The sequence below is a fragment of the Chenopodium quinoa genome, unplaced genomic scaffold, assembly GCF_001683475.1.
Source record: "Chenopodium quinoa cultivar QQ74 unplaced genomic scaffold, ASM168347v1, whole genome shotgun sequence".
Lineage (NCBI taxonomy): Eukaryota > Viridiplantae > Streptophyta > Magnoliopsida > Caryophyllales > Amaranthaceae > Chenopodium > Chenopodium quinoa.
Genome location: NW_018742966.1, coordinates 642,106 through 782,656, shown reverse-complemented (window position 1 = coordinate 782,656; position 140,551 = coordinate 642,106). Strand labels below are relative to the sequence as shown.

The following is a 140,551-nucleotide window of genomic DNA, read 5'->3' as shown; positions in this document are numbered from 1 at the left end:
ACGAAAAAAAGTCAAAAAATTCCAAAACTAAAGACTAATATCCACGTTTTTTGAGAAATTTTGGAGGTTTCGGGGTCGGGTGGCGAAAAGTCTTGAAATTTGAAATTATAAGGGATATTTCGGGGTCATAAAATGCCTTTTGGAACCATATGTGATTATTTTTTGTTGTCATAACTGTTCGTGGTAGCCTTGAGTTAATTAAATCGGTGCAAGTTATAAACCGGTAATTATGCCGCATAAAGGTAAATTGGATAATTACACCCACCTAATTATTGGACTCTCGAAGGATATTAGGGACCATGGTAAACATTTTGGTAATTTTTATTTCCGGGAGAAAAAATGTCAAAAAATTCAAAAATTGAAGGCTAATATCCACGCTTATTGAGAAAATTTTGATTCTTTAGGGCCTGGTGTCTTAAAGTCTTGAAATTCTAGGGGATAAATCTCGGGGTCATATAATACTGTTTGTAACCATATATGATCATTATTTGTTGTCATAAATGTTTGTGGTAGGCTTGAGTTAATGAAATCGATGCAAGTTATAAATCGGTAAATATGTCGTATAAAGGTAAATTGGATGGTTCCACCCACCCAATTGGACTCCCGAAGAATATTAGGAACCATGGTAAAAATTTCGGCAATTTTTATATCCGGGCGAGAAAAATTCAAAAAATTCCAAAATTGAAGGCTAATATATCCACGATTTTTGAGAAATTTCGAATGTTTCGAGGCCCGGTGTCGAAAAGAATTAAGATTTTAGGGGATACATATCAGGTTCATATAATATCGTTTGGAACCATATATGATCATTATATGTTTCATAAATGTTCGTAGTAGGCTTGAGTTAATTAAATCGGTGCAAGTTGTAAACCGGTTAATTGGTCGTTTAAAGGCAAGTAGAATGGTTCCACCCACCCAATTGGACTCTTGGAGGGTATTAGGCACCATGGTAAATATTTCGGTAATTTTTATTTTCGGATGAAGAAAAGTAAAAAAAATTCCAATATTGAAGGCTAATATCCTTGTTTTTTGAGAAATTTTAGAGGTTTCGGGGCCCAGTGTCGAAAAGTTTTGAAATTCTAGGGAATATATCTCGGGGTCATATAATGTCGTTTGGATCCATATATGATCATTATTTGTTGTCATAAATGTTCGAGGTAGGCTTGAATTAATGAAATCGGTGCAAGTTGTATACCGATAAATTGGTCGTTTAAAGGCAGATTGGATGGTTCCGTCTACCCAATTGGACTCCTAGAGGGTATTAGGGACCATGGTAAACATTGCGGCTAATTTATATCCGGGCGAAAAAAAGTAAAAAAAAAAAATTCAAAATTGAAGGCTAATATCCATGATTTTTGAGAAATTTTGAATGTTTCGAGACCCGGTGTCGAAAAACATTGAAATTTTAGGGGATACGTCTCGGGGTCAAATAATGTCGTTTGGAACCATATATGACCATTATATGTTGTCATAAATGTTCGTGATAGACTTGAGTTAATGAAATTGGTGCAAGTTGTAAACATGTAAATTGGTCGTTTAAAGGCAAATTGGATGGTTCCACCAAGCCAATTGGACTCCCGGAAGGTATTAGGGGCCCTGGGAAACATTTCGGAAATTTTTATTTCCGTGTGAAAAAAAGTAAAAAAATTCCAAAATTGAAGGCTAATATCCACGCTCTTTGAGAAATTCTTTGAGGTTTTAGCCGTGTGACTACTTGAATAAATCATATTGAGTCATTGACACACTATAAAGTCTAATAGGAGGACCATTGAGAGTGAGAATTAACTCAAGTAGTTAGAGCTACCTTTCCAATTTCAAGAGATCTTGATATCGATTAAAAAAAAAAGACTTTGAAATATATTCAATATGGTAGAGGTGATCAACATCAGCCCGACCCGAAAATATGACATGTTTGGACAAGCCTAAAATGCATTTTTAGTTAAAAGCCTGAACCTTATCCAAACCTGAAAAGCCCAACAAGCTCGTCATTTTTTTCAGAGTTTGAGCACCGGCTACCAATTAGTATTATGTGCACCATGGTGCACCTAGAAATAGGTGCACCACGACTATACTTTTGAACATTTTGTTAAAAAAATTTGAACATTTTACAAAAAATAAACATTTAATAAAAAAAATATGAGCATGTCACAAAAATTGAGCATAAACATGCAATTTTTATGTTCATATTTTATCAAGAAATGTTCATTTTGTATACATTAAATGTTCAGTTTATATTACAAAACTATTGAATTAATTATTACTAGTCAGTTCAAAGTTTGTCTGACTCATAATAATTCAAAATTTGCGGTTGTTCAGATTTTTTTTACTAAATGTTCAAAATTTAATATTGTTCATATTTTTTTTACTAAAAGTTCAAAATTATAAACGTGGTGCATTGCGATTGTTCAGATTTTTATACTAAATGTTCAAAATTTGCGATGTTCAGATTTTTTAACTAAATGTTCAAAATTCCCGATTGTTCAGATTTTTTTACTAAATTAAATGTTCAAAAGTATAGGCATGATGCATTGTAATTGTTCAGATTTTTTAACTTAATGTTCAAAATTTGCGATGTTCTGTTTTTACTACATGTTCAAAATTTGCAATTGTTCAGATTTTTTTACTAATTGTACAAAACTATAGGCGTGGTGCATCTTAAAATTTGCCCACCGGCTACACCGTTACTTTTTTTTTTTTTTTAGATTTAGACACGATGTATTATGTTAAGACTCGGACCCACCCGATTTTTTATCACCACTACAATACGGGTTATTCATGCTAATCATGCGTTCTAATTTCACTTTTTCTATTCCGTATTAGTTTTATTTTTCGGAATTTCGTTTGGTATGTCATACCAAAACCCTTGCTAACCCTTCAATGGACAGCAAAATAGGATTTATTATTATTATTTTTTTTTTCTTCCCTTTTTTCAGTTACTGTATTTGCTTCCAAAAATCTCCAAAACAAACCCTCAAAACTCTATTTGCTCTTCTCAACACAGAAATTCGATTTTCTTCTTCAAACGCTGAAATTCAACAAAATGGTTCATCAATTTCCAATACATTTCCCTCAAATTCTTCGTCTTCTCCCTGAATTTGGACTCGTGATTCAATAATTAACGACGGTGGATTTCGACGGCGAAAGGGCGGAGTATGAGAAGCAAAATGGAGCGTAGGATGCAGTGAGAAGCTGATAAAACTCAATGGCCTCATTTACAATCTTCAAGGGTAGTTTTCTTTTGCTCAATTTTTGGCTTTATGTGGAATTATTATTATTTTTACGGAAAATAAGTAAAAATAAGGCGAACTAAACCTTATTTTAGTCCGATGCTTAAGGTTAACCCCACAATTAATGATATGACATGATTTGGGTAGATGGCTCGACTAGTTATGATTTTATAGAAATGTGACGTTGTATTATACGTGAGTATGTGACTATTGTTTTCGAGAGTTGCGTACGGAATACTTGCGTTTGTGTGCCATTAGTAGTAGCTATCGTCTTATAGAAATGTGACGTCCTATTATACGTGAGTATGTGACTATTGCTTTCGGGAGTTGCCTACGGAGTACTTGCATTTGTGTGCCATAAGTAGTAGCGATTGTCCTTGCTTATTTACAATGGTTGGTAGCTTGGTGCTAGTAATTAAAATTAAGGTGGAGAAACAATCAATAAAATCTTGAAATTGCTCATAATTTGACAATTTTGCAATAGCTTTTGTAGTCATCACAATGTTTACATTACAATCTTACATTTTTTTTTTTTTTACAAAAGTGGTCAAAGTAGAAAGATCAATCTTAAACGGATGAGATCATCTTTGTAAAATTGGTTTTATTTTCTTGACCAGCTTTTGTAATAGATTTTTTTGGATGAAATGGGTAAAGTAAAATGAGATAGTGTATACATTATTTATTATTGTGGTCCATTTCTAAATAATTGCATCATTTTTTTTTTCATTAACTTACACGCTTAGTTGTTTACTATTAATTGAAAACAAATTTTATACTATTAGTATTAATTATTGTTGTATTAAACCTCAAAGCATATATTGTTAAACACATATTCTTAAACTTCGTATGTGGCTGACCATAAAAATGCATTTTTTTTTATTTGTTTATAAAACAGTAATTAAAAAATAATAGTCTAATTGACAATTGTGTCTAATCAAAATGATGAAACATTTTAGAAATGAATTTTTGTTTTTGGCACAGCAGAAAAATATTTTGTTTTTCATTTTGTTTTTCTTTTTTTGCTTTTTTTTCTCTAAAAAGTAAATCATGGACTAGAAACAATCAATTCTATCCTGAAATTGCCCATAACTTCCCATTCTTCAACAATGTCAATTCTGCAAATCAGCTTTCATTAATATCTGTCTCTCTAATATGGAGTACTGCATCCTTTATTTTTCTTGCTTCCCACCCTTTTCTTAATTAATTTTTTCCTTTTCAAAGTTCCCTTTTTAGGGGGTAACCCAAAACAAAACTCAAAAAATAAATAAAAAATAATCACTCTAAAAAAACCTAGAACCTTGTGATCAGTAGTGAGTACCTTATTTTATATGACCCCCAATAACAGGTGGGGCATTTTCTCCTATCTACACCAATCAAAGTGCTCAAAATAACATTTCTTTATTCCTCATATTTTTATTTTTATTTTATTTTTTTCTGTTGGATAATCAAACCCACTCCACATTAGCATGGTCAGCATGACTCAGCAAAACAAGTTTTTTTTAAAAAAATTTTATTTTTATTTTTGCTCCCCTTCCTGAATAAATTCCAGAACTTTCCAAGGCTCCTCATCCCAATATATCAACCAAAATATAAAAAATTTAACAAATTAAAAGAGGACACCTACCCAAATCCACAAATAAAATATTAAGCCTTTGCCATTTTAGATGGTTCCTTTCTCCATCCCTTCTAAACTCTAGAACTTTCTACTCAAAATTATATTTTAATTATTATCATAGGTTATATAAGTTTCTATTTAAGGGTCCAAATGTCACACTTTTTATATCCCCTCAACCTTATTAATCACATTATCTCCCCCAACAAATCAACAATAACTGCCAAAACCTACCTTCTTCTTTCCAAGCAGAGCTAAAACAGAGCATGTCTTACTGTCTTCCAAAAATCATACAACTTTTTTCTTCAAATTTCCTCAATTTTCTCTCAATTTCTCCTCTTTTATATACCAATCAAAGCTTCCTTCTGTTTTTGTATAATTTGTAACCTTTCTCTCTCTTCTTTCCCTGCCTTTTAAGTTATTGATTTTGATATTTTCTGTACAAAGTTGATCAAATTTCATCTTGGTTTTTTGCTTAATTCCCTTTCAATTTGAAGAATTGGAAATTTGAATTTCATCTGATTTGCTTCAATTTCAATAATTTCACTTCAATTTGAGTCACATTGTGACTCAATCTTTGAAAAAAAATTGCTTTTTATCTTTGACTAATCACCAAAAGTAAAGCATACCCAGAAAAATTCAACCTTTGTTATAACATTTCAACTATGAATCTTTTATATCCAGTTAAAAAAGAGTTCCCAGAATCCAGCTCGACGACGTTGACCTTTTCCGGTGAGATTTCAAGAAATTTTCCGGCACCTCAGCCTAGAGAAGGATTACATGAAGTGGGTCCACCTCCATTTTTAACGAAAACATATGAAATAGTTGATGATCCAAGTACTGATAGTATAGTGTCTTGGAACAGAGGAGGTCAAAGCTTTGTGGTTTGGGATCCTCATGCTTTTGCTTCTGGTTTACTTCCTAGAAATTTCAAGCATAATAATTTCTCTAGCTTTGTCAGGCAGCTTAATACTTATGTAAGTACTCTTATCTCATTCCTTTTTACTTGTACCATTTAAGTTGCCACTTACGTGTTAAGGATTGCATATATCATAACCGTTCTTTTCCGAATAAGACATTATAATCTAATTAAATATCTAGTTTTATGGAGTCAATGACACAATTAGCAAGGAGCAGAAGTTGATTAATATTATACTTAGTAAAGACAAGTTGATTAAAATTCACCTCTTGACAGAAGCCACCTGTCTCATTGTCTTTCTCTTTCTTGATTTGTTGTGATATCCATGTGTTATATTTTGATGTGCTAGAATTAGAATTGGATTTGTTAGCAATTAAAAATAAAATAATGAAAATGTTAATGGGATTTTAGTGAAATGAGTTGGCAACTTGTCAATTAACTTTAGTAATGTGGTTGAATATATTTTAATACAACTTTCCTTTCTTGATCATGTGAAATCTACCCAATGATTCTTTTTGAGTTTGTCCTATTATCTTATTTAATCTCATGACTAAATTTGAAATTGCAAAAATTCTAGATGTGGGTCCTTAGATTTTAATAAAATATTTTGCAACTTTGCTTGATGTAATTTAATAATTTTGATTTTTTATACTGCTGCCGACTTCTCTTGATGGAAATGGTGTTTAATATGGACATTTTGGTTAATACTCCATACGTCTCAGATTACTTTAAACGGTTATTTATTTCTAGTGATTTGATTAACTTGGTACTCACAAAATTGTTTGAAAAATTTGCAGGGTTTTAGGAAGATTGATCCTGATAGATGGGAATTTGCAAATGAAGGGTTTTTAAAGGGGCAAAAGCATCAACTGAAGAACATAAGGAGAAGGAAACACTCATCTAATCCCATGTTTTCTCAACAGGGAGTGATAGACCCTTGTGTAGAGCTAGGTAGATTTGGGGTTGATGGTGAAGTGGATCGATTGCGACGCGATAAACAAGTGTTAATGATGGAATTAGTGAAGCTTAGACAACAACAACAGAACACAAGATCATTCTTGCAAGCAATGGAACAAAGATTACAAGCTACTGAGATGAAGCAACAACAAATGATGAACTTTTTAGCTAGGGCAATGCAAAACCCTGCATTTCTCCAACAGTTAGTCCAACAAAAGGAGAAAAGGAAAGAACTTGAGGAAGCATTAAGCAAGAAAAGGAGGCGGCCTATTGATCAAGGGCAAAAGGGTCATTTACACTGTGGGGAGTCAAGTGGGTATGCAAGTGTAACAAGTGGTAGTAGTGTACCTTTAGGAATGGGACATGTTAAGGCTGAGCCATTAGACTTTGGTTCTTATGGGTATGATCAATATGATCCTCTTGGTCCAGTTTCTGAGCTTGAGGCATTAGCCCTTGAGATGCAAGGTTATAATAGGGGAGGGACCGAGCTGGGGGAGGGACAGCGTGGTGGTTTGGACCAATTTGAAGGCGATGATAAAGAACTCGATGAGGAATTTTGGGAGGAGTTACTAAATGAAAGGTTTAAGGCTGCTGCCTCTAGTGATCAAGGGGGCGAAGAGCAGGAGGATGTGAATGTGCTAGCTGATAGATTGGGGTACTTAGGTTCAAGCCCCAAGTAGATGGTTCATTTCTATGGTAGGATTTTAATCAGTTGATGCTCGCTTAAATATTTGCCATGTTTTTGTGTAGCTTAATGTGTTTGTTTCATTTACAGGAGAGGGGGAAGAACCTATCTGCAGCCAACAATAACTATTTAGAGGAAGATTTAAAATGCTTAAATTTCAAGTCTTTTTCTAATGATTCCTCTCTTTGTTTTCGGTTCAAGTCTTTGGACTTTTCGAATTTTCCTTCTCATTTGTGTTTACATATTGTAGGAATGCAGGAATATTTCAGAATGTAGAAGCTAAGTTGAAGTTATTTGCACCAAAATTGTGCAAAGGTTGCTACTTTTAAATTAATTTCTTTCAGTAATATTTTACTGTCTCAACAGTTGGTTACATAAGATTTTCCAATAATATGGTTTTGCTTTATTAACATGTAGATTGATTGGATGAAGTTCAAATCGAAAAGAGCTTGCTGTGCCAACAAATCAACAAGATTGAGAACATGGTAGTTTAATTTCTGGTTGAAAATTTTTTAAGTTTTGTGGCTTTTGGTCAGGATTCAGCTGGGGAATCCTGGTTTATTCACTGCCTTGTAAATTGCAAGTATCACACACCAGTCATTTCTTTTTCCACAATGTCCCTATCACCCCCATTAGTGATTAGACCCCCTAACACTTTCTCTCTTTCCACCCCTTCCCCCTACACCACATCCCCACTGTTCCTGCTGTTTTCGACGTGTTTTTTTTTAAAAGAAAATATTCGGAAAGAGTTTGATGGATGTTTTTTCATTAGCCCATGAGGGGACGAACAAATTCCACGTGTTTCACTTTGGTCATGGACTTGTTCGTCTAGCACCCTAGCTTATGGGGCATATGGTTATATGAATAAGACCTATGTAGTGGCCATGTAGGTCTTATTTGTTTCCCCATGGGTTTGTTGGAGAAAAAACTTTTGTCCATCCCCTTGTATTTACTTTTAAAAAAAAAATTGTCGAGTGATGGTTGCAGCAGTGAGGATGCCAAGTGCTCACAACGTGAAGAACTTGGCTAAAATTGTGGAGGGGGTGTGACCTTTGTGAGGTTACTTTTTTTTTTTTTTTTTTTTTTTTTGGGGGGGGGTTGCTTGAAGGGGGTGTGGATGTGAGTCTGCGAGATGGTGGTTCACAAGGCAGGGTTGTGGTGGTGACGAGGGATTGGGAGGGAGGGATATGTGGCGGGGAGAATTTTGGAGTGGGGAAGGGGGGATATAAGATGATAATTAACTGTTGAGTTTTACTTGGTGCACAAAACTCTACATTACCATATTGAGAGAAAAGCATACCTCTAGTAGCCAAGATTAGAAGATGTATAAATCCAGTGGTGAAACTAGAGATTTAACCCTTGTATTAAATGAGCGTATTGTCGTATTGTATATAACTTGTTCAGTATTTTCAAATTACATTAAAGTCAATTATTTGTGGAGTTGACTTTTATATAATTTGGGGTGACTAAACATGTTGTATACAATATATTTTGCGTACAAATGCACCAAAAGAGAATTAGAGATAACAAAGCAAGCAAATTAACCCCAACTTTTTATAGAATTTGTGGGGATTGGAGGGGACAGGATTCCTTGTTGGTCTCCTGAGTAGAGACTTTTTCTTAAAAATCCGATCATCAACATAGTGTATTACATTACCTGCTAACACTGCAAGTACTACATAGTAACAGGTGTGTTATTATCAAGGAAGACCAAATGTTCCTAAATTTTAGAACTCGATTTAGTCAATGGTAACTAGTATTGACTATATCTTACTGTTCAATGGATTTAAAATTTCTGAACTTATGGTTGTATTAAGTACACTGCTACACACTGTATAATGTGCACGTACCAAACATAAGAATTCGTTTGACTTTGACTTAGACTTACCAGAGAAGGAAAGGTTACTAGCTACAGTATTTGTAAATTGTAATCATAAACCAATTCAATTCAACTCCTTTCAAGGCCTTTGTCAAATTCTTTGCAAGATGGCTGGTTACTGATTTGGTTGTAAACATTAGTCTCCCGCGTTTTTATATGTATATTACACTGTTATTACAAAATAAATCGAGCTGTCAACTAGATGTTTAACGCGGGTTAATTATATAGTCTCTTTTTATACACTTGTCATTGTCAGAGTGAGTAATTCACTATAATATTGATATAAATTCATTAGAAATTATCATCTAGCATTCTAGCAAATTCATATTGTTATGTCACATCTAGTTGAAGAACAAATATTAGAGGTTTGACGAATGCATTCAATCTTCATTCATCAACTATGGAGAATCAAACCATTCAAATGTCGTAATTGATATTATCATATAACGATGATAAGACGTAAAGACCTATATGAGTAATATTTAGATGTTGGCGATATGAATCAACTTTAGAAAGTTGCACGGGATCAATATATATCAGTCTTAAATGATTTATAGAACGATGTCCGTATGTAGCCTATTAGGCTTAGGCAGTGAGCCAGTGAGGTACGGACTGTATTCTAAAATCATATCTAGCCAAATCAAGGAAGAATACCTAAAACTTTTGTGGAATTTGCTGATATTTATAGCCAAACTCCAACTTCGCAGAAGTACGGAGTATATCACAAATTCACAACCATTTGGAAAAAGGATAAAAATGAAATTTTAGCAGGTGAAAAAAACTGGTCTAAACAGGCTAGTAAAACCAACAAAAATGGATTGGGCCTTGTAATTGACTAAATCCTCAAAAGACAATCTTATGGGCCTATTAAGCTCGTGATCTGTAGCTTATATTGGGTCTGGCCTTGCAACTTAGAAAACGCTGGACATGTTCACATTTTTAAATTTATTACTACTTGGCCTTTATTGATTTCGGATTCAGATATGATTATTTTGGTTTTTAGATTCGGACTAAATTGTCATCTCGTTATTAACTCTTTCAAATTATTAAAGCAGACATTGTGGCCTATGTTTTTGACTCCCTTTTGGTTGTATAACGACCATATGTCAAGGTATTCCATAATTTTGATTGATGCCTTTGTCTAATGCATGTGCTTGGCTTCCTCATTCTTTTCTAGTATAGTTTGATTTAAGAATTACGTAGTATAATTCATGAACATGTTACATATTTCGTATTTGTTTCTTTAAAGGGGAAAAAGTACGCAAAAAGTAAGGACAATATTATTTTAAGACTAACTCTGTTATAGTGTAACGTGTTATATGTTATGAGCAATTGTTTACATTCATATAACGAAGTTCTCATTCCAATGATTTCTTGCATTGGAATGTTGGTAACAATTGCTGAATATTTTTCATAATGTAGATTTCAGTTTAGGATGAATAGCCTTGAAGACGTAAACTAGCTAGAGCTAGCTATTTTGTAGCGGTCTCATCAGACTTTTAAATTGACGTCGAGTTTGCTACTTATCAAACATTATACGTACATCTTATCATTTTACTATCTATAGTGTGTTCTTTTCTTTTTGATAGTGTAAAAAGGACTTGTTTTGAGGCTTATTAATTAATATAAGGTCATTAATTTGTTAGGTTATCAATTACTCTCGTTCTTGTAAAGCCTTGATAGGTATGTAGTAAACTGTAACATTGAAGAAGCATATTATTCACTACGTAGTTATATGTTGTACTCGCACTGTGTTTAACCATTTACTTGCTTAGTTTCTTATTTGGGCGCCAACAATATACCACACTACTTTTCTATTATTAATCAACTTATGTTTAGCTAATGATATGATGAAAACCTATTTGATTAGAGGTACGTGTATTATTACTATTGTTAATCTTTGGATACATCAAGTAATTAGCTACAACTCTTACAAGAGCCAACATGTAGACTCGTAAATATACAATTAACAACTAAAGAAATTTCTTTCTAAATTGTATTAAGGACTATTAACATTAGTTTGCAACCTCATGGTTCACAAATGTTATCAATGTCACTAATTTTTTCATATATATTTTTTGGCACTAAGAATCTGTTCTCTTCAACTTATTTTCAGTTCAGTTCAGCTCCAATCAATTCATTTTTGTTCAATTAAATTCAGTTATGTTCTTAATTTCCTTCTCTTATAAAATATACAGTTCAGCTCAACTCAATTCAGTAAATCAAAACATGTCCTAATAATTGAATGTTACGCACAATATACTTCGTATAGTTACCATTTACTAGAAACACTTACTAAGATGATTACACTCAACAATAGGACTCATGGGAGTACATACACAAGTAACACAACTACACAATATCTTTTTTTGTTTTTTTTTATTGCACATGTGAAAGACAAAAAAATTAAAAGGGTGAAAATAAAAGTAACCAATAAAAAAATTGTGGGCTTTTTGTTCAATTTTAGAGAGAGAAAGAAAGAGAGGGACAGAAGATGAGTGCATGAGAGAATCTATAAATAGAGAAACCCGTGAACCTCAACAAGCTAAGTTGTGGTGGCCCCATCAATGTGTGTGAAAGTTGCTGGCGATGTAATCCTTCCTTTGCTTGCTGTTGGTTGTTGCTTCCTATAGTTTCCACTGCATTTTTCACAATTACATTATATTGATGCATCTAACATCTAAGGTATGCTAAGGAATATTAATGATGCAACCCCAAGAATTTTTTATACAGGAGCCATCATCATATCATCTCCCCTCACTTTGTCATATTCAACAACATCGATCAAGTTAGCTCACCACCTCATGTACGTGTCATAAATCAGTCGGAATATGGATTTTTTTTATAGGGTATATATAAAAATCAATCATGCATGCAAGGACGGAACTTAGCTTCATCCATGAGCTTAAACTTGTTAAGTTGATTATCTTACATGCATTGTATCAACTATTATGACATGAGCTTAAACTTGTTAAGTTGATTATCTTACCTGCATTGTTAAGCTAACTCGATACAAATATTGTTTTAAGTAGTGTTGATCAAACGACCTAAATATATCAGACATTATTCACATTAAATTGGTAATTGTGTTTTGTATTTCGAGAAGAGGAAATATCAAGAAATTAAAATACCTTAAATGTGTGTGTTAGTTATTCAAAGTCTATTTTGCCTCCAATCAATCACCATCATCGTCATTTACAAGATATTGTCTTGCTACTATTTCTCTATCATTTTCGTCCTCATTTATTATTCTGTATTATCTACGTAGCGTGTTAATAAATGGGTGATCGATATAAATGTGGCATCAATTCTTTTTATGGGAAAAAATTATTTATTTGATTTATTTCAAATTGTGAAGGGTGCAGTGATAGGTAGGATAGTGATCCAGGAAGGTGGGTGATGAAAAAGAGAGGAGTGGTGTTAGAGACTTGGAGCATTAGGCAATCCAAAAAAGTTCAACAATTGCAACAAGTCATATGTCAAAATATATATTAATACTTCACCTTTGACCTCAACTCAACAAAAATAAAAGAAGCATTGTTTTGCCGGAAATGTTTAAATCTAACACAACATTTCACCTTTCATCTTTTTTCATAGCTTGGCTAAATTGTAGTAAAGAATACAACCTTAATTAATTATGCATTTCATATAATAGTGCCTAGTAACACAAAATTTATCATAGGTCGTTGGATTTTTTCAATATAAGTCGTTGCTGATCAACATGATTAGAATTAATTTCAAGTCTATTAGTTCAGGACAGCACGTCGTGCCTAGCTAAACTAGTCGACATAAACAATTTTTTTTTTCTGTTTTCTTTTAAGAAACATATTCTCATCCACGTCATCACTCGGCCAATTGATTATTTATTGTCTACATATATTGCCTCAAAACCCTCAACAATATCGAAATAAATCATGATAATTTGTACATATTCAAATATTTCCCTTAAATTGAAGGCTACACTCTCTCTAACCCCACAATAACATGTTCTCCCAACAATTATTTGCAAGTCATGTCGATAAGAAGGAAACTTCAAAAGGAAATGATAAAGCTAAAATTACTACTTTTCAAAATTTCCTAGAAGTTTCACACTTCTCACTGTTGGAATTTTGGTAGGCAATATTGTTAGTTAGTTCACAATAGAAAAATAAGGCAAATGTTATGTTATTTCCTATTTTCCTTAGTTATAGTCTTCAAATTTGTAATATTTCATGTCCTACTACTTGTCAACAAATCCACAATAAGACAATTTAGGAAAGATAGTAAAAATTGTAAAAATAATTATGTATACTGTTATTTTAGACAAGAAACATCCTCCTGAAAGATTCAGTTCTTATCTTTTGGCTCTATTGTTCTATGACATGTTTCTAAGAGATCAATTAATTAACTAGTTACACATTCTCTAAAATCAATGTGTTTTACTTGTAGTTAGTAAACAAAATTTAGGATACACCCTACCATGCATGCCATATGTTATTGATAATGTTCGTTCTTGTAAGTTAATGGTACGGTACATATACTATTAAGGGACGTTATATGAAATTTATAATGATTTTGAAAGTGACTTATTATGTTAAGAAAACTCAAACAATTCAAAAAAGTGATCGTTTGTATAACGATGCAAGAGTATTCTATTTTAAAAGCGTAAAAATATGGATTGTAGCTTAATAATTTGTCTCTCTTAATTAAAAAAATACTCCAAATACATATCAATCATGTTCATTTGAGCTATTGTACCAAGTAAGTACTAAGTCGGCATGCAATTATTAATTTTTAACATTCTTATTAAATTAGAATATAAGATAGGTACTTTTTTCTTTTCTATGATTAATATATATATATTTATAGAAGTTTATCTTAGGTTATTTTGGGTGTGAAGTGACAAAGTTGAAGTGTTCTTCTATATTCATATGTAACTTCGTAGATTGAATAATAGATAGCTTTTGCCCTATTATCCTATTATTAGTTTTATTCTTGTTTATGTCAGATTAATTGCACATATATAACAAGCTTTATACTTGATATGTGCTAAGTGTTCGAAGTAATGTGAGATGAAAGGAGTAATGAAAAGAGCAAATTTTGTTTCACTAAAAGTAATAATTCAAATCATATACCACCTATTATTTTTAGTTGTGACATATACCCTTTTTTGTAATGCGTTTAAATTCAATATAGATCAGATTATTTACCCTTTACCAATTATCAATAATCAATGAACCAAGTTAGATGAAATTCCATTAATTTGTTCTCATGCATGAATAGAGATATAGATGTTGAAATATTGTAACATTGATCAAATAAGCAATAAAACAGGTTTGAGTAGAGAATAAATTTGAATGAAATTAAATTTGTAAATAGTAGTATACATCTATTCATGCATGATTTTTGCTGCCAAAAATAATATTGTAGGGCCGAATAATGTTGTCAATATATTGTTACCCTTTAGCATATAAATTATTAAGTTTAATTTTGTTTGAACGTGTGTTCATTTGTACATTGTAACCCAGTTATGATAGCTTGATACGCGTATACATAATTCCGGAAATTTCATCTTTCAAAATTCAATATTATTATCTGTCAACTTTTATAATATCTTAAAGAAAAAGGAATGTGTGTTTATACTATATCCAGCAACAACTAATGTAAAGAAATACTATAATACTTCTTCGGTTCACTATTAGTTGCACCGTTTCTCTTTTAAAATTCAAATTAATAGTGTAAAATCTCAAGTGTAGTATTTATAAAAAAAAATAAAAAAATAAAAATGAAAGGAGTATAAAAGGCTTGTTAGCTTCATCTTAATTAGTGTATGCTAATGTACAATTGTATATTATTGATGACAATTATGAAATAAAAAATGGCGCAACTATTAGTGAACAGGGGAAGTATATTCCATTCAATTAAAGGCCCTTTTGAGCCAGCTAGCTCGTAGATCGTTGTTCAAAGTTCTCCACACTACTTTTTTGCATTTGAAAACTATATATGATGCATGTTTAGAGAAAATCTACAACTAGCTGGCTTGGCGCTGGCTACCTTGCAGGGCAACGGAAGTCTTCCCAAATCACTCTTATATGTATGAATAAACAAACTTTGTACAATCAGATTATGTACGTACTATCACGAACTCAGAACTTTCTTTATATAAGGACTTATTAGCCCTTATCAAAACGTGTCTAAACTAAATTTTGCTGAATGTTAAAGTATATATGCAAGGTAAAAAGCCTAGATCGATTTTTAATTATTTAAGATCATATTTTATATTGATTTCTTAAAAAGGTTAGTGACGTTTTTAGGCTCCATATAATGTGGGGAAATATAAGAAGTAAAGAAGAAGATCAAAGCTTTTCAATTTCCCACCATGGATCTTGGTGGGGGTTTTAATCAACTTTAGGCACTTTCCTTCTACGCTAGTGGGGAAAGATAGAATATGGTTGACTAGCTAGGTTCTGGGATTTTCTTTCAGTATAAAGAAAGTAATAAAGGACAAATGATATAGACATATATAAACGAGATTTAATAAATAAATTACTCGCTCTATAAGCTAGTCAGATAGTTTCAAAAAATTACTTCATATAAGATATAACTAGTTACTAACATAATTTCGATATTTCAAATTTTTTCTTAAAATAAATGAAAATTGTTTAAATTCAAATTGAAATGAGAATCTTGTAGGGGTGAAACATATACATATGCAACACAATGATGATGAGACACTCTATGTACGAAAATGAAAAGGCAACAATATTCTCAATAGTGAATCTGAATAGACTAAAAAGCTCATATAATGAAGCCTAAGATATTAGTGGATTCGCAAAGTTGGACTTTGGTGCGTAGTATGCATCAGATTTCATACTATAACAAACACTGTCATAATCAAACCACGCAATGAAAGTAAATAAATGAAAAAACTATATATATATTTGATGAAATACTTATAAAGTTGTAACTTATAAGTGATCAATAATGAATCATGTAATCTTTTGTATTATAAGATGACAAATGTGTCGTACAACTAATTATAAAATTAATATTTTGCTCATTTCGAACACATTATTAGCTCAAAGAGATGGGGAAATTAACATAAGTAAATGATTTATCATGTAGTAAAACAAATTTTAACATGGTGAATCAAAAGTTGGTTTTACAATAAGTTAATAAGGTCATGTTCTTTTGAGCTTCTTAGCCGAGTCGAGCTGAGCAGTTTTAACAAAGTAGATCAGGCGTCAACAGAACAGATTATTAATACTTAGCAAAACAGAACAAATTTCAACAAAACAGAGCATACTACAGTAGCTTAAAAGAACAGAGCCCTTTATTAAATTACTCCATACATCCAGCATGTTTTTACACAAAAAGATTTATTAGGAGTGTGATTGAAGTTTTCAGCCCCATCCGTGCAGTATCTTAAATGAATCATTCTTGCATTAAAATGCAAAAATCATTACCATAGATTAAAAAAATCAAGATGTAATTAATTGACTTTTGACTGTTATAAAGGAGAAGGCAATAAGACTTTGAACTAAAAAGAGTCAATAATTGAGTATTATTTTTTCTCATGATAGTGACTAAAAAAGTTACTCTTTGGTCTCACAAAGTTCTTTTTATGTTCTCCAATTTTCAATTTTACTATAAGGGTCTCATTTTCCTAAGCTAAAAGCAAAGCCTTTTTAAAATTAGAATCACTGTTGTAAAATTGAATTTCTTTATTTAATAAATTTTATCTTAATAGACGGTGATTGTGTCACAAAAAAAGTCAAAAATGAAAAAATTATATAAAGATGAAATAAGTTTCAAAAAATATATACTCCGTACTAAGTATATAAATATAGAGATGAAATAAGTAAGTAAATACGAGTAATTACATAAAATTATAAAACAAAATGCATAACATAACATTCCATTCATATCAAAGGTCATCTCTAGGGTTTGGGTAGTATTATGTAACAGGATTTGGAAAAGACAGGAAAATGCCAACATCAAACTCAGAAAACACAAAATTACAAGAAAATATTGTTAAATAATTAATATTGCCACTATTTTTAATTATTGCCGTTTAACATTTTATTTTTGAGAATAGAGGGTAGGGATAGGATTTTTCCTGGTCTTTTCCTGCTTTGGCCTCATCCACACATCTCTTTCAGAGTTTTTAACTTATTCTAATAGAAATTTCTTAAAATTAATTGAATCTTTTTCTACAATTTTCTGCCCATTTTTATTTTTATTTTTTTTCCAAATTTTACTTATTATGTATTTTAAAATATTAAAAACCCATAAAAAGAAAATAAAATTAAAATAAAAAAAGAGAAAATATTCTGAATTCTGCAAATTTTGCAGCAGAGTAAGCTCAGACAAGTAATCCATGGGGGTTAAACTGTTAAAGATTGTAACTTTCATCATTATCATCATCACCTCTTCACGGGAAATTCTTAGTTTTAGTTCTTCTTTATTTATTTATTTTGAAAATTAAAATTATTTATTTATTGTTTTAAAAAAGTTAATGAATTTTGTCTGATTCTCTTTGAATTTTCCTCTAATTTTATTTTTTCGCTTTCTATATATATGTCACTGCCACCTGTGGCCCTGTTTTTATTGAAAAAAAAATCCCTCCTTTGCTTTGCTACTATCTTTCTCTCTCTACAATTGGGGTTGTTCTTTCTACTTCTCTTTCTAAAACCATCCCTTCTTCCAAAGGGTACATACCCAAAAAAGATGGGATTTTTACAATTTTTTTTTTAGTATAGTGGGTGGTGTTTAACTTATTTAAGATTTGATAATCAAACAAACAAAACTTTGTAAAATTAAAAAAATTTCATATTTTGTTTTGTTTTATTTTGCTTGGAGGTTTGTAGAAGCAAGACAATGTTCCAAGGAGCTATGTCCAATTCCACTTTGTCTGAAGAAGCTAATAGTCTTTCTAGCTTTAACCCTTTGTTACTACAAAACACTACTAATATCATCACTTCCCACCAACAACAACAACAACCTCCTCCTCCTAAAAAGGTCAAGAAAAAGAGAAGTCTTCCCGGAAATCCAGGTAAATTTTCAAAAAGTTTCAATCTTTATTATTTTCATCGATTAATTGTATCTCGATACTGTCAAAATAAAGAGTTCGAGTAACATATATAGCTCGATATCTATATATGAAGTCAAAACAACCTTTTATTATATTGATCCATAGCTAAATCACTTTGATATTGTTGATATGAAGAGTCTAAGTAACATATGTGGTTATAGATCATTTGGGTGTTGTTGAAATTAAATAAAGAGTCCGAGTAACATATATAGGTCGGGTATGTATGTAGTTGCAAACCCGACCGAATTTGTAAAAAGTATGCCCTAATGGTTTTGATTTGATTTAAGCAGACCCAGATGCTGAGGTGATTGCACTGTCACCAAAAACACTACTAGCAACAAATAGGTTTATTTGTGAGATCTGTAACAAAGGGTTTCAAAGAGATCAGAATCTTCAGCTTCATAGAAGAGGGCATAATTTACCATGGAAGCTTAAACAAAGGAGTAAAACAGAAGTTATAAGAAAGAAAGCTTATGTTTGTCCAGAACCAAGTTGTGTTCATCATCACCCTTCAAGGGCACTTGGAGATCTTACTGGAATTAAGAAACATTTTTGCAGAAAACATGGTGAAAAGAAATATAAGTGTGAAAAATGCTCCAAAATTTATGCTGTTCAATCTGATTGGAAAGCTCACTCTAAAACTTGTGGCACTAGAGAGTATAGATGTGATTGTGGCACCCTTTTCTCCAGGTAAAATTATTATAATTATTTACGGAATATAATGAAACTTGTTAGATCGTTTTTTACAAGACTTTATTATATTTTCCGATATAATTTGCATTTTTTTGATTGATTTTGTGTGGGATTGATTTTGTTTGATTATGTTTTTTGAATTAAATGAGCATAATATTGATTAGCAAGGGTGTGTAATATATATATATATAGTACTGGTATTTTTTCTTGGATTCTGATATATGCCTTTTGTTTTCTGGTGAAAATATTGTTACATAAGAATGGTAAGTTTTGCATGAAATAATATATGATGAGAATAACAATAAATAAAATGCAATTGGTAAGAGAATTTTATCTGTTGAAATCTGTACCTTTTTTCCAAGTTTTATGTAGCACACACACAAACACTGTATATTATACAAACAAAGAACAATCAAAAACAGGCTGTCTTTTGTTTTTATTTAATGTTCTGTCCAGTGATTCAATTTCTGTCTATTTTTGTCCTCAATTTCTCACTACTGATTAATGTATCAGCATTATATAACATCCCTTTAATTTTCCAAAATATGCAAATTATTTTTCACAGTTTACAATCTTTACAGTCTATCAAATTTAGATAAAACATATTTAATGAGCAAATAAAGTAATGCAAGTTATCTAGAGCGAGTCAGATAAGTATCAAACATATTATCCGTGTCTAATTAGTCAATACTCGTCTTAAATCATGTTTAGACACGGTTTTAAAATGTATATATATTGTCCACCCTAAGATTTTATCTACTATAAGACCTTAGGAGTTGTAATTGATTACTTATCTTTCTAAAGAAGATCTTTGAATAGGAAAAAAGGCAGGCTTTTGGTTTTTCTTTTTGTAATGCTAGATGTTAGTCCCAAAAATAACAATGATAGGTCACTGCTATGCTCGTGTATATGAGGAAAAAGTAATGCTAAACAAGTGATGATAAATTACAATATATTTTTAATTACAAAGTAATAATATTTTTCAAGATTTTCTCTTTTTTGTAGTAGTAGCAGAACACTTCTGTCTTCTGAGTAGCTCAGAATTTCTTCATAATAGAGGAAAAACTGATGTAACCTGCAAAAATATCTGATTTGGTCTGCCTTTTTTCTTTATTTTTTTTGGACCCCCTATATGCTGAATTTTGCATGCTAGGTTGCTCTATGTTTGGATTAAAAGAGTACACTTTGTTTAAGCTCTAATTTCAATGTGATAACTTTTTTGTGACTATTATTTGGTACAAGAATCACATGTTTAGTCAAACACTAATAGAAATATAAGCACATGTTCTTGGTACAAATCATACACTTTGTAGTCAAAATATGTTCAAAAATAGGTCAATGGGAATATAGGATCCTAGAAGATTAAAAATGTTTGAGATTCCTAATTCCTTTTTGTTTTAGTAGTGTCTACAATGTTCTTGTGTAAGGAAGAGAAACCACATTTTCCCCTTGAACTATCCCTTACCTTCTTCTTCTCCTCTCCCTTTCATTTCCATTTTCTTTTCATTCTAACTTCTTGCAAAGACAAGGAATATGAATTGGTTTCACCAATATAAATTGTTTTTAAAGAAATATGATTTTCTAATGAATTGATTTCCGTCAAAACTAATAGAGCCTAAGTTGAAAGGATGAATTCAAATATTACTATATTTAGTATTTCATGTAAGGTAGATTGTAGTCAAGATGGAAGAATTTATTGTATGATTCGGTACCAATAAGGCGGGAGCATTGAATATATCAAGACTTTACATACAATAACCTTCACTAAAATTGAGGCCGGGATAGGATTATAGGAAGAGATGCCTGTAAAACTATGAGAGTATTAAATCTGCTTTTATTTCCTTTTTTTTTTTTTTTTTTTTTTTTTTTTTTGCTAAATGTATTTATTTTAGGACTTCTAATTATTCTTTCATCTTCTTCAATTGTTTATTATCCTTTGTTGAACATACACCAAGCTGCTAATCTGATCTCTACAGTCAAACTCCACTGGCATAAAAATCACCTATATATTGTGTGCACAAACAACCTTCATAATTATAAGAATAGTGAGATTTTTCAAGAAATGAAATGAGTTCTAATATCACCTTTTAATGATAAGTTTCAAATATTTGCATAATAATTGCACTCACGTTATTTTTAGATTATCACACTATTAGTTCAAATTGCGCTATCATTAAGCTAATAATTTCAAACAAGCTAAGTAGATTACATGCATGTTGTTACAATAAAGCTTTCATTCCTTACACGTTTTATTCTCATATAGTGTTTTCTATAAAGTTGATCACATTTTAGGTGTCTTGTTTTTCTATTTGATAAAGTTGTTATATTGTGTCTTTATCTAAATTCTAACCATTAGGCATTTGTATGCAACACTATTGTAATGCAGGAAAGATAGCTTCATCACACATAGAGCATTTTGTGATGCATTAGCTGAAGAAAGTGCAAGACTCTCAACAAACCCTTTTGCAAACCCCATCCTCCCACCACCACAACCACCGCCTTTCTCCACCCAAAACCCTAATTCGTCTCTGTTCCCTTTCACCACCTCGTCGTCTATGTCCCTCTCCTCCTCCCCGTGGGACCCGTCCCCTCAAAGCCCTAACCCTAACCCTCTCATCCACATCAAAACTGAAAACCCCCACTTCTCCACACCACCACCTTTCTTCCAACCACCCTCAATCTTCACCAACCAATCCAAGACTCTACTAACCTCCCTCCCCTTCACATCCTCCGATACATCCGCCATGTCATCGGCTCACTTCCTCTCCGCCACGGCCCTCCTCCAGAAGGCCACCACGGTAGGGGCAGTCGGAAACAACACCATGTCAGCAATGATGAACGGTTTTGATGAGCTAGGAGCAATGTCCCGCCACATGGGACCCCCTACCACCGATGACATGTCATCCGTTTTGCCACCACATTCATCCTCATCGACAAACACGAATTCGACTAATGCAACAACCACAACGACCCCTTCTGATCACCCTAATGCTGATCACTTCACCGCCATGCTCAACACGTGGCGAAAGAACAATGATGGTATGACTAGGGACTTCCTAGGACTAACCGCAGGCGATTACAACACCAATGCCGGTGGAGGAGGAGGAGGAGGATTCGATAGCGACGAGGTGGTGGGGAATATGCTAAAGTTCACGGGTGGGTTACAGTACGGGATGACAGCCCCTTATGACCGTGACAATTCATCATCATCTGTATTGTTAAAGCATCATCAGCAGCCTATTGACATTCATCAACAACACCATCATCAGCAGCAGCAAGTAGACGGCTTCGGTTTCGTTACGACGGCTGAGCCTCCTACAACCGCAGCTGCGCCGGGGTCAAGGTGGGGGTGAATTTAGCTAGCTAGGCAATGGCATCATCATGAATTATTTTTTTGTCACTCGTTATGAAATTACGTATTTACCCCTCACAACAAGCAAAGTTAGTACGAGTAAGAGTTTAATTAAATTAGTTGTATTTTATTTTAATTTTTTGAATTTAAGTTACTTTTAGAGGTTCCATTTCAAGGAGTAATTAGAGATGAGGAGCTAAGGATCATACAATTGTACGTTGTAGTAATTTTATTTAAGTTCAATTAAATAGTATGCTATATCATCAAAATGTTGTAATATTTTTGAGCAAGTGTTGTTATATATAGCTAGTTTCATAAGAACAATTGTCCAAATGTAGTGTATTTTGTAATTAAACATCTCCAATCACTTGGGACCAATATAATTAATTATGTCGATAAAGCCTAAAAATAATATATAAGTTTAAAAAGTTATACAGACACGTGATATTATAGCATGTGCAAGGTGCCCTTAGATAGGTCCTTCACGTGTCGTGTTAGGACATATGCTACGACTAGTAAGTACGGGGTAGTAACAACTAACAAGAGTATATGTGATGCCAATGCCATTTTTTTCCGGTTTATATTTATTCATTTTTCCAATATATAAAATACGGAGTAACAAACTAAAACATGTATAAGTATTCTCACCCTATTTTAGATACAATAATTAACAGCATTCCATCCATATGCTTTCCTGCAAATATTGATGAAGAAAGACATGGGTCAATGTAAAGGGAATATTCCTAACCTCGAATTCCCTTTCCCTTCATAAATAATTGAAGAACATGATAATGTGTTAAGGATTATTGTGGTTGATTATTTAAGATTGTTTTAAAAATTGATGCAATTGATTGGCTTATATAAAAGACCAGATTCACTACAACATTCATATACTGATATACATCTAAGAATCATCTAATTTTGATTTATAAGGAAAAAATTTCGAATACATACATTATTTGTTAATTTTTAACGTCATCCTGTATACATTAAGACTAACCCAGCAACACAGTACATGACAACATTTGATTGTCATATATATATATATATATATATATATATATATATATATATAGTGCAAAAAATCAAACTATTTCGAGTTTTTAGAAACAGAAGGAGTATAACGAGAAAGATCAGCAAATACAAACTGCTGCATGCATGTACTGTAATACTCTCATATCAAATCTTAGGTAAAGTAGCATTATACATGCATGGTAAAGCTAGCTAGTGGCAGGTCATAATCTAAGCTAAAATATGGTGATGATGCATGAGTGCATAAATATAATTAATAATCATACCTTATAATATGATAATGATATGGCAGGGCACAAGTAACACAGCTCATGGTCCATAATTATATAGTATATGTAAAAATGTAACGTAAAGTTTAGTAGATCTAGAAAAAAAAACTAAGGCATGACGAAACTAGTGATTCCTCTTTCAGTTAGGAAGATGTGGATAAAAGACACTTAATAAGACAATAATTATTGGTTTGATAATGTATGTGATAGGTATTAGGACCACTGGACCAATAAACTAGGAGTAATCCATAATAATGCCAAAAGGTTCACATGTTTTATTTAGATTACTTACTACAAGTACTACCACAAGCACATAATAATTAAAGGTCATGATTTTTAAATTTATTGAATATTATTACTATTTATTATAATTAACTAAAATTCCAATGCTACTTAGTAAAATAGACTTTTATTTGTTAAAGTAAACACCAACCTTATGTTTAGTAAACACTGAATAGCCGCCTTTGTCGTTTTTATATAATAATCTATCTTCGTTTATGAATTTAATAATATATGATACAAATAAATTGGTCACTTTCTCAATTTAGTAAAACTTCAAATCTTTTCTGTATCACCTTTAATGTTGCATCTAGCTAATAAGAATGTATGTTACTTCTTATATAGAATAGAGAAAAACTTAAAAAGCTAAATAGTGAAGAATAGTTCGTGAGACCTATAACTAAATACAGTTTATTATTCAGAGACTAGAGATCACAAAACAAAAATGTTTAACTCATTTCATTTGCAATTTTGTATAGTGTGCATAATAAGAGATAATTCTCCTCCTCATGATTAAAAAGTCGAAAATTCAACATTAAAACTCTTTCTATGATAAATACATCTAGGGTTTTCTTTGACTAACTAGTAGAATTTGCTACATGCAAACATCAGCATTCAAATAAAGATAATGGTCAATAAATAATATAGAAGTCAAGGAGGAAATCAAATTGGTGGCTTTCTAGTCTAGGTTTTCTACCCAAAAATCAGGAAGATCAGAGAATTTTCTAATAGAAAGAAGAAAAAAGGTGACAAGGAAAATTTTGCTGCTTTCAAGCAGTAAAGGAAGGATACATTTCATTGTCTTGGGAAATAACTACTATGAAAATAAATTGTTCTTTTTTTGAATTTTGACCTCTTTAATTCATAATTAAACAAATTAATACCCAACCCCTCAAAAAATAAAAATAAAATCTAATTAAGCAGAAAATTTTCCAGAAAAACTGGGTTGAGTTATTAGTTGTTTACTACTGCCTTCCACACCACAAACGCGGGTTCGAACCTCTTCCTCCACCATATATACGTACACTTGAATTAACCAAAACTTGGAACACTAGTTGCTTTCACTTTTTTTTTTTTTTTTTTTTTTTTGGGTGAAAGTTAATGTTCAATATAAAAAGAGTAATAGTAATTTATTCATAATTAAGATTCCTCCTATGAATGGATTTAATTACTACATACCTCTACTTTTATCCTTAATTATGTAATCTAAACTAATAATGTAAAATTGGAAATCAATAGAACTGTATCCTATAAATATTCATACTTAAATTCCTTAAAGATATAAACAAAACTCCTCCAATGTCCAAAAGAACCAAAATGAAACTTTCCTATGGCATCCAAATCATAAAAATCTAAGAATACAAAAGAGTGATCAACTTAGTGCGTGTAGAATGTTGAAAAGCGTGAAAAAAGACATTTCAACCAAGCGTGTGTCATACCAAGTGGTCCGGAATATGGTGGGTAGTGAATAGCTAATAAGTTGACCGGGAGATGAAGTAAGATCTACTACTCCTTACAAAAATATATAAACCCTAAAAAAAAACGTCAATGATTGTTGAAAAGATGCTAAAGGAACCTTAGCTTTGGGAGTCTTGAATGATCCTTAAAAATGTAGTTACCCTTAAACATTAATGTGACTCTATTTTCTCAAATTCTGTGTAAAAATCCAACAACAAACAACAAAGAACAAAGGCTTTGCAATTAGATGACCCCCTTGACCCCTTCCATGATTACTGGTAAAAAATTCAGGTGACATGGTCCATCAATCTTCATTATAAGTTCATATCAATCGAATCATAGCCATTCATTCAATAATATCACGGGTCTTTTCGATTTTTGCGAACAGAAAAGCTGAATAAACTATTCACAATCATAAGCTAAATAGAACATTATAAACTCTATAAATAATTGGTTTGATTTACACTACTGTAGTACTAATACTAGCTACTAAAGGTTGGGGGTACTAATACTAGTTAAATCCAGTCAAAACTTGACTCAATTTGAGGTTTTAACTAGACTAGTTGAGCTTATCAATTAAAGTGGCCCAAAGATGTATTACTAATACTACTCCTTGTGTCTTCGGATAGTAATTATATTTCATTTATCCCTCATAATTAAAGATATAGACTAACTTTATTAATACTTTCTCTGATTTTCTATAATGTAACTCAATAATTTAACTTTTAACTTAACCAATATTTCAATCATTCTCAAAATCATGCTATCGAAGTAGTAGTAGCTCGAGTGGAATTTGTTCATGACTTGAGTCGAAGTAGGCCTAAATTAAACTCAAGATCAACTCGATTCATTATATCTAAGCCACCTCCATTCAACCCAAAGATTGTACAATTCGCTAATTTGTACCCGTGATTCAAATACGGCTAATACACATATCTTTGATAATAAATTTGAAGGGTAAAACGAGGCATTCTTAACACCCTATATAAATAAACATAAGAAAGTATTTGAAGAAAATAAAAAAGGGTAAGCCACTGTATGATATAGACGTATGGACTGATAGTGGACCTAGTGACATACGTACGGACTTGAGAGAGCTTGTCCAAACTCCAAACGGCTTAACAAACTAAGTCCACTACTATCTGGAAGTGTGTACATCAATTCAAAGAGTACTAATTTTAAGTCACCCCCACATTAAGTCCCAGACTTCTAGTACCATTTTCATGTGATCTGGTGTTGCCCCTCATCTTTCCCTCACTCAGATAAGTTATCTTCAACACTGTAAGCACACCGGTGACGCCAGCAACCGACATCGAATTCAAAGCTAACCCATTCACACGGGTACTTCAGACTTCAGAGACCACGTATACTGTTCTACCGTGTCGGAAACACGGCACAACACAGTTATTGTAGGACACATTTACAGGCTCAAAGAGTACCAGGAATAAGAAAATGCATACATGTGACAACAAAGAAGCCAGTAACAAAACTGTGGGAAAAGCCTTAGACTCTGCTGTTTGTAAAGGTTATAACTTAAAAGCATACAGTACCAAAGTGTTATGTAGTGTGATCTTTTAGAAATGTATTTAGGTCACTTGCAGTCTTGCTGTGTTAAGGATCTGACACTACGAGTACTTAAAATGAGATATTTAAACCCCATTTCCATCTCCATGTGTGCGTTTTCCTAAATTATGCACACTTAAAGAGCCGTTGGTGATAATAATGCATTTGATATAAAATCAATTAGTAAAATGCATTCATTCATATTCTAATCCACCGATGATTAGAATATAAAAAGAATTAGTTAAATGGTCGGATAATATCGAAAAGAGGGAAAATTCCTTTTTTTCTCTCTCTCTCTTACTTCTTACTTCACGGGCGGATAATACTCAAGAAAGTGGGTTGTATTCCATCTCAATTCCCCTTTAACTCCGTACAACTTTCTACTTCCACAATATGTCATCTTCATCAGGGAATCTTATCTCTTAAGAAACATGTCCTTTTTTCTTCCTTTTCTATAGTTTCAGTCCTTTTGCTTTCATCTATCTATCCGACTATCCCTATACTACAATCATCTTTTTAAAGTCATTGACAATCAAAGCTTTCGCTTACTTCAGCAACAATATGATGTCAATACTTGACCTCATCTTCTGAACAACTATGCTTCACTTGACCATTTCAAACTACTGTATTTTCTTAGTCAGCATACCACAAACTTTCGATAGTCTTTTGGTGATCAATACTTTGTTTCAAAAGAAAAGGAGATGGTCATGTCACAATATCAACTTATCTAATCTTATTCAAACTTATTATTTACTTCAGTTGTGAATTGAACTCGGATAGACCTTACATAAACTTATTATTGGCACCCGTTTATCAAACTAGACAATGTTTCTGAACAAACCAAACAATCAACCCAATTTGTAAGTCTACTACCATTACCCTTACCAAGCAATTCGGCATTACCCTTGCCTACTCGAATTGAAAGGAGGTTATATAGATGTTAATCATTTTATCATATCCCTTGGCAATTCTATTCTACCTCCCACAATAATTATTTCCTTGTTCCTCCATGCAATCTGAACTTGTAACTTCTAAACCATGTTACTCAAAACCTTCCCTAATTTTCTGTAAGCCTGTACCCATGTCAACATAGGTGTAATCCTTCATATAAATAAGAAAACTTAGATGCAGCCATGGCGGACACCATATCTAAGGCCGACATATTCAGCGAGTTTAAGCAATAACAACTCATCAACTTAACAGTTAAAATGAAACTAAAGATAACAAGCCGACGTAGTACTTGAGATTAAGTAAAAACATCAACAGAAATCCCAAGGACAACATTTTACTGTACTCAATGTCATAACATGATTTGAATTATACAGAAAAATCCACAAAGCATCCAACATCTACAAATATGGAGTACACTAGTATTCAAATTAGAACCATAAATATTCTACAATGCAATGAGTGACTCACATGAGAAATATGCCGCAGAAGACAAAGAAATTCACTGTTTAAGCACTCGAACTTTCTATTTATAACAGGCAAGACCAAGCTGTCCCAAAAAAGAATCAGTATCCCGTCAACTGGACCCGCTGAGTGTCACTCCCATGTATAGCTGCAAAACATTCTTGAATGCCTACAAAAGAGTAACAAAATCACAAAATGTAACTTACATCTTAAAATGGTACTCGTATATAATATGGAAAAAGATATCTCGCATTATTGATTGATCTGATAAATATATGATTCTGATTGTGAAAAAAAAGCATGTCCAAGAATTTCATAATTATAAGCAAAATCCAGCTTCCCTCTTGGAGTCCTAGACATAGAGATGTTAGCCATAGTTGCAACAGAAAATGATAAAAAGGATGAAAAATGGATCGTGATTCAAAAGGCTTGTAAAGTAATTTTTCCAGGATAAGAAGTTACATTTGAATGATTTGATTATGTATTGATGTACAAAACTGTATGGTAACAGGGATGTAACAGAAACAGTAGTGGGGATTATATTCCCATTTCATCGGTTAATATAAAAGTTCCATTTTAAGGGTTTTCCTATCCCACAAATTAAAAATGTTACAGAGAAAATTTTTTAGTCCCAATAGCTTAACAGTACAGTAACTTCATTAAACAGAGGTACAACGAGAAGCATGTATAGCAAGAGCATGAAGGCTTCTACCTTGCACCAATTTTGACTAATCAACTAAGCAAGCTTATGCTAAGATTAGTAACATTAAAGTCACTTCAATTAAAATAGATTCTTTTTGCTAAGTAATACTATATTTATGAACCTCTTCCCTCAACAGATATCGACACAAAATTCCAATTAAAAAAATACAAAGGTAAAATCAGCTCTAACCTGGTGTGCAAATGACTCTTTTCTTTTCAAGATCACATCCATTACAGCAAATTGATCATCAAACACACTATAAAACCTCTGGTAGAATGAGCCCCTGTAATAAACAAGACAAATATTAAATTAGAGAAGATGTCAAACCTGCCATATTTGAAAAAACTGAATCAGAGTCATTTCACAATTGATCACTTACCGGTCTTCTTCAGTCAGTTGCTGATCTAATTCATCAAATTTTCGCGTAAGAACTTCAGCCCCCACTGGCGAAAGCATGTGAAGTATCAATGCCTCTAAGGTTCTGGGAAAGCTGTTCTGAAAAAAAAAAAAAACAAACATAATAAGATGCAACTTGGATAGCACAATTAACACCAATTAATAATACTACCTCCGTTTCATATTATTTGCAACGATTAGACATTTTCCCTCTCTACTTTATGTCAAATCGTTGCAAATAATATGAAACGGAGGTAGTAATTTGCATTGATGAAACGTCAGATAATAAGTAACTAGATGCACACAAACTTTAAATAAATAAACAGAGACAAGAAGCGTCATTATATTAGTTCGAGCATTTAGTTAGAAAAAATAATCAAAGTCCTTTTTAAGAATGTCAGAACATATCAATCAATCAATCTTCCAAAAAGTGTTGTGAATTCCAGTGAAAAACTTACTACAAGGTAGAAGAAAAATGGCTTAAAATCTCAATAATCTAGAAAACGACAAAAACAACAAAACAAACCATATTTCACATAAGAGCACATAAGCAAAGGGACTGCAGATTAGAGCAGAAAATCTTTCAATTGGTTTCCCTGATTCAAGACATTAAAAGCAAAAACTCACCACCATTGCCATAAAAACTGTCAGAAGATCAAGTGGATTAAGATTCCAGAGAATACTGGCAATTGAATCATCTTTCAGGCGACATAAGTTAGATATTGGCACGTTCTTTGAGTCCTTGTCTGGAATAACTCCTGAATCACTTCTTGAAGTGCATTGATCTTGAGTGGCAGCACTGGGGCAATAGGACTTGGTAACCATTGTGTTCTTGCCATTCCTATCAGGAATCACCCTAGAATCACTTGTAGAAGTGCATGGTTGATGACTGACAGCACTAACCCCATCATGGACGAGAGAAAGAAGTTCATGAAGTGCTTCAAGTGCTAGGGGGGCAAGATCATGAGGTTTGACGTTCAGATTAATCTTATTTTCATGCTTCTGGTGTGCGAGAATTCCTTGACTATCTGATTAAAGGACACAAGAATACAATTAGTTAATCTAGACCAGATGCTCAAAATAAATCCACCAACGTGCAGCGAATATAAGACCTGTTTTTCCATTATCAGGTGCTTCACTTCCGCAATCTCTCAGTTTGCCAGAACCTGCATCATAAGTTTTCTGCAACATCTGATTCTGCCCTATTGAAAAGGAAAGAAGAAGTATCATGAAATAAATCCATGATCACACACACTGGGACATGTGCCAACAAAAAAAAAATACTAGCACTTTTACGGTCGCCATTTTTCCTGAAACATGCCTAAAAAAATGATAATGCAGACAAGCTGAAGAATATATGATATACAAGATACACAATTTTAATAATAAATGAACAAAAGAAAATTATGCAAATGCCTATACATAAAGGCACGAGACTACAAGGTAACAGGGATTAATTAAATATACAGAAAAGAACTATCACAGTTGAGTTGATGAAAAGGAAAGGTAAGCTGAGTAAAGAAGCAAACATCAACAGCCCACAAGCATACTGATAGTGACATATATAGACAAACCATTCTAAACATCAAGACATGTACTATCACTTCCATTAAGCAACAAGCCTATGCACAACAATGATAGGACCACAGAAAAAATTCTCAGGCAATCAAGACACAATCACTTCAAATAAACAGAAAACATGTACAATTCTGCGAGAAAATGAAATGACAAGCTACATACCATCTCTTTGTCAATCAATCTTCATTTGAGAACACCCGTACCACCAACAAATACAACACGGAAAAAACATAGCATAAGTCATAGTTTATATAATTTATCAAATAACATAATTGAGGTAAATAAAAAGGCACACCTTCTCAATATGCTACGCAAGTAATATACATCCATGTGTTCCAACATGTTCGACATCATATTCGATCTCCACCAAAAGTTAACAGCTATGGTCAATTGATCACTATCAACTTGATGGAACCTGTCAAACAAGTGATTATAAAGTAAGGGAATGAAATCTTGCAGTTCTAGAGATTATGAAAACAAAAACTCCTCTATAGAATGTTTTGAAAAGCGTAAAGGACACAACCATATATATGGCTCTACAAAACAAAAACTCCTCTATATAACTAAATAATGAGCTAGCCTAAAGGGAGGGGTAGTCTAGGCAATGCGCCAATACAGAATTAGTTATTAAAATAGAGTTTGAGCTAGCTAGAGTAACAAGAAGAGGGGAGTAAGCCTATTTCTGATTTACATTCTATACAAACTTTTGCATTACCCTCGTCCTAATAATATTTCTGATTTTCATTCTACAAAACTTTTGCATTTCTTTAGACCTAGAAGACCAGAACGCGTATGGTTGTCAGAGCACCTGTATTTCAGAATTGATGCTTAATGTAGAAATTGTAAACCATATTGCAGTTGTAAAACAAATTGCCAAGATACTCACCAATTAAAAATCAAAAACCTCATTTGAGTCATAAGAATGTCACGCTTACACAAAAACGCAGAATTGAATCACAAAAATTATTCAATAGATTCAAAAATTGTATGCCCTGGTTCATAACAAATTAACAGCCCAGGTGCAATGGGCAGTCAAAAGGACAATCATTGCTGACATGTGTCAAGCTGACAGTTCATTAAATGCTTACCAGCCTTCAGGAATAAAAAGGTCATCTCCTGCTTGAAGAGTGAGTTTCTGGGAGTACTCATGAGCGCGTTCAAATCTTGGATAATGCGAAAAATCAGGAGAATCAAGAGTAACAGAGCTGTTGGGAAAAAAAGTTGCAGATGAAAAAGACTATTATAATAATACAGTAAATATATAAAAATAAAGCAAGAGATCAATGTCTAGCACGGGGTTCTAAACTTTTGATAAATGCATCTTGTCCTTCAGAATTTGACAAAAAGCGCTAAATCCTTAACCAACTAATATAAATTTTAAAATCCCAACCAAAACCCAACCCCACTCGCAAAATTTTGATCCCAAAACTCCCATTAGAATTATACTTACATTCCTTTAGTGATTGTATTTTCAGCATACCTATGATTAGAGGACTCTCCGTAAATTGGCATAGGATACAACAGCGGGCCAGCAGATGGTGGCCATAAAACAACTGCCAAAAGTAGAATTATCAGAGGTGAACCAATACAAATAAGCAAAAATACATATGTTATTTGCTTTAAAATTGGATGCTGCATGACAGAAATAGAAAAGCAGCAACATTCAACGTCAGAGTTTAAAAAAAATATTCCTCCTTTCCGCCTTACCTAAATATAAGTTTAAAAATATATAAAACCTCACCCTCAACTCCTCGAGGATTGCCAAATGTGTTCAAATGAAGTGTTTATCCTTATTCCTCAAAGGCTTTGATAAACACACAAAGAAGCACAACTAATATGAGAGTCTAAGGATGATCATTCCAAACAAAGAAACCAATACACAAACAAAAAGCTCAAAAATCAGAATAAATGTCCATGTGAAGAAAAAATTTCTACCAGATATTAGACTTACAAAATTTATAAAAGAAAAGTTAATTGCCATTTATATGCACCACAATAATGCAGCATATTATTACAAAGCCATTCATTTAATCTATTATTACAAAGCCATTCACATAATCTCACTCCACTATCCACAACTCTGAGTCAGTGATTAGATCTTCCTGAAATCCGAACACAAACATGGTCCTAATTCAAACTTCCTTTTCACAAAATTACCAATCAGAAGGACGAGAGAACTAGAGGCACACAGCACAAGATTTTTCCAAACCAGAATGTATTATATTGGAGTTCTATAAATATGATAATAATTATTAATTTAATGCACTAGGGAAGATCTGTCACGTCAGATTTCATACACTGCATACGACAAAGATCTACCAGTCAACAAAAAAAAAAAAGGGCCTATCATCACACTCTCACTAGCAATGCAAGATATCATCATTTTTTTATTTTTTTTTTCTTTTTTTGTTAACAGGACAGCATAGATTTATCAAACACCATAATGCAGATATAAAAAGTGTTTGCAGATTTGCACAAACATAGCACACTTCTGCACTAAGCAACAATAATGCAAGAAATTTGAAGGAAAAAAAAAATAATAGGTACCTTGCTTGCACCCAGAAATTACACATAAAAGATTATGGTGTGGATCATAGTGTGTGCTTGATCTAGCCTCTGCATTATTCATCCACAAATTGATAGAAGAAATTTTACTTGGTCCCAAGAAAGAAGGCTGAAAATAAGAAGCAAGAAGTAAGGCAGGGGCTGCATTCAGAATCAGAACAGATGATAATATAATAAAGCTGCAGATCAAAACACATAAGCAAATGGTTTGTAGACATACTATTTTAATGTCTTCTTGTAAACTTTCTAATTGTACCCTTTCTTCATTCTCTCTGTTCAGGATTGGAACCTACAGCCACATTGTATATTCAGGAATTATAAACAAGTAGATGCCAATACTTCAGTGCTTAGAATATAAAAGAGGGGTAATAAAAATCCAGCTGCAAACACAATTCAAGAGACAGTGTAGCGCAGTAGTAGCAACATAATGCCACCCTTCATTTCTAAACAATTGTTATGACTCTATGCCCGACCAGACTTCTAGCATTATCTGATAAGGCATTAAGTTTCAGCCGCCACAGATAGTTGTATATTATGAACATGAATAATTATTTTATTAAGAGAAAAAAGAAAAAAAAAAAAAAAAAAAAAAAAGAAAAGAAAAGAACATAAATCACAAAAAGGATATTCCTCATATTCCTTTAACTCAAATAAGGTGATCTGGCCCAAATTTTTTTAAAGATTTTGTTTTATCTCATCTGAGTTTTTCACTTTTTTGTATCCGTTCTATCTGAACACTTAAAGAATCATTATCGTTGTAATAGTTATCACTGTCATCATTATATTATTAACTATGCTGCACATCACATTCTACAACTAATACACAGTCCACTAGGAGTCACTAACTATAAGCTTCAACCTGAGCTAAATAAATCTGATCACGAGCATTTGTTAAAGAATTGCACAACTCGGCATCCAATCCCACACTCTGAAGTATCTCAGACTCATTGCAGGCATCAAGACTATCATCTTTGCTCTGACCCCTCTTACAAAACCCAATGAATGAAGAAAACGGCAGTGGAACCTACACAGTCAATAAGGATCATAACCTGAATGAATAGTCCAAAATCATAAGGTTAGAAACGGTAGATGCCCAAAGAAACTGCATACCCTCTCATGGCTTCTAATATCACCATAGAAGACAGGTGCTGATCTTGATAGCATTACCTCCACAATAGTTGATTGCACCCGCTCCTAAGATTTATAATCAGTTAATCATAGATGTTCCGGCCAATTTTGGATATAAGAAAAGGAACAAAACTAAACAAGAAAAAACATTACATGATGAAAGAATTACAAAAATATGATGCAAGAAATAGGAACAAACTATGCTAATTTACGCATGTAACAATGACTCCACGAGCATGTGAACTCTTTGGTTGAATAGGGATGATAAGAAGTCGTTGAGCTTAAGATAGCTTCATTAAGCGAAAGGCAATCTAGACTTGAACTCAAGCTTGTCGAAATCAAAATTTCCAGTCACAGGTTAGCATACTGCTCTTGCTTGATTGGATCTCAAGTAAAGAGCTAGTAAATTCTTTCTCAATCTCTATCATTCTTACTTCTAACTTTTCATCATTCTTGCAAGATCCTTGAAACAATTTTGTTAAATCAACCTTGTATCTCAAACTTCATAATTCATCTATTTATTCAACTAAATCCATATATATGATCTCGAGCACATTTGTTTAACTCATCCATTTATTTAACTTAATCCATATATTCCAACATGCCATTCGAGCTTTTCAGGAATAGCTATACATAAGAGTATATCCTATTTTAAAACATTTGTAAAATCTACCGAGCTCGAATAGGCTCGTAAAGTCGTAAAGGTATCGAGTTATTGACTGGAGCCAAACTTTAATCGAGGATATCCTAAGTAGCTTAGGCTCATCATCATCCCTAATATTTATGCATAACCAAATTCCCACTTGATTAATCTAATTTCCTTGTTATAATGGTGAAAATAATTCCTCAATTTAACTTTAATTTGTTGCGCAAATCACTAAATTAACAACAAACAAACAGCCAATATACTGCGTACAATATACAATGCATTTAAATAATGAAGAAACCAACGCAAAAATAATGCAAACTAATGAAATATTAAACGCAAACCTGCAAATAATCGAGACCGCCATTTTTAGGGTTCCAACTTTGGAAAGCTTTCCAATCCTTAACACATCCTCTGAAAACCTTTTTTTCAAATCAAAATCGAAACAATATTCAAAATAAAATTAATTTCAGAGTAGAATTATAGAAATAGAATAATAAGGAAATTGAGAAATTTACAACGGGAACGTTTAGGGTTTCGATTTGAGACTCAAATTCTTCAGTGGAAATAGTTTCTTCGATTTCTTTAATTCGCAATGATTCCTCCATTTTTGTTCTTCACTTGAATTCTACTGATTTGAGTTCAATGCTTCAATAGTTCAATATTTCTATAGTTATAAGAATGATGAGGGAAAAAATGATGGGTCGTTTTGTTGGACCACGTTTTTTACGCTAACTATCAGACCTTCTCTATTCATAGTAAAGTGGGCCGATCTGATAAAAAACGAAATCCAACCCGATTATGTCTGAAGATTTTGGATATCGACATTAACTTACTGTCCCAAACCGATCTAATGATAACCCGACACTTTTTATTTTAATCGGAGAATTTCACCTTTACACCCGATTCACAATCAATTTAGGAAACCCGAGACTCAAATTAGGGTCTGTTCTCATTAACTGAACTGAAATAAATATTTTATAAGAGAAGAAAATTAGGTTTTGAACTGAACTGAAGATAAACGTATGAGAACAGGCCCTTAGATCTGATTTGATACAAGTTTTTTTGTTTTTCTTTGGGAATTTAAGGAGTTTTTAAGCATCAAGTATGTATTTAAGACGAGTTGAGTTTTTATCATTTTTTACTTTCTTACCATAAGGATTAAGAATAAGTTAAATAAAGATATGAATAACTTTTTTTTTTTTTGTTGACATCAACTCTATTTTCTTACCATGTTAAAAGTTTTATTAGACAACTAAAGGGTGACACGTGTCATGGAGGCCCACTTGTCGTGACAAACACAACACTTGCTCAAGCAGGTTGTGCCTAGACAGGCCAAGAAATAGTTGGGTCGTGGCGGGCTCATGCCGATATTTTTAAATCAAAGCTCAGGCTATGCACGACCCCGCTCACATGTTGTGTCATGCTAATAAACCCCCCTTGATAATTTTTATATTATTCTTAAATTGGCAAAATAAATAGGTCACTATCAAGATGACTCACTGTGCTCAATGTCGTGGTCATACCAAGTTTCTTTGGAAAAAAAAATATCCATACATGAGCCTTTCTCATTGAACCACTCGTGCCGTTTTGACCTTCTAACAAGCTCATGCCAAGCTGGGTCATTTTTGTGTCGTGCTCAACTGGCCTTCATATTAGCTCGATCCATATCTATATCTATATACAACTAATCACTAGCAACTAGCATTGAGCAATTATCAGAGTATCAACTACTCCTACGTACGGTTAACAACTATGAGCACTTTGTTTTAATTTGGATAGGCTAACTTGAAACCTTTAGTGGTCAAAATTCAAAATAAATGTACAACTTTATTAGATCAATACTAGTAGTCAAGTAGTCATTAATATACTCGTAACATCATCAATAAGGAGATTAGGTTTATAAATGACTTTGCACATTTTAGTCATTAATGTACTAGTCATTATATTATTATTAACTATTATGATTACATGTTTTGAAATCTAATTTTAGCTAGCAACTTGGTTTCAATATACAAGTATATAGTTTTGCTTTTGCATCATTGGATAGACTAATTCTAAGTCATGCGCCTGGACCATGTCCAATTTTCATAAAACCACGCAAGTATTGAGCACGAAGCAATACAAGTAGGTATATTTAAGTATTCTCTAGATTTGGTAAATGAAGTGCCGCAATATTAAAGCATGCTGTAATTGATCTGATAAGAATATGAGACCACCAAGAGCTGAAAATTGACCGTGGTATACTATATGAAAATGAAACCTCAAGCAAATTAAAATACCAGTTGACAAATAAGTTTATCCACATATTCAAGGCACAGATGCTCTCATAGATAACGTACAGCAGTACCTCACCTACATGTAAATTTATCAGTCCTTCTAAATTCGTCCCAAATAAGTTGTTACATATGTATTTTTTTAAAAAAAATAATTGGTTAACGTATTGGTGTCTTGACGAGTTGTGTGTGTGTTTTTTTAAAAAAAAATTTACTGTAAATTTTGTACCTTTGTCTATTTAGGAAAAATTGACATAAGGACATCAGGATTAAGATTTGAAAAAAATAAAATAAAAGCTTAATTACAATAAAAAGTTTTAATTAATATAATTTCCTTAAAAAATCGAGGTAAGAGAAGATGTCATAATACGAAGTGTTGCTTTGTTATTACCAAAAAGTATCGAGGTTTGTGTCCCAAAAAAAAAAGTTAGATCTTAATCATCAATTATCAATGGTAAAAGTCGTCATATGACTTTAACTAATGAAATTAAAAAAAAAAAAAAAAATCTAACTGATTAACCTTTAATTGTTCTTACTGAACAAGAATTTATTATTATTAAATTTTATATTTAATTTTAAGGCAAATGAAGAGAACTAATAAGAGTATGTAACATGATATATGGATATTAAGGATCGGTGTAGCATTGGGCCCGTTCTGATTTACTGAACCGAACTAAACTGAGGTGAAATGAATTGTTTATAAGAGAAGAAAATTAGGAATAGAAGTGAACGAACTGAAATTAAGCTGAAGAGAAAAAACCTTTACTTAGGAGATTATTTTATTACTCCGTATATAGTAGTAGTTGATTTCATGACCATGGTAACGTTGTGTGAATGAACATTAGTTGACTCCATCTTAGGCTAACCAAACGTTAAATTAAGATACAAGACTTATTCACACCTAACCACATTTCATGCATCACTTATTATTCATCAGTTAGCTTTCATTGAACGGAAAGTTATAGTCTTGCTTGTTTAGTTCAGATGTTTACCAATCAAGAATTAGCAACTCTATGAAACGAAACCACAAATACAGAGTAATAAACTACTCGTATAGTACTACGGAAGTTTTAAGTCTTCTAACTCATTTATTCTTCTTCATTGCATGCATGGCTAATTAAATTGTACCGAGTATTTTTTATGGCAATTTAGGTTATTACTCCCTCCGTCCCTAAATTACATTCCTCTTTCTCTCTATTATGTGAGGAATAAATAATAAAAAAGAGGAATGTAATTTATGGACGAAGGGAGTACCTTATTACACGCATAATTATATATTAAAGCATCAAAAATCAATGCCATACTCGATCATTATATTTTCTCTTGTGTTTGCTTTCGATTTAATTGTATCATGATTTTAAACAAAATTAAGGACAATTTTCATTTTTTTTCCTCAATTAAGTCCACATACATTATCATTTAAGTTTACTAAATTGATCGAGTTTCATTAATACTATCAACAAGATTTTAACCTTTTACAAGCATGGTTGTAAGATCCAAAAACTAAGCAAGTAAGAATTGTTATATCCTTAAAAAAAATGTATGAATTTTGAATAATTAGCCCTATATAAATTTAAGAATCGAGGTAGGGCCTATTCTCTTACGTTGAAATTCAGTTCAGTTTAGTTTAGTTCAGTTCAGTTCAGCTCATTTTAGTTCAATTCAGTTCAGTTCAGCTCCTAATTTCCTTCTCTTATAAAATATTTATTTTAGTTCAGCTCAGTTCAGTTCAATTCAGTTCAGTTCAGCTCAATTCTTTTTAGTTCAGTCAATGAGAACAGGCCCGTATTTAGGTAAGAAAAACCCAAATATTATACTAGTAGTAAATTATTATTTATTCAATTTTAATTTTTTTGATGTTACTTTATGTTTTTACAACAATTTTTTGTTTTTTTTAGGCATTACCATTTTTTTTTATGGCTTTAATTTGACTATGTACGAATACATATACTCCGTATTACAAAAAATAAAATAAAAAATGGTAATAATTGAATAGGGAAACAAATCACTCAATTGATCATCACAACTCAAACTTAATCAATATACGAGTAAACCATAAGAAGCCCAATTTATAATCAAGGACTCAAAAGTTGAATAAATTATTATTATGACTCTAATTTAAAAAATGTGTACATATCTAGATGAAACTCATTAGTTTGTCGATTAAATTACATATATACCTAGCCCTATAATTACTATTTTAAGATGTTAATTGTTTACTCGTAATATACATTTACCTCGATACTTGCGTTTCCTTATTTCTTACACTGGTCCAATCCTTGAGCTTCAAAAATGAAACTCATATGATAACTAATGAATAACTCATGATAGCTACATGTCTACATGTCCCCAAATGAAAATTACATGCCAACAAAACTTCAATGCTAGATTCATCTCCATCGAACACTTCCAACAATATCTTACAGACCTTTTTCAGTTGCAACATGTAGAACGTTCCAACATGTATTATATAATTTTAAAACCTTCTTCCATCACCATGTATAATCATTATCAATATTTTTTAAAATACCGTATGTCCATAACACATATGTGTTTTTTTTCTTTTCTTTTCTTTTTCAATACTACGTAAAAGCCATCAACGAGCACAAGAGGGAATTGTGTAATAATTCTAAAAGTCATCATTTAAACATTCAATTTTGTAGGCTATTCATTTACTCCATCAAAGTCCTTTAAGATTCAAAACATTAAAACAAACATCCTTAAATATAAAAAGAATATAAATTTTATCCACTATAATTAAATAACAGACATAAAAACATACTAACATAACACCTCCATTATTAATGCAGGCCAATTTCCCTCCAAAACTAATTGAAAAATCCCATAAAATTATTATAGACATAACTTAATTACTACTCCTAACTACTTAACACTACTACTAAAAAAAAAAAATAGTGCTTACTGAGAGGTCACCACGTCTAAGCCGTTGATCTTTACCTGCCACGTGGATATATTTTCAGACGTGGATCTTTATTTATGACGTCATAGGAGAGAGAAAATGAGATTAGTACTAGTACTAATATCAATTTAGGAGAGCGCGAAACGAGGAGAAGAAACAGCAAATAGACGAAAGGAAATTATTTTTTGGAGAGAGAAAAAAGAAAAAGAAAAAGAAAAAGAAAACAAAAATCAGAGGTAATTTATTTATTCAAAATTGGAAATTATTAAAAAAAAAGAAATATCAAAAAGGAAGAAAATCTTCTTCCCTATTTCATAGTGTTCAACGCGTTTTTTGCAGAATTTTTGCTAGCAAATTTAGGGCAGAAGATAAAATTTGCCGAAGAAAAAGGAAGAAAATAAATTTCAAATTTCAAGCTTAAATCAAAAACATCAAAAAATCTAAATTTCAATAAAATTTCTTGTTCGAAGCCCTAATTTTTTCAATAATTTCGATCTACATTTCTGCATTTTGTACTGTAATATTTGAAGTTTGATTTGATTACATTTTTTGAGAAATTTTTTGGTGTTGAATTTGAGCTGGAAGCTAGATCGATTAGCATCGTTGGATTAATCGGATCTAACGGCGAGGAATGATCCGAGTCGTCGGATGAGAAACGGCGTCGTCGGATGTTCCAGAAGAAAAAAATGAAATGGACAACATTGCTTAAGGACTTGAGAGAGAAGGTTGGATTAACTCAGCAGCAGCAGCAGCAGCAATCTTCTCCGTCTCCTTCGCCGTCATCGTCGTCGTTTCCGTCTTCTTCTCTCTCATCTTCAGCTGATAATCACAATGCTGCATCTCTTTCTTCATCAGATTATCATCACGCTTACTTGTCCAATTCAAGGTATGCATTTCTTTCTATCTTTCGATTAAAGATTGTTTTTGCTGGATTTTATTTATTTTGTGAATAATTGTTGTAATTTATTTTTGTTTGATGAATGTTGTTTTGGTATTTTGATTATTATAATTTGAAGTAGAGCTTGATTTTACCTAATTCAGCTTCAGCTACAGTTGAAATTAGATTGCGAGGTTGTTAATTTTGAATTGGCGGTTTTTTGTTATTGATTTTGGTGTGGTATTTCCTGTGATTATACAGGAAATGAGGAATCGGTAATTCGGTATCGATCTGTTCGATCAATTGAAATGTAGGATTTGCATTTTTATAGGTAGGAGCGTTGTGGGAGGATATGAGTAAGGTGTTTAGAGGAGAAAATTAGTTGACGGGATTTCTGTCCTTATGATAGATTTTAGTTCGGCATTGACTATGGTTATATTGTCAATGCTCAAGCCATTTTCAGGTTTCTTGTTTATAGTTGTATTAGATGTTATTCCGTGGAAGTTTGGGAAGACCTTGTGCACATGCATAGAGTAATTGGAATATGAGTTTTTTGTGAAGGGGAAGTGTTGGGGCTACGTCTTGGGTTGAAGCCTTTGGAAATGAACATTAAAATTTAATTTTAGTCTTAGTTTAGTGGATTATGCGTTTACTATTTGGTATTCAGGTCCCTTCCTTTGCTGAATTCGATTAGGCTGCTTTAACTCGGGCTGGTCTTGTGAATGTCTATGACTTATATTGAAGATTTGATTACGTCCTTTTATGCCATGATCTGCTACTTCAGAGAATTCCTTAAGTTGTAGTTATAAAGTGACCAAATGTAGTCATGACTCCTTTACTTGGAAGGTCAGCACGAAGTGTTTGCTTTTGTTAAGCTGATCATTTGTTAATTGGGTTGATAAACCGATGACTTACCAAAAGTAGAGACTCTCCTGTTCAGGTTTAAAAAGTTAAAAAGTGTTATGTAACAGAGTTACTTGTAAAAAGCGTAATTTTTTTTTTTTTAATTTTTTTTATTGCAATTTCAGGGACAGACACGAGCTCGAGAGTGACTTCAAGAGATTCTGGGAAGAGTTTCGCTCTTCAAGTTCGGAGAAGGTATCTTATATTTTTGAATGGCTCTAGAATTGATCTTGAAATTTTGTCCTTTTCAATGTAGTTAAATATGCTTACATGTTATTTGTCTTGTAGGAAAAGGAAACGGCCTTGAACATGGCTGTTGATGCGTTCTGTAAATTAGCAAAGCAGCTTGCCGATGTAGCACAGTTAGTTACTATGTACGGGTGTACCTAACCTCTCTTTCATTGTCCTTAGACCTATAATGTTTAAAGAAAAATTTAACCCTACATCTTATCTACACTGAATTCATATATTTGTATTTATTATTAGTATATACCTAGGTTTACTTGAGACTGACAAATTTTCTTGTAGATAATCGAGTAACTAATTTTGGATTTTTGATTTTGTTCACAGGTTAGTTGAAACACATATTTTCTCTTTCGTGGTAGGAAGGGCTTTTGTTACAGATATTGAGAAACTAAAAATTAGCAACAAGGCGAGATCATTAGTTCTAGAGGAAGTATTACGTTTTTTTGCAGAGGTTACAAAGGTCTGTTCTTATGATGAATATAATTGCTGGTGACTGATCTTTTTGTGCTGTGATGTAATCTCATCTGTCGTGCAATCTCATTTTTAGGATGGCATATGCCCTGGCGCGAATCTACTAAGTGCAATTGAACTTCTTATATCTGGGGTATGTGCTTTACTATCCTCGTAAGAAAGTGAAGTTTAATTTCTGCCTTGTCTGCTTGATTATATAATTTGTTGCATTATGATTTTTATTTTGACCGGAAATATGAAGTTTCACAATAGATGCACTGGTTTGACTCATTTACTTTTCAACGCGCTACTTTGACTATTAAGGAATTAATTTATGTGTACATTAAGACTATTTTCAATGGTGAGACTTGAAGGAGGTTTTTTAGAAGAGAGTTGTTTGTTGTAAAGGATACCAATAAGTTGGTATCTAAACTTAGCAACTCCAAAAAAAAGTTGCTAAGTTTAAATACTCAACTTTGGTCTCATTTGACAAAAAGTGTGGGCTCTTATCAATATTTTAATATTTGTAATTTATTTAAGTTTTATTTTTATTTTTTATTTTTGACAAACTTATAATATGGATTTGGTGGGCCATAAATTGAAAGTGACATTATTATACTTTAGATAGTCTCACCATTGAGAAATTAGGCTTCATATGAGTTGCTAAATTGAGAAGTAGATTATCACCATTGAAGGTAAAAAACAACTCATTTGTATTTTAATACTCAAAATTGAGTCTCACCAATATAGATGGTCTAATAAAGTTTTTATAAAATTATATTCTTCTTCTGCTTTAACGCCTTAATCCCATAAGTGGGGTTGGTTACATGAACCAATACGAGGACTTCGAGGAGGTCACCCATGTACTACCCTCAATTATTGTGGCTCATGTTAAGCGATGTACAAAGTTCAGGATGTCACTGGCCCACCATAACCCTCCTCCTTTATCTAGGTTTTGGACTGGCAAGGGTAAACCCACTGGACAGAGTTTATAAAATTATATTATTATTTCAAAAATATACATTGAGACCAATCTAACAATACTTTACATATAAATATTTTACATATAAATATTTTACATATTATTAGCCAATCTGGTGGAATGTTGCTTTTGTATTTCCGGGGAGTGCTATCTGGCTAATGTTTATTTTGTCAAGCTGCTTCCAAATTGGACCTTAATTTGTATGACACCAAAATGGTTTTTCTAAACTTATTAAATAGATATCTATCGATCAAGTTATTATGATTCTATTGGGCATGTGCTTGCTGTTAGGTTATATACTTTGACAATGATTCTTTCCCTCCTTTAATAGCTGTCAATAATAAAAAAAGTGATGTACTGTTGATTCATTCTACTCACATGTCCTATGATTTGATAATTGCAGCCGATTGATAAACAGTCTCTCCTTGATTCGGGAATTCTCTGCTGTCTTATTCGTATTTTAAATGCTCTCCTGGGTTCCAGTGGAGGAAATAATGGTCAAAGGAATTCTGATCATGATAAACAATTAGTTAGTGACCATGTAGATGCTGGTGGTCTTCGTACTCGTCAGCTGGAGGTGAGTCGCATGATTACATTTATTTAACTCATGCAGCACACAAGTTGTATGGCATATAGAATGTTTTGCACTCATTATATCTGTATCATGAACTACTCCAGTACTTATACATTAAAGTTATTCATACTAAATGTTAATGGTAAGACATGTTGCTGAAGGAGGTAAAGATATCAACTCTTTTCATTTCTTTTTCTTGGGTACATATAGTAGAATCAAAGTTGAGGTAGGTAGGAGAGGGAGAAATTCATGTTGGGTTGGTAGGAGAAAGAGTTGCACACGTGGTATTTGTGTGGTGTAGGTAGGAAGGGTAAGGTGTGAGTAAATTGTTTGTAAAAATTATTAATGAAAAAAGTAAAACTTTAATGGTGCAACATACAAAAAGAAACCTATGAAAACCAAAAGTGTTACAAAAAATAAAATGAGATAAGAGACAATTTTGTCTTTGTAGCTTTCGTAATGGAGTTTCTTATATATTGCTTTTGAAAAACTAATGAAGCGAGTAGAGAAGTAGTCAAGAAAGACGAGCAATCTTATTTAGAAAGAAGTTAAGCAAATTACCAATGGTAGACAAAAGCTATATTATAATATATAATTTATGAGAGTGCACAAGGAAAAGACAATGTTTGCCAATAGTTCCTTTTATTTAATATTTTTTTATGTGTGTCTAATAATTCAAAATTTTTGCTTAAGAGCTTATGTAGCTAATGCTGTGAGGCTTTTGGTAAGAATGTTTAAATGCTGTTAAAATAGGTCTACTTTTAGCTCTTTCTCGACATCAGTAAAATTTATAAATTATACGAGTCCATGAATTTGTTTGATTTCTCCTGCTTATTAATACAGGTGATTTTAGAGAATTGCTATACAGTAATTAAGTAGTTGTGAACCAACTTTCATTCGTGGTTGCTAATTACACCTACATAATTTGCCCAAGTACCTACATGACTATATCAGGGGTAAGATTTTGGAAAATTTGGTTGTTAGAAGCTTACTTATTGACACCAGTTTTCCATTCTAAAGGCAAGATTGTTAGAAGCTACTTAGAAACCAATATATGCTCGAAATGTAATTATGCAAAACATGGATCTGCATGAAAGTAGGAGGTATCTCATTAATTCTAGGAAATATTGGTGAATTCGGTTTTGGTTAATGCTGTCAACCTATTCTTATCGTTAATTAATTTTGATCTTCTACCTGGAAGGTGGAAATTCAAGATAGCTGTCTTTATCATAGTATTTCGTGAAAATTTGGTTTACTGTGCTCTTTGCTGCATTGAAAACTTTGCGGGTTCCGATCTTATTTTACTTCTGTTTCAGGAAATGTCAATAGGATTTTTGTTGTATATAAAAGCAATGCAGATCGTTGAATTGTGTCATTTATTATTGTAGGTTGAAGGAAGTGTTGTGCACATCATGAAGGCATTAGCGAGCCACCCTTGTGCGGCTCAAAGTTTGATTGAGGATGATTCACTGCAGCTACTTTTTCAAATGGTTGTCAATGGTTCATTGGCTGTTTTTATGCAATATAGAGATGGTCTTGTTCCCTTGCATTCCATTCAGCTACACAGGCATGCAATGCAGGCAAGTTCAGGCTTGGCATAATTTACCCTTTTTTCACTGTATCACATATGCTGACATCTATTGCCTTAAAAGGGTTTCTGAAAGCTCATTTTTCTTACTGCAGATTCTAAATCTGCTTCTAGTGAATGACAATGGAAGTACGGCCAAATATATTCGAAAACATCACTTGGTATGCTGTATATCTCTATTGAAACATGCTTCAGTCTCTGTTATTTTGATGCTGTAACAAGATGCCAATGGCTTAGACGTTATCATTTTTTTTGATGGGTTAATAAGTCATTTCCTTGAAGATAGACGCTTAAGTGAATAAGTGATAGTGTCTTCCTTTGACCGTGAATATGTTTAAGGTATGATAACTCTCATTGCTATTCCAGGACTGCAGTGTTGTTTATTTGAAAGAATAGCTAGAGATGTCTATTGTGAATTTCTGATATGCCGAATCATCTAAAAAAATTCAACTAGACTGATCAAGGTTCCATCTAGGTTGTGCAAATTATGCTCAGCAGATGATGATTCTTGTCTATATCAGTTTGACAGTGACTATTAGTGCACACAACTAATCAGTGCTCTATATCAGTTTTTTCCTTTTTAACCTTTAAATTCGTTTTTGTAGCTTCCAATTTGATAACTGTAGGTTTTAAGAGTCAAGTTATTAGCTAAAATTTGTTTAATATTTAGTAATATTTTATATTTACTGCAGGGTTTACAAGGATGTTTTCTGGTTTAATTAAGTTTTATTTACAGTTTGCTTCTGCACCTTTTCTGTTTATTTTAATGTTGATCATACATAGTCTGCACCTTTTCTGTTTATTTTAATGCTGATCATACATAGTCCGGCCCACAAAAATAGCGGGTTTGTGCAGAAACTTGGGCCTGAAGCGCATAAAAAGAATCCGCGCCTTGTCCATCTATTTATAGACCCTGTTTTGGCTATAGGCCTACTCTCCTGCTTTGCCAGGTTTTGGGTGTGAAAATTATAATCCGTTCATAAGCCTGACCTGAACAGACTTGGCACTTATGCTTAAATTGGACTTTTTTAGGCCTAAGGCAAACCCATCCCAGACCATGATCAGGACTTATGCTTAAATTGAACTTTTAGGCCTAAGGCCAACGCATCCCAGACCATGATCAATTTTTACTTATTTCAGGTCTAATAATTAATATCTAAGATAATATAATGCTAAGGGCTAACAAGTTTGGGTAAGTTCAAGACTAATAAAATCATGTCATAAGTATTGGGCTGCTAAGTTTAGATTAGGACAACACCACCCACATCTATTATAATACTTTGTATTGTTCCATATTGCAGATAAGAGCTCTTCTAATGGCTATTAAGGATTTCAATCCTCGTTTCGGAGATCCTTCTTACACAATAGGCATCGTGGATTTGTTGCTGGAATGCATTGAGCTTTCCCATAGGCCTGGTAATTTTTTTTGCTCTGGCATTGTCATAAGCATCGATAGTTCTCTTTAATCCTTCATATATAGATTAATGCTGTCTATGGAATTTACATTCTCTTTAGATTTGCTTGCTCTGTCCCTCAATTTCACAAAAACTTCCCATTTCCCATGGGTACATAGTTTTAGGAGAGTGTTCGTGGGAGGTTTTGTCAAGTACAAGTGAATTCAAAATTATGTGATAGAAAGTGAAGACCATAATGGTTTAATGGAGTGATTTAATAAGATAAAGGTAGAATAGGAAACCTTGTTTTGGGACAAGCAATGAAAGAGAAATGAGAAGTTTTTTTTGGGACAAAGGGATTTTTTTTTCTTTTCATTTCTACTCTCAATCTACGGTTTCTTTTTAGTAATGCAACATCAGTTTTATGTATATATTCTTTCTGATGATGTTCATTGACTTGCAGAGGCTGGAGGTGTAAAACTTCGGGAGGATATACATAATGCTCATGGATATCACTTCCTAGTTCAGTTTGCTTTAACACTGGCTTCCATGCCTCCAAACCAGTCTTCTTCTGATAGTTCAGCTGTGGATGGCTCTCTTGCAACTGTCAATTCAAGAAAACAGGAAGTTAATGACAGCGGAGATGGAAGAATCTCAAATCTTTCGCCTGCACTTTCTAGGTTGCTGGATGTTCTTGTTAATTTAGCTCAGACAGGTCCATCAGAACCACCTGCATCTAAAAGTTCTAAAGCATCCCATGCCAAAGGTGGTGGTCATGGCCGGAGTCGTACACCGTCATTGGACTTAATTACCGATGAAATTTGGGAGAAAGGAAATGCTAAAGTAAAAGACCTCGAAGCAGTGCAGATGCTGCAGGATATATTTCTTAAGGCTGGCTGCACTGAGTTGCAGGCAGAAGTGTTAAATCGGATGTTTAAGATATTTTCTAGTCATATTGAGAACTATCAAATGTGTCAGCAATTGCGAACTGTGCCACTTTTCATCCTGAATATGTCTGGCTTCCCACCTGCTTTGCAAGACATTATATTAAAGATACTTGAATATGCTGTCACTGTTGTGAATTGTATTCCTGAGCAGGAGTTATTGTCACTTTGCTGCCTACTACAGCAACCAACTACATCTGATTTGAAGCAAACAATTCTTTCTTTCTTTGTCAAGCTGCTGTCTTTTGATCAGCAGTATAAGAAAGTGCTGCGAGAAGTTGGTGTACTTGAAGTTTTGTTAGACGATTTGAAGCACAACAAGCTTCAGTCAGGACCTGACCAGCAAAATGGTGAAATCAACCCCGTTGAGAAGAAATCCAGCCAAAGTGGCTTCCAGAAACATTTGGACAGTAAAGATGCTATTATCACATCACCTAAACTCATGGACTCTGGTTCAGGAAAGTTCCTTCTATTTGAAGTTGAGGTGACTATCTCTATTGCTTGGGATTGTATGGTTTCGTTGCTGAAGAAAGCAGAGGCTAATCAATCCTCTTTTCGATCGGCCAATGGCGTTGCTGTTGTTCTTCCTCTTTTAGTTTTTGATGTTCATCGTTCTGGGGTGCTTCGAACATTGTCATGCTTGATTATGGAGGATTTAACTCAGGTTTGTAGTTCTTTCACATCTAATTAAATATGTTGAATGCAATTGAAGGGGTTATTTTTTTTTGCTGGTCTTTTAATGTCTCATGTCCTTTTCATTTTAAGCTTGTATATAATTGATAAAATAGAAGTTCTGTGTTAATGCTGTGCTTGGCCAGATTGTGAACTGATGACTGTTGACTTTCTGTTACTAGGCTCATGCTGAAGAATTGGGAGTGCTGCTTGAGGTGATGAAAAGTGGAATGGTTACTAGTGTTTCAGGATCTCAATACAAGCTGCATGATGATGCCAAGTGTGACATTTTTGGAGCCCTTTGGCGCATCTTAGGTGTTAATAATTCTGCTCAAAGAGTGTTTGGTGAAGCAACTGGGTTCTCTTTGCTATTGACTACTTTACATAGTTTCCAGAGTGATGAAGAGCAGACAGACCAGTCTCAATTAGTTGTTTTTGTTAAGGTTCTCACATACTTACTGCGTGTTGTGACTGCAGCAGTTTGTGACAATCCTGTTAATAGAACAAAGTTGCACTCAATAGTATCATCACATACATTCTATGATCTCTTATGTGAGTCAGGGTTGCTGTGTGTGGATTTTGAGAGGCAAGTTGTACATTTGTTAATGGAGCTTGCTCTTGAAATAGTTATTTCCCCTTTTTTGCCTTCTGGTGGTGATACTTCTTCTGGTAATGAATCATCCATTTTTGTTTTGACTACTCCCTCTGGTGATGTCAATCCTGCAATGGAGAGGGTGTATAATGCTGGTGCTGTCAGAGTAATTTTGCGGTCCTTGCTGCTATTTACTCCTAAGGTTCAGTTAGAGGTTCTGGAGCTTATTGAAAAGCTTGCTCGTGCTGGACCTTTTAATCAGGAAAACCTTACATCTGTTGGTAGGAATCATAAATGTCTTTGACTTATCTTTGTTCATTCTGCTGTTTACAGTTTTGTAACTTTTTTTTCTACGTGCTCTTAGGCTGTGTGGAACTTCTTTTGGAGATGATTCACCCCTTCCTTCAAGGCTCATCACCCTTACTTGTACATGCTTTGAGGATTGTTGAAGTTCTGGGTGCATATAGGTAAAGAAACTTACGTTTTGTATCCTATACGGTGTTTGATGCCTTGTTTGACAATGTTACTCTCTTCTCCCAAAAATTTTATGAAATTCTTTTTTCATGTCTAGGCTGTCTACATCAGAACTTCGATTACTTGTCCGATATGTTCTTCAGTTGAGGAAAAAGAATTCAGGTGATGGTCTTGTTGGCATGATGGAAAGATTAATAATTATGGAGGACATGGCTTCAGAAAGTGTTTCTTTGGCTCCCTTTGTTGAGATGGACATGAGCAAAGTGGGTCATGCTTGTATCCAAGTCTCTCTCGGGGAAAGATCATGGCCTCCAGTGGCCGGTTATTCCTTTGTTTGCTGGTTTCAGTTTAAGAACTTCTTAAAGTCATCGGCTAAGGATACTGAATCCAAAATTGGACCTAAGAAGCTAAGCTCTTCTGGACAGCAGCAACAGGTTTTGAGATTGTTTTCTGTTGGAACTGTAGATAGTGGAAGTACATTTTACGCAGAACTATATCTCCAAGAGGATGGAGTTCTTACTCTTGCAACAAGTAATTCATCCTCACTATCATTTTCTGGTTCAGACTTGGAGGAAGGTCGGTGGCATCATCTTGCTGTGGTTCACAGCAAACCAAATGCTTTGGCTGGTTTGTTCCAAGCTAGTATTGCCTATGTATATCTAAATGGGAAACTGAGATACACAGGGAAACTTGGATATTCTCCATCTCCAGTTGGAAAAACTTTGCAGATAACAATAGGTGCACCAGCCACTCATGCAAGAGTTAGTGAACTTCAGTGGAAGCTGCGAAGTTGCTATCTTTTTGAAGAAGTGCTTACCTCTGGTTGTATATGTTTCATGTATATTCTTGGTAGAGGTTATAGAGGTCTTTTTCAAGATACAGACCTTTTGCAATTTGTTCCCAATCAAGCTTGTGGTGGGGATAGCATGGCCATACTAGATTCATTGGAGGCTGATGTGAATACTGTTGCTGCAACACAAAAGCCTGACAATTCTGTTAAGCCTGGCATCTCAAGGGCAGATGGAAGCGGGATTGTTTGGGACTTGGAACGTCTTGGAAACCTATCCTTTCAGCTATCTGGGAAAAAATTAATTTTTGCATTCGACGGGACATCTACAGAACCTCTTCGAGCATCTGGGACTCTATCACTGCTTAATCTTGTTGATCCTACATCAGCTGCTGCTTCTCCAATAGGGGGTATATAAATTAGTCTTGTTTTGTGAATTTCAGTTCCTTCTCAACTGTTTAATTTTTAGAGATTTCTTACTTTGTTTCTGTATTTTTTAAAATTATGTGGCAGGTATTCCTCGTTTTGGACGTCTTCAAGGTGACATCTATGTTTGTAAGCCTTGTGTCATTGGTGATATCATCCACCCAATTGGGGGAATGGTGTCAGTCCTTGCTCTGGTTGAGGCTGCTGAAAGCAGGGATATGTTACACATGGCATTGACTCTTCTTTCGTGTGCTCTGCATCAAAATCCACAAAATGTGAGAGAAATGCAAGCTTGCCGGGGGTATCATTTACTGTCCCTGTTTCTGTACCGGAGAATGTCACTGTTCGACATGCACTGTCTTGAGATTTTTTTCAAAATTGCTGCTTGTGAGGCTTCATTTTCTGAACCAAAGAAGCTGGGGGTTTCTCATTTTAGCTTATCTCCTGTAACAAGTGCTCCTGAGGCCAGCTTTGAGGAGCTCAATTTGTCCAAGTTCCGCGATGAGTTTTCTTCACTAGGATCTCACGGGGACATGGATGATTTCTCTGCGCAGAAAGATGCATTTAGTCATATATCAGAGCTCGAGACAGCTGACATGCGTGCTGAGAATTCAAATTGCATTGTCCTTTCTAATGCTGATATGGTTGAGCATGTGTTGTTGGATTGGACACTTTGGGTGACTGCACAAGTTTCTATCCAGATTGCACTGCTGAACTTTCTTGAGCATCTAGTATCCATCCATTGGTACAGATATCATAATCTTACTGTTCTTCGACGACTCAATCTTGTGCAGCATTTGCTGGTTACTCTACAGAGAGGTGATGTTGAGGTGCCTGTTTTAGAAAAATTAGTTGTGTTGCTTGGAGTCATTCTGGAAGATGGGTTTCTTGCTTCTGAACTAGAAAATGTGGTAAGGTTTGTGATTATGACATTTGATCCTCCTCAGCTGACAAGTCGCCCAGTGGTTGTACGGGAGCCAATGGGGAAGCATGTCATTGTGCGTAATATGTTGCTGGAAATGCTCATAGATCTACAAGTGACCATAAAATCTGAAGAGTTGCTTGAGCAGTGGCATAGAGTGGTATCGTCTAGGATAATTACATATTTCCTTGACGAAGCTGTTCATCCATCGAGTATGCGTTGGATTATGACACTTCTTGGTGTGTGTCTGACATCTTCTCCGACATTTGCTCTTAAATTCAAGACAAGTGGAGGCTATCCAGGACTAACACGTGTGCTTCCGAGTTTCTATGATTCACCAGACATATATTATATTCTCTTCTGCTTGATGTTTGGCAAGCCGGTTTACCCCAGATTACCAGAAGTTCGTATGCTGGACTTTCATGCTTTGGTGCCTAGTGATGGGGATCATAGTGAGTTAAAATTTGTTGAAGTATTGGAATCTGTTATTGCTATGGCTAAATCTACATTTGATCGGTTAAGTAAGCAGTCAATGCTTGCTCACCAAACCGGTAATCTCTCACAGATTGGTCCTAGTCTTGTTGCTGAATTAGCGGAGGAAAATTCTGATATGATTGGGGAACTTCAGGGTGAAGCTTTAATGCATAAGACATATGCCGCACGTTTAATGGGTGGGGAGGCTTCAGCCCCTGCTGCTGCAACTTCAATTTTAAGGTTTATGGTTGATTTGGCAAAAATGTGTCCGTCGTTTGCTAGTGTTTGCAGGCGAACAGAATTTCTTGAAAACTGTGTTGAGCTATACTTTTCATGTGTGAGGTATGCTTTTGTCTCTTATCATGCATTTATATTGTGTATGTCACTGTATATGTGGAGGATACCCCTTCAGTATTTGTTCAGATTTTCTCTATTATTTTTATATTTTAGACGGTCACACATGAATTAGGAGATTTGGCTGGATTTGCAGGGCTTCTTATGCAGTTAAACTTGCAAGAGAACTTTCTGTTAAAACAGAGGAGAAGAATGCCAATGATTTTGAAGATTCCAATAGCTCTCAGAATACATTCTCTAGTTTGCCTCAGGATCAAGATCAGTCTGGAAAGACATCGATAAGTGGTGGAAGCTTCCCTCAAGGACAGGTCAGCACGAGCTCAGAAGATATACCTCTTCCAATGAATGGCAAAACTGTTGTACATGATGATTTTAGTGTATTATTAAATGAGCCCAAAGTAAAATTAGTGACACAAGATCAACCCCTAGCTGTTCAGAACCTAGATGACGAAGCCATTGACAAGGCATCCATGACCCCCTCCAGTACCATTGATGTCAATGTCCAAAACATAAGAACCACGCTGAATACGAATATCCATACAGATTCTCAGAGCTCCACATCTTTTGCAATGCCTAATTCGCCCATACTATCTGAGAAATCTGGCTCCAAGTTGGGACCAATATCTGGTGGGTCCCCTGGTGTTGTACTCGCTTCTGAACCTCATGTTAATGTGAATGCATCCCTGGTTTCTTCAAACTCTATGGGTGAAAGTGATTCAATTGTGGATAAGAAATCCAGTCCTCGAGGACCATCTGCTGAAAGCTCATTTTTTTTAATAAGTTCAAAGCTCTTGCTTGAAATTGATGATTCTGGATATGGTGGGGGACCGTGCGCTGCAGGTGCTACTGCTATATTGGATTGTTTGGCTGAGGTTCTTTCTGAAGTTCTGACCGACCAGCTAAAAGCCGTGCCCATGGTGGAACGGATTTTGGAGAATGTTCCTTTATATGCGGACTCTGAAGCTGTGCTAGTTTTTCAGGGTCTTTGCCTTAGTAGAGTTATGAACTTTCTGGAAAGGCGTCTTCTGCGTGATGATGAGGAGAATTCTAAAAAATTGGATAAGAATCGCTGGTCATCAAATTTAGATGTATTATGTGGCATGATAGTTGATCGTGTCTACATGGGTGCTTTTCCGAGACCTACTGGGGTTTTGAGAACATTGGAATTCTTGCTGTCGATGCTGCAACTGGCTAACAAAGATGGCCGAATTGAGGAATCATATTCTGCTGCAAAAGGCTTATTGTCTATTGGTAGAGGAAGTAGGCAACTTGATCCATACATCACTGCAATCCTTAAAAACACAAATAGGATGATATTGTATTGCTTTCTTCCATCATTTTTGGTTACCATTGGGGAAGATGATCTTCTTTCTTCCTTAGGAATATCAAACTTGAATGAGATTAAACAAATAGCAACCTCCAATCAAGAAGAAACTGGGATTGATATTTGCACTGTCTTGCAACTATTGGATGCGCATATACGAATTGTCTTCTGCCCAAGTAATGTAGATGCGGAACTGAACTCATGTCTTTGTGTTAACTTGATATCACTTCTTCATGACCAAAGACCAAATGTTAAGAATTTGGCAATAGATATCCTTAAGTATCTATTAGTTCATCGCAGGGGTTCTTTTGAAGACTTGCTTGTCTCGAAGTCAAATCGTCTGGACGTATTGCATGGAGGCTTTGATAAACTCTTGACTGGGAGCTTATCAAGTTTTTTTGAGTGGCTTCAAAGCTCTCAACACACTGTCAACAAAGTTCTGGAGCAGGGTGCTGGGCTTATGTGGGTGCAGTCTATTGCAGGATCTTCTAAGTTTCCAGGAATAAGAATCAGATCAATGGAGAGTCATCGTGGTAATGACTTGATCAAGAAATCAAAGGAGTTGGCAAGATCAGACGTAAAGCACTGGGAGCAAATAACAGAACGTAGATATGCACTTGAACTAGTTCGAGATGCCATGTCAACAGAATTGCGTGTTGTGCGTCAAGATAAGTATGGGTGGGTCCTCCATGCTGAGAGTGAGTGGCAAACTCATCTTCAGCAGCTTGTGCATGAGCGAGGCATATTTCCAACTCGTAAGACTCCTGAATCAGGTGAGCCTGAGTGGCAGCTCTGCCCCATTGAAGGTCCATACCGAATGCGGAAAAAGCTTGAGCGTTGCAAATTAAAAGTTGATACCATTCAGAATGTGTTAGATTGGCAATTTGACTTTGGAAAGGCAGACTTATCTAAAGAGAGACCTGAGAATGCTCTTGATGCTTCTGACTCTGGTTCAGGCTCTTTCTCTCAACTATTAGTGGATGGTTCCCAGCAATTGAGTTTAGAAGGTGAGCTGTATGATGAGTTATCTGTTAAAGATTCTGATGATGTTAGAGAAGTTTCTTCTGCCAGAGCAGCATTGATTGATGATCGTGCTAGCAGTGTCAATGAAGCAAGTCTTCATTCTGCAGTTGAGTTTGGTACAAGGTCTAGTGCAGTATCTGGTCCTATTTCTGACAGCGTACTAGGTCGATCAGAGTTGGAATCTGCCGGAGTGTCTTCTTCAATGAGAACTGATGATGTTAGACTTTCAGAGGAAAAATCAGATAAAGAGTTATTGGACAATGGGGAGTATCTCATTAGACCTTACTTGGAACCCCTTGAGAAGATACGGTTCAGGTATAATTGTGAGAGAGTTGTTGGTCTTGACAAACACGATGGTATCTTTCTGATAGGAGAACTCTGCCTATATGTCATTGAGAACTTTTATATTGATGGAACTGGATGCATATGTGAGAAAGACTCTGAAGACGAACTGTCTATTATAGATCAGGCGTTAGGAGTGAAGAAGGATACAACGTTTATGGATTTTCAGTCTAAATCAACATCTTCATGGGCTGCTGCTGCCAAAACCTGTACAGGGGGAAGGGCCTGGGCTTACAATGGAGGTGCTTGGGGAAAGGAGAAAGTCTGTGCTAGTGGTACTTTGCCACATCCCTGGCGTATGTGGAAGCTTAATAGTGTACATGAAATATTGAAGCGTGATTACCAGCTGCGCCCAGTTGCCATTGAAATATTTAGCATGGATGGATGTAATGACCTCCTGGTTTTCCACAAGAAGGAGAGGGAAGAGGTTTTCAAAAATCTGGTTGCCATGAATCTACCAAGAAATAGCATGTAAGTCCCAAACTCTTAGTTGCTTTGTTCTGTGTTCAAGGGTAGGAAGATTGTATACAACTTTCTTACATTAAATGATGGCTAATACAATAACTCAGCCATGGGTCTTAGTAGTATGAATTCCTGTGCTAAAATTGTGCTATGACTGAGCATAGGTCCGCTCACCGATAAGAAATATGATTTCAGATGAGATATCCGTATCCTATCTGCAGATTTCAGATATCCAAAATTTGTTGGATTGGATATTACCAAATATCCAAAATCTGACAATCCTCTCTTTCACTATTTTATTTATTTATTTTGCAATCATAAACTCATTATTTTGAAATTAGCCGTCTCAACCTGAACAATTCTATTCAGCAATACAGCACCTAAAGAAATGCAACTGACTTAGTATGAGATTAGAGAATATAGATCGTAAAATTTATATTTACATCAATAAATTACCAGATCTATAAATACCTTCCAGTAATAATTAAAGAATGTTGGAATCTTTCCCATCGTCTTTTTTCTTCTTTTTTTTCCCTAGATGATTTGACAGACATTGATAATTTTCAACAGGTTGGACACAACTATTTCGGGAGCAACCAAACAAGAAAGCAACGAGGGTAGCCGTCTTTTCAAGCTTATGGCCAAATCCTTTTCTAAGAGATGGCAAAATGGAGAAATTAGCAACTTCCAATATCTCATGCACCTGAATACTTTGGCAGGACGTGGATACAGTGATCTTACTCAGTATCCCGTTTTTCCATGGGTTCTTGCTGATTACGAGAGTGAAGATCTAGATTTAACAAAACCCAGCACATTTCGCAAACTTGACAAACCTATGGGCTGTCAAAGTTCCGAAGGGGAAGAGGAGTTCAGAAAGAGGTTTGTTCTTGTCCATTATGATTTGTGCTTTCTGGTGTGCTACTTGTCTAATTTGAGTAATTTACTGTATATTTTTGAATTAAATATCCTGTAAAGGTATCTTAACAGTAAATAATGTTTTTCCTCATAGGTATGAGAGCTGGGATGATCCTGAGGTTCCAAAATTTCATTATGGCTCGCATTATTCTAGTGCCGGAATTGTTCTCTTCTATCTTGTACGCTTGCCTCCGTTTAGTGCTGAAAATCAAAAGCTGCAAGGTGGGCAGTTTGATCATGCTGATCGTCTATTTAATAGTATCCGGGACACATGGGGTAGTGCTGCTGGGAAAGGAAATACATCTGATGTGAAGGAGTTGATACCAGAATTTTTCTATATGCCTGAGTTCATCGAGAATAGATTCAATCTTGACCTAGGGGAGAAACAGTCTGGGGAAAAGGTTTGCCTTTTTTTTTTCTTTCATTGTTGGTTTAAAAGAATGCATGTTTGAATTCATAAGCACCTTTCCCCTTCCCTGATTTACACAACATAGGGTTGGAAGTATTGGCTTTATGGTTTTCAATTGGTGTCCACCAGGTTGGAGATGTCGTCCTACCTCCATGGGCAAAAGGCAGTGCCAGGGAATTCATCAAAAGGCATAGGGAAGCACTTGAATGTGATTATGTATCTGAAAATCTACATCACTGGATCGACTTGATATTTGGGCACAAGCAAAGGGGCAAGGTTGGTGATAAGTTTTTTTTTTGGGCCTTTTAGATGATATTGTTAAACTCTTTGTAATTTAGCATTTTCTTATCTTTCTGCAACCCTGGACACCATTAATTTGTTTTTTTGCATCCTTTAGCCCTCTTTTCCCTTTTAATTTTCCGGTTTTCCCCCTCTTTTTCCTTTCCCTGGATTATGTTGTGCGAGTGGTTTCAAATTTGTCATTCATTGAGTTTTTACTGATCAAGCATTTGGTTCATGAAGAGAAGTACGGTATTTTCGTAAGATGTTAGGCTGTAGTCTTGATGAGTTTAATGTGTACCCTGACTACTTGAATCATACAGCATGACAGTACCTTGGGAAAAAAGTAAAAGTTGTGATAACTTTTCGGCTTAAGTATGTTAACTTAGATCAACTGTTGGTATTGTTTAATACGTAGGTTCATGATAATACCTAAATTGACTTTTTGAGGAGGTAATTGTTGATTGTGGAAGAAGTTCAAGAAAGAATCCATTTCTATCTCTTTTTACTTGATCAGTAAGAAGTTAGATGATTTTCAGGGCAAAGAGAGTGCAATGTTAACTTAAATGTAGGATTGTGTATTCATTGTTTCCAATTCCAAGCCATCATTTTTTGTTGAAATCTTCTTGAATTGATTTGGTATTACTGTGTTGCAAACATTTGTTTGTAGTCTGTTTAAACAACAGACATAAAGTCTTTGTAGAAGTCACCTTGATGAATATCGTATCTCGGAAATTGAACATACAAGCTGCATTCCTACTTTAATTTTTATACTGTGGTGTGAGTGTGACTTCATTTCAGATAATCTGCAAGTGTTGACAGTACAATTTTTAACCCTTTGCTGACATTAAAAGATTTATTACAACCATCAACAATATAAGATTGATGCTATGCTTAAGTTCTTGGTCCTATTGTTCTTGTTGATTGTACTTCATACCTTTCCTCTGTTAGCTTCTTTGGTCTGATTAGTTCTTGGTCCTATTGTTCTTGTAGATTGTACTTCATCCCTTTCCTCTGTGCTGCTCTTAACACATGTTTTTCTTGTGTAATTTATAGGCTGCTGAAGATGCTGCGAATGTTTTCTATCATTACACATACGAAGGTAGTGTGGACATAGATTCTGTTACAGACCCTTCGATGAAAGCTTCTATTCTCGCACAAATCAATCACTTTGGACAGACTCCTAAACAACTATTCCAAAAACCCCATGTGAAGAGGAAGGTTGACAGAAAGCCGCCTCACCCTCTAAAATACTCTGTCAATCTTGTTCCTCATGATGTACGAAAGACCTCATCTTCCATTTCTCAGATTGTAACCATTAATGACAAAATTCTAGTAGCTGGAGCAAATCACGTGCTTAAACCCCAAACATATGCAAAGTATGTAGCTTGGGGTTTCCCTGACCGTAGCCTGAGATTTATGAGCTACGATCAAGATAAACTCCTATCAACACATGAGAATCTTCATGGAGGAAGCCAAATTCAGTGTGTAGGTGTCACCCATGATGGTCAGACTGTGGTTACTGGGGCTGATGATGGATTGGTTTCAGTTTGGAGAATTCAAAAGGACAGCCCTCGCAGATTACGGCGCTTGCAATTGGAGAAGGCACTCTGTGCTCACTCGGCCAAGGTGTCATGCCTTAATGTGAGCCAGCCTTACATGTTGGTTGTCAGTGGTTCAGATGATTGTACTGTTATTCTGTGGGACCTGAGCTCATTAGCTTTTGTAAGGCAACTCCCGGAGTTTCCATCACCTGTCTCAGCAGTTTATGTCAATGACTTAACAGGTGATATCATAACTGCAGCTGGGGTTTTGCTTGCTATCTGGAGCATCAATGGTGATTGCCTTGCAGTGATCAATACCTCTCAGCTTCCTTCTGATTTCATTTTATCAGTGGCAAGTTCTATGTCGTCTGATTGGCAGGACATCAACTGGTATGTAACAGGCCATCAGAGTGGGGCTGTCAAGGTGTGGAAAATGGTTCACTATACCAACAAGGAAAGTGCCCAGCTCAAGCCGACTGCCAATGGGACAGCTGGCTTGGCTCTTGCAAAAGTACCAGAATACAGATTGATTCTTCACAAGGTACTCAAGTCACATAAGCATCCTGTTACTGCACTTCATCTGACAACTGATCTGAAGCAGTTATTGAGTGGTGACTCTGCTGGACATCTGCTGTCATGGACATTGCCTGGAGATAGCTTGAGGGGTTCATCTAGTCACGGTTGATGATGAATTTTAGATATTGGTATACTTGACTGTTTTGCAGCCCTTAGTAAGGTCTTGAGGCTACAATTGGTTTGCCAATAGAACCTTGCTAAGGTTTTGATGGGCCTATCAGCAAGGTAGGACCGAAGAAGCATGACAACAGGGCTCTCGTGGGCTGTAATTGTAAAAGTGCGGTATTCGCATGAGTTTTGGTAATTGAGTGCATGTCATTGAGACTGCTGACATAGTTGCAACATATAGTGGATGTGCTTGATGCTCAAGGGACATGGCGGAGGGCGGTTTTCAGGCTTGAGGGATGTTGTCACTTATATACTAAAAATGTTGGATGTAAATAGATTAATTAGGGGATGTGTGTAATCAATTGTATAGTGTTTTTGTTTCCCTTTCTTCCCTGTTTTTGAGGGTTAGAAGGGACGAAGCGGCGGATTAATTAACATGATTCGTGAGTTTGATTATGCAAAGTTATATTTGCCAGCATCATTCTCTTTGGATCTTCATTTTTTTTTTCACACTCAGAATGTCTTTGAGGAGGCTTCTTAGACATGTAGGACTTTGTACACTGCTGTAAAACACTGAATTTACAGAAATTTCAGCTTCGAAAATTTAGTAGAATTTCACATTAGATTCAATACTTTTACCTTTTCTTTAAAAACCTCACAACCCATTATCACTAAAAATGGCACGATAATGCAGCCAAAAAACAACGCAGCCATCACGAAAATGCATGGCACGATCATGTAAACACACATGTTATATTGCAACCATTGTGTGTTGGGAACTTGGGATATATACTTCCTCCGTTTTCTTTTAGATGCAACACACCCTTTAACGCGGTAATTAAAAAAGGTGGGATTTACATGATATAATAAACTTTAAAATAGGATGAGTGGTTGTTATGAGTGTAATTTAGTGGGTCATGTGCTTTAAATAAGGAAAATAGTATAGTTTTTTATTAAAGTAACTTTCCTTTTATAATTTGTTGCAAGTATTGTGACATTTCCTTTTTAGGGAAGTGTTACAAGTAAAAGAAAATGGAGGAAGTATATATATAGCATGAAAAGGACCATAAGGTACTGCATAAGCGCATACCCTAACTTTTGATAATAAAGCATGACAAAATGAGTGACATTCATCTTCAGGCATGACATAACTCAACACGATGGCCACACGGGTTTGGTTCGTGCACTCGTGCTTAGCCTACACTTTTTGATGCCAATTTTAAGACGTGGGCTGAGCATAAGGCTCAACACGAATTAATCATTAGTTTTTTCCCAGAGAAATTGTTGAATTTTTCTGTTACTAACTACTAATACGAAGTATGTCATATACTCATATCACATACAAGTATTATGTTTGGAACTCAACTAAAACATCCAAAGCTTTTTCTCTCTCCTAATCTATGGCTTCTTCAATTCAACTTTCTCACATAACCTCTTCTCTAACTACCTTACCAAACTACCAAATGTTGAAAAATACCCATTTTAACTTTCCTCCCAAAACCTCTAAACTTGAGACAAACTCCATTAATTCATCATCATTAAAACAAATTTGCAAACAGGGTAATTTAAAAGAAGCATTTCAATCACTTACCAATTATTTGTCTCACCAAAATGAAGCCCATTTATCTCCTGATGAAGCTTATTCATCAGTTCTTGAGCTTTGTGCAGAGAAGAAGGCTGTGAGAGAAGGGAAACAGATTCATAACCATGTCATAAAATCAAATGGGCATGGAAATTCTGTGTTTTTGAGAACTAAGCTTGTGTTTTTGTATGGGAAATGTGGGGCGGTGTTTGATGCACAGAAGGTGTTCGATGAAATGCCCCAAAGAACTATTTTCTCTTGGAATGCTATGCTTGGTGCTTATGTTTCCAATGGGAAGCCTTGGGAAGCACTTGAATTGTACCGGGCAATGCGGGTTTTTGGGGTGAATGTTGATGCTTGCACTTTCCCTTGTGTACTTAAAGCTTGTGGATTGATAAAGGACATAAGATTAGGGACTGAAATTCATGGATATGCAGTGAAATCTGGGTGTGATTCCAATGGTTTTGTTGTAAATGCCCTTGTGAGTATGTATGCTAAATGTGAGGATACTGTTGGTGCAAGGCAATTATTTGACAGGATTCAAGTAAAAGATGATGTTGTATTGTGGAATTCAATCATTTCAGCATATTCTGCGAGTGGGAAGCATATGGAAGCGTTAATGTTGTTCAGAGAAATGGAGAAGGCGGGTGTTAGCATGAATAGTTATACTTATGTTTGTGCACTTCAAGCATGTGAGGAGCCATTTAAGAGATTAGGGATGGAGATTCATGCTGCGATTTTGAAGTCGAATGATAAAATGCATCTATATGTGGCCAATGCTTTGCTTGTTATGTATGCTAGATGTGGTAGAATGAGGGAAGCAGCTCAAATCTTTCATAAAATGACAGATAAGGATAGCATATCTTGGAATTCATTGCTCTCAGGTTTCGTGCAAAATGGTCTATATAGTGAGGCTCTCCAGTTCTTTCATGAAACACTGGCAGCAGGGCAGAGAGCTGATCAGGTCTCTTTGATAAGTATCCTTGGAACTTCTGGAAGGTTAAAGAATTTGCTGAATGGGATGGAAGCTCATGCCTATGCTTTAAAAAATGGATTAGATGCGGACATTCAAGTGGCGAACTCCTTAATTGATATGTATTCCAAATGTTGTCACATAAAATTTATGGAATGTGTTTTTAGAAGCATGGTCAGTAGAGATGTTATTTCTTGGACTACAGTTATTGCTGGCTATGCTCAGAACAATTATCATGCTAAAGCCTTGGATGTGTTCCGAGAAGTACAGGCTGAAGGGGTGGAAATCGATGCCATGATGATTGGAAGTGTCCTCCTTGCTTGCACTTCACTGCGACTGCTTAATCATGTCAAAGAGACACATGGCTATATCTTGAGAAAGGGACTCTCTGATTTGGTGTTGAATAATACGCTTGTAGATGCGTATGGGGAATGCAACAATATAGAATTGGCCTCTCGTATGTTTAAGTTGATTGAAAACAAAGATGTTGTGTCTTGGACTAGCATGATTTCAGCTTATGTTGATAATGGACTAGGAGATGAAGCTCTTAGCCTTTTCTGTTTGATGAAAGAAGATGGAATTGAACCAGATTCTGTTACATTAATCAGCTTGCTCTCAGCTGCAGCTAGTCTCTCTGCCTTAAAGAAAGGAAAAGAAGTCCATGGATTCTTAATCAAGCAAGGTTTCCTTCTAGAGGGATCTGTTGTTAGCTCTCTTGTTGATATGTATGCACGATGTGGAACATTGGAGAACTCATTTAAGGTGTTTAATCTTGTCAAGGATAAGGATAAGGTTCTATGGACCTGTATGATCCATGCGAGTGGAATGCATGGTCGTGGAAAGGAGGCCACAGAGTTATTTAACAGGATGGAGATGGAAAATATTCAACCAGATCATGTTACATTTTTGGCCCTTCTTTATGCATGTAGCCACTCAGGAATGATTGATGAAGGTAAAAAGTATCTGGATATTATGAAAGATAACTATAAGTTAGAGCCATGGCCTGAACATTATGCCTGCGTGGTTGACCTCCTAGGCCGAGCAAACCGTCTAAAAGAGGCATATCAGTTTGTGAAAAGCATGCCTGTGGAGCCTGGCGCTGTTGTTTGGTGTGCTCTTCTTGGGGCTTGCCATGTTCACTCCAATAAGGAATTAGGGGATATTGCTGCAGGAAAGTTGTTGGAATCAGAACCAGGGAATCCAGGAAATTATGTTTTAGTTTCCAATGTCTTTGCTGCAACTGGAAGGTGGGATGATGTTGAGTTAGTACGAGGGAGAATGAAGGAAAGAGGATTGAAGAAAAATCCAGCTTGCAGTTGGATAGAGATGAGAGATAAAGTACATAGTTTCATGGTGAGGGACAAGACCCACCCTCAGAGTGACCAAATATATGAAAAATTAGCCGAAATTATAGAGACAGTCAAAAGGGAAGGAAATTACACTGCTCAAACTAAGTATGTTTTGCATAATGTTGATGAGGAAGAGAAAACAAAGATGCTTTATGGTCATAGTGAGAGGTTGGCAATCGCGTATGCACTCCTTGAATCTCCCAAGGGAGCCCCTATTCGAGTGACAAAAAACCTTCGCGTATGTGGTGACTGTCATGTTTTCATCAAGTTAGTATCTGACTTCTTTGACAGGGAGATCATCGTAAGGGATACCAGCAGATTTCACCATTTTCGCCATGGAAGTTGTTCTTGTGGTGATTTCTGGTGATAGTGTGTCTGACCACATATCTTAGTACATTGCATAGTGTTAGAGCTACTATCATTGATGCCTGGCAGTAGCTGCGTTCTGTTAGAAATTGATTGTTCGCCTGTATATTACAGGTTGGCGCGAGAGCCTAAAACTCAATACTAAAGCTCCCTTACCTAGCTTGCAAAATAATTAGATAAGGTGCTGCTGGGAAGACGGCTCGGTCCAGTCCTATGTAATTGTAAATGTGCTGATCAATGGAAGAAGGATGAATTCATGATTGTTGTTGTTTGATAGACAAGCACCGAAAAATTAAGGTAATCACTTCAGGTTGATGTACATTATAATTTCTGCAAATGTCTGTAATGATATTTTTGTCAATAATATACCATTGTAGATTTGTAGATTGACATTTCTTTGCAAAACTATTGGCTTCTTGCTTACAAAATGTTTTCTAATGAAGAAACTGAATCTGAATCTTGTTATTAAAAAAATTACTCGTGTTAGTATATTTCTTTGGCAACCAGAATAATATTCCAATATGCTCTTAATTAACTGGAGTAAATTTGAAATTAAGAAAGGAGTGTAAATAGTAGTATGATACTAAGAGTCTAAGATGACTTTTCACCCCTTTTAGTTGTGTAATTGTTAAAAAATCGGCCTACAACGTTCATCATAGTCTACAATTCATACATTAGACTTGTTTGTTGATACTACCTCCGGTTCTTATTAATCAATAAAGGGGTATTATATAAGCGATTTAAAATATTCTTTTGTTACGAGTAACGTGAACTGAAGGTATTACTTTACTACCAAAGTTTATACACTGTTCTTTCAAAAAAAAAGTTTATACACTGAACCTCATACTATCATTAATTCATTATACATGTCAGATTTGTGCATCTGACAAACTAATGATATTAAATTCATCGGGACTTTACCCAATTATAAAAAAAGGACAAATACCAAGATTTATTGTGAAATTATAAAATACAGTAAAATACTGAGCATCAAAACAGTAGCAGCCTTTTTTTATTACAGCAGGAAAAAAGAACCAATAACAAATGAACAAATGTCAAAATTACTCTACAATTTACACGTGTCTCATCACATCTAATCCTAAGAAGATCTCAACCCTCCATTTGATTGTGTGCAATTTGAGTGGAAAATATCTATCTGGAAACTACTAGTAATCCAATTTCATCTTCTTTAGATTTATAGAAAAGAATTGCTGAGAACAGGAAAATACCCATTTGATCAAATCATTAAAAGGTTGCAGAAAAAATTAAAGAAAATTTGAAGAAATATAGGAGAGAGAAAATGCTAGCAGTGTTCAACAAGGAAGTAGCTAAGTGCCCAGAAGAGCTGAAGAATGCTGATTCTTTGGGAAATTTAAAGAAAGATGATTTGATTCAACATTTTTCTTCAATTCATCCTGATGCTCTTTCTGTTAATCTTGGACTTTCTGGGTTTCTTGCCTTTTCCTCTGATAAGCAAAACCCTCTCTTACCCAGGTATTAAACTCCCCTTTAAATTTCTGGGTTCTTTTTTTTTTTTTGAATGGATTTTGAATTATTTGTATGTGGGTGTGTTATTAAGCAATTTGGAAATCTGGGTTGAAGTTAGTTTCTTCAAATTTATTGGATTTTAAGTGGGTTTTAATAGTTGCTTTAATGAAAAATGGAAGGAATTTGATTGTTGTTGGACTAGTTCTTGACTTCTTGGATATGACATTTGATTATATAGTTTGATTAAAGTTCAAAATATACATACCATGTATGTATAGATCTTTTTAAGTGATGTTAATTCTGGTCAATGATTGGAGCATATGATATGAAAAGGTGGTTTGGTGATCAATCTTAAATGCTTTACCCCACTTTTAGATTCACGGGCCATCTTATTATGTAAGCATTTGGATCATTTTATTGTGATTTCTAAATTTGATCAGCAAGTAGAAGAAGTAGGCTGCTTCTTTGCTTAGAAAAATTCTAAGCTATATGTTATTTAAAGTCGATTCCAAGAAGCAAGATCGAATCAGTATTAATCGGGAATGTTTGACCTTTTTAAGAATCATTTCAATCTAGAGGGTTGGAAGTCAACCTAGGCTTTGATATTTGTAATACTAGTGATGAATATAATCAATATATTAAGTCATGGTATAGGAATTTGCCCACCAAGTGGACCTCTGACTTCGTTTGCTTGTAATCTTAATTGGTATGTTAGGATATATTGATTTCAGTCAACTTCTGGATCCTAGCTATCATGAATTATGTTCCTGTCTCGTGTTATTGTGATTCGGAGTAGATAAGCTTCCCTGTGTGTTAATGTTGGCCCTTTAGGCTAATTATGCGAGCTGATGAGCTTATTGATACCAATTTCTGAACATTTTACTGCAGGCTTTTTGCTGTTGTGGATGACATATACTGCTTGTTTCATGGGCACATTGAGAACATAGCTTCGCTAAAACAGTTGTATGGATTGACTAAAACTGCAAATGAGGTGAGCATCATCATAGAGGCTTATCGTGCCATGAGGGATCGGAGCAGCAATCCTGCTGATCATGCATTGAGAAACATTGATGGAAAGTTTGCATTTGTCATTTATGACAGTTCGACAAAGAGAACCTTCGTTTCTGTGGTAAGTGAATAGAGCAGGGCTCCCTGCTTTCATTGTAAAAGGATATTATAACTTTATGCTTGCTTATATGTGAGTAATATTTTCTGTAGAACCTTTGTTCTGTATTGCATACTCATATATACAAGTATATTATAGGTTTAATGATGTCAACCCTTTTGGTATTTTAGGACAATGAAGGAAGTGTCCCTCTCTTCTGGGGAACGGATTCTGAAGATCACCTTGTTCTCTCTGACATTGCTGAGATTATGCAGAAAGCCTGTGGGAAATCATTTGCTCCATTTCCAAAAGGTATTATCTTAAGCACTACCATATTAATTAACTTCCAGAGTATCATAGGATACATGCACTTACACTCTATTGCTATTGACTTACACTCTATTCTGCTGTTTGTACCATTCCCACCTCCTTACCTTAGAAACACAAAAAAGAACAGAATTTATAATTTCTTTCTAGGTAATACAGAAAATTTGATCAGAGAAAACTCTCTTGGTAAAAACCAAATAATTTACTCTTTTCTATCCCTGTTAACTAATTCCATATATAGCCAGTAGCCAGTTTTCTCCAGAATACAGTAGGTATGGAAAGACAGGATACTACTTGTCGGTTTTATGTGTATGGTGATTGAGGTTAAGCTTTGAAAATTATCCCTCTAATTAGAAATGATACTGTAATCATGGATGAGTTTTTGAAAGCTCTATATCATCAAAACTCAAATCGAGTGAGTTCATCTCAAGTCTGAACTAGACTTGTATAGCTCGAGAGAAGCTATGTATATTCTACCTAATATGCAACTAACATGCATCCATGTATTGGCTGATCTCGAATCAATCCTAGTTGAGTTCAAGCCATGTTTGTGCCGAACTCAATTGAATCCTAAACGTAGAGGTTTTGAGTCCAAATAAACCTCACATTTTTTCCATGAGTTTTTACTTGAGCTGAGCCAAACCCAAGCTCTGCTCACATCATTATCACCTCTACATGTATCCATCCATTGCTTTACTCCTATGGTGCAATTTGTGACTGTGTATTGTTGTATTTTCTTAATCAGGATGCTACTTTACATCGTCTGGTGGCCTAAAAAGTTATGAACATCCACTGAAAGTGCTAAAGGCAGTCCCATGGGTTGATAGCTCAGGCGAAACATGTGGATCAACCTTCGAGGTGACCGAGGAGACTAAGAAGGAGAACAAGCAGCTGGGAATCAAAGGAGGAATGCCACGAGTTGGCAGTGATGCTGATTGGTCGACAAAAATATGAAAATGCAACAAATCATCTGTTATAATGCCTTCTATGCAATGTCTTTATCATTGTCCTTCTAAACTAACTTCTATTACTGATGCCCCAAGTGGGTTTGGCTTCATGGATTTTACATAAAATTGCCTTATTGAATTGGCATGTGAGTTTTATCTCAAAATTAGTACATAAAAATGATGTTGAATATATCCAAATTTTTGTATATTTCGTCCATATAGTATATTGTCATACATAGTCTTGTTTATTGTGGTTGATTGATAATGTGCTGAAATGTGAAAGCTGGTTGTACATGAGTATATGACTATACGACTGAGGCAGCTTCTCTGAATGACATTTTCGTGTAAGAGTTTTTATTTTCAAGGTAAAAATTTATGTTGTTTAAGATTGACAATCCTCTTGGGAGAGATACAATGAATAAATTGCCAGCTCTCAATTTCTTTCATTAGGCTTGCCAACTCAAGGACGATTGATTTATTGATCTCTATGTTGAAAATCTAAGGTGATAAAAAATTGGACCAGGTCAAGTTTATGCATAAAATTTTGTGTCCAAACTCGCAAATAGACTTGGGTTTATTGGGTTTTTTTCGAGCCGGACTCAAATTTAAAGCAACGATGTGTCCAAACCCGCACTTTTTTTTGGGCCTAGCTCGATTGGGCTATCTGGTCAAGCCATAAATTATTATCATCTCTAAAACATAACTATATTGGTGACTTTTGATTAAAAATTGAGATTACATTTAATGTTGAACACAACTTTTTTTAGATTATGTAATATGATTCGGAACATTATATATGCGAAATAAATTTTCTTTATCTTGTCTTTATGAAACAAAATGGTTGGTGGAGGCATAGACCAACAGGATTTTTTTTGCTTTAATTCACTATTAACTTTGTCATCATGAAATTATAATAGTGAAAATCTAGTTATTGATACACTTGGAAAGATTTCATGTTGTAACATTAGCCTATTGTTATAGTCCACTTTTGTCAAGTTAATAGAGTTGCTAACTACTTTGTATGTATCTATTTTGCAATCATTGCCCATCAAATTTCTAAATCATATAAAATTTAGCAAAGAATAATACTATTTGAGCTGTTTTAGTACTTGAAATTTTTTATTATCAACTCTTCTAGATGTTAATTGACACTTTAAAACTTGTTGGAAGCATGAATCCATAATAATGATAGGATTATATTGTAGAGGAGATATAAAAACCAGGTGTTAACAAAGCATTAATCCATGTGTAATTGTAATAAGAAATTAAATAACAAATGGAATCCTAGAATAACACACATAAATCAGAATCAAAGCACCCAAATAACTTTTCCTACTCTTTTTGGTTGCAAAAAGCATTAAGATACAAAGATTCCTTGCCAAATTTGTTAGGTCACTTTGGCTTGTTATATCCACAATCCAAACCCTTTAATTTGTACCCCTTCAATAGTAATGCAGTCCATTTAGCCGAAGCTAAGGGTCCGCATAGCCCGGCCGGGTTATCCGGTCCAAATAAGATGGGCATGGACATGAAACTTTCCAAATTAGTATAGGTTTGGCTATCATATTGGCTCCAATCGCTCCATTTTTTCCTTAAACTATGCTTAATATTGAATCTTGTGCGTAGTATATGTATATTACTATGAGATCATCTACTATACTATTGTGTCCAATACTATAGAACATATCCTTTGTTTCATTGTGGTCGCTACTCACAAAAGTAGTGCGATGATGGATAATCATGCAATAATAATAGATGAATCAATAAAAAGATTAATATACATTATACACTATGTGGAATCTTAGCTTGGTGCGTTTACAAGAATTACAACCACATATATACACTAATATAGTAGGATAAAATTAATTAACACGTAAAGTTTGAACTTTCTACAACCAATGACATATTGACATGGTTGCATCGAAGGTTTGAGATTGTGTCCAAAATAGTGAAATAAAGTTTTGATATGTACCATGACAAAAACAACCAAAGTTGTACTCTATCTACTACATCCAATAGTATGCATTACATTCTTATTAAAACATAAAGTTTTATATACGAAGTATGAAGTATTTATTATCGGCTATGAAAAGTTATATACGTTTTTAATTGTCCATTATGACGTTATCCAATAGGTGTTCTCATTTGATCACGGACATGCATGAGATAAACACAAGTAGTAGAGGTTGGGAGACGGATAGAGGAAAAGATAGCAATTGATCAATGCGATGAACAAAAAGGCATTATATATATATATATATATATATATATATATATATATATATATATATATATATATATATATATATATATATATATATATATATATATATATATATATTATTGTGAATGAAATTTTTTTGAGGAAATAAAACCGTCATATTTCTATGAATAAGATACAAAATTGTAGTAGGCTCTCATTTAAATAAATAATCAAGACCGCGATGATTATGGCGATGGATTAGCTTAAAGTAGCATCATGATATTTGGACCAATAATAAATAAATTACCTACACTTTGTTAATGGAATAAATAAATGCAACCTAAAGACAATACTAACGCTAATAGAGTTAATTAGGTTAGTTGTTAAAAAAGGTTAATTAAGGCATGTTCTCTTCAGCTTATTTTCAGTCCAGTCCAGTTCAGCTTAGCTCCAATCAGTTCAATTCAGCCCAACTCCTAATTTTATTCACTTATAAAATATTCCGCTCAGTTCAATTTAGTTCAGCTCTATTAAGTTCAGTTCAGTTCAGTTCAATAAATCAAAACAAACCCTTAGTTAATTAATGTGGAACCTTTTCCTTGCATGGCTATCTAGCTACTTCACAAATCAACAACAAACGTTAGACAATAAGATGCTCTATATTATCGTGACAAATAATAATTTTTTTTGTAAACAATAATATAATTAGTAACCTAATCTTGTCCCCTAAGATTTAATTAAATTAGAAAATATACATTGTGATCTGAGACATGATCCGTCTCTCACTAGGCGACATTTGCATGATTCTCCATGACATAATAAACAAGCATTATCCTTTTTAATATAAAGTTTGTAATTTATTTATAATTACGAGTTTATAATTAGTCGCTACATAAAAAGATTCAATGAGTACCCTTTTTCCACTTTTCTTTTTTGCACTTTTTTCTGTTCTTATATTCTCTAGCTAAGATGTTGACCAAAAAGGAAAAAGAAAATAAAATGTAAATAAAATTTGTTGCTAAGATACCCATGATTCCATCTTCAACAACCAAAGTTCAAAGTTCACGTTTGCGCAGCCAACAAAAAAAAATTTCTTTTTCAATCCCAAATTAATGCAAACAAATTAATGCAGCAATTAAATTTAAATCATTGTTAAGTACCAATTGAGTGATGACTTGTTTATATTTGTATCCGAGTGACTATAGTGAAAATTCTATGGTAATCATCCTTAAATTAAAAGGACTACTATTATACTAATTTTTTATTAGCTGAATTTTAATTTATTTTTTAGATTAAAATTAGTTATAAATATTTTTCCTTATCTTTTTTTTGAAACAATATTTTTCCTTATTTAATCTCAAATCTTAAATATGTTTTCAGGACGACTACACAAGTTATTTAGCTTTTGTTAGTCGAGTAGGACTGTAGGAGTGACATGTATGGTATATTTACACGTATTATTATTCTCTTAAATTAAAATGTTTGAGGAGTGAGTGAATGAGTGTTGTTTGGAATCATCAATGGCTTATGCTCTTCTTTTATTGTCGATCTCAAAATTTAAAAAAATAAATAAAATCCCTGCTTTTCCACCTCCATTCTTCAACAACTAGACAAAATACTAAAATAGCATAAAGTCATACACTCTTTGTTACTTCAATTCGTAGAATACACGTAGTAAATGTTCAAGCATAAAAGAGAAAGTTGTGTTATGAAAATAATCGTTGTGAAAATAATCCAAAGTAATGCAAATTATAACATATACAAGTATATATTTACTTTAGTAACATATATATATATATATATATATATATATATATATATATATATATATATATATATATATATATATATATATTGATCATTCTGGTTCATACAAAATTTAATGATGACAATAATATTGATCAAGTAACCCCTGTAATACTGATCGAGTAATAACCTTTCTAACACTGACCAAGTAACCTCTATTACACTAACGAAATAATTTGTGGCCAGCCACATATAAGAATTTAAAATAAAAGCTAGCTTGAAATATGTTCTTCTCTTCGAGGTGCCTTCATTGTTGTTGAAACCCTCATGCATCAATGGCGAAATTAAACCTACTAAAACAAACTATTTAACCTTTGTTATTGTTCATTGTCGTCATCTCAAGACATTGTTGAAACTCAGTCCAAATTCTTGACATGGAAATCTTGTATATATATACCTATGTATGAGACTTGACAATTGATGAACAAATTGCAAAAACAATAACCAAAAGAATAATAAGTGAAAAAAAAAATCATTCTAATAAAATTTTACTCCGTAATTAATATGTACGGGTAATTACTCATATATTACATAAAGATAAGGAGCATGTAAGAGGGTATAATTTTCCGGAGACTACTGGACAAGAAGGATTCAAACTCACAATCCAATTTTATTTTTTTATTTTTTTTACATTGGAAAAAGCATTATTATATTAATTATAAAATAAATTACGCACTAAAACATTAGGGGTAGCTTTTTGCATATTGAAAAATGAGAATATGCATCAATAATTACTTATGTACAAATTTATGAAGATTAAGAAAATAAAAGACCACTCTAATTAATTTGCTCATTTGTATCATATGCATGCAATTTACTAAATAAATTATGAAAATTATGAAGAGCAAAGTAATAAGTAAGCACGTACCAATAATTAAATAAACTTAATTAGTTCAATCCAATGATTTCTTCATTGTTGTTTTTCGTGATCCCATCAAAAGATGAAGCTACCAACATGATCTAATCTTTCCTTAATATAAAGTTGTTGATGATGATTAATTGAAAGATTAATCAGAATAAAAGGCAAGTTGAGATCATGCTGGCAGCTTCATCAACTAGTGGTGCACGTCAATGTACAATATAATTTCCCAATGAAACTAAGAAAATAATAATAAGTGGAAAAAAAATAGAAAAAAAAAATGAGAACAAAGCTTATTTAATGAACATAGGATATAATGGTAGAGAAAGAAGTGAAGAAACAATGGGGTATTTAAAGAGGGGCCAAAGGAGAGAGGTTTATGGGAAAATGTAAATATAATGATATATATCATAGTATATAAAATATAGTACTAATAATAACTAATATTCATTTCATATCATATGATTAGGAGCCATATGATATTACAGATGGATGTGGCCTAAAGTGAGACACATTGAATATAATCACACCCAAGCCACATCAATCTATGAAAATTATTTTTTTCATATTTTTTAATAATTTTTTTAAAAAATTGTTTTTGAAATTTTCTACCTATATATCTAGGGCTTTGTCAACATTATACTTTTATTTAGCATATTCTCTCTTCTTTCCTTTCTATCTCAAGAAGGGCAATGCCTTTTTCTTTGCTTTTCTTTTTATTTTTTATTCTATTTTAGTTTTTTGAAGATTCAATAGAAGCCATGGTTTGATGTGTATATATCAAAATATAGAAACATCAAGTATGTGCTTGCATCGGCTAATAAGGAGTTGTACGTATTTGTTCTAGATTAATCAAGGTCTTAGCCGGTAAGGATTGGGGTTGTGTATGTTCTAAACTAATTAAGATCGCGGTTAGTTAAAACTTGAATGCAATAATAACAAGCACTTGGATGGGTAGTTTGATTCTAACCTAATCAAGGTTTTGCTTTGATTTACAATTAAGTATAGTGTAGTTTGAAGTACCCTAAATATACACTAGGTCTTTTTTTTTTTCTTTTTTTTGTGCAACTATATACCATCATTAATCTTATTACCGGTTGTAATAAAGTATAGTGCAAGCTCTTATTATAGGGTATCATCAATAATTTGTCACGATATAGATTACTAATTATTCATTTTAGACAAGTTTTAGACAATAATACAACATAAGTCTATTCAACTACATACTAATTCAACAAATTAATTTATCAAATAGGACCATTTACATCACTTCATCATATCAATTCAAACAAAAATATATATATAAACATTAACGTTAAAATCACTTTCAACTCCACCTCAATGGACTACAAATACCGACATTATCCCCCCTAAACTTTCGAAGAAATATAAAAAAGATTATTATTACAATTAAGTAATGTGATTTAGCTATACTAGGGGACCATAATTTTGTTAGTTGTAGAAGTAGGGTAAGGTATCTTAACATAACAACATGGTCATGTGATCGATCTCAATCCATCTCTATGCAAGAGTCGTTTTCTTTTCTTTTCTTTTTCTTTTTTAATTCTTTAATTAGTTAATTTTTAAAAAATTTAAAAATATAATTTTAATTTTGTCCTTAGATAGATGGGTAGTCTTTTTTTTTTTTTTTTCTTTATTAGCATGCAATGCCAATTGTCGGAGGCATGCTTTCTTTAGCATCTAATTGGTTAACATAGATTTACATAAAAAAGGCAAGTGTTTAAGAGACAAGAACAATGGGTTAAGTGACACATGGATTGGGACAACAATATATATATATATATATTATAATTAATTTAATACATAAAATTAATGAATAAATCAAAGTGAACTGTCAAAAGGGTAATTAAATTTTTAATTAATTAATTAAAAATTAATTAAGAGAGTTCTCTGATAAAGTTAGTAAATTTTATGCTTTATTATCTTACTTTTATATGTTTACAATAAAAAAAAAAAAATGTTACATATATAGAGCTTTTGTTTTGATCCCTTTGGTGGGTTTTGGGCAGATGGAACCAATAGATGCATGCATAGTCATAAAAAATAAGTTCCCCCACAAATCAAAGTATCAAAAAAGTGGAAAGATTGAAGAGTTAGGACAAGAAAAAGGTTCTCCAAGTTATTAGCTTCAAATGGCGCATGCACACATCATAAGATTGATTCACTTTGAGTGCATCCAAATTCCAAACAATGCAAGCATCTTTCTTATTCCTTCTTCAATTCATCCATCTCTCTTTCATTTATTTCTCAATTGTACCATTTTTTAACTTGTCACCCAAGATTTTGGCCCATATCCATTGTGTTTTAGAATCTTTGCCACTTTTGCATCAAGTGTTGTTGTATGATTATTGGTAATTAAGAAGGGGTTATATACTAATTGATGTAACTTATTGATGAGATAATGTGATGATAAGCATCGGATGTGATTTTTAACTTTTTATTATTGTTCATTGTTAGTTATTTGTATGTTTGTTTGAGTTTGCAACGTCGTCATCAAGTGTGTTCAGTTATTTGCATTGGTTGGTTGAGTCAATTATTTTTAAGTTCGTATTGGCTATTTACATTTTTTTTTCTCTCTTAAATTACAAGGGTGGGTTGAGATAAAGGTGGAGTTTCTTCTTCCAACGTACGATCTCTTAAACTCACTTGTACTACATATATAATTTGTTTGCCTAGTTTGCGCTATCTAGTCAGGCCAAGACCACGTACTTGATTGTTTAGTTTGATTAGGTTATAATTAGTTACTATTTGATCTAATAACTTATAATTTGTTTTGCTTAAATATCTTAAATTTGCTAATAAGTAGATGTCACCACCTTGAATTATTCTAAATATTCATCATAATTGCAATATAATACAATAAATAAGCTCATTTAAAAAAAAAAAAACCAATTTAGAAATTAAAACAATGAAATTTGTAGTAATACCTTTATACAACTTTTAACCTCCTCTTATTAGTATAAATAATATAATACAATAAGAATTCCACTTTAGTCCATTAGTTAGTTCTTTTCTTTTCTTTTTTTTTGGCAATTTTTTTTTCTTCTTTTTGCAATCTGAGAGCCCATTAATATATATACAAAAAATTCAAACACCAAAAGGAGGGAAGTGTATTCATTGAATTGAACCAAGTTTATGATGTTCTAACAACTTTTATGAATTGCAAATTATTTTCTTTTCTTTCTTAAAAGAGATTTCCAAAAAATTTCATGATGTTCAATTCTAGCTCTTTTCTATAGGTGGTGCTCACGTGACAAGTGACATAGGCACACATTGTACTAGAATTAGTAGAATATAATTAACAATTATACAATAATAATAGTTTAATTAAGGAGTAATTAAGCTCATGATTAGGAGGTAGCTGCCTCTCTCCGTACCAACAAGAGTATGTAGCATACTTTACCCAAACTGACAACTATTTGCCCTTCTACTAGGGGACTTGGGTCTCATCATTTTCTGATTTTTTACTGTTACAATTTGCAGATTGTTAGGGCAACGTACAATAACATTCAAAAATTAAGAATTAATATTGAAAAAGATAATCCAAAGCAAAATGTTGCAAGCAAATTTTTTAATAAATTAAATTAAATTACCCATTGGCTTAAATGAACCGAATAACAACACTATGAAACGAGTAAATTTTTTGAAATTGAGCAAAACAAATAATTACTCAAGGGTGTTGAATGAAAGGGTGCACCTAATGAAACACCTAGCTAGGTTCGATCATTTGAAAATTTCTACTCTAGATCTAAGAAATTTAATCTTGTTAGATGATTGACTTATGCAATAATACATATAAAACCTATTTAGAAACACATACATGGCATTACATCTCTTATATGCTAGCCGGAAAAAAACCTAAAGAACAATAAATAAAAACAATACATAACACTGAACGTCTTTTATGTTTTAATTTAAAGTTTCAATCACCAATTATTTTAACTAAACTAGCTAGCATGTACGACATTATAATTTGAAGCATGATACAACACAAAGACAAAAGACGAACCCATAAGCTCGCATACCGAGAAGAAGTCCATGACCATATCCATGTTCATATAAAGAATACTAATTAATGTACCACATCAACATAAGACACATTGAGAATCAGAAAGAAAGAAAGATATGCATATACTTACATTATTAAGCAGTATTTTCCAGCCTTTCTTAGCTTCCCTCAAACAAGGAAGGAGTGATGCTGTCACAGCATGACCTAGCAACAGCTAGCAATTACATACATACATACAATCATACATATATTATGCATATAAAATATATGTATAATTGTATACTATATAGTTTTAATGTGATGACAAACTAACTTGCTAACCATAGATAGATCATGCTGGCAGCTTCACTTGTTCCTTTTTTGAGGATAATTTCAACCACGTACTTGACAAACAAATTTAATCAACACCTCTTTAATTTAATTAGATCTCATCAGTTTAAATAATAATAATTTAATTGTATAGTTATATTTATATGGTACTAACTAGCAACAATATGTTTGTTGGAGACATCATCATAAAAGTACTAAAATTCATTTGAAAATATGTAAAAATATGCAACATACAAACACCCTTTGACTTTGTTTTTACATACATAGTTCTAGCTAGAATAATTATTAATTAATAGGTCTATGGAAAAGATTGGTGATTTAAAAAAAAAAACAAAAGACATGCATTATGGTATTCTCTGTGAAAACATCAACTTTACTTTAAAAGTCAAACGAAATAGAAAAAAATCCAGAAAAGTTTCGATGATGACAAACAAGAAAAACAAAATTGAATAGCCCAACAAAAAAATGAAAAAAAAAATTAAACAAAAAGCTTATAAAAAATATTTGGAAATTTAATATATGATCAAAAAACAAAGATAAATATTATATATATATATATTTTATTATTATTATTATTATTTTTTGGAAAACCTATTCATGTTAAGAAATGATAGATGTGAGGAGCAAATAAAATCCTTAATATAGAGGAAGGAGAACAGTGGAAATAAAGAGAGACAGCTCATAAGGAAATCAAAGGAGGAGGCAGGGAATTAAATCATACAATTCAAGTAGGTTTAATTATATGTTGGTAATTAATAAGTGTTGGAATAGGTTAAGGGTTAGTCTTTAATTAAAGTAGTAGTACTACTACACTATTGTATGTGTCATGTGTGTTATTATTTTAGGTATAAGCATACAACATTTGGCAGGTTATAAAGGATTTAGGTCAAAGTGTAGGGTGGCCTCAATAAGGTCGTCAGGCCAGTTGTGTTAAACGGTGTAGCTAGCTAGGTTAATACTCTTAATAGTCTTTCAGGTGCACGTATATTGTGCATAATTAGTTAATTACGTTGTCAGTATGTAGGTTCATCTAATTAAGTCAAAATTAGTTGAATTAATAAATAAATAAAACACGTAGTTGGTGTTTTCAAGACACCAACCATTATATAGTCCTTTTATTTTGAGTTATACTAAAAATTTCCTATGAACATTATTTCTATTGCGATATATGAACTCTTCAATCTAAATCTTTGTCTTTGTGCCTCATGGACGAAGCTAAAACATTATTTGTGAATCACACAAAAATCTATGTATATATTGTTAATTATTGATTTACTTTGTCTTTCTTACGTCCATTATAACAAACTAAAAATCTCTTATAGCTAGCTAGCTCGATCAAAACACTTAGGGCATGTTCCGATTTACTGAAAACAACTGAACTAAACTGAAATAATTGGGGTTGAATTGAACTGCACTGAACTGAACATGATAGAACTGAAATGAATCATTTATGAAAGAAAAATAATTAGAAAATGAACTGAAATTAAGCCGAACAGAATAGGCCTTTAGAATTCTCATCAAGATTGGTGGAATGGTGGATAATAATATTGTGCCACTTCAAATTAAAACACATTAATAAAACCTACAACACATGCATATAAAACTTGTATAATTAATATATAACCCCTCAACTACCTAATAAAACAGCTAAACATCGATCTAATTCTGAATCCAGGTATCATCAGTCAACACCCCAACCTCCCCATGTTAAAGGCAAGATACTCAATCTTCATAATATCTTTAAAAAATAACAAGAGAAAAAACAATTTGGAAAAAGATGAAAAGAAAAAAGAAAAAAAAAACTACACGTGGAATTAAGCCACTCGATCTTCATTAACCAAAAGTGTCACTAGGTATTGTTAACTTATCATCCACTTATATTATGTTATTATTTGTGGATGATAAAAGCTAGTACATACTAGTGAAATCAATTAAATTTAGTTTAGGACCATTATATAAAGTATGTATATTATGGCGTTATACTATAGGCGTGACATTATTAAAATTTTAGTAGTATAATAGATGAATGCTAGGGGATTCTATATTAATTGTTCTTTATGTAATTAAGGTGGTTTTAACCTTTAACCTATGAAACTATTCTAGGGTTCACAGTTCACTCTTGTAGTCTTGTTTTGTACACTTGTACGAGTATCTTTTTAAATTATTCAACAATCTGATTATATTTTTTTATCGATTTACTACTCATATTTTATACATTATTGATCCACCATTCTCGTTAAATCTTGCTATATTCGTTCCAATATACTTTACTTTATCTTTTAGGCTAGGTTTAATTCACCTTGCTTTTTGATTTTTTACTTATGTGATCTAATCTAAATTTATATTTTTTTTTATTTGATTTAATTTATAACCTATCAAGCTATTCGATCTAGGGTTAACTCATGTAGTTTTTTGTTGCATTTTTTGAGTTATTCAACAATCTGTATAATTTTATTGATTTACTCATATTTTATATATCCATCATTTTCGTATGTAGGATCTTGCTAGATTCGTTCCAATACAGTACATAAGTTTATAAGACAAACTGCAAAACTATTCCCAAAATACTACTAGTAAACAGTATTCCGTAGTAATTTCTGCAGCAAAATCTACTGCAATGATATTAGGTTGGAATGTGGGATGATAGTATTGAGTTTAGGTAATCGATATGATGTTTTCTGCTCATTTTTAATGCCTATTTAATGTCGTGTTGTTGTGGTTCAAAAGATGGAATATAATGAACAAATATATAATTCAACTCTTATTTTCAAACTTCCTTTTTGTTTTTGTTGTTGTTGATTATTCATCAATTCATGTATTCACATCTTCTTTCAATACAAGTAACTAATTCATTTTAGCATGAATTAAGTATGGTGCGTATTATATATGGACTATGATAGAAGACAATGGCACGAGTTAATGGGGTGTAATTGTGTAATATTGATTGTAACTAAAATGTGTGTTGTAATTATGAATAGTAGATAACATCATAGTTACGAAGTGAAATTTGATTAAAGAGAAAAATATGATAAGACAACAAGACAAATTAATAGAGACAATAATGAGTGCATGTAATTGTAAAGGGTAGATAACATCATAGTTACAAAAAGAGGTGGATATAAAGTTGAGGATATGAGAAGATGTTGCGAACATGTGGTAAGGGTAAAATGTATTGTAAAAATCTTGAATATCACAAATCCTCTAAAAAGGCGGGTATACATAAATTTATTGTAAAACAAGTTCTTAATAAATTTTATCTTACAAATTAAATAACTTATTATGTATTAGACTAATAATATTAGTTTTATAGTATGTAATCACGTATTCATAACAAATTATACATTAAAATAAAATTCAAGTTAACGATAAATTAAAAGTTCTCTTTAATTGGTTAAAGTTACTATAAAAATAATTAACGTTATGCTCAAACTGACCACTTCATAATAAAATTAATGTACACCCGTTGTACACATACAAGACTTATTCCTTGAATATATAAAACTCGAGAAAAAATATAAAGGTCCCGAATTTGGGATACTCGTAGTATGAAAATGGATCCAAGGGACAGAGATGGATCAAGTAATTTGTTGTCGTTGCTTAATTACATATTCGCAGCTGCCAAATTATTATGTTGGGCCATTTTCATCGGCTTGTCTTTATATGCTTATTGCATAAGAAATGGCAACTACACTATGTGTTATCAAATTGTTTTGGATGTTGACTTGAGATTTGGAGTGTTCCTAAAAGATGCACATCTCTAAACGTTGCTATTAAAAAAGAAGTAATAGGACATTAGATCTGTAATCCTGGGTATTTAAACCTTTAAAATAGCAACTACAATGGCTTATGGTTGAAACATAAGATCGATTTTAATACTGTCATGCTTTAACAAATGCAGCATGGGTTCTCATACATAGCATGAGTAACTTTTTTTGTCACGTTGGCTATTAATACGATATTAAAGAACCAATTCAACAAGAAATGTGAGTAACGTAAATGATTACTCCGACATACCTGGATTGGTTTTTATTTTCTATTTCAAATCTCTACTCCGAGGATAGTAACTCCAGAAAAAAGATGCCTAGCTAGGGTTTTAAGACATATGATGGCAGCTCATACCAGGTAATATAAACCAAGATGAGCCAAAAACACAAGCATCTTCTTGGATCCATAAAGTAGAAGGCAGTGGTTAATGATATTTGTGCTCAACAAGTTGTGGAGTGAGTAGAGTGGTCCTAGACTTAATTTGGTGCTTTGCCTAGACTCCGCGTGTATGCAATGCAAACTTCAGATGACAGAATTATAAAGATGAAGATAACAAATGTTTTTTTTTTTTTTTTTTTATGATAATAATTCTTGGGAACCCAAAAATCTTCTACTTTCAATTACTTTGTACAAAATGAGACCTTCCTTTGTTCTTTTTGAGGTTTATAACAACCTGGATTTCCTACATCCTAGCTACTGCAACTGTAATGAGGCCAATGACTATTTATTCTTCTTTCGTTTTGAAATACTCGGTTATGTAATGATTACACTTTGAATTTTGACATGATGTATGTATTTTAAATTTTACTACTTATAATTTGAGATGCTAATGATTATAATTTGGAAAATGTTAAACATAGCCCTTAGGGCTATATATAATCATTAAATATACACTAAAAAATGTATAAATTTAGAAAATCATAAAAATATAAACATTAATTAGACTGATTTACGCATGTTTTTGTCATGAATTTTTAATTTTATACAATTTTCAAAAGTGTATTTAATATTTATATATAGCTCTTAAGTCTACATATAGCATTACCAATTTTACATTAATGAAAAAAAAGTAAAGAATTACCATTATTTTGTCTACAGTGGGATTATTTGAGAATATGTTAGTAATTTTGACCAATTACTCTTTCAATCTCTAATATTTCACACTATATTTTTTGCATTAAAAATGAAATAAAATTACTTACCAAAAATTAATTGGAAATTAATTTTATACTCACTTATCACTCGAGTGTCGTGTCATCATTTCATAAACCAACTGACCACTTGGGCCATATATTCAGGCAAGGCTACTAGAAGATTAGATGGGCTAGATATTACTCTGAATGTGGGCTGGACCTATAGACCGTTAAGCTCTTAATCATACTATAACTTAAGGTCAAATGCACCAATTTGGTTAAGCAACGGATGGAAAACAACGAAAACTTACATGCCTTTATTAGTACTTAAATTGCTGGCATACTATGATCACAAAGGCCAGTAATCTTCCCAAGCCAAAGAGCTAATGAGTTCAAATTTATGTTCATGCCCAAGTTGTTCGAATTGACTCCTCCATTCACTCTCTGCATGAAGAATTAAGTCGTCTTTCTTTCTGTAAGCAATCCCTAACTCAGCTCGCGTAGTATTTTGTGTAGCTGCAAGAGTTGTTTTCCGATCAGCACATTGATCCCAATATATGGGGTCAAGTTTAGTTGTGTGTTCTGTTTTCTTCCCCATTTTAGCCGTCCAATGATCCTCCAATGACTCGAACTTCTCTCTTCTAAACTTTTCTGATTCTGTAATGAATTTTGACCATCTAACACTTGCAAATTGCTGCAGCACATGCTTCACATCATGTTCAGATCTCTGAAACCACATTATGAAAGTGGATGAGTTTTCTGTTAAAAGTTTGTCAAAGCCCCCATTTAATACATCCAAGGGCTTATTGTGGTCTGTCTTAGATATGAGCACGTCTTCAAGGGAGGCTCGGCAATGCACTAGAAGAAACTTTAGTATACTCATGGCTAAATTTCTTGCATCTGTTTGCTCATCAGAGATGAGGGAGATTAGACTAATGCAGAGGGAGCAATATAGATCAATATCCGCATTGCTTGAATGGAAGATGATTTCTTTATGAGCATGTATTAGTTCCAAGACTATGCAAACATCAACCCGCGTTTCTTCTTGGGAAATAAGAGGATCCTCTCTAGTGGAGGCCAAGAAAGATGGAAGAAAACAATACAATACCATCCGATTTGTGCTCTTAAGGATAACATCAATTGGCCTACTTCCTCTCAAAATTGATAGCAGGCCTGTCCAAGGAAGGGATGATTCCTCATTTTGACCGTCTTTTTTTGCAGAATGGAGCATCAAGAAACAGAATTCTAAAACTTTCATCACAGCTGAAGGCTGTGGAAATACACGTATATAAACACAATCTACAATCAAATTGCAAAATGACCCTAAATTTGACCACAATATGTTCTTATCCAAAATTTGGCCATTTCTCTCATCACTATACAGAAGTCGCCTTTCTAAATAAGTCATAACTCTACTAAGGCAGAGTGCCTGGAAAGTTAGAGCAGATTCAGAATCAAGATATAAAGGACCACTCCATAAAATGCTTTCCATGATTGCAATTGAATTTACATGCCCAATTAAAGTAACAGAGAGAACTTCTGCTATAAGATCTAAGATAGCAGTGGCTCCTACTGAATATAATTTACCTCTACCAGTGGAATTGTCAAGTTCCAGCATAAGATGGGAGGTAGTTAGAAAGCTTGAATCTTCAGTAGACGTTGTATGAGAACCAAGCTTTGCAGAAGGTGATTCATTGCCTTCACAAGCTAAGATGGAATAACTGGTGGAAGTTGTCAAAACATAAGGTTCTATGACCAATTTTACAGCCATATACGCCCTGGGAGACAAGACAAAAAAAAAAAAAAAAGTTAGTACAAAAAAATAATCAATTCAAAATATCAAGGTTATTTTAAAAAGTCTTACTTTTAGCAAAAATAATTTTGAGTATTGATATAGTAGAGAGGAGAAACCAACCAACCTCACAATAGAGAAGTAAAGATCGACACAGCTCTCAAGAAACTCAGTCCTTTTACAGATTTTAGAGAAAGATGGAGTCATTTTAGCTGAATTAGCCATAAATCTCAGTATTGAAATAGCATCAGTGGCAGAGGCTTCCAAGCCATGTAAAGATGTAGTATGTGTCTTGTGATCCAAAGCTTCTTCACCACCTAATTCTTCAATAATATCCATGTTTGCCTCTGCAAGGTCCACATCAGAAGATTGAGAGAAATCCAAAGCTTGTTGAGCTAGATTTGGTTGGACTCTGAGCTGATCAAATACAAATTTCACCATAGCAACTATAGAATCTAACAGCCTAGCAAATTTCAAGTCACCAAATTCCTCATTAGTGAGCATTAATGCCTCAAAGTCCGAAATTCCAACTTCAGGTAACTTTGGGTATATAGGCTTGTTAAATATTAAGCAGAAGATAATATAATATATGTCAAGAAACTCATGGAAACTTGGAAGTACACGAGACAATTCTTCAAAGCCCCCGTTACTCTCAAATTTAAGAGGAAATGTGGGAGATGAAGTGAAACATAAACCCAGAAGGGTTATGATCCATATCATGCTTGTGGGATGAATTGCCTTATCAAGAAAATTTGCAATGAGCTGTGATGAGACAATTTTATGCCAATGCTCAAGCAATTCCTCTGAAACTATGGTCACTTGTAAATCTATGAGAGTCTCCAAGAGAATATTTCTCAAAGTCACACGCTTACTCATCACCTCTCTCGAGAATTGAGATGGTTTCATCACTTCAGGGGGTTCAAATGTCGTAAGAACAAATGATGTCACATTTTCCAACTCTGTGTCTAGAAACTTGTGCTCTAAGATGACTGCAAGTAGAATAACAAATTTCTCCAAGACAAGCACTTCAATACCATCCCTATGAAAAGCTGCCAACAAGTGCTCAACAATGTTTCTTTCACGTAGAACACCCAGATTATGATCTTTAAATTTATATGCAGACACCAGATTCTCGAAAAAGTTCAGAATTTCTAACTGGATGGAAACAGGGGCTGTCACCCACAGGGTCCAGTCTAGCAAAACATGCTCTACTATATCTACATCAGATATAGCACCAGAGATTAATAAATATGCCTCTGTATCATTTGAACACCCATCAACATAATTAGATGTTTTGCCATTTGTAAAGAAATCATTTATTTCTCCATGATAATTTATTGAAGAAAGTGAATCCTGATCTTCTAGATCAACTTCCAGAGATATGGCCTGGGGCATGGCTTTTGCAGATGAAATAATAGTTTGGCTATCCACCACCTTTAGGGGATCTTCAAACACAACAATCTTGAAGAGAATTTGAAGACATTTCATGTCAAAAAAGGCTATTTTCCTACCAAGGAACAGAGACAGTAACTGATAACCTTTGCAAGCTTTCATCTGTTCAGCCCTATGAAAATTCTGAGTTAGAGCAGATGCAAACAACGTCAAAGCTATATGAAGCATGTTCCTTGTTTCAGCAGATTCAATAGTAGCTAGAATAACAGCTATCCCTGTTACTGGGCAGACGACATTTCCAATTATACATCTTCTACAAATAGCGATATCACCATAGAGTTCCCCAAAGTGCGGTATGCCTGAAAGTTTTTGAAGTCCAACGAAATAAATAAGATAAAGAAACTAAATTAACTCATTATTGATTTAGATTTTGTATGAATAACTTTATTATAAATTAATACTAGTATGGAGTTAGTTAACTGACCAATTGAAGGAACAACAACAGACATAGGATCAACAAGATTGAGCAAGGCCAAAGTCTGTGATGCTGGCAGAGCTTCTATCCGCACTGCATTGAAAGCACAGAGGAGTTTCTTTCCGAAAAGTTGTAGCCACAGTTTTTCCAACATCTTCATATCCCAAATTGTCTCTGAGCCATCTACCTCGGGTCTCCCTACTTTCTCAATAGTGTATAATCTTTCTATTCCATTGTCTGAACTCGAGTCCGTGTTTCTCACTCCCTCGCCATCTTCATCACCATTAGAGTGAGAAATATCTGAACCTTGGAGTAGAGTTTTGTTTCCTCTAACAAGCATGTACATGAAACGAATAAAATCAGCAGAGAGTGGTTCTTGGAAAAGGTAGCAACTACGTAATCTCCATTGCAAGTAACTAACCCTTGCATGGTTTGCAGGTGTCCCAATGGTAATCTGCAATTCCCTTTCAGCAAGCATTGGAGTGTAAGCAAGTTCTGCAGTATCACTCAGCTTCCCATTAACATATATATGTACAGTACCAGAGAAGTGTTTTGCAGTCACGTCATCTCTATTACTTTGGACAATGGCAAGATGATACCATTCGCCTTCTTCCAAACCCAAGCTAGAAGAAGATAATAACAAAGTATTGTTTGTTGCAAGAGTCAGCACACCATCCTGTTGCAGAAAAAGTTCTTCTACAAATGAGTTTTCACTTGCTGTTGAGCTAACTGAAAACAACCTTAGTTTCATTGTTGCTTGGTGTTCTGTTTGCATTGATTTTAAGCCCCTATACTGAAACCAGCAAACAAATGAGTAGCCCTCCTTTGGTGACCATACCCTCTCCCCTAGCGATGCTACAATGCAAGCATGCCCCATATTACTCATGTCGAATTCTAAACAAGGTGCAAAAGAAGCACTCTCATAGGCCAAATGCTCCATGAATAACAGCCTTCCCAAGATGTTATTGAGATTATGGTTTGCATCTATGAGCCTCAATTGCAAAACATACTGAATGAGTAGCCGAAGTTCTGGAGGTGACAACCTGTAATCAATGTTACAAAGGGCATGGCATTTGTTTAAGTAAGTCAAAGATGAGTAGAAGTAAGTTCAAATTCATTTTTCATAATATACTAGATATAAAATTAAAGCACTATACATGGTGAGTTGCAACTCTTGCAAGCATCCATATAAGCTATCTTGCATCCCGAGATCAATGTTAAACAAGCTACTAAGGTTGTTATTTGACGAAAAGCTTCCTAACTAAACATTAAGATGCTCTTTAACCCACTTTTAAAAGAAAAATCCCTATGCACAATGATATAATCAAGTCAACTGTGCTCCAAGTAAACACTATCAACTAAGAGTTAAACTAATTTCCCTAAAAACCACTCGAAATCAAATGCAACTAAGAAGCAAACTTTACAGCCAAAATTCAGAACAAAAACTTAGACTCAATCAAAACCCAACAAATGAATGCAGTTATAAAGAAACAAGTAGAATATTTTACCTTGAAGGTAAATAATCATAAGAAGTGTCTGTTCTTGGTGGGACTTCAACAACTTCACTCAATTGAGATAAAGACTCAAACCCAACCTTCTCTTTGATATCCTTAAACAATGTGGTTACCCAGGACTCCATTTTTGAATCTTTAACTTTCTGGGTATGAAAATTTTGCAGATTTTGAAGGTTGATGAAGAAGAAGAAAGAACAAAAGTAAAGAACTTGAATGTCATGATCATGCTGTATGTAGTATGTAGAATAATGGGTTCAAATACTACAACGTGTAGGCCATCTTTCCCTTGTTTTTGGGGGAAATTAAGGTCAATCAACAATTTTGAGTTTTGGTGAAATAATTTTCATTGGGTCATTTTCTCGAATACATGGTGTGCATTATGATTAGTAGTGGTGATATTATATTATTGGGCAGAAGATGCTCAATCCTACCACAAATTGAAATGGTCGCATCACTGGCATGAATTAAAAAAAGAAAGGACTTTGCTTTAAATTAGTCAACCACACAACCTACGAAAAGTGATTTCTAAAATTCTACAAGAACATGGAATTCAAACCCCACAAAGATCTAATAAAGTGTAATTTTGATCGAGGAGTTAAAATATTTTTGAAATTTGGCATTTTGTATAAAGGTATAAACGGTTTAAATTGGGGTTATTACACCTAACTTCTACCAATTGAAATCATTTTTATTAAAATAATTTATTTTTTTTAGGAAAAAAATAAAAATTATTTTTACTAATTCTTTATACTACCTAATTTTTTTATTATTTATTTAGTAATTTTAATGAACTGAAATTATTTTTATAAAATTAAAATTAGTTTAACCTTTTTTTTTTGGGTAGTAAAGTGTGTGAACTACGCCTTATTCATCTAATTTTTATTTATTTAAACTTATATTTATCTTATCATCTTAACTTAGTCATTAAAAGATTTAGTATGAGCATGGTAGGAGCATAATAGATTGATAAGCTCATCTTAGTTAATTACAACGTGTATCTACTAAGGGCCTGTTCCGATTGACTGAACTGAGCTGAACTGAACTGGACTGAACTGAACTGAACTTATTAATTAGTGAATTTTTAACTACGGATTAGTGATCTTTGATTATTTATCGATTATTTATTACTATACATATGTGTATATACAAATGTACATATTATTATTATTATTATTAATTATTGATGATGATTATTATTATTATTTATTGATTATTATTATTATTATTATTATTATTATTATTATTATTATTGTTATTATTGTTATTGTTATTATTATTATTATTATTATTATTTATTGATGATTATTATTATTATTATAATTATTATTATTATTATTTATTGATTATTATTATTATTATTATTATTATTATTTATTACTTATTGATTATTATTTATTATTATTATTATTATTGTTAATATTATTGTTATTGTTGTTGTTGTCGTCGTCGTCATTGTAATAAGAGCTTAAAAGAATTAAATTTGGCTTTATATCATTTAGTAATATCATTAGCGTAAATTAAGAGCTGGACTGAACTGAACTGAATTTCAACGGAAGAGAACAGACCCTAATACTACATACTTGAGTCCTGAGAGTGAGGGATAGCTCAAGTGGTTAGAGCTTCCCTCCCGATCCTAGGAGGTCCTGTGATCGATTCTCACCCCTGCCCCTGTGGCTCTCTAAACATCAAAAAAAAAAAAAAAAACTAATACTACATACTACATACTTGACATAACTCGTTATATGGGTCTGATATGAAATATCCATGCTTATAAACTTGACACAAATTATGATATGAATTTTTCCTAGGCTCATTTTATGTATGATTTACTACAATACGAGACCCTAAATTAAATGGCAACTTGACCCGATATCCAGACCTACATAAGAATATAACCCAGGTGCCCTACTCTACCTAAAACCCATAAAATACGATAATTCCATAATAGATTTACTATTAAAAATTTTCAATATCAATTACATTATACTAAAGGCGAATTTGTTATAACACTTGTCAGGTTTTGATTAAAAAAATTCCCGCCACTTTTACTTTCCTTTTTTTAACAAATATTTATGAACTTTATTTTATAATATCCTATAATATTTAACTTTCAATTTGACAACTATATATAAAGTATATTCTACATGCATTCAATGAAAATATTTTGACAAATATTCCCTCATTTTTTTTTTTTTTAATTTTAATTTCTCGTACTCTGAATTTTCTAGATTGTCCAGAAATTTCTCACAGCTTCAAAACCCTCATTAATTATTCAAAGGAAAAATGCAACTGCATAAATAATAATCATCTTTATTAAGATATTTTTTATTTTATTTTATTTTTCAAGAATTGTTTTTTATGTCAATTATTCAATGTGATGACAATTTAATCACGAATTTATGCTCTCAATTTTTCAAATTTTTTTATTTATTTGGATTAATATACCTTTTGTTATTCTTGATATATATATTGATAAGAAATTATCTTAACTGCCTGCTCAGTTATTTCCTGATGATTTGCCATGAGTTGTTGAGTTAGTTTTCATATTTTCTGCTTAATTTACATAATTTTGAATAGCAATTTTCAATTACAGTGATGTTAATGTTTATGAATTCAAACCATTTTTGGTCATAGGAGTTGTAATTATTATGCATGCAGGAAATTTGAAATGTGATGAATCATGTACTGCTAAGCATGATGTAAAAGATAATAAGCTAATTGATAAGAGTATTGAACATTGAATTTTGGATGAGAAACTATACGACGGTTTTTCGAGTCATGAGAGTAATTAGACTATCACTTCTGGCTTCAGATTATAATTGGGTTGCCAAGCTGAACAATATTGTTAGGATATGTAATTATGTATTTCAATTTTAGATGAAGGAAATAGGGAGAAACTAATTGGTTAACTATTAAAGATTTAGGGGGCTTATGCTTCATCTATTTTGTATGTTGTTAATCATGCATGCTCTGGTTTATGTACAAGCTCCTTTATTTATAAAATAGGTAACAACAGAATGGAATTACACGTTTTTGAAGATTCACGGTTTGTTACAGATCGAATTAAAGTACTATCAGCATTCGGCTAGTTTGTACAGAGTCATGAATTGATGGGATGATACTGACTTTGTAATTAAGTTTTCATGAAACATCCCTTAGGAATGTCCGAGCTTAGGTTTTTCTTCAAAGAATTTCCTTATCACTTGTACATGCACCAAACGGCTGTAATAACTTGTAAATGGTTATGATTATCAATGATTAGAGGTGAATTGTTTATCAGTGGGGATGCGTTTCCTTGTACATTGACATAGGAAATTCCATGCAAAATTGCACACAAATGTCATTATACCTGAGATGAACTTATACAAAACAAGCCTTGAAGGTTTAATTTTACAATAAAAATAACAATCATTTAAGTATCCTATTCGCAAGGGATGGGGGGTCAAGCTGTACATGTCTGATCACTAATCAATGGACTAGTCGATACAACAATTAAGCTTTAATAATAGAAACAAAAAATTCTATGATTATATCTGATGAATATGTGTTGAGCTCTGGTTATAATACTTTTCGAATTGATCTGGTTTCAAGACCAGCATCTCTATGAATGGACTTTCTGGCTTTGGCTATGGTTTTTACAAGAGTAGTAAAAATGGGTTCTTCTGGAACAGGTATGAGTTTAACTAGAAAGGCAATGGGCCATGAGAAAAATGAGATGATTATGCATGCTGCCCATTCTTTCCAGTTCAAGCTCACTGTATTGGCGAAATTTTTCAAGAACTCGACCATCACAGCCTGAAGGATGATTTCTATGGCAACAATTCCAAGAAACAAAGGAGTTTTGTGGATTCCTTCAAATATATTTTGCTTTTCCATTCTTCTTGAATTGAATTCGTTGAAAACTTGGCACAGAACGAATGTGTTAAATATCAGGGTATTCTTTTTGTCTGTGGATACATTAAAGATAGATTTACCTCTGAACTGCAGGATCAGTAGCACTGAGATTTGATACAGCGATTGGCACAAGAGATTCCTCCACATAATGTTGGTTATGAGGGGTGCTGTCCTTCCAACAGGTGGTTTATCGAGAAGCTCTTTGGTAGGACGCTCTGTGGCAAGGGCCAGAGCTCCTAATGTGTCCATTATGAGATTAACCCACAATAGTTGGACTGCTGTCAGGGGGACTTCTCCGGCTGAAACTGCTGCTATAAAGTTGATTACCAAAGCTGCCACATTTACTGTAAGTTGGAATTGGATGAACTTTTGTATATTGTTGTAAACACATCGGCCCCATCTCAGAACGGTGGCAACGGTGCTAAAATTATCATCTAGGATGATAATATCGGAACTCTCTTTAGCCACCTCAGTGCCTTGAATTCCCATAGCAAGTCCAATATCTGCTTCTTTTAGAGCAGGTGCGTCATTGGTTCCATCTCCTGTAACTGCAACCACTTCCCCCCTTTGCTTTAAGCATTGAACCATCAGTAGCTTATCAAGGGGAGATGATCTTGCCATTACACTTATTTTGTCAACTCTTTCCATTCTTTCTTCATGTGTGTAATTCCGAAACTCTATTCCTTCCACAACTTCACCTTCCTGTTGTTGGTATCCTAGTATGCCACATTCTGCGGCTATGGCTTTTGCTGTGAAAATGTTGTCTCCTGTAATCATTTTGATTCTAACTCCTGCTCTTTTGCAGACATCTACTGCATGCTTAACTTCTGGACGACATGGATCCTTCAGACCTACAATCCCCAACAAGGTCAAGGCTTCTTCTTTAAGCTTTGGCTTAGCTGTTTCCTCGTCGTACTCCACCTCTTCTTCTGAGACTTCACTATGAGCAAATGCAATGCAGCGAAGACTGCTGGCTGCCATGCCTTCAATTATCAGCCCAATACTTCTCCTTCCATCTTCATCCATCACCTTTTTTATTCCAGCAGAGGTGTAATAATGGGAGCACATTGCTAGAATAAATTCTGCTGCTCCTTTCCAGTGCACGTTGATAGAACCGTCAGATTCCTTCCTCATCATTACCCCACTTCGCTTCTTATTTGAGTTGAAGCTTTCAACCTGAAGAATTGAACTGCTTTGCTTTATTGTCTCCATATCCATACCTAATTCCTTGATTGCCCAAGATAGAATTGCTTTCTCAGTTGGACTTCCTGAAATCTCAGGTACTCCTCCCTGATAAGGTATATATACTACACCCGTCGTGTTCAAAGCAACTCCTTGTTGGAGCAATTCAAGAACACTGGGAGCAGTTACTCGAGTGCCTTCTTCTTCTCCAATCCAAGCCTTGGTCACTTGCATCTGATTCAACGTCAGAGTTCCAGTTTTGTCAGTGCAGATGACCGTTGCAGACCCCATAGTCTCACAAGCCGAGAGCTTTCTCACCATCGCCTGATCAACCATCATTCTTTTCATTGAGTAAGCAAGCGTGAGCGTCACAGCCAATGGCAGGCCCTCAGGAATGGCTACAACCACAATGGTGACTGCAGCAGAAATTATCCGAACTATGGAACTGAGTATGGAATTGATCCCTGTTTTGCTACCAATATACTCTTTTTGCCCGTCCTCACCTCGGGTGTTCCCTGTAAAATACCTTACAAGTAACACCACGAGGACAAGTAAAGCGACAATAAGACCTATCTTCCCTATTGCTGAGGTCAATGCATCGAGCCTCACTTGTAGTGGAGTTTGTTCATTGGTATCACGATTAATTGTGCTCATCATCTCTCCCCAAGATGTGTTCATCCCAACTGATGTCACCAACATTCGTCCATATCCATCACCGACCTTTGCACCTGAGTGAAGAAAAGGGTTGTTTGTATGATTTACCTCAATGTGATCACTTTCTCCTGTCATGCTTGACTCATCTATCAACAAGGATTGTCCATCTACGAAGAGTCCATCTGCCGGTATTTGATCCCCAATCTTCAAGATCACTACGTCTCCAACTACGATGTCAAAGATGGAGACTTGTTGTGGCCTGCCATCCCTCACAACACTGATCATAATGTTATCGCTTATTTTTGATAGCTTGCTAAATTGTCTATCTTGTTTGATGTTACTTACAGCTGTAACAATGACAACAAGGAAGACCGCCAAGAAGATACTTCCTCCTTCATACCACCCTTCTTTAATGCCATGCAGCTTGATCCCAAACCCAAGAGAAAGGGTTGCACAAACAAGAAGGATGATTAGGGTGAGATCCTTAAAGGCATTCCAAACAAAATAAAGGAAACCCTTAGGACGCGGCCTCTTGTAAGTGTTTGACCCGAATTTCTCCTTTCTCCACCCAAGATCATTTTCGCTTCCTGAGATGCCACTTGTTTCATTCGTCTTGAGAGCACTGGCAATTTTTTGGACGCCCCCAAGTGTGTGAAGAGACTCGACTCTCTTCTCCCTGACAATTTCTGCAAGCTTTGCTGCATCTATGCATGATGAAGACGGGGTTACAGGGCTGTTTGGTTCAACATCAAGCACAGTGTAAGGCTGCTGATAACCAATACTCAGGCTAGTATTGTTGGCGAGGGAAAGAAATGCTCGGAAGGAATATATGGCTGCTGCTGCTATGTGCCACCTTTTCCGCGCTTGTGTGATGGTGGTGCTCACTTTATGAATCAGAGTACCACAATCACTATCCAGAACAAAAGCTCTCCCGTCCATTTGTTCTCTTCTTTACTCTTGAGAAAATAAGAAATGTGAAACAAAGTTTGATTAGAGGTGATCAACAAAATATAAGTGGCTATATTTCTTGTTCTTTTGAGGTTTGTGAACGCTGACTCTTTCTATTTGTTGTGATGAGCCGAATATGTTACTTGTTATTACTTATATTTGCTATCTGGTTCAGGAATATGCATTGCAGTTTCCGCTCAATGAAGATAGTCTTAACAACTGTCGATATGTCATGCTATCAAGATGTGACGAAGGTAAGAGGTAACACTGAAAGTTCTTGATTGATGATTTTCAATATCATTTTTTTATTCTTATTTTTAGACATTATCCTACTTGATTAGTCTCCAAGCCTGTTCGTCTGCTCAATTAATTACTATATATATTATTTCGCGTATAATACGTGTATTTAATTCAACTTTGGTATAATACGTGTAAATTAAATCAACTTTGGTTTACTAGTATTAGTTAATTGATCTTCTTAAGCATTGATCATATTGAGTATTGAATAATTTAGACATAAATTAGTGGTGTCAAAGTTTCATAAGACTGCAATTGAAGAAGTAATGGTTTCCCACTTTCGGAAGAAAACATTTGTTACACTATTTTATACAGGTAGTTCGTATATCCATTATTGCTTGATTTATTTCTTATATTTTACCACTTGGATAGGGTTCATTTTTATTTATTTATTTTGGTGCAAAATAAGAATATGCGGTCGATTATTATATACTACTCCGTAATAATAATGATAATGACAATCATTAGTAAGAATGGTGATTTAGTAATATGTAAAAGAGCTGTTATTACCGCGTTTTAGGCGGCACTGATTGAGAATGGATGTTTCAGGTGATTGAGGTGGTAGACTTGCATAACAAGCGAAGGATACCATTGAATTTATGGGGCCTTATTAAGCTAAGACTTACAAGTTAGAACAAACAAATATAATGTTGACCTGATATTAGTCATTTGATAATAATATATATGATGCTAGATTAGATGAAAGTTTTTCCAACTTACTTTTAGTTACCGACTTAAAACCATTCATATGTAGATTGATACATATGGATAAAAGCAAGACCTACCTTTGTAGGTTATGAACACTGTGACTTATTAAGGAACGTTTTGTTCATACTTATTGAGGGATTTGACGAGAATCATATCTCAATTTAGAAGGGGTAGAAGAATTCTAAGCCTATAACAATCGGATATGCGTCTTAAACACTAATTCAAACCTCATCGTTTGTGTTTTTCGTGTTGCATACTCCATCCGTCTCAAATTTGTTTTCAATGAGGATGTTGTTTACATAATCCTTAAGTAATTCGTATATTATATAATTATATGGTGCCATTATTAATATAAACACGGTTTAGATGGATATTCGGGGTAATATATTAATCTTAAATTGGCAACTGATTGATACCAATTATAATCAACCTACACAAGCTAAGTTAATGTGATGCAATCACGTTTGCCGTCGTATAATAAATATAGCATCTGACTTGCACTACTCCTAACAACGTGGTTACTTACATGAGTAGTTGAACCCAACTTCGTACTACTTCTTAAACTCTCTTTCTTTTCTCTTTTCTTTTATGGAAGTATTTATTATTTGTTATGGAATAATAGAAATTTAAAAGACTGCACTTTTTCCGAGTGCTCAGATAGTCTTAAAGATCGATGGTGTGCATGCGATACGATTTGATCTCAAGTCTTGAGCTCGTGTAATTTATTTATGTTCATTGGCTATAGTCGGTCTTGAAGATAAGAAGAGGTTCGATGTGCTTCTATATTACACAAGAGGATTAGAGTATAAGACGTTTTGAAGAATTACTAAATCAAACAATTCAATTGAGGAAAAATACTAGTGTAGCCAAAAATTAGGCTCTATAAGTTCAAATAAGTAGTCATTTGAAAATTATAGGGTTTATCGTGTATGACAAACGAATACATGGATTCATTATTTGCATTTATCAACACAAAAATTTGTGAATCAATAAACCCTATAAACAATACGGAGTGTTTGGGTCCAATTTAGTCCAATTGGGCCTGGTCACTGAATGATCCAATTAAAAGCCCAAGGTTAAGGTTCAACTCTCCAAATGTGCTAAAGTCAAAAATCAACATCCTCAAAGCCATGTCAAGGTCAGTCAACGGCCCAATCAGCTTGGCCCAGCCCAACTGACTTCCGGGCCCAATCCGCCTCCTTCATTAGCCAAGGTATAAAAGCCAACAATTTGGTCAATTCTTGGTAAGACAATAAAGCCTCAAGCAACTAAACTCTTGCACAGCTTTCTCTCTCTAATATACTGACTTAAGCATCGGAGGGGCCTTCCTCGGCGTCCCCCCCGAGGCTAGTTTACGTGTATTTGTTGTGCAGGAAACCCTCGGCTCCTGCGTCGTTCGGACCGAGACCAAGTTCCCTCAAGATAAAAGGATCTTCCGAGATTCGATTGTTTTCATCCGAAACAATTTGGCGCCGTCTGTGGGGAACGCTACTAAATTTCGCGTCAGTCATCAAACACTCCGGCAGTCGCCATGACTAAGAGTGGAAAGAGTTCCAAGAAGGCTAAGAAGGGAGGAGGCCGGATTACGGTGAGGGAACGCCAGCCGGTTTATCCCTCCCCGGAGCAAGCCTCTTCCGAATCGGAGGCCCCCATTTCTCCGGAAAGGGAAGCCTCAAGAGGTCCTAGCCTCCAGGAGGAGAACACCTCGCACCACACTCGGCAGCCGGGGCCATCCCCGAGACCGAGTGGCTCAGGTGCGAGGAACTCCCCGCCACGCCATAGCGTGCAATCCAGGTCACATCCGCGGGAGACTCCTCCCTCCGGACCCTCCACCGAGGAAGTGGCCAGAGCAGTGGCCATCTGCATGGAGTTCCTTAAAGCTCAAGGGGCTCCAATCCAGATGCCTGATGATCACCAGCCGAGAAACCTGAAAAGGAGGATCGGTCAGGATGATGGTGGACAAGTTCCACCACATAGAGAGCTCGGCCAGAGGTGGCGAGGGGACACCCGAAACTCCAGTAAGGAGAGGAGGAGGAACCCTCAACCCTCTGACCACTCCGAAGCTCAGAATTCCATGGGGCCCTCCAAGGACCCGGAATTCGCCCGCCAAAGCGTTCACGAACGCTTGGGTTCGAGGGAGGTGAGTGTGCATAGCCGCCTCACCTTCCCAGAGGATACCGGACCCCACCCAACCTTGTCTCAGCCGGGGACGAAAACCACTTCCACCTCTGAGAGAGGAGGGAGCGAGGTCCCTGAGGCCGGGTACAAGGGGAAGGCGGTCATGGTTCCATCGAACTCGCCCTTCCAGAAGTGGATTCTGGAAGAGCATGTGCCAACGGTCAAAATCCCGGCACATATTACTTACGATGGTACCTCAGATCCTAAGGATCACATTGCCTCTTACGAGGGGCACATGTATCTGAACCCGAGGTCTGAGGCTACCTGGTGTAAATACTTTCCTACGACCCTCAAAGGTGTTGCCCAATCCTGGATCACCAAAGGGCTCAAGGAAGGCTCCATAACCGGTTGGAACGACCTCTCCAACAAGTTCAAGAGCAAATTCTCTACGGCCAACCGCCGAGAGAAGACCACTGCAGAGCTAATGAGTCTGCAGCAGGCGGAGGACGAGAGCCTCCGCGACTATCTGACTCGCTTCAGCAACGAGTCATCCGGAATCACAAGCCTGGATCAAGGCCTGGCCGTGTTCGCGCTACGGAACGGCCTCCAAGCTGGAAAGTTCCTGGACTTCATGGTCATGCATCCCCCGCAGACCCTGGAGGAAGCCTTGGAAGCATCGGATAGGTTCATCCGAGCCGAGGAGTGGAACAGATCCAGGTCTCAGTCTCGTCCGAGAATTGACAAGCCGAAAGGGCAGCAGCCCGAAGTCTCGGCGCAGAGGAAAGGGAAGGCTAAGGCCTCAGAACCGTCCTCTGCTGCCGAGCCGAAGAAGGAAAGACACTTTCCCTACACGGGAAGGTACGATTCATACACTCCACTCTCCCTTCCCCGTGCTAAGATTTTCAGCACGACGAAGGACGAGGGGAGATTCAAAAAACCTCGTCCGTTGCCTCCCTGGCATCAGACGAGGGGAAAGGACCAGTGGTGCGAGTTCCATGACTCACCCGGACATCGCACCGAGGACTGCGTCCAGCTGAAGGACCAGATTGAGGATCTGGTCCGCAAGGGGTACCTGAGCCAATACCTCGCGGACAGGCGCGAGGAGAAAAAAGCTGAAAAAGATTCTCGGCAGGACCTCAACTTCGCTCGGAAGAAGGATAAGGGACCTCAGGGCAAGGAGTCCCTCGACATCCTAGTTATTTCCGGGGGAATCTCGCGAGGCACAGCCAAACGCCAACTGAGGGGTCTAACCCATCAGATTCATCTGGCTGAGCTTCGGCAGTCCCAGTCACCGGCGCCGAACATCCTGTTCACAGCCGAAGACTGTGAGGGGGTGGTATACCCCCACGATGACCCACTAGTAATCATTCTGGGCATCGCCAACCGCAACGTCTGGCGGACCCTCGTCGACGGCGGTAGCGGGGCGAACATCCTCTTCCGAGGAGCGTTCGACCAGCTGAGGATGGGAGCCGAGCACCTGGCCCCCGCACCCTACCCGGTGTCTGGATTCAACGGCTCTTCCTCGTATCCTGACGGGAAGATTACACTTCCTGTCACCATCGGCGAAGGCCGAGCAGCTAGGAATATCATGGCCGAATTTTTGGTCGTAGATGCTCCATCTGCATACAACGTGATCATGGGGAGACCCCTCATTCACGGCATTCAAGGAGTCGTCTCCACGTATCATCAAATCATGATATACGTTTCAGACGAGGGACGCTCCGAGAAAATAAAGGGCAGTCAAAAAGAAGCCCGCCGATGCAATCACCTCAAGCCATCCACGTCTCGCCGAGGCGACCGTGGCGATGGGGAGGAAAAGCACCGGGACCGAAACGCCAAAAAGCCGAGAGGCTCAGACGTTTCGGCTAATGAAGCCCCAGACAACGAGAAATCTGATGGGGGCCAAAAGGCTGACTCCGCCTCAGAGCCGAACGACTCTGATGGCCAGCCGCGGTCAGGAAAGTCTGCTAATATTGATAGCAGGCCGGAATTCGAGGAATCCAACTCTAAGAGCATGGAGACGGATGACCTGACCGAGTCAATAGAACTGACCGTAGGAGATCCGAACAGATGTGTTAGCATCGGGTCGTCACTGGAGCCAAACACCCGTGCGGCACTCGTCCAACTCCTACGGGCCAGTGGAGACGTGTTCGCCTTCTCAGCCGCAGAAATGCCCGGGATTGATCCGGACTTCGTCTCCCATAGGCTTAATGTCGACCCCTCCAGTCGACCCATTAAGCAGAAAAAGCGGAACTACTCCGCCGAAAAGAACCAGAACATCGCAGCTGAGGTCGATAAGCTCCTAGATGCTGGGTTCATTGAACCCTGTCAGTATCCGGAGTGGCTGGCCAATGTTGTAATGGTTCAGAAGGCAAATGGTAACTGGAGGATGTGCGTTGACTTCACGGACCTGAATAGGGCATGTCCCAAGGACTCCTATCCGCTGCCGAGGATCGACCAACTGGTCGACTCGACAAGCGGGCATGCTCTGCTCAGTTTCATGGACGCATTCTCGGGATACCATCAGATCTTCATGCACCCCGAGGACCGAGCTAAAACAGCGTTCATAACAAGTTCCGGGTTGTACAATTACAGAATGATGCCCTTCGGATTGAAAAATGCGGGGGCAACATATCAGAGGTTGGTTGATCAGGTTTTCGCCGAGCAAAAAGGCCGAAACATGGAGGTTTATGTTGACGACTCAATCGTCAAAAGCATAAAAGAAAAAGATTATGTCACGGACCTAGCCGAAACCTTCGCCACCCTCAGAAAATACAAAATGAAGCTGAATCCGAAGAAATGTGTCTTCGGCGTGAAGTCAGGCAAGTTCCTCGGCTTCATGGTCAGCAAGAGGGGGATTGATGCAAACCCCGCCAAAGTACAAGCTGCTTTAGACCTCCCCGAGCCGAAGACAAAAAGGGATATTCAGCGTCTAGCCGGGAGAATGGTTGCCTTGTCCAGGTTCATCTCACGAGCCTCAGACAAAGGGCTCCCTTTCTTCAAGGCGCTGAAGCTCCAAAATTCAAAAGGCATTGAATGGGGAGACGAACAAAAGTCAGCCTTTCAGCAGCTCCGTGAACACCTGGCTCAACTCCCAACACTGGCAAGGCCAGTCGTAGGAGACATCCTATACTTATACGTGGCGGTCAGTCCAGCCACGGTAAGCGCGGTGCTGCTAAGGGAAGAAGAAAAAGTTCAACAGCCGATCTATTTCGTCAGCCACACCCTGACGGATGCCGAGACGCGCTACCCATTGTTAGAAAAAGTGGCTTATGCAGTGGTGGTGGCTGCTCGGAAGTTGCGACCCTATTTTGATTCTCATCAAATAGCGGTTCTAACTGATCAGCCGTTAGAGAAAGTCCTCGGCAAGGTTGAAAAATCCGGTAGACTAGCAAAGTGGGCTTTCGAGCTCACCGAGTTCAGTATCGGTTATCAGCCGAGAACAGCCATCAAGGCGCAAGCCTTGGCAGACTTCTTGGCCGAGTGCTCCTATCAGGAGACTCTGGATGCAAGGAGGAAAATCTGGACCGTCTTCACGGATGGGTCCTCCACCGTGAACGGTTCGGGGGCAGGGGTCGTCATTACCTCTCCCGAAGGCAAAACCTTCGAGTATGCACTAAAATTTTCATTCAAAGCCTCTAACAACGAGGCCGAATATGAAGCAGCCATTGCTGGCTTAGACCTGTGCATATCGTTGGAAGCCGAGCATGTCTACCTCAAGACAGATTCTCAGCTGGTCGCCAATCAGATCCGGGGGGAGTATGAGGCTAAAGAGCCTTCAATGGCAGCTTACCTCACAAGGATCAAATCGACAGTTGCGAAGCTGAGATCTTTCGAAGTAGAGCTGATCCCAAGGGGTCAAAATGCTCAAGCGGACGCACTCTCCAAACTTGCAAGCTCAACTCTGACTGAGTTAAGCCGTTCTGTCTATGTGGAGGTGCGCCGAGAAAAGAGTGTAGCCGAAGCAATATCAATCTGCTGCGCTGCGCTCGAGCCGAGCTGGATGGATGACATCCTGGCTTATAAACTCAGGGACGAGCTCCCCGAGGATAGGAATTCGGCCTCCAAGATAAAGCGGATCAGTTCACGATTCCTCGTCTTCGGCGGCCAACTCCTCAGAAAATCCTTCTCCGCTCCATTATTGAAATGCGTGGGTCCAACGGATGCCGACTATATTCTCCGAGAGATTCACCTCGGCATCTGCGGAAACCACATAGGAGGGAGAACCTTAGCCCACAAAGCTCTCAGGGCAGGGTATTTTTGGCCTACAATGATCTCGGATGCAAAGAACATGGTCAGAAAATGCGAGAAATGCCAAAAATTTGCACCGGTAATCCATCGGCCATGCCTAGATCTCCAGCCAATTCTTAATCCTCTTCCATTTGCACAATGGGGGTTGGATATTCTGGGACCCTTTCCCGAGGCCCCATACAAAAGAAAGTGGCTGATAGTCGGAATCGACTATTTCAGCAAATGGATTGAAGCGGAAGCTGCTTCAAGCATATCTGAGCAAACTGTCAGACAGTTCATCTGGCAGAACATAATAACTCGGTTCGGCATCCCAAAAGTTTTTGTGTTCGACCACGGCAGACAGTTTGACAACCTGCCCTTGCGCCGATACACTGATCAATTCGGGATAAAATTGGCTTACTCCGCGGTTTGCCACCCTCAGAGTAATGGCCAAGCCGAAGCCGCAAATAAACAGATCCTTAACGCTCTCAGAAAAAGAGTAGAGGATCAAAAGTCCAAGTGGGTAGAGGAACTTCCGGGAACCCTCTGGTCACTCCGGACAACCGAGAAGGAGGCAACGGGGCATTCACCTTTTCAGCTGGTGTATGGATCCGAAGCAGTGCTTCCAGTGGAAGTGGGCTCAGAAAGCCTACGAGTGAATCTCTTCTCAGCCGAGGAAAATGAGCAGCTCATGAAAGAGTCCCTCGACTTCCTTGACGAGATTAGAGATCTAGCCCGAGAAAGGATGGCTGCACACAAGCTCAGAATGAGCAAGTCCTACAACCGAAGAGTCTATCAACGACCTCTCAGAGTTGGGGATTTAGTTTTGAGGAATGCTGCAGCTGTTCAAAAAAGTCGCATTCATGGCAAACTCTCAGCATCTTGGGAGGGACCTTATGAAATTTATCAAGAGCTTCAGCCCGGTACCTTCAGACTCAAACAAATGGATGGCACCGAGCTGAAAAACCATTGGAATGCCGATGTGCTCAAAAAATACTATGTGTAAATCCTTCGGATAGTACAATCTATGTAAGTACACTGATTTTGTTTATAAAAAGGCCATCGAGCCAGTATTCATTCAGATTGCGTGTATTCTTTAAGTCTTTATGCTTTCTACGGTTTTTCAAAAATTCAAGGTTTCATTCGGCGCTGTCCGGGGTATTGCATAATGATGCCTTGTACCTCGGCAAGCCGTAAAACCTGCCAAAAAAGGATACAAGCCCGAAGTATTGCATAGTGATGCCTTGTACTTCGGAGAAGCTGTTCCTTTGGGCAAAAAGGCCATAGACTTATCCGAAACATAGCCTAAAAAATAGGAACTGATAAAGCCCCGAAGTATTGCATAGTGATGCCTTGTACTTCGGATGAATCAGTTCCGGGTGGTAGTTGCAACTCTGAAGTATTGCATGATGATGCCTCGTACTTCAGATAAACTGCTGCCCCCGGCATGGTGTTTCGGATAGTTGTTCCCTTGGATGAATTGAAGAAAGTGTCACAAGAGTACCATCTCTAGAGTGAAAACTCTCAGGTGGGAAATCAGTACTTTAAAAACAGATGTAGAAAATAAAGCAAAGTGTTCAAAGATCCTCGGCTTAGCCGAGAAAAATTATCAGCCATTCCAGAATTCAGAAGACCTCATCTTCAGATTTCTGGGGGGGCAGAGGGAAATAGAGAAATGGCACAACTGATCTAATACCCTTCAGCTCAGCCGAAGTTTGATACTTATGTCAGTTTTTTCACAAGTTGAAAACATCCGAGTACAAACGGCAAAAAGAAGTCTCAGCAGAAATGATTCTCGCTAGCCGAAGTTCTGCACTTAGCAAATATTTGAAAGATCATTCAAAGAAAGCAGTAAAGTGCGAAGACTGGTAAAGCGAAGAAAAAAAATAATACACGAGAAAGCTGAGAAAGTGAACTTCTTTGAAATAAAAATGTTGAATTACAAAAATAGTCGGCAGCCGCCCACAAGCGGAAAGTAACAGCTGCCGAAATACGTACAGGCAAAATAAAAATATAATAAGCTGTTGTACGATAAGGCAAGCTGAAGCAAAAAAAAACAAAAGGCAAAAACTCAGAAAGCGGCAAGTCTAAAGTTAAGCACATGATGAACCGCAAGATTCTGAAGACGACTGCCCGAGTTCCTATGCTTCAGCCGGAGGATCAGACTGATCAGCGTTGAGTCCCCTGGTGGCCTCAGCCCCAGCAGCAGAAGAGGCGGGCTTTGCACTTTGCCGAGCCTCCCTTTCCCTCTGCTCAGCTTCCAACTCCAGTCTTTCAGCTTCCTCTTCGGCTTCCTCAGCCTTAAGAATTTCAGCTTCAGCTGGAGTTGCATACTTCATGTGAGGGTCTTCGGGATCTTGGACCCATTCAGCACATTTAGACCAGTCAAGCTTCGGCTCAGCATGAAGGCAGAGTCTTCGGCATACTCGGAATCCGTTTCTGAAACCCATCTCATATTCCTCTTGGGTGTAAACACGGACTTTGAGTAAAGCCTCAGCATCAGCCAGCTTCTTCTGGGTCTCCTCCAAGTCTTCCTTGGATTTCTTCAGCTGTTCAGCGACTTTGGAGGAGGACCCCTTCAGCTCATTCAGCTCTTGCTGAATTTGGAAAGCCTTTGTCTGAGCTTGGGCCACTTCAACTTTCTGGATCAGCAGTTGATCCTCAGCCTCTTGGAATTTAGCTCTTTGAGCTTCAGCAGCAGCAGCAGCCTCTGAGAGTTGGACGTCTTTGGCCAAGAGCAACTCTTCAGCAGCCATTCGGCTGGCTTCAAGAGCCTCTAGACGCTGCTGCACTTCAGCTTGTGCAGCAGTTCCTTCTTGAATTCGGCTCTCAATAGCAGCCTTGAATTTGGAGACGTCCACTCCCATATGCTCCTGGAGGAATTTTTCCCCTTCCATCAGTGGGGGAAAAACCTCCATCTCCATAGCATCACAGAAGGTTTTCAGAGCTTCGGCAGCTTTTTTACCGTACTCCTCAACCTCCTGCTGCTTCTCTTCAGCTGCTGCTTGCTTCAGCTTAGCAAGCTTAACTTCCTCTTCAGCCACCTTCCTTTCGTGCACAGCAGCGTCTACCCTATCTTGTAGGGTATCAATCAGCTCTACAGTGAGAGTCTGATTGTGCACGAACTGAAAACAGGGGCACAAGTTAAAAAAGTAAAAAATAATAGCTGAAAGGTTGAGTTCAGAAAGAAATCAAGGCAAGGAGAATTACCTGCATCATCAGCAGTTGGTTGGACCTGGCAGGGTCAGGAACTGATCTGCTGGATTCGCCCATCCCAGCAGTGGCCTTCAGCGACCAAATCCTTGCCCTATCTACTTCGGACAGGCCAGCAAAATCGCCGAAGTAGGCTGCAGCACCTTCTCGGTTCTGACCCCATATGAGGTCCCAGATGTGGTCTGGGACTGGAATTCGGGGGCCGAGAAACCCATTTCTCCAGACTGCAGCGTCTGGAAGGAAGGGAAGGATGACGATGGAGCCTCTTTAGCTTTGGGTGGCTCAACGTCCTCCTCCTTCTCAGAAGAGTCAATTATTGTGACCTCTTCTTCTTCAGGTGCGAGGACGAAGGCCCCAACCTCTCTGGCAATGTCCGCCGTGAAACCCTCAGCACTGGGCATCACGGCGTCTCCATCCTTGTCCTCGGCGGCACTCTCTCGAGCTTCTTCCAGAACCTCTCCCTTAGGTTTGGGAGTTCTCTGATCCACCTCCATCTCGGGGGTGGCGGAGAGGCCCTTGGGGGTGATTGAGGCGGTGGCCGGGGAACCCTCGGCGATCCATTGCCTTCCTCGGGTTCCCTTATTTCAACGCCGATGGTCATCGGCCTCCGCTGAAAGTCATGCGGGCCGATGATGGCCATTCTTCGGCGCCTCTTCTGAAGCGGCTGCTCGTCCATATCTGAGTCTGAAGACTCTTGTATTTGATCTTCGGGACGAACAGGAGCTTTGCCTTCTCTGTGTCTGTTACTCTCTTCAGACTGTAACAGACAGGGGGGAAGAAGAGTGTGAGTAAAAAAAAAAAAAAAGAAGAAAGACAAAGTTAAGTCTAAAGGCTCACCGAGGTCTTCAGCAAAGCCTCGTCTTCTTCAGCTGCCCTAGCCGCAGCTTCTTCAGCAACTCTGGAGGACCCTTCTCCACCTTCACAAGCTTCAATAACCCGTGCAACCTCTTCGGCTGTACGGGCAGCTTCAGCTTCTTCTTCCAGCAGCTGAAACAAGGGATCCCTCTTCTTCCACCAAGGCTTCTGCCTCTGATACAGAGCAACAGCCTCAATTTGGAAGTGGGAAGAGTCTAGGTGAACCTCTCGGCGCCTTGGTTCAGTGATAGGGGGAGCCCGATCAGTTACGACTCGTTCTCGGTTGACGCCAAGGCGAGCGTAATCAATGCCGACGTTGGTCTCGTCCCGTTCTGAAAAAGAAAAGGGGAGAAGTCAATTCAGTTAGTTCGGCACATCACAAGAAAGCAAAATGAAAGAAGAAAAGAGATAATTAAAAGGCCTCGGCCCCAGCCGAAGAAGATTACCATCCCTAAACTTTCGGCTGAGGCCGACAGCTGCCAGCATATTCTCTTGGAAAACATAGTGCGTATCGGGGAGCCAAGTCTCCGGGATATGCTGCATTCGGCCGCTGCCTCCCCGGTTCGGCAGCTTGCCGAAGATGTTCTGCTGATTAAGGTTCGGGTCTGGCCCGCTATCTTCGGGAGGACCTAAACTTCCCATATCAGGATCCGGCTCGGCAAGATACCGGGGAGCGCTGAAAACGTAAGGGTGGCTCGGCTCCGTGGGTGCCCTAACCCAAATCCATTGACCTCTCCAGTCCTTGTCTGAAGAGTCGTTCGGCCACATGGTTAGGAACGGGGGCCGAGACTCAATCCGATACCACCCAGAGCCATGGCATCCGTGCCCACTTTGAATGTTTGGCACTAGCCGATGGAGCCTTTTGAAGCAATGCAGGTTCGGCACGTACCTGAAGAATTTGCAGACCCATAAGTACGTCATTACCCTTCGGATGCTGGTGGGGGTCAGCTGGCACAGGGAAATGTTGTAATGGATCAGCAAGTCTCGGACGAATGTGTCCAAAGGGAACCTCAGCCCATACTGAAGCTGTCTCGTGTACACCCCCACATACCCCGGGGGTGGACGATGGATTCTATCGGATGCTGAGGGCATTCGGCACCAATATCCATCAGCTTCAAAAATGCCGTAGTGCAACTCAATTTGCTCGGCAAATCGATATTGATCGGCGTTCTCTACCCACCATGAGTAGGGGCGGTTCTTTATCATGGCCGAAGCGACTTCGGCATTCTCCCACTCTGAAAACCCAGGGAGGATATCCCAAAGGACAGCGGGAATTTCATCGTCCCGTCCAGAAGCACTCGGCTCATCCGTTCTCTGAGGAGGAGCCGAAGAAATGGGAGTCGCCCTAACCCCTTCAGCAGGGTCAGACTCTGTCCTTCGTCCATTCCAGGTCCCAATCCTGTCCCTGGGATCGGGGATTAGCCTTGCTCTTCTTGGAGCACGGGCTCCACCTCTAACTCCCCTCACCATTGACGAATTTCGAAGGAAAAAGTCGAAAAAGGGGAAAGAGTGCAAAGTCGAAGAAAGATGAAATAAAATCAAAGGAATTTACCTTGATCTGAAGCAAAAGCCGCCGATTTACGAATTGGTAGTGACAAGTCTCAGCTTCTAAGCTTAATGCTCGGGGAATTTGCGAAGTTTTGATGCGGGCTCTTGAGCGTTCTTGAGAATTCTGGGTTTGTGTTGATGAATGAGTGGGGAGAGAAGACGCGCCTCTATTTATATCTCCAGAAATGGGAATTCAAGGAGTCTGCGTTTCAATTTCTCTCAAGCACCCCACTAAGTAACCGTTAAACACACGACCTTGCAGTTAAATCGCCCACTACCCGTCCAACTTCCGCAATTATCCACATTAACTGTTGTTATCTCATTAATCATGGGTTAATTATGGTTTAAATTCACATTTTTGGATTAACAAATCATTCACTTCCCTCCTTTTCTGATTAAATCAAACCCGACCCGTCATCCTTCCAAATCGGGTCTGGGGGGCAAGTTGTTTGGGTCCAATTTAGTCCAATTGGGCCTGGTCACTGAATGATCCAATTAAAAGCCCAAGGTTAAGGTTCAACTCTCCAAATGTGCTAAAGTCAAAAATCAACATCCTCAAAGCCATGTCAAGGTCAGTCAACGGCCCAATCAGCTTGGCCCAGCCCAACTGACTTCCGGGCCCAATCCGCCTCCTTCATTAGCCAAGGTATAAAAGCCAACAATTTGGTCAATTCTTGGTAAGACAATAAAGCCTCAAGCAACTAAACTCTTGCACAGCTTTCTCTCTCTAATATACTGACTTAAGCATCGGAGGGGCCTTCCTCGGCGTCCCCCCCGAGGCTAGTTTACGTGTATTTGTTGTGCAGGAAACCCTCGGCTCCTGCGTCGTTCGGACCGAGACCAAGTTCCCTCAAGATAAAAGGATCTTCCGAGATTCGATTGTTTTCATCCGAAACACGGAGTATTATTTAAATGATAAAAAAAAATATTGAAAACAAGTATGATTATAAAATATATATGTTATATGTAGAAAAAAAAAAGGGCAAAAGTCTAAAGAATTGAAAAATGGCCGTAGAAAATATGAGATTGTAAATTTAAGCTACATTTGCTTGTTTACAGCATCACCTTTTTCCCCAACTAATTTGTTATTTTCGGATTATATATCATTACTTTAAACCTAACTTCATACATTCATTTGTTTGGGGTGTTATTGTACAAAAAACTTAAATACAACCTTATAATTATGGAAACGCTGTTAACTAAATTTGGCCTATAATTATTCATCCCTTCGCCAAATAATGTCCCCATAATACGCACACACCCATTAGAGAGAACCAGGAGGCCTTTTCTACTACAGTAGCTAATACAAGGTGTTCAAAAAAAATATATGTGCCAAGTTTTTTGCCATTCAAGTTCCAATTAATTGTTAAAGAGATGTTTAGATGTTGACATCCCTCACTATATGGCAATTAGTTGTTTGAATCTGACACAATATGATTTACACGGACAATAATAATCATTTTGAGAGCAGTTTTATTTACGTCGTAGTCATTTAATTTAATCAAATTCAGATCAAGTCAGACCAATATCAATTCGTGCTAATTAACCTATCATGTAATTTTATATACTTATTTTGTTGAATTCGATTAATTACTATTCCGTACTTCGTAGTAATTAATACTCAGTCATGCAATATCTACGGTTCAAATAATTAAATCAAATAAAATACGGAGTAAGGTTTATTCATACAAATCATATTTTTGAAGGTCGTTTTAACTCAAACATAAAGTGGACCATTCTAGGGATTGTTTCAAGGGCTACCAATATACTAGGTCTTTTGTAAATACTTGTACTAAGCTTGCCGTACAATCCAAGGGACAAGGGTATCTAAGTCTTCGTTCACTAGTTAGGTCTACCATTTCTACTACTTTAAAAGAACTTTTCATGCCATTATTCATACTGTTTTTGCACCAATATTTCTTCGTATTTCCATTGAAGATAGTAAGATACCATCAATTTGTCAAAATTAAACAAAAGACGAAATTTTGAGTTCACAAATAATGACTCATTTCATGCTTTTTTACTCCTTTATGCGTCATTGACGGCAATTTTATAATTCTTCAATATTCAATGACTTGGAATTGAAGAAACTACCTCGTAATTTCGCTTGATGTAACAACTCAAAATTTTTGGAGGAAATAAGTTAAAGCAGCATTCAAAGAAAGGAAAACCATTTGTTGTTTCTTATTTCGTGTCATCAACTTACATTCAAAAACTTAATAATATCTATACAAGATTAAAACATGCAATTCCAAGTCTTAATACTAGATCAGATGTATGTCTTATCATTAAGCTACGTTATAATAAAGAGTACAAACACGATCTTTTAAATAAAAGTTCATAATGTTCTATAGTGAAAGACAATATGTGAAAGAGAAATAACATTTAGTTAATTAAGATAAATTTGAATCATAAATTTATTTTTTAAAGACTGGATTTAAAAGGGTAATGATATATGTAGCTCTTAAAGTTATATGTAAGCATTAAATATCCTTCTTAAAATGAAATTAAGTTGGGAATTCATGATAAAATCACATGCAAATCGGTGTAATTAATATTAATTCTTCCTCAATATTTCCTTTTTTAACTTCTTATACATAACCCTTAGGGTTACTTATTATTTTTTTTGTAATTAATGTAATAATCCGAAATATTGTCCAAGTATAGAGTATACTGTATATTTTATGGAAAGTTCCAACTAATTTCCAATTTTCCATGATGGCAACTTTGGTCCATCCTTAGCTTTTTTTTTTTTTTTTTTTTTTTTAGGAAATCCTTAGCTTTCTTCTTGACCTTACATTGTAATCCGTTGTTCCGTACAATGTACTGTGTCTATAGTGTACTACTAACTACTTACATACTTGTACTAGAAAAGTCCAACGTCAACCCCTTAAAGTGCATTATTAAGTCTTCTTAGATAAGATGATTCCATTTAGATGTTCTTTCAAATCGTTGAAGTTTTTTCAATAAAATTAAAGTATAGGAAATTAAAAGAAAATTTTGAATCATTATATATGATGAGCCAAGGATTCAAAATTGAAAACTAATATAAAGTGGATAAATCTAAATGAAAGGAAAAGTTTGTACTGCTTAATAATTAATTAATCAAGAGGAGAGTCTGAACATTACTTATTCTTGATTAAATTCGAAGAAAATACAAGTTCATCTTCATGATAAATAGAAAAACGTTTAGCTTCATTGTGGGGAAGAAAAAAAAAAAACAAAACAAAACAAAATATGCACCAGCCGGGAATCGAACCCGGGTCTGTACCGTGGCAGGGTACTATTCTACCACTAGACCACTGGTGCTTTGATGAATATTTGAGCTTTCAGAATATTAAATAATTTTACATGTTGAATTGTTTTTTCATTAACCATATACTTCGTATTTTTCTTTGACCATATTAAATACTTCGTATAAGCTTTTATGTTATTTTTTTTTATATATATATTTTTTAAATAATGAGAATTATAATATTAAATGTGTGAAAGCGGAAATAACACAATGTGGCATTTTTTAGGAATAAAAACTATATGTGGTATATTTGTACTACATTTAGAAACTAAAAACAGCTTGTCTTATATGAAAAATAAACAATGAGATAAGTTGTAGGGCTAACAAAACAAATCCAAAAATAATAAATTCTAATAATTAACTATAATGATGTAAAAATAGCAATTACTCCATAAAATTATGTTCTGATTACTATCAACAACGCATTACTTTTCTGTAATGACTTGTTCTTTTCTCCTTGATTAACTTATAAATTGAGATGAATTTTCTTACCTCTTTTTTTTTTCCAATACACGTAAATGTCCCTTACCTATATTATGTACCTACCCTTAATTGATGTCATTCTTTAAAATGGCGACAAAAACGCCGCCTAAAGCCTTCTCCTCTTCATATAACCATCACCACCAACACCATGACCATCACCCTTGCAAATGCACCCCGTCTAAGCCCACCTTACAAGCCTTCACGGAACGTGTAACGAACGCGTTACTCCACCATATCTTCCTCCTATATAGGTCAGACCCAGAGTTTTACGTCCTAGGAGCAACAGGTAACGTGTACATTGTTAACATATCAATTACACCCTCATGCACGTGCCCTGATCGTACCACCCCATGCAAGCACATCCTCTTTGTGCTCATCAAGGTCCTAGGGTTCCCCCTCGACGATCCAGGCTTAAGGAAGCAAACCATAAGCCCTTGCCACCTCGAGAAGCTTCGAGCCACCCCAAGCTCCCCAGTATCCCTAGCAAGCCACACATTACGCCAGAGGTTCCACCAAGTTTTTTTCTTAAAGAAAGAGTTAGGCTTACGGAATGCAAACCTAAAGCCGTGTATGAAAGCAGAGGTTGGGGGTACATGTCCGATATGCCTAGAGATGGGAGGTCCGGGGATCGAATGGTGGCTTGCGAGACTTGTAGGATTCCTATCCATGAGGAATGCTTGATAACTTGGAAGAGGACTCAAAGGAAAGAATTGACAAAATGTTTAACTTGTAGGTCACAATGGAAACAGAAAGGAGATCAACAAAGATATTTGAATCTATCTGATTATGTTAGTGAGGATGAAACAAGTCCTAAAACCGAAAGATCGTAAATCGGGTTAATGCATGTTGTGGATCAATGAAGAACATACATATATATAGTTGATCAAGTAGAAGCAGAGGATCTTCCCTTGCCAGAGGAGACTCATTTTGATTTAAACTTATTAACTTCAATTTATGTCATGTAAAGTTATGTTGTAAATGTGAATACAATGTACAAATAATGTAAATTTAATTTCACTTTCTTCTCTTTTAGCTTGAACATAAATCAGATTGTATTTATTACTGTAAATATTGGACCTAGATGATAGTAATTATGTTTTTGTACAGTAATAATACTATAATTAGTACTTTTTCATCAATTCATCTGTTCTTAATAGAAAATTCTATATACATCATCCTTATGTTATGCCGATACTGATTACACATGAAAAATGACCGGAAAGGGATTCTTAAAAACAGCCCACAAGACTAACACCAACGTAGTGTTGAACTGTTGATGCCAGAACATGAAGTTGTGACACACCAGATAACACAAAATATACAACAGCTCCTATATATGAAGTCGAGGAAGCTTGAATCTTGTCAGTCGAGACCTTATTACATGCTCTTCTAGCCCAGCCACTGGCCATTACAACAGTTCAGTAGTTCCATCTTTCTACCAATAATAGGCAACTCGGATACTGACTTGTTATAGCCAATGTAATATATCTTCATTGTATCCCAAATAGTCAAATACTCTTCAATTACCAAACATGCTCTGAAATTCAACCCAGCGATTTCTCTGTAATCAGAATCACACAATACACATTCCATAATTATCTCAAGGTCATAAATTCGCAATATGAGCCACAACACTGATCCCCCTAAACAAGCTGAAATCCCTGTCAAAACTGATGCACAGGAGACAACAATGACAGAAAAAAGAATCAAACCTTGCACTGTTAACACAGGGGTTACATCTTTGATGATTTTTACCCAGAAAAATGAGCTTCGTGAAAGAAGGAAGCAATCCAAATCTAAAAAACAATTTTCTAAATAGATGGTTTGTGATATATTTTAACCTATGTGGGAAGTTGGAGCAAAAAAACTTGCAACCTAAACCCTGAAATAACTTGAGAAAAGCAAACACAAGATATACTTACCAAGGCAAATTAATCAAGGCTCCATATGTCACTAATGCTAATTAGCTCATGCAGTAATCATTGATTCAAGATAAAAGATCACGCTAGTAATCAAACTATGAGCTCACAGGTTTATACATGAATCAACCAAATGCTTCTATATAAGCACTTATACATCTCAATTCTCAAGTGCCTTCCTTCAGCATCTCCATTTGATGGACACCTATGTTCTAATTTTTGTAGATTAAAGACCCAAGGAGAAAAGAGAGAAAAAAGACTAATCAACTTCAAATATTGCACTCTGGTATGATAATTTAAGAGGTACAAAAAGCGATAAGGCAATAGCTGCAACACTTAGCATTTACAAAGAGGGAAACAACTGAGTCTGTGAATACAAAAGACAGCAGCAAAAGAGCAAACTTGACTACAGTGAAACAAAAGAGCTATACTATATAAGAATACACTCGTATCTAGTCAATCTTGGTCATTAGGTGTGCTTTTGGTTAGATGTAAGAAATTGTACACTTGCACTTTTCGTGACTTTGTGAGGGATTACAATATTTACAATTTCCTAAAATACTATTTCCTAGGAAGTGTAAAATTGGTTAATTCACTGCATTAAGTTCTAATTCCGGGTTCCCATGGAAATTTGAAGTTCCACTTACCTTATGATGATGGAATGACAGTTCATAACAGTTGAAGATTTAGCAATAGAAAGGCCAGACAAAGTGTACTCAGGAAAAGTTAGTAATGAATCATGTCATTTGAATAAAAAATCACTCCCTGTGGCTAAAACATGCAGCTTTTCACACTTCACAGTTTGTAATCCTCAATTTTTCATCCTTACCTTCTTGCCTTTTATACAAAAGTGTTGCGACTCTTACGAGTAATAACTAATCCTTATTTCGTTCTTCCGTCTCTTTCAATCAACTAAATTAGCTCATTTTTCCCTCCAAATACAAAGAACATAAAAGCCATAGGCCCAAAGTTTCGACTTTTCCCCACACCTTTCCCAAACTCTAAAATTCTAAATTAGAGAGTAAGCAAAAGAATGTAGCACAAACAAACTAAGCAGAGAACATACGAATACACTATCAACATTCTGGCAAAGCAAGATAGAGCATAAACAGATAAACCCAATAACAATCATCAAAATCAACAAGAAGTATTCACACAAGCATATCTATTCCTCATATATCACCATGGGACCTTACTAGGCATCAATTACTGAGATTCAAATTTTCAATAATCTGCACAAATCATTCAAATGGATAACATCAAGAACATAAATCAGCCTACCAAACTAAGTAGTCTAATACAGAAATGACAAAGAAAACAGTCAAATATAAAGGATTAATGTAAACTTGTCAATACTTAGAAAACAGAATATGTTGATAATGTCACTTACCCACATGAAAAAACACCCCTATCTTCAACTCATCATTGCTCTTTATGGCTCTCTATGCTAAACCTAGGATAAATCCCGTCTACATCATTTCCCTTTGCGGCTCTCTATACACTTCAACAAATCAGATTAAAATTACAAATATATTTCTCCATCAATCGGGTTGATTTCTATCTTTCAATAGCTCAGACCCTCTAAAATTTGTGACTTCATAGCTCAAATTCAATTCAGAAAGCAACCCCAATTGATTCCCAGCTAACAATTCAAACCCTAAATTCCCATTGAAAAGACCCAAACCCGAGACCCAAGAAATCAACCCACCCACCTCCTTCTTCCTCACCTTTCTCTCTCTACAAGCAATCCGGGCCGACCCAAACGGGCCCAAGCACTTATCTTTGGAAAACTCCCCACATTTTTCCTTCGACCCTTGAAGACAAGCAGCCATTTCTCTCTCCTCACACTCGCTTCTCTCTTTGAAATCGATTTTCCCGAAAAGGGTCTTCCACCAAGGTGGTTTACAGTTGTTTGATGCGGTTATGGAGCACCCGATTCGTACCCCTGCTTCACATTGTTCCAGAAGCTTCGACTCGCAGAATTTGAGGGAAGAGAAGAAGGATTGTGGGGTAGGGAATGCTAGGACGAATGGGCCGAGTTCCGGGTCGTCGGTCGGGCCGGCGGGAATGGGGCGGCGGATGAGAGGAAGGGGGCGGTCGAAGTGGATGAGGGTTGCTGAGGCAGAGTAGTCTTCTTCGTTTGATGATGGTTCCGCCATTGGTTTTGGGTTCTGTTTTGGAGATGATTAGGCTACAGATGATAAATAAATGGGGTCATTACTCATTACTTCGTTAGTACTTCCTTCGTTTTAGATGCAACACACCCTTTAACGCGGTAATTAAGAAAGGCGGGGTTTACATAATATAATAAACTTTAAATAGGATGAGTAGTTGTTAAGAGTGTAACTTAATGGCCCATGTATTTTAAATAGGGAAATAATATAGTTTTTCCTAAAATAACTTTCCTTTTATAGTGTGTTGCAATTATTGTGACATTTCCTTTTTAGGGAAGAGTTGCAAGTAAAAGAAAACGGAGGAAGTATTAGATAAAGTCACTATACATACATTTGGACCTTAACCCTAACTTGACACTCCAAGATTAACCTTTTTTTACGTTGCGTTTGAGAACGATAATTTTTTTCTTTGGGTAATAAAAGGTGATGTGAAACGCTAAACATCGCCCGCAATTTACCATATAAAGCCCACAAATATGTTATGATTTGACCATTATGCCCTTTTGCTAAAATTGAAATAATCTCGGTGTAAAAAATGTGGAGCCGTACTGGCTCGCCGGGGGAGACCGGATGGCAGGCCGGAGATGCGGGGGACGCCGGAGGTACGTCGTCGTCGACGGAAAACGAGGTAAGTCACCGTTAAAATTCACGATTTACCGTCGGAGTGGCTCCGGCGCCTAGGGTGGACGCCCAAACCGTAGCCTGGACGTCCAAGCCGGACGCCAGAACCACCAGAGTGGCGTCCAGGCTAGACGCCCAGACCACCAGAGTGGCGTCCAGCCCAGACGCCCAGACCACCAGACTGGCGTCCTGGGCAGACGCCACTCCACTGGGTGAGGCGGCCCTGCCAGGCGCCAGTCCAGTGGCTGTGGCAGCCCTGGCAGACGCCACCTTTAATAATTAATTTTTATTTTTTCCTTTTTGATTTTGTTGTTGTTTTTTATTTAATTTTTTTGTGAAAAAAAAAATCGAAAATGATTTTTTAAAAAAATTCGAAATAGGTTTTTTTAAAATTAAATTTGAAAATTCGAAATGGTATATTTTTAAATTTAGTTTGAAAATTCAAATTGGGTTTTTATAAAAATTAAGTTTGATTATATATAATTATGTTTTTTTTTGTGTTAATTATGTGGAAATATAGAAATTAAATGTATTATCCGTTAAATGTATTTATTGTAATATATAATTGATGCAGGAATATGGTGGAGACGGAAATGATTACAGTGGGATATTTGGACATGATGGTCCATTCGAAGAAGCTCAACAGGCGATTGATTGGGCAAAACAGGTTGCAATTGCAGCTGGATTTTGCTTGGTAGTAGCAACTCATAAATCTCAACGGGATGGTAGAATGGATCGCATTTTGAGATGTGACCGTTATCGCAAAAGAGAAGAAAGAGATTTTCGTACAGCCACTCGGTTTGACACAAAGCGGAAAGGTTGTGGGTGTGAGTTCAGAGTAAAGGTTCGACAACTACGGAGTCGTGACGGTTGGGAAGTGATAGGTTACTCTAAATGGGGGTATCACAACCATGAGATGATAGTATATGAAGAGGGTCATCGACAACTGAGCGGCTTAAGTCCTGCTGCGAAACTAGTTGTGAAAGAAATGAGTGAAGCCTGCTAAAATATTAGCATCTGTGTTAGAGAAATTTCCAGAAGACCATCCAAACCGAAGACACATCTACAACGTCAGACAGCAGCTCAGGTTTGAACGGTCAGAGGGAAGGAACCCTATACAGCAGCTGCTACACCAGGCACAATCACGTGGTTACCTGTTCTGGTTTGATTCTGATGAAGATACAGCGGAGGTGACTCATCTTTTTCTTGTGCATCCTGATTCGTACCAGTGGTGTCCGGCACTGGTGGACTATGTGATGCATCAATGGGTCCCTCACAGGGAAAAGTTTGTCAAATATTGGACAAACCAGGTACTTCATTTTGGGAACACTACAACATGTAGAGTTGAGAGCGCTCATAGAGCTACCAAGGACTGGATTGATTCATCGACCGCTGCTTTGGATACACTGTTCGCTAGACTGAACAAGTCAATTGAAACTCAGAAGAGGGCGGCCGCTGCAACTCCGCTGTCCATAAGCGGGCCACCATCGGAAACTGGTCCCACGTCCCGGTCATGATATCCGGCCATTCCACGACGTACTCCCTCGACGATGCAGGTCGGACCGCCTTCATCGGGCACGCCGGGGGAGGAGGGACAACTTGGACAAATCCAAGCTGGCGAAGACAACGCTGGGGCATGTACGCCTCGACGATGTCACGATACTGAATGAGTCCCGTGTACAGGGTCCTGGGTACCCTAACACTAGGGTTCGGGCCGAAAGGCATCCAGTTCACCTGTACAATTACAACATATAAAATTTAATAACATGAATATAATATGTGCAAATAATAAAATGTAGACTCTATAAATAAACGTTACCTCTAAGGGGGACAGCCTGTCCAGCAATAACCGTATCGATCGGAGGCGGTCAACGGACTTCTTCTCCGAGCGCGGACTCCACGCACAAGCACACGGCATCCCCTCATCAATAGGAACTGGGTCACGATGTGGTCGCAATGCAGGAAAGTACTCGTATATCCAAGTCTGCAATAGAGTCAGACACCCAGTGATACCTGCCGCGTCAGCCCGACTCGCAAATCCTAGTTGGCGATACAAATACGCCAACGTAGTCGATCCCCAGGAAAACTGGCCTACACTGTCGGGGTCACACGCCTCTACGATGTCGCGTGGCCTGAGCTTGTTTTCGCCGCTCTTATCCGGAAACAAGGTACATCCGAGGAGTAGAAAAACATAAGCACTCAGCTGTGCGTCGGGCGTCCTACGTGCACTCGGGTACAAACACCGCTGCAACACGGATGCGATCTTCACACCTCTGTGTTCCCAAACACCTAGCGCCTCGGTGTACAGTGCAGCCCTGTCCACCGCCAACAACTCCGCCAGCGAATCTGCCTGATCCGCATCAGCCACAGCACAAAGTCGTTTACCCTCAACACGAATCCCCAGAATGGCCTCGACGTCATGTAACATGATCGTCATCTCACCGAACGGAAGGTGAAAAGAGTTTGTATCCGGCTGCCATCGCTCAATGAAAGCCGTGATCAGCGTACTGTCAATCTTATCGTGCATGGTGGCAGGAACGTGCTTCACCCCAGTGCCCTCCAGTCGCTCGAACATCTCGCTCTCCGCCGGCCAGGCCTCAGCCCATGTACGCAAAAAGCTACAAGTCTTTTCCCGGGTATGACATTTCAACAACCCCGTAACTGAAGGCCTCTCCTGGTCCTCCCAAATACGGGCAGCTATGTGTCCTAGAAAGCTAGGAATCACACTCCCGTCAACAGGCCCACCGGGCACCTCACTCCTAACAACCCAAGAATCATTACCCGCCCTCGACCGTTTCCTGCTTGCCCCAGATACAGTGGACGCAGATGATGTGCCAGATCTACTAACAAACCTACCACCCCTACCCTTACGCACCTCCACCATATGCGTCTCGTACATGTCATCAACCCTCTGACTGAATGGACCGTAATCATCATACGGTCCACTGCCATCGTCCACATCCTCATCCTCATCTGCGCCCTCCTCCTGCTCCTCCTCCTGGTCACCCTCCTCAGCATCATCATCGTCATCGTCATCCTCATCCCGACGGTGGATCCGTTCTCTACGAACTGAGGCCGAAATACCACGGGATCTGACATGTCTATGCCCCGACCTCTCCACTGAATAACTTCTACTAAGAAGCTCTATATTCTTCCCCCCACCATGACGACCCTACACAAAATTTTAAAATATATAAACATACAAAAATTTATACGATAAATAATCATCATCGCAAATCAAATAAACTAAAAACATACAAATAATTGTAAACAAAATATAAACGTAGAAAAAATACAACGAAATTGAAAAAATTTATAAAAATAAACAACAAAATATAAAAACAATTCAAAATTATATTACAAAAAAAAAAAAAAAATTAAAAACAATTTTTTAAAAAAATTAAAAAAAAAATTAAAAAAAAATAAAATTGGGGGGGGCGCCTTGGCTGGACGCTCAGCCGGCGGTGGTGGCGCCAGATGCAGACGCCGCCACCAGTTGGCTGGCGCCTGGGCTGGACGCCACAGCCACGGCTGCGACGCCTAGAATAAACGCCACAACCGTGGTTGTGGCGTCCAGCCCAGGCGCCAGCCAACTGGTGGCGGCGTCTGCATCTGGCGCCACCACCGCTGGCTGGGCGTCCAGCCAGGGCGCCCCACCGCGTTCACGGCGGTTTTCCCCTTTTTTTTTTTTTAAACAAAATATACCTTTCCTCCTTGGGACATCCTTCCCTCCGCCGCCGCCGCCACTTCCTTGCCTTGCCGCCTCGACATTGCCGTTATTTTGAATTTTTTTTTTTTAGAGAGGTTGAAAGAAGATGAGCAATGAGAGTGTGAGTGATGAGAGTGTGAGTGATGAGAGTGTGAGTGTTTTTTTTTTTAAGGTCAAGGGCAATTTTGGGAAACCAAGTGAATTTTGTGGGCTTTATGTAGTAATTTGTGGGCGATGTTTAACAAATCCCATTATTCCCAATAAAAGGGACCTTCAGACAATGTAGAGTTGATTGCTTCAATACTGTTCGATTTAACTTGACTTGAAAATGTGTAGATTTGGACTGGTTAATAATATGTTATGAATTCAAATTTGATTTAAAATTTGGTTTGAAAATTCTGTCTGAATTTGTGAGATTTTATGAGTTGTGGATTCCTCATAGTGCAATTTCTTGACTTTTTCAAAATTCTCATGAAACACAAACAAAACCCTTTTCCATCACTTGCATATGTGTTTAGGTGACGGAGTACAGCCCGCTTTTTGCCATAGCTTCATGTTGTGGCAAGCTTGAGGTTCAAGCTCATATTTTTCAACTAAAAGTTAATTTTTAGTTGTCTAAATGCCTAGAATTTTTCAAGAAATCAAATCTAGTTGAGCTGGCCCCAAATTCAAACACAAATTGAATTTTTTTTTTTTTTTACCAAAATGCTCTCGATCACCTATGGTTTTGAAGAGAATGACAATCTCTATTTTATTGAGTTGGGTTGTAACCATTTATTCCATCTACCTTTCACATGCATGAACTCAGATACAAAAGACCATGAGATAAGTAATTTGAAACATAAGTGTATAAGAGAATATCCGAGAAATGAAAGTTTTATGACCAAAATACAGGTGAGATAGCTGAGCCCCGCCTACTAAGTTACTCTTATTTTTTTCGATATTAAACTTTAAGGTGAGAAAGTCAAAATCCGTCCCGCCCTGTCCGGTTGATATCTCTATTAATAATTAAGAGCATTGCATAATAATAATAAAAGCATATACTGTACTTTTTATAAATAAATAAAGATAATGTAATTAAAGGCATATCAAGGAAACTCCGATAATTTTGTCCAAGTGTTTCTAACCATGAATATCTTACTAGGTTATTGTAGTGAAACTCCGATAATTTTATAGTAAATGTTTCTAATGAGCACCCGTAAATCCGTAATGTCTAACCCTCTAATTGTGGAAGATGCCCTAAGGGAGTGAAAAATCTAGGGGAAAAGGATATTTATAAAGAAAAGAAAGTACACATCCTAAGCAAATCTCTCTAAATTAAGTGGGAGCTAAGCAGCCTTCTCTCTATTTCTCTTTTCCTCATTTTATGTGTTGATGTTTTCTTGCAGCGCATTCCCTCTTCCCTGAAATCGAAGATAAACTCATTCTTTCCGATCAAAGGTAACACACTTCAAAAAATTATTCGGAGTATGAATTATATTTTTTTTTCCTTTTTATCTTTATGCTCTTGCTTATAATTTGCATGAATTGTTGAAAATTGTTTATTTATCTGTTTGCGTTCACCAAATGCTAATCTTGGAAGTGGGTATTTCATGCTATGAACTGTTGATTGCTTTACTTATCTGAATTTTTATCTTCAAAGATTATGAGTTGCTGGGGTTTAGGGTTTAGGGTTTTAGGGATTTAGGGTTTTTTGGACCCAATGACTCTAAATTTGCGGATTATTGTCATAGTTTGTTAATGGGTATAGTCTATTTTCTTCGAAATTCCTCCCTTTCTTGATAATTGCCTCAATTAAGGGGTTTTGCTTTACAATTGTAACTTAAAGTCAAATGGAGTTAAATTGGAGTTGAGAACAACTTTAAAGGTTCCTTTTTTTAGGTGTGTTTTAGTGGAGATTGATTGAATTTATGATGCTTTTTAGTGTATTGTTGAAACTTGGTAAAAGGGGTTGTTTTTCGAACAATGTTGAAGCTGGTACTCCTTTTTATATGCAACATCAAATGCCTATTCTTTGCGAGTCTTTTTTAGTTTAGTCATGAGGTATTTTTTTGTTGGGAGATTCAGCTAGACAATGGCTAATGTATAAGCTCAATTCGTTATTAAGCGACGTGTCGTCCTCGATATGATCTGAACTTCTAACTCTTCCATATTCTTACATCAACTTCTAGGAATGTACTGTCCTTGTTCTTCAGAGTTGTTCAGATGTAGCCATTCTATACTGTACTGAGACCTAACACTGATTAATCTTGGGCTTTCTTAAAGTGCATGAAGGAGGAATAGAAATAATCTTGATTGTACCAATTTGGTAAAGGCCTGATTTTTGTCATAACTTTATATAGTAGTATGCTTCTGGTTCTTCGCCAACTGATGTTACGGATGCTTAGTAGTTAGTAAATCTGCACTTCATGATAATCATCCTTCAACCTGCAAGTCTAGAGTTATGAGATTTGTAGCATATTTTCTTGGAAAAACAAAACATGATCAAACTCAATTTGATAGAAAATGGATGCATGGTGGTTGTTTCTGGCAATCTCAGTTGGTTTAACCCAGCCCCTGTCCAGTGGACACATTGTGAAGGATATGACATGCTACCAGTGCTTATATGCAAATGCTGGGTCCAGTACATTAGACATGCTACCTGTGCATATATGCCAATGCTGGGACCAGTGCATAAAGGGAGCACTATCTGGCTAGACAAGCAACTTAATGCTGAGACTGTAAGCCTGTTAGGTTAATGTGCCCATGTATGTAGTTAGATATGGCCTGTATTTTTTCTATCGTGTTTATAATCTGAAATTGTTTGGCAACATATGCTAGCTATTAGCTTTCATTTTGTTGAAGTGTATGCTTCACTGCTTCTAAATTCTAATTGCTTCAAAGTCTATTATCAAAGAAAGTGGTAATGTATTTGTGCTGTTGGATAAAGTTCTTATCTGGTTAAAGTTGGAGATTGTTGATGACTAGCTTCTGACTCTGTTGAATATCTTGATAATAACACTATATATTTAATGAACTGGCTTTTTAGGTTCTGCAGTATTAAGGGGATATGTCCAAGAAAAAAAACCCTCAAGTGTTTTTAGATGTATCAATTGATGGGGATCCTGTCCAAAGAATTGTTATTGAGGTAATTTGAATATAACTACACCTGTTTCTAATATTGTGCATGTGTAGGGTTTTGGTGGTATAGGCATTCTCATTTTCTATATGTAGATATCTGTTGTATGTAATTTTGTTAACATGTGGCTATGACCTGCAGCTTTATGCAGATGTTGTTCCTAAAACTGCAGAAAATTTCCGAGCACTCTGCACAGGTCTTTTTCTTTCCAAAACCTTTATTTTATGGTACTTGCAATTAGTCTTTCCACTAGGTTACTCGTGCAATGCACAAAAATGTTTGCAAAAATTATGTGTCACGAGAAATTTTAACTCCTCATGTATAGTAATCATAATGAAAATTTTACAAATTAAAGACATAGCCTTTAATTGTATCGATAGGGGCTTCCTTGAACTATCCGGAGCTTACTATAGAGCCGTAAAGAAGCTTCTACTGAATTTTTTTTAATGCTTTTATTTTAAACCGAAAGGTAATTCATATTAAAATACTTTTTACAAGTAAAGGTTATGAAATAGCTTAGCTCATTATGAAAATGGTAAAAGGGATAAACTTGATATAAATGAAGGTAAATTCATAAAAACACGACGTATATATACGAAGTATAAAATAAGAAAATTTAAATATGGAAGTTTTTGGGAAGTATTGCAATCTTGCAATAAACGTGCATGGAAAAGTATAGAATCATTAGTGTATTTTGGAAGATTAAAATAGATTATAAAATCATTTAGATGGGAAAAGAAGACTGAAGGAGAAACTTCTATGTGGAGAATGGTTTGGTTGATTTCAACTTTTTTTTTTTCCTATCTAAGATATTTTACCGAGCATCCTTTCTGTCTTATATTTTAATTGCAATAAGCTAAAGACAACATACCTGTGTATGGTTTTACTGTTTCAGGCGAAAAAGGTGTGGGAGCTACTACAGGGAAACCATTGCACTTCAAGGGATCAAATTTCCACCGCATAATCAAAGGATTTATGGCCCAAGTACTTCCTAAATTTTTGCTGTTTCCTTTGTGATTTCCCAATGGATGTGAATTAAACTTTCTGAGAAGCTTCATGTCTTTGTAGTTGTGTGCAATATTGCCTTTGGCTTCTCTTTCCTACATGTAATTCTAGTGAACTATCTCAGCAATTTTACATCAGTTGTGGTTTTTGTTTTCTAAGCAATTTTGCATCAGTTGTGGTTTTTGTTTTCTAAGAAATTTTGCATCAGTTGTGGTTTTTGTTTTCTAAGCAATTTTGCATCAGTTGTGGTTTTTGTTTTCTAACTGTTTGTGTGAGTTGTTGGTTTTCCTTAGAATTATTAGCTATAACATAGGAGCTGGAACACATCAAACTGGCTAGTATATCCGCTCCTTCATATTATTGTTTTGAATAACATAATTAGTTATGATAATTTGGGATTTAAGAACTCCATGCCATGAGCTGGCTGGTACTTCCAAGATAGTTAGCTTTGTTTTTAGTAGGATGATTATTATTGCATAGTACTTCCAAGATAGTTAGCTTTGTTTTTAGTAGGATGATTATTATTGCATAATATGCTTGTCAACAGTGTAGCAGAGGGTGTATGTTCTTGTTTCCCACCCTTTATATCTTCCCTCCTTTTTCTTATATATAATAAACATATGTTCCCAATGTCTAGGGTTGATGATATGAGAGTATTTTTATTATTATTTTTATATCAACAATGGGATGTATGCATTGCTTTGGTAGTTACTGAATAAGGCCTGTTTTGAATGTAATCTGTGATTATCTGTCACACTCATGCATGTGATATATTTATCTGAGTTTCCATCTTTTCAATTTCTTGTTGTTGGTTCCTGATTGCTTATGCATTGTCCTTTAAATAATTAATATCACCGAAACTCTGACAATTTTGCTTATTGTACAGGGGGGTGATTTTTCAAAGGGAGATGGTATGGTCCAAATACTTCTATTGATCCCTTTGCCTTAATATTTTAATAATGCAGATTTCTGTTTAACTTATATGTTTATGCCCAGATGTAAGGAACAAAATTTTACTGCTTTGCAGGCACTGGTGGAGAAAGTATCTATGGTGGCAAGTTTGCAGGTACCACTCACAAGTGCATATAGCTGGTGGTTGCCTTTGGACTTGGTTATATAATTTATTTATTTATTTATTTATTTATTTATTTTTGACAGATGAGAATTTCAAATTGGAGCATAGTGAACCTGGACTTCTCTCTATGGCAAATTGTGGTCGTGATACCAATGGATCCCAGTTTTTTATAACCTTCAAGCGTACACCTCATCTTGATGGGTACATGCGAATCTTTACTATTTTTTCTTCAAACTTTAACTATGTGTACACCTACATTCGAATTTGATGAACGTTTGACCTATCGCATGGCAGGAAGCATGTTATATTTGGAAAGGTTGTGGAGGGAATGGATGTTGTGAAGAAAATGGAACAGTTTGGAACTTCTGATGGGCGGCCTATTGGGCAAGTCAAAATAGTTGATTGTGGTGAAGTTTCCTCTGGTAAAAAGGAAACTGCAGTTAGGACTGAGAAAGGTGAGATTAGAAATGTGTTAACATGGGATCTAGTGTAAATAGTGTTAGGCTGTATACTTCATACGCTGTAGCTTCCCTTGGTGCTGATTATGGCTTTCTTTTTTAGGTAAAGCTAAAAAAATGAAAAAGCTTCCAAGTTCTGATGATAGTTCAGATGGCAAAGCTAGAGGACGACGTAAGAGATCTCCAAAAGACAGGAGGAGAAAGAAGAGGAAATATTCTTCATCTGACTCATATAGTAGCTCGTCATCTGATCAATCTGATTCAGATTCCGATTCCTACACTTCAGACTCAGATTCTGGTTCAGAATCGGATGCCTCCTTATCTGACTCCAGCTCATCCAGTGATGATAGGCGCCGGAAGAGAAAGAGATCTTCAAAAGGCCCTAAGCGGGTGCAGAAAAAGAGTAGGGGGAGCAGCAAGAAAAGTCGACGTAATGGGAAGAAATCTAGACGAAAGTCTAAGCGGTGCGTATATGATAAGACCTCTCTCATATCTTCTGTTAGTTACCTTGCATTATGATGTTCTACTCCATATTATTACCTTGCATTATGATGTTCTACTCTCCATATCTGATGCAGGAGTTCTGAAAGCTCCAGTGACAGTGAAACGACTAGTGGCTCTGAGGAAGAAAAGTCTAGACATCGCAATTCTTCAAGTAAGATGATGTGCTGTCTGAATATCTTCTGCTTCTGCATTCGATTTCTTGCCATAAGTTACATATGATTGAACTTTTGCAGTTTTTTTATTTTAGGGTTTATGAATTTCAAAGTATGTATTAGTTTATATTATTTTCAAGTTTTTGCTTGTTGATGTTCCAGAGTTGAAGAAGAAATCTTCCATATCTATTGAGGAACAGCAACAAAAGGTTCATGCGCAGAAAGCAGAGGTGGAGAGTGAACTTTCTCGAAGGACTGAACGTATTTCAAACAGTGAAAATGGTAGGGAAATGAAGTCTGAGAAAGTTAAAGAGTCATCCTATGATGGAAGCAGAGAGAAACCTAGGTTTGTCACTGAATAACCTCTTGCTTGCATAGCTTCACTTTGTTTGGAAAGTTTTTGTAGATTTATGCTTGGATATATACATTGTCGAATGGGGCTGATAATTTCTCATTTTGTGAAGTGTACTTATTATATGATAATTTTGCTGTCGGAATACTCTTATCAGGTCCCAGTCTAGTAGTCCAAAGAATATTCAAGGAATCAGCCCAAGGCGTGACACTAGTTTAAGCCCCTATAAAGGGCATGATGGGAGTCCTGAACCACAGCATGAGAATAAAGTTCCTGTTGAGGAGCCTGTTTTGCCTCCTGCTTCTGCTCAGAGTCAAGAAGTGTCAAAATCTATGCCTGAAAATGATAATGGTGAACCTAAGCGCGTTAGAAAGGGACGAGGATTCACTGAGAAATTCGCCTTTGCACGCCGATACAGAACCCCTTCTCCAGAGCGCTCACCTCGTAGGCCATTCAATTATGGTGGTAGGAATTATTATGACAGGAACCGTGATAATAGGTAAGTGTGTTGGTTACATACTGCTTCTGAGCTTGAATAGAAGGGTAGAACCTCATAGCTAACCGTTCCTTGTCTGCACAGGTTTTCGAGCTACAGAGGTGGATCAGATCGTTCACCTCGCCGTCGTTACAGGAGCCCTCCAAGAAGAAGATCCCCTAGGTTCTCTCTCTCTCTCTAGTAACTTAGCTTTATAGTACGAGTTTAAACGACAATTTATGTTCCTGTTTATAGGTGTGTCTGTTTTTTTAAGGCATTGATAACTGATTTGGCATGACCCAATGTAATTTTGATTCAGGAGGAGTCGAAGTCCTTCCCACAGTCCAAATGACACACGTGGACCCAGGCGGAATCGGAGCCGGAGTCCAGCACATGGTTCCAGTCTAAGGCGGGATAGGAGCCGGAGTCCAGTTCGTGGTTCCAGTCCAAGGGAGAGACGCCCAGAAATCAGTGATAGGCTAAGATCTCGTCTTGGCCCCCGAGAAGATAATCGACGTTCTCCTGTAAAAGCAAGATCAAGATCTAGGTCAAGGTCCAGGGGACGCAGCTCATCCCGTTCAAGCTCACCCAATGTTGGTTCACTTAAGCGCCGGAAGAGAGGGTCTGCATCTCCTACCAAATCAACCTCAAGCTCACCTGTCGGGCAGACAGGTCTGGTAGCCTATGGAGATGCTAGCCCTGATGCTGCATCAACGTAGATATATGCTACGGAAACTATGTATCGCACGTTAAATGGTAAGTTGAAATTTGGGGAACTTGGTTTACGTGGCACTTTTGATACTCTGCCTTGGTTCAAATTTTAGCATGTTTCTGGTGGTTTTTCAGGCTTTGGCCATTTAGATGTAGCATCTGCATCATTCTTAAATCTTTGTTCCTTGCAACTTTTTTTTTTTTTTTTTAAATTTCAATCATGTTAGGCGAGGAGATGTAGGATACAGTTTAGAACTTAGTAATGGGATTAGGTCTCGAGTCTTGATCCTCTGGGGTGAGAATTTAGTGTCTGTTTCCAAAACTGATTTTTCTAATGCATGACACTGAGTTTTTCCTGCCTCAGGTATGTGTATGTGTTTTACTTGTATCGTCCTCGGCTTAATTCAAGGCTCCCATACTAATTTGATGATGCTTGATTCAGGAACTATGGTAACTAAGGTAAATTTTGACGTCAATGACAACTGTGTTGCTACTTGCTATCTTATTTGACCAACACCGTTAGGGGGGATCTAGGTAGCTCACGGTTGTGCTTACCAAGAAAAGACCTGATTACTTTCTTGCCCTGTTAAATTAACCTTTAACGTACATGTCTCCCTTCCATAAATTCAAGGCGACGTCAACTTTTACATGACTGAGTCACAAAATCATGAAAATGACCCGATTTCGTATATTATAAGCCTTTAAATTTAGCACTTGACAAACATTTTTAAACTGGGCAAAATTAGGTTAGTGGTGCTTTCTAATAAGGTTCCCAAAGGGCCCTCGGAGTCTAACTTGGTACCTAGAGCTATCAAAAGTTGACCCGATTTGAAATACCGACTCAAACTTGATTATTAACCGACCCATCTGAACCCGAAAAAATGGTGACCTAAACCGATCTAAAACCAACCTTAGACCCGAGTATGTGAGACTCGAACCCGAACATAAACTGACCTGAAGATGACCCGACCCGAATGTAACCCGTAAATTATTGACCTAAACCGAACCCGACTTGAACCGAAATTGACCCAAACTCGTTATAACCCGTTAAAACCCGGATTTTTCCCGACTTGTTACTAACCTGATCGGAATTCAACCTGACTCATTCCTAACCCGACCTAATTTTAACCCAACCTGTTACAAACCCGACCCGAAATCAACCCGACTTATTATTGACCTGACCCAAATTCAACCCGACATGTTATTAACCCGACCCGAATTTTACCAGACCTATTACTAACCCGACCCAAAAATTCAACCCGATCTGTTACTAACCCGACTTGAAATCAACACGACTTGTTATTATTGACCCGACCTAAATTCAACCCAAATTGTTCCTGACCTGATTTCAAATCACCTTAAATGCAATTTAGACCACCTTATCATTATTGATCAAAGCATTTTTGCTAAGGAGACCAAGTCGGTCCAGGCCAGCAAAAGAAAGGAGTATAATCCTCAAATTTAAGTGTTAAATCATCTTCAATTCGGGTTTAACTTTCTCCTTTTGGGAGGAACTTTTCTCCCTCGAAAGAAAGGGTTTCCGATCTCCTTCGAAAGACAAGGGTTTTTTCGACCTCCTTCGAAAGACAAGGTTTATCTCCTCTTTTCGAGGGAGAAATTTCTTAGTTTTGAATCCATGGTAGCAGATCTAATGGATTGTCGTGAAATTATTTCGTTGGTGAAAAAGTTATCAAGTTTTCGAATACGAACAGATGAATCAGAAGGAAATCATCATCACGGCTACAAAGGATCGTTAGATTGTCTCTCCAACAAGGCTGTAATTTTCAGCGATATAAGCGGGAGATGCTCCGCAGTGCAAGATCTACTCGACGATCGTAGTTTTTATGAAGGAAAATTTTATTTGATTCAATATCTTATGTATTTGTTAACGCCGAATCTCTATTGTAGATGTCGTATGACTTTTAATTAATGAAATATTTTTGCTATTCAAAAAAAAAAAGTGTTAAATATAGTATATATTTGTGGTATAGTCAAAGGGATAATTATCTTCCTAAATTATAAACTATAGTTCCCTAGTATATTGATATATTATAGTCAAAGGAAATAATTAGCTTGATAAAAATGATAATTATCTATTTATAGTTAGTTAAATCCGAATATGACTTGACTTGGAAATGACCTGACCTGATTGTAACCTACAAATTATTGACTTGAACATAACCAGACTTGACTCCGAGAATGACCCAACTTGGAAATGACTCAACCTGATTATAACCCACAAATTATTGACTTGAACCGAACCCGACTTGAACCCGAGAATGACCCGACTTGAAAATGACCCAACCTGATTATAACACACAAATTATTGACTTGAACCGAACTCGACTCAAACCCGAGAATGACCCGACCTGATTCTAACCCGCAAATTATTGACTTGAACCGTACCCGACTCGAATCCGAGAATTACCCTAATCCGTTTTAACTCGTGAAAACCCGAATTAAACCCGACATGTTGTTCACCCGACCCAAATGTAACCCGACCCAAACCCGATAAGAAGTATAACCCGACGTGACCCGACCCACATAGGTTATGGAATTAATCTGAATTGACCCTGGCCCGAGTTGATCCGGCCCACTCTTACCGACCCAAACCCAAACCGTTTACTCGAATTGACTACTCTATCCGAAACCTCCAAAATTTCTCAAAAAGCGTGGATATTAGCCTTCAATTTTGGAATTTTTTGACTTTTTTTTAGCCGGAAATAAAAATTGACGAAATGTTTACCATGGTCCCTAATACCCCCCGGAAGTCCAATTGGCTAGTTGGAATCATCCAATTTGCCTTTAGACGACCAATTTACTGGTTTATAACTTGCACTGATTTCATTAACTCAAGCTTACCACGAATAATTATAACATATAATGATCATATATGGATCCAAACGACATTATATGACTTCGAAATATATCCCCTAAAATCTCAATGCTTTTCGACACCGGGCCTCGAAACATTCGAAATTTCTCAAAAAGCGTGGATATTAGTCTTTAGTTTTGGAATTTATTGTGTTATAAACTCTTACTTTGTTGTAAATTGTTATTATTATGGATGTCCATTATGGTGTATAACCCCCCATCTTTATGACTCCCATTGTAACCCCTTTACTTTTTTCGACCGGATAAAAAAATTGCCAAAATGTTTGTCATGGTCCCAAATACCTCCGGGGGTCCAATTAGGTTGGTGGAACCGTTCAATTTGCCTTTAAACGACCAATTTATCGGTTTACAACTTACATCGATTTCATTAATTCAAGCCTACCACGAACATTTATGGCAATAAATAATGATCATATATAGTTCCAAATGACATTATAAAACCCCGAGATGTATTCCCTAAAATTTCAAGACTTTTCGACACTGGGCCCCGAAGATTCCAAAGATTCTCAAAAAGCATGGATATAGCTTTTAATTTTTTAATATTTTGACTTTTTTCGCCCAAAAATTAAAATTACCGAAATATTTACCATGGTCTCTAATACCCACCGAGAGTCCAATTGGGTGGATAAAACCATCCAATTTGTCTTTAAACAGCAAATTTACTAGTTTACAACTTGCGCCTATTTATTAACTCAAGCCGACCACAAACATTTATGACAACATATAATGATCATATATAGTTCCAAACGGCATTATATGCATGACCCCGAGACGTATCCCCTAAAATCTAAAGGCTTTTCGACGCAAGGTCCCGAAACCTCCAAAATTTCTCAAAAAGCGTGGATATTAGCCTTCAATTTTAGAATTTTTTTACTTTTCTTCGCCCGGAAATAAAAATGCCGAAATGTTTACCATGGTCCCAAATACCCTGGGAGACCAATTGGGTGGGTGGAACCATCCAATTTGCCTTTAAACGACCAATTTACCGGTTTACAACTTGCACCAATTTAATTAACACAAACATACTACGAACATTTATGACAACGTATAATGATCATATATGGTTCCAAACGGCATTATATGACCCCGAGATGTATCCCTTAAAATCTCAAAAAATTTCGACACCGGGCCTCGAAACAACCCAAATTTCTCAAAAAGCGTGGATATTAGCATTCAATTTTGGAATTTTTTTACCTTTTTCCGCCAATAAATGAAAATTGCCGAAATGTTTACTTTCTTCCCTAATACCCTCCGAGAGTCCAATTGGATGAATGGAACTATTCTATTTTTCCTTTAAACGGCCCCACCGGTTTACAATTTGCACTGATTAAATTATCTCAAGCCTACTACGAACATTTATGACAACATATAATGATCATATATGGCTCCACACTTTTTGAGAAATTTTGGAGGTTTTGGGCCCGGTATCGAAAAGGCTTGAGATTTTAGGGGATAGCCTTCAATTTTGGATTTTTTTGACTTTTTTCGTCCGGCAATAAAAATTGCCGAAATTTTTACCATGGTCCCTAATGCCCACCGGGAGTCCAACTGGGTAGGTGGAACCATCTAATTTGCCTTTAAACGACCAATTTACCGATTTATAACTTGAACCGATTTCATTAACTCAAGTCTACCACGAACATGTATGAAAACATATAATGATCATTTATGGTTCCAAACAGCATTATATGACCCTGAGATGTATCTCCTAAAATCTCATTTCCTTTCGACACCGAACCCTGAAACCTTCGAAATTTCTAAAAAAGCGTGGGTATTAGACTTCAATTTTTGAATTTTTTGACTTTTTTCGCTCGAAAAAAAAATTGCCGAAATGTTTACATGGTGCCTAATAGTCTAATACCCATCGGGAGTGAAATTGGGTGGGTGAAACCAACCAATTTACCTTCTAACGACCAATTTACCAGTTTACAACTTGCACCGATTTCATTAACTCAAGCCTACCACGAACATTTATGATAATAAATAATGATCATATATGGTTCTAAACTACATTATATGACCCCGAGACGTATTTCCTAGAATTTCAAGAACTTAAGACACCGGGCCTAAAGACTCCAAATTTCTTAAAAAGCGTGGATATTCGCCTTCATTTTAGGAATTTTTTGACTTTTTATCGCCCGAAATAAAAATTGCCGAAATGATTACCATGCTCCATAATACTCTCCCGGAGTCCAATTGGGTAGGTGAAACCATCCAAATTGCCTTAAAACGACCAATTTATCGATTTACAACTTTCACCGATTTCATTAATTCAAACCTACCACGAACATTTATGACAACATATAATGATAATATATGGTTTCAAACGGCATTGTATGACCCCGAGATATATACCCTAAAATCTTAAGGCTTTTCGATAACGGGCACCCGAAACCTCCAAAATTTCTAAAAAAAAAAAAGCGTGGATATTAGCCTTTGATTTTGGATTTTTTTTTTACTTTTTTTCGCCTGAAAATGAAAATTGATTAAATATTTACCATGGTCCCTAATACCCTTCGGGAGTCCAATTGGTTGGGTGGAACCATTCAATTTGCCTTTAAACGGCCAATTTACGAGTTTACAACTTGCACCGATTTCATTAACTCAAGCCTACCGCGAATGTTTATGATAACATATAATGATCATATATGGTTCCAAACATCATTATATGACCCTAATTTATCCCCTAAAATCTAAAGGATTTTCGATACTAGGCCTCGAAACCTCCAAAATTTCTCAAAAAGCATGTACATTACCTTAAATTTTAGAATTTTTTGACCTTTTTTTGCCTGTAAATAAAAATTTCCGAAATATTTACCATGGTCCCTAATACCCTTCAGGAGTCCTATTGGGTGGGTGGAACCATCCAATTTGTCTTTAAACGACTAATTTACCGGTTTACAACTTGCAGCGATTTCATTAATTCAAGCCTACCACGAACATTTATGACAACAAATAATAATTATATTGGTTCCAAACGGCATTATATGACCTAGAGATATATTCCCTAAAATCTCAAAGACTCTCGACACTAGGCCCCAAAACCTCAAAAAATTCTCAATAAGCGTGAATCTGAGAATGACCCAAAGTTAAAAATGACCCAACCTGATTATAACCCGCATATTGTTGACTTGAACTGAACCCGACTTGAACCCGAGAATGACCTGACTTGAAAATGACTCGACCTGATTATAATCTGCAAATTATTGACTAGAACCGAACCTGACTTAAACCCAAGAATGATCCGACCTGATTCTAACCTGCAAATTATTGACTTGAACCGAACCCGACTCGAACCTGAGAATTACCCTAACCCGTTTTAACCCGACCTATTGTTCACCCGACCCGGATGTAACCTGACCTAAACCCGACCCAAACCCGATAAGAAGTATGGCCCGACTTAAGCATGACCCAACCCAAACCCGACCCGTATCGGTTATGGAATTAATCTGAATTGATCCAACCCGACCATGTACTGTAATTTTTACCTTGGATCACCCTCCCCTCGTAATTATGGCTTAAAATGCATAGGCCTTGCCTTGCTTGGCCCTAAGGCCATGACGTACCTTGGTAGGGCAGCAGCAAATCAGTCATATTAGAGTTTCTGTTCGGTTGCTACCATGTACGTATAGGGGTGTACAAAAACTGGACCGGACCTGAAACCGGACCTGAACCGACCTGATCCGGACCGGACCTGACCCGGACCTGTTGATTCAGGTCCGGTCCCGGTCCTTGAAAATCAAGGTTCCCGGTTCCGGTCCGGACCCGGTCTAAAACCGGGGGTTTCAGGTCCGGACCTGAAACCCGGTTTTTTTTTTTTAAAAAAAAAAAACAAACACAAAAACTCAAAAAATCAGAAACGCTGCTCAGTGCTCTACTTCAATTTTTATTTTATTTTCTAACCCTAACTCGCTGCTCACCCTGCTCTGCCTCTACGTTGCGCCTCCTCCCTCATTCTCACTCTCTCCTCGCCTCTGCCTCTGCACTGCGACATCTCCCTTGCTTCCTCACTCTCAGGCGACGCCCACCCAAGGCTTGCTACATCAGCCACCGCAAATCTCCGGTAAGTTTTTTTTGCATATTTAATTATTCTTTATTCTTTTGTTCTTGTTTGAAATTCCGAATTATGGTGTATTGGTGTTCATGTTCAGTGTTTTTGTTTAATTTATATACATAATTCGAATTTATATATGTTTAATTTTATTTATATACATAATTCGAATTTATATATGTTTAATTCGTATAAGATATACATAATTCGAATTTATATATGTTTAATTCGAATAAGATATACATAATTCGAATTTATATATGTTTAATTTTTGGAAGTATGCTTAAATTTATATATGTTTAATTTAATTTATGTGGGTCAAATTTTTGTTCATTTTGGCCGAATTTTATTTATGTTCAGAATATATATTCGAATTTATATACGTATTCGAATTTATATATGTTTAATTTTATTTATGTGGGTAAGCTCTTATGTTTAATTTTATTTATATATGTTTAATTTTGGCTGTTAAGCAGGTTTGATGATTAGGGTTTATTGTTTTTGAATTTATGAACTTGAATTTGTGTTGGGGGTAATTGTGGAAGTTTGATTTTGTGAATTGGGTTTTAATTTGCAGGTTTCGATTGCTTCTGGTGGTGCTTCTAGAGAGAAAACTCAGGTTTGGGAATCAATTCAGGGTTTTGTGATGAATTTGAAATTAGGGATTGGTTTGTCTTGATCTATTAATTTTAGTTGAATTTGAAATGGAATTATTCAATTGAGACTTGTTTGAGCATGCAATTCACAATTTTTCCTGTCTTGGATGGTTAATTGTGTGAATTTGCCGTGTTTTTGGATCATTAATTTTGATTTATTAGTTTGATTCTTATTGTTACCTGCTTTAAAGATACAAGATTATCTACATTCTGCTCCTATAAGTTGATTGTTTGATTTATTTTTGTTTCGAAATGAGAGTAGGCTCACATAAGGGAGCTGGAAGAGGAAGTGAAGCTGCTTAGGAATCTATCACACACAAATATAGTTGCAAGTATTTTATCTTTTCATGTACCAAAATACGATCCGATATTGCTGGATTCTGAGCTTAATTTCCATGCTAGAGATATTTGGGGACTGCAAGAGAGGAGGAGGCTTTAAATATCTTATTGGAATTGGTTCCGGGTGGATCCATTTCCTCACTTCTTGGCAAGTTTGGATCATTTCCGGGTGAATCTTAAGAGACTTTATGTAATGTTATGAGTTTTCGTGGACTCATTTGTATTTTCGGTGGACTCATTTGTATTTTTGGTGTTTGGAAATTGGAACTTTAGAGACGTTATGTAGTTTTGTGATTGATAATTTTGGTTTGTATGTAATTATTAAATTATGCAACAGGTCTAAAAATCACAAAACAAGTCCATATGCAGGTCCAACATGTTATTTATAAAAAAAAAACGAAAAAACCACAAAACAGGTCCATTCAGGTCCAAACCCGGACCGGACCTGATGTTTCAGGTCTGACCCGGAACCGGACCTGTTAAATCAGGTCCGGTCCCCGGTCCTCAAATTTACCCAATTCAGGTCCCCGGTCCAAACAGGTCCGGTCCAGGTCCGGTCCGGTTTTGGACCGGTGTACACCCCTCAGTACGTAGCAGCTATGTCAGTGGAGCTCGAGATTACTCAAATAACAGTGAATCTTAGTCTCATTTGTCATTTACATCTCCCGTCCTTGAATAGTTTTCTTTGTTAGTATCCTCTTTTTGAGCAAACTCTTTACCTTGGACTAGCAACAATTTCTCTTTCCTATTTTATAGGTCACGAGTTCTCAGACATAACTTGAGAGTTGGCCGAATTGTTTTGGCGGTATTACACCAATCACCAAAAGATAGACCTGACCTGTTTTCTAATATACTCCTCTTAATTTGAAGGCTTATAAAAAAGAACATATACCATAGCCAAGCCTTCATTCGTAAACATGATTATTAAGGTTATTTCTTCCTAGTACATATGCAAATTTGAGTTGTTGCTCTAATACTGGACATATGAGCTGAAAATGGTACTAAAATAAATCAAGTGCATAGTTTTCCGGCTAACTACTTCAAAATGCAATAAGACTTCTCAAATAGTTTTTGATTCTCTAATTACATACTACCAAGTACCAACAAGATCTACATAATTATTAAAATGTTGAAGATTTGAAAACAACCTTGCTCATGAGCAGCTCTTCATGTTTGAACTTGCAAGCCCCTTGCTCTCTCATATCCCTTATAGTGGTAGTCCCTTTGGAACAATTTTGTCTTTGATCCACATGTAAATAGGAACCAGTAAATAGTATGTCGATGCCAAAACTCCAAGGATGAATCGGTAGAGAAATATATGCAGGGGCACTGGTTTTTGGACATCCTCAGCTTTCGGACCAAGCTGCATCACATACATATTTTTAAATGAGAATCAAGATTAAGAGAATGAAACTCTAAACTGTACCAGTACCAAAGTATTGCATAATACAGTACACAATAATAGATCTTGTTTCAAATCTTCGATCTGGTGGCAAAAAGAAGGTGGTGGAGGTGTAAAGAGGGGGTGTGCTATTGTGTAAGATCACCTCTTATGGTGCATACGATCATATTTCCTCAATCAGGGAGCAAAATAGATCATACATTCATACACGAAATCTCTGGTCTACAAGTGAAGCACCCTCAAACATATTTCCTCAAAAATTGAAATGCAAATTTCCCCCAAAATGATTTGGGATCAGCAAGCATGAATCGTGGATTGCAACCAACAAAAGTAAAAATCAAAATAGAACAAGAGATTCATCGGTTCTCCAAATCAAATGATCAAATCAGAACAAGTACTGAGATGAACACACATCAGTTTTCCAGTGACTGTACTCTTGTTTATACTTTATACTCATAAGTGTAACAGAGAAAGAATAGGCAACAATTAATTGCATCCAAAGTAACAATCAAAGTTAATATAAAAACAAAAAAATCTTTAAGAGACAAGCATCCTTCTACCCTAGCTCAATCAACATAGATATCATATGCAAGTATAGAAAGACTAAATACCTGCAAGGGAGAATCTCCAGAGGCAGGTTTTACACCTGTTACAGAGCACCCCATGATGAGGCCATGGCGCCGAACCCCACGGTACCACTTAGGGCCAATCCTTTTCAGTTGAACATCCTTGAAACCTGCTTTCTCAAACCATTCAATATACTCTGCCTCCTTTGGGAAGAGCATCCAGACATCTGCAAAGAAGCGAGATAGCCAAAATGTTGGATAAACAGGACCGATCAAACAAGCTTTCCCTCCCAATTTCAGCACCCTGTATGCTTCCCTTATGCCCCGTTGTGGATCAGGCCAGTACTCAATGCTGTGATCATTTATCAAAACAAAGCACAAAAATTAACTCATGCTATACGCCTATACGGTACCCACCACATACATATGTATATTCTTTAACAATACAAGCAAATTACTAAACAAACAATACCGGCATACAAGATGAAACTTCTTATGCACTTTCAAAATTCAATGATTTCAGTATGTCACACCAATGTATGTCCAAAACCTTTTCACCCCTTTTATGAACACATAATTCAAATCCACATCATACATCAATTCAGTAGAAATTAACAGTTGAGACAAACGAAAAATAATACCCAAAAGACACAAACAGGCACACAACCTCTTAAGGCTTTAGCACCTCCAACTCTCCAAGTCTTGTTCATGTCTTGCCAATGCATATTTCTTATACTAGAAATAATTATGTAATGATCCCGCATTATATACAAATACATGACAGAGTACTGGCATAACACCCTATAAAAGCATTGTCCACAGAATCGGTATAGAACTTTCCAAATTTTCTCAATTCACATAACGAGAAAATACCAGTTCATCACCTTGATAAACAAACCTCACATAACATTATCACTTTATATAAAACTTTTTCATGATCCAAAAGTTATATGCTACGTAGCATCTTAAGTGATAGTAAGACCTCAACTAGCAAGCTTTCTAGGTCACATGCACATTTATTTTGCGGAAATCATACCACACATTATTAAATCACACTATAATCAACAATTACATAACTCAAGAAAAATGCACATCAATTCCTACCAAAGCATTCATATATTACAAGAAACTGAAAAAATTGAACCAACATATATATAACTAAATGTAAAGTTATATACCTTCCAGCAGAAACATATCTATCAGCATAATCAGTAGGAAAAGGGAGATCCTCAGCATCACCCTCAATGATCTTACACTCCTTCAAAGGCTCTTTCTCTTTGGCTTTCGCCAATTGATGGGGTGATTGATCCAAAATGGTGACATTCTTAGCATCAACATGCTTAACAATACCTAAAGTAGTGAACCCAGTTCCTCCCCCAACATCAACAACCAACATATTCCTGTTATTCAAATCTGCTGGTTCTAAAGCTTCATACCTCATATCCTCTGTCCAATGCGGAGGATTCACAATGTTATCATACACAATTGACAGGAATCTGTAAAACCAAAATGCCTCTTTTTTGTTCTGTATAAATCTGGGTTGTGAAGCAGGCCTTGAAGAGGCTGAAAGACTGCATTTTGGGGTTAAAGTTAGGGTTTTGGACCTTAAATTCCTGGAATTTGGGGGTAAACTCAATCTGGGTAATTGGTATTTTCCATTAAAATCAGACCCAGAAAATCCCAATCTATTTGGGGTTGTTCCACTGATTAGGGCAAGTTTATCAACCCCATTTAACATTGAACAAGCCATGATTGAAATGAAACAAAAATCACTACAAAAACAAAAAAAAAAAAAACCCAGAAACAAAATTCAGATTAAATCATCAAAGAATGACATAAATGAATGCATGAGCAAATTAGAGAGAGAAAAGAGTGAACTTACAAACAAAATAAGAAGACAAGGAGGAGAGAGAAAGAGGGAGAGCACTAAATTAGCACCATAGATACTGTTTTATGGACTGAAATGATGCAGAGTGGCCCTCTCGTTCTATCACTATGTGGGTGTACTTGTGATAGCCAGTATTTTGCTCGAGTAATCCGCCAACTATATTAATCCACTAATCAACCGACTTACTGTATTATGTGATAAATGTCAAATTAGTGATTCATTTTAATTAATGTGATTGACATTGTCATGTTCTAAAAAAAAAACAGTCTTTTAGAGTCTAGAGACTCTACACTACTGGTTGATCGTTGATAACTTGATACACCCTTTGTCTCTTTGTTAGGACACCCTCGTCTGTGGTAGGTGGGAACGTTTTCGGACTTTAATACTCTCTCTATTTTTATTTAAGTGTTACATCTTGATTTATCATGTATGCTAATTTAGAATTTTAAATAATACGGAGTAATTTTTTTAATTATCAATAAATATGGAGTGTAAATTATAACAATTGAATGTTTATAAATTGTTAATTGAACCGATAATAAAATTATTTATTCATTAAGTATAAATTAGGAGTATAAAATAAAAGTGATATTTGGATAGAATATTAAAACAATTCTAACAAGTCCGACCAAGTTTAATCTTATGTATAAAACTCCGATTGAGGTCAAAGTAGTACATGTGAATAGTATAAAATTTATCAATTTCAGGACCCGACCCAAACACAAATCCGAGTTAATGACATAGCATGACCCGACTCAAACGACCCGAAATCAACCCAATTCGACTTATTTATCATATTTTGTAATAATTCAGAAATTTCAATCAACCCAAAATGGTGAAATATAACCCGACCCGTTGACCAAAAATGAAAGGTCTAGATTACTAACTAATTTTACGCTCAAATACAAACCCGTTGTGGGCTAAATCGATAATGTGGTCGATAGATAGATCATAGATGTCATTACGTGGCCTGATAATTTATTGGGCCTACATTGATAGGCCAACTCTTCCTATGAAGCCAATTGGGCCATTATTTTCAGGTTGGACAATGAGACCTTTGACTCCATTTCATTTCATCTACTGGGCCATCCGTATTTAGCCTATATTGGTGAAGATGAACATTATGTCTTATGATTTCTCTTGCTAAATCCAACATTTGATAGCTCAAGGGGTTAGAATTTCCCTCCCGATTCCAAGAAAAACCTGGTATTGATTCTCACCCCCGCTCTTGTGGCTCTCTAAACAGAAAAGGTCATTTGGTGATCATGTAAATAAAGATCTTCCATCTTAGATTAATGAAGGCTTTTTAAAAACAAATAACAATAAAAATACCAGACATTATTAATGTTGCTCATT

The 140,551-nt window shown here is 36.1% G+C and overlaps 11 protein-coding genes, 2 long non-coding RNA genes and 1 other non-coding gene across 21 annotated transcripts; 7 read left to right on the top strand and 7 right to left on the bottom strand.

Moving 5' to 3' along the window:
* Positions 1-4,223: 4,223 nt before the first annotated feature.
* On the top strand, positions 4,224-9,480 carry LOC110728975 (heat stress transcription factor A-2c-like). Of its 2 annotated transcripts, XM_021908659.1 has the most exons (4): positions 4,224-5,816; positions 6,556-7,411; positions 7,491-7,715; positions 7,818-9,480. In XM_021908659.1, the coding sequence occupies exons 1-2, from the start codon at positions 5,505-5,507 to the stop codon at positions 7,393-7,395; spliced, it is 1,152 nt and encodes a 383-aa protein (XP_021764351.1). In that variant the 5' UTR covers positions 4,224-5,504; the 3' UTR covers positions 7,396-7,411; positions 7,491-7,715; positions 7,818-9,480. The 2 variants fall into 2 exon arrangements, with proteins under 2 accessions (XP_021764351.1, XP_021764350.1); XM_021908658.1 differs by having other exon boundaries at positions 4,225-5,816; positions 6,556-7,715.
* Positions 9,481-17,856: 8,376 nt separating this feature from the next.
* Positions 17,857-22,666, top strand: LOC110728974 (protein indeterminate-domain 12-like). Its single transcript, XM_021908657.1, has 3 exons — positions 17,857-18,313; positions 18,643-19,042; positions 21,432-22,666. Exons 1-3 carry the CDS (start codon positions 18,139-18,141, stop codon positions 22,396-22,398), a joined length of 1,542 nt encoding a protein of 513 aa, XP_021764349.1. The 5' UTR covers positions 17,857-18,138; the 3' UTR covers positions 22,399-22,666.
* A 5,553-nt stretch (positions 22,667-28,219) lies between these two features.
* LOC110728972 lies at positions 28,220-36,118 on the bottom strand. 2 transcript variants are annotated; one of them, XM_021908656.1, is made up of 15 exons: positions 35,946-36,114; positions 35,772-35,849; positions 34,764-34,847; positions 34,513-34,677; positions 33,874-33,942; positions 33,636-33,762; positions 32,569-32,641; positions 32,177-32,293; positions 31,384-31,503; positions 31,251-31,269; positions 30,623-30,707; positions 30,138-30,538; positions 29,494-29,609; positions 29,304-29,397; positions 28,220-28,580 (listed from the first exon to the last, which is right to left on the bottom strand). In XM_021908656.1, the coding sequence occupies exons 1-15, from the start codon at positions 36,033-36,035 to the stop codon at positions 28,524-28,526; spliced, it is 1,695 nt and encodes a 564-aa protein (XP_021764348.1). In that variant the 5' UTR covers positions 36,036-36,114; the 3' UTR covers positions 28,220-28,523. The 2 variants fall into 2 exon arrangements, 1 of the variants encoding a protein (XP_021764348.1); XR_002512795.1 differs by lacking the exon at positions 28,220-28,580 and having other exon boundaries at positions 29,494-29,604; positions 35,946-36,118.
* Positions 36,119-40,684: 4,566 nt separating this feature from the next.
* Positions 40,685-60,879, top strand: LOC110728971 (protein SPIRRIG-like). 2 transcript variants are annotated; one of them, XM_021908653.1, is made up of 20 exons: positions 40,685-40,859; positions 41,213-41,509; positions 42,529-42,598; positions 42,692-42,777; positions 42,974-43,109; positions 43,197-43,253; positions 44,485-44,658; positions 46,044-46,235; positions 46,339-46,404; positions 47,545-47,659; positions 48,101-49,245; positions 49,436-50,126; positions 50,210-50,312; positions 50,417-51,516; positions 51,620-53,270; positions 53,419-56,442; positions 57,004-57,312; positions 57,443-57,749; positions 57,887-58,033; positions 59,093-60,879. In XM_021908653.1, exons 2-20 carry the CDS (start codon positions 41,292-41,294, stop codon positions 60,263-60,265), a joined length of 10,764 nt encoding a protein of 3,587 aa, XP_021764345.1. In that variant the 5' UTR covers positions 40,685-40,859; positions 41,213-41,291; the 3' UTR covers positions 60,266-60,879. The 2 variants fall into 2 exon arrangements, with proteins under 2 accessions (XP_021764345.1, XP_021764346.1); XM_021908654.1 differs by having other exon boundaries at positions 41,209-41,509.
* A 695-nt stretch (positions 60,880-61,574) lies between these two features.
* On the top strand, positions 61,575-64,964 carry LOC110728970 (pentatricopeptide repeat-containing protein At3g63370, chloroplastic). Its single transcript, XM_021908652.1, has one exon. It carries the CDS (start codon positions 61,665-61,667, stop codon positions 64,533-64,535), a length of 2,871 nt encoding a protein of 956 aa, XP_021764344.1. The 5' UTR covers positions 61,575-61,664; the 3' UTR covers positions 64,536-64,964.
* A 744-nt stretch (positions 64,965-65,708) lies between these two features.
* LOC110728969 (stem-specific protein TSJT1-like) lies at positions 65,709-68,657 on the top strand. The gene is made up of 4 exons (XM_021908651.1): positions 65,709-66,028; positions 66,911-67,151; positions 67,319-67,439; positions 68,200-68,657. The coding sequence occupies exons 1-4, from the start codon at positions 65,835-65,837 to the stop codon at positions 68,406-68,408; spliced, it is 765 nt and encodes a 254-aa protein (XP_021764343.1). The 5' UTR covers positions 65,709-65,834; the 3' UTR covers positions 68,409-68,657.
* A 3,814-nt stretch (positions 68,658-72,471) lies between these two features.
* LOC110728900 lies at positions 72,472-73,791 on the bottom strand. Its single transcript, XR_002512788.1, has 2 exons — positions 73,279-73,791; positions 72,472-72,713 (listed from the first exon to the last, which is right to left on the bottom strand). It is a non-coding gene; the product is annotated as an uncharacterized LOC110728900 (long non-coding RNA).
* Positions 73,792-82,639: 8,848 nt separating this feature from the next.
* Positions 82,640-88,253, bottom strand: LOC110728968 (protein SPIRRIG-like). Its single transcript, XM_021908650.1, has 4 exons — positions 87,695-88,253; positions 86,196-87,229; positions 84,447-86,070; positions 82,640-84,305 (listed from the first exon to the last, which is right to left on the bottom strand). The coding sequence occupies exons 1-4, from the start codon at positions 87,823-87,825 to the stop codon at positions 82,877-82,879; spliced, it is 4,218 nt and encodes a 1,405-aa protein (XP_021764342.1). The 5' UTR covers positions 87,826-88,253; the 3' UTR covers positions 82,640-82,876.
* A 2,802-nt stretch (positions 88,254-91,055) lies between these two features.
* Positions 91,056-94,898, bottom strand: LOC110728967 (calcium-transporting ATPase 12, plasma membrane-type-like). Its single transcript, XM_021908649.1, has one exon. The coding sequence runs from the start codon at positions 94,367-94,369 to the stop codon at positions 91,259-91,261; it is 3,111 nt and encodes a 1,036-aa protein (XP_021764341.1). The 5' UTR covers positions 94,370-94,898; the 3' UTR covers positions 91,056-91,258.
* Positions 94,899-110,585: 15,687 nt separating this feature from the next.
* On the bottom strand, positions 110,586-110,656 carry TRNAG-GCC. The gene has a single exon. It is a non-coding gene; the product is annotated as a tRNA-Gly (tRNA).
* Positions 110,657-112,222: 1,566 nt separating this feature from the next.
* LOC110728966 lies at positions 112,223-115,307 on the bottom strand. Of its 2 annotated transcripts, none has more exons than XM_021908646.1 (2): positions 114,435-115,307; positions 112,223-112,795 (listed from the first exon to the last, which is right to left on the bottom strand). In XM_021908646.1, the coding sequence occupies exon 1, from the start codon at positions 115,201-115,203 to the stop codon at positions 114,586-114,588; it is 618 nt and encodes a 205-aa protein (XP_021764338.1). In that variant the 5' UTR covers positions 115,204-115,307; the 3' UTR covers positions 112,223-112,795; positions 114,435-114,585. The 2 variants fall into 2 exon arrangements, with proteins under 2 accessions (XP_021764338.1, XP_021764340.1); XM_021908648.1 differs by having other exon boundaries at positions 112,223-112,686; positions 114,435-115,303.
* A 5,435-nt stretch (positions 115,308-120,742) lies between these two features.
* On the top strand, positions 120,743-128,063 carry LOC110728965 (peptidyl-prolyl cis-trans isomerase CYP63-like). 4 transcript variants are annotated; one of them, XM_021908645.1, is made up of 15 exons: positions 120,743-120,837; positions 120,937-120,988; positions 122,577-122,675; positions 122,808-122,862; positions 123,562-123,650; positions 124,558-124,582; positions 124,699-124,737; positions 124,830-124,947; positions 125,041-125,201; positions 125,308-125,668; positions 125,783-125,859; positions 126,023-126,206; positions 126,370-126,711; positions 126,793-126,870; positions 127,007-127,761. In XM_021908645.1, the coding sequence occupies exons 3-15, from the start codon at positions 122,598-122,600 to the stop codon at positions 127,404-127,406; spliced, it is 2,007 nt and encodes a 668-aa protein (XP_021764337.1). In that variant the 5' UTR covers positions 120,743-120,837; positions 120,937-120,988; positions 122,577-122,597; the 3' UTR covers positions 127,407-127,761. The 4 variants fall into 4 exon arrangements, with proteins under 4 accessions (XP_021764337.1, XP_021764336.1, XP_021764335.1 ...); XM_021908644.1 differs by lacking the exon at positions 120,743-120,837 and adding an exon at positions 127,841-128,063 and having other exon boundaries at positions 120,845-120,988; positions 127,007-127,443; XM_021908643.1 differs by lacking the exon at positions 120,743-120,837 and adding an exon at positions 127,763-128,063 and having other exon boundaries at positions 120,845-120,988; positions 127,007-127,443.
* A 6,657-nt stretch (positions 128,064-134,720) lies between these two features.
* LOC110728899 lies at positions 134,721-135,640 on the top strand. Its single transcript, XR_002512787.1, has 2 exons — positions 134,721-134,963; positions 135,263-135,640. It is a non-coding gene; the product is annotated as an uncharacterized LOC110728899 (long non-coding RNA).
* A 588-nt stretch (positions 135,641-136,228) lies between these two features.
* Positions 136,229-139,346, bottom strand: LOC110728964 (2-methyl-6-phytyl-1,4-hydroquinone methyltransferase, chloroplastic-like). The gene is made up of 4 exons (XM_021908641.1): positions 139,190-139,346; positions 138,486-139,079; positions 137,353-137,659; positions 136,229-136,702 (listed from the first exon to the last, which is right to left on the bottom strand). The coding sequence occupies exons 2-4, from the start codon at positions 139,055-139,057 to the stop codon at positions 136,547-136,549; spliced, it is 1,035 nt and encodes a 344-aa protein (XP_021764333.1). The 5' UTR covers positions 139,058-139,079; positions 139,190-139,346; the 3' UTR covers positions 136,229-136,546.
* Positions 139,347-140,551: the final 1,205 nt, after the last annotated feature.

What these genes read in the sequence shown, in the direction of transcription:
- LOC110728975 (XM_021908659.1), top strand. Translation starts at nt 5,505, where the DNA reads ATGAATCTTTTATATCCAGTTAAAAAAGAGTTCCCAGAATCCAGCTCG. An exon ending in TCAGGCAGCTTAATACTTAT is followed by an intron (nt 5,817 to 6,555) that starts GTAAGTACTCTT and finishes AAAAATTTGCAG; the next exon opens with GGTTTTAGGAAGATTGATCC.
- LOC110728974 (XM_021908657.1), top strand. Translation starts at nt 18,139, where the DNA reads ATGTTCCAAGGAGCTATGTCCAATTCCACTTTGTCTGAAGAAGCTAAT. An exon ending in AAGTCTTCCCGGAAATCCAG is followed by an intron (nt 18,314 to 18,642) that starts GTAAATTTTCAA and finishes TGATTTAAGCAG; the next exon opens with ACCCAGATGCTGAGGTGATT. An exon ending in TGTGGCACCCTTTTCTCCAG is followed by an intron (nt 19,043 to 21,431) that starts GTAAAATTATTA and finishes ATTGTAATGCAG; the next exon opens with GAAAGATAGCTTCATCACAC.
- LOC110728972 (XM_021908656.1), bottom strand. Translation starts at nt 36,035, where the DNA reads ATGGAGGAATCATTGCGAATTAAAGAAATCGAAGAAACTATTTCCACT. An exon ending in ATATTAGAAGCCATGAGAGG is followed by an intron (nt 34,678 to 34,763) that starts GTATGCAGTTTC and finishes TTGACTGTGTAG; the next exon opens with GTTCCACTGCCGTTTTCTTC. An exon ending in CAACTGACTGAAGAAGACCG is followed by an intron (nt 29,398 to 29,493) that starts GTAAGTGATCAA and finishes TGTTTATTACAG; the next exon opens with GGGCTCATTCTACCAGAGGT.
- LOC110728971 (XM_021908653.1), top strand. Translation starts at nt 41,292, where the DNA reads ATGTTCCAGAAGAAAAAAATGAAATGGACAACATTGCTTAAGGACTTG. An exon ending in TTTTTGCAGAGGTTACAAAG is followed by an intron (nt 43,110 to 43,196) that starts GTCTGTTCTTAT and finishes TCTCATTTTTAG; the next exon opens with GATGGCATATGCCCTGGCGC. An exon ending in GGAAAACCTTACATCTGTTG is followed by an intron (nt 50,127 to 50,209) that starts GTAGGAATCATA and finishes ACGTGCTCTTAG; the next exon opens with GCTGTGTGGAACTTCTTTTG.
- LOC110728970 (XM_021908652.1), top strand. Translation starts at nt 61,665, where the DNA reads ATGGCTTCTTCAATTCAACTTTCTCACATAACCTCTTCTCTAACTACC.
- LOC110728969 (XM_021908651.1), top strand. Translation starts at nt 65,835, where the DNA reads ATGCTAGCAGTGTTCAACAAGGAAGTAGCTAAGTGCCCAGAAGAGCTG. An exon ending in CAAAACCCTCTCTTACCCAG is followed by an intron (nt 66,029 to 66,910) that starts GTATTAAACTCC and finishes ATTTTACTGCAG; the next exon opens with GCTTTTTGCTGTTGTGGATG. An exon ending in AGAGAACCTTCGTTTCTGTG is followed by an intron (nt 67,152 to 67,318) that starts GTAAGTGAATAG and finishes TTGGTATTTTAG; the next exon opens with GACAATGAAGGAAGTGTCCC.
- LOC110728968 (XM_021908650.1), bottom strand. Translation starts at nt 87,825, where the DNA reads ATGGAGTCCTGGGTAACCACATTGTTTAAGGATATCAAAGAGAAGGTT. An exon ending in TATGATTATTTACCTTCAAG is followed by an intron (nt 87,230 to 87,694) that starts GTAAAATATTCT and finishes CATTGATTACAG; the next exon opens with GTTGTCACCTCCAGAACTTC. An exon ending in CTTTACTTCTCTATTGTGAG is followed by an intron (nt 84,306 to 84,446) that starts GTTGGTTGGTTT and finishes CTTGTCTCCCAG; the next exon opens with GGCGTATATGGCTGTAAAAT.
- LOC110728967 (XM_021908649.1), bottom strand. Translation starts at nt 94,369, where the DNA reads ATGGACGGGAGAGCTTTTGTTCTGGATAGTGATTGTGGTACTCTGATT.
- LOC110728966 (XM_021908646.1), bottom strand. Translation starts at nt 115,203, where the DNA reads ATGGCGGAACCATCATCAAACGAAGAAGACTACTCTGCCTCAGCAACC.
- LOC110728965 (XM_021908644.1), top strand. Translation starts at nt 122,598, where the DNA reads ATGTCCAAGAAAAAAAACCCTCAAGTGTTTTTAGATGTATCAATTGAT. An exon ending in CGTACACCTCATCTTGATGG is followed by an intron (nt 124,948 to 125,040) that starts GTACATGCGAAT and finishes ATCGCATGGCAG; the next exon opens with GAAGCATGTTATATTTGGAA. An exon ending in TAGACATCGCAATTCTTCAA is followed by an intron (nt 125,860 to 126,022) that starts GTAAGATGATGT and finishes TTGATGTTCCAG; the next exon opens with AGTTGAAGAAGAAATCTTCC.
- LOC110728964 (XM_021908641.1), bottom strand. Translation starts at nt 139,057, where the DNA reads ATGGCTTGTTCAATGTTAAATGGGGTTGATAAACTTGCCCTAATCAGT. An exon ending in AGATATGTTTCTGCTGGAAG is followed by an intron (nt 137,660 to 138,485) that starts GTATATAACTTT and finishes AAATGATCACAG; the next exon opens with CATTGAGTACTGGCCTGATC. An exon ending in CTGGAGATTCTCCCTTGCAG is followed by an intron (nt 136,703 to 137,352) that starts GTATTTAGTCTT and finishes TATGTGATGCAG; the next exon opens with CTTGGTCCGAAAGCTGAGGA.